The 139,614-nt window shown below is 53.3% G+C and overlaps 5 protein-coding genes and 1 long non-coding RNA gene across 13 annotated transcripts; 4 read left to right on the forward strand and 2 right to left on the reverse strand.

Annotated features, from left to right (window-relative positions):
• Positions 1 to 2,639: 2,639 nt before the first annotated feature.
• On the forward strand, positions 2,640 to 12,831 carry MTHFD2 (methylenetetrahydrofolate dehydrogenase (NADP+ dependent) 2, methenyltetrahydrofolate cyclohydrolase). The gene is made up of 8 exons (XM_005532981.3): positions 2,640 to 2,745; positions 3,948 to 4,132; positions 5,331 to 5,453; positions 6,455 to 6,607; positions 6,803 to 6,910; positions 7,486 to 7,578; positions 8,911 to 9,036; positions 9,978 to 12,831. Exons 1-8 carry the CDS (start codon positions 2,660 to 2,662, stop codon positions 10,115 to 10,117), a joined length of 1,014 nt encoding a protein of 337 aa, XP_005533038.1. The 5' UTR covers positions 2,640 to 2,659; the 3' UTR covers positions 10,118 to 12,831.
• A 6,698-nt stretch (positions 12,832 to 19,529) lies between these two features.
• Positions 19,530 to 53,654, reverse strand: SLC4A5 (solute carrier family 4 member 5). 7 transcript variants are annotated; one of them, XM_088068450.1, is made up of 27 exons: positions 53,527 to 53,654; positions 51,836 to 51,929; positions 50,868 to 51,059; positions 47,207 to 47,336; positions 44,430 to 44,590; positions 43,323 to 43,478; positions 39,868 to 39,963; positions 39,053 to 39,108; positions 36,741 to 36,898; positions 36,570 to 36,657; positions 36,245 to 36,399; positions 35,701 to 35,847; positions 35,176 to 35,350; positions 34,579 to 34,712; positions 34,200 to 34,471; positions 31,333 to 31,394; positions 30,612 to 30,812; positions 28,825 to 28,938; positions 27,676 to 27,837; positions 27,029 to 27,207; positions 26,370 to 26,442; positions 26,140 to 26,208; positions 25,522 to 25,695; positions 24,723 to 24,884; positions 24,228 to 24,309; positions 21,917 to 21,984; positions 20,395 to 20,525 (listed from the first exon to the last, which is right to left on the reverse strand). In XM_088068450.1, exons 2-26 carry the CDS (start codon positions 51,906 to 51,908, stop codon positions 21,950 to 21,952), a joined length of 3,306 nt encoding a protein of 1,101 aa, XP_087924576.1. In that variant the 5' UTR covers positions 51,909 to 51,929; positions 53,527 to 53,654; the 3' UTR covers positions 20,395 to 20,525; positions 21,917 to 21,949. The 7 variants fall into 7 exon arrangements, with proteins under 7 accessions (XP_087924574.1, XP_087924575.1, XP_087924580.1 ...); XM_088068451.1 differs by lacking the exon at positions 28,825 to 28,938 and adding an exon at positions 29,419 to 29,532; XM_088068448.1 differs by lacking the exon at positions 24,228 to 24,309 and having other exon boundaries at positions 19,530 to 20,525.
• A 4,065-nt stretch (positions 53,655 to 57,719) lies between these two features.
• Positions 57,720 to 90,648, reverse strand: LOC102104492 (tetraspanin-15-like). 2 transcript variants are annotated; one of them, XM_088068455.1, is made up of 10 exons: positions 90,530 to 90,648; positions 86,972 to 87,370; positions 82,566 to 82,768; positions 79,051 to 79,236; positions 75,181 to 75,255; positions 72,510 to 72,605; positions 70,012 to 70,125; positions 65,999 to 66,052; positions 65,305 to 65,421; positions 57,720 to 57,968 (listed from the first exon to the last, which is right to left on the reverse strand). In XM_088068455.1, exons 3-10 carry the CDS (start codon positions 82,644 to 82,646, stop codon positions 57,720 to 57,722), a joined length of 972 nt encoding a protein of 323 aa, XP_087924581.1. In that variant the 5' UTR covers positions 82,647 to 82,768; positions 86,972 to 87,370; positions 90,530 to 90,648. The 2 variants fall into 2 exon arrangements, with proteins under 2 accessions (XP_087924581.1, XP_005533036.2); XM_005532979.3 differs by lacking the exon at positions 90,530 to 90,648 and having other exon boundaries at positions 86,972 to 87,684.
• On the forward strand, positions 82,742 to 86,980 carry LOC148182436 (uncharacterized). The gene is made up of 3 exons (XR_015774738.1): positions 82,742 to 82,822; positions 82,959 to 82,986; positions 86,788 to 86,980. It is a non-coding gene; the product is annotated as an uncharacterized LOC148182436 (long non-coding RNA).
• TACR1 (tachykinin receptor 1) lies at positions 90,320 to 103,575 on the forward strand. Its single transcript, XM_005532978.2, has 5 exons — positions 90,320 to 90,711; positions 96,256 to 96,450; positions 100,540 to 100,690; positions 102,099 to 102,295; positions 103,232 to 103,575. Exons 1-5 carry the CDS (start codon positions 90,320 to 90,322, stop codon positions 103,524 to 103,526), a joined length of 1,230 nt encoding a protein of 409 aa, XP_005533035.1. The 3' UTR covers positions 103,527 to 103,575.
• Positions 103,576 to 111,481: 7,906 nt separating this feature from the next.
• On the forward strand, positions 111,482 to 137,470 carry NCAPH (non-SMC condensin I complex subunit H). The gene is made up of 17 exons (XM_088068456.1): positions 111,482 to 111,678; positions 112,239 to 112,329; positions 114,445 to 114,537; positions 115,813 to 115,951; positions 116,611 to 116,729; positions 117,806 to 117,995; positions 119,885 to 119,976; positions 121,570 to 121,763; positions 123,425 to 123,570; positions 126,057 to 126,163; positions 127,599 to 127,721; positions 129,106 to 129,213; positions 130,749 to 130,931; positions 133,550 to 133,642; positions 134,814 to 134,896; positions 137,064 to 137,139; positions 137,267 to 137,470. The coding sequence occupies exons 1-17, from the start codon at positions 111,482 to 111,484 to the stop codon at positions 137,324 to 137,326; spliced, it is 2,094 nt and encodes a 697-aa protein (XP_087924582.1). The 3' UTR covers positions 137,327 to 137,470.
• Positions 137,471 to 139,614: the final 2,144 nt, after the last annotated feature.

A 139,614-nucleotide genomic window follows, 5' to 3' on the forward strand; every position in this document is an offset into this window, starting at 1 on the left:
GTCTCCATCCCTTAGGACCTGGGAAATGCTTGTGGGGGGCCGGGGGGGTCTCTGTCCCTCTCCCTGCAGGGGATGTTTGGGGGCGGGGGTCTCTGTCCCTCTCCCTGCAGGGGATGTTTGGGGGCGGGGGGGTCTCTGTCCCTGTCCCTGCAGGGGGTGTTTGGGGGTCGGGGGGTCTCCATCCCTCTTGCTGCCAGGGGACACCCAGAGGGGTCTCGGTCCCTCTCAGCCCTGGGAGACGGAGACAGCCCCGCACCATCCGTGCTCCTCTCCCCGCCTCAGGGCCGGGGGTCTCCGTCCTCCTGAGTCCCGGGGAGGGCTTTGGGATTTGTTTGCGGCGCTAGGGACTCGTTGGGAAAGCAAAGCTCGGTCACAACATTTGATGGGATTTTTTTTTTTGCCAGTTTTATTTTGTCCGTGCCTCGGGCAGCCCGGAGCCATGGCCAAAGCCCTCGGATTTTGGGGAGCGGCGGAGGTGCCCGTGAAAGGCGGCGGAGAGAGGCGGAGCATCGGTGTCCGAGGGGCAGCGCGCTGTCCCCGTTGTCCCCCGGAGGACGCTCCCCGGTGTCCGCCCTCCTGCGCCCGGGGGATGCTCTGTCCGTGTCCGTCCCTGTCTCCCCGGGGGATGCTCCGGCCGGAGTCCGCGGTCCTCTGCGCCCGATCCCGGCACCGTCGTCCTCATCCCACGGGGATTTCCCGCCCGTGTCCGTCCTCCCTAGCCCGCCGGGGGATGCTCTCCGGTGTCCATCCTCCTCACCCTGCCGGTATCCCAGCCTTCCTCGCCGGGGGGAATGCGCTCGCCTGTGTCCGCTCGTCTCGTCCGGGCGGCGCGGTGTCCCCGTCGTCCTCGCCCCGGGGGATGCTCCGGCCGATGCCCGTCCGCCCGGACAGGGATGCCCTGCCCGGTGTCCGCCCTCTCGCCCCGAGGAGGTCCTTGCCCCGGTGTCCGTCCTCCTTGCCCCGGGGATGCTCCGGCGGTGTCCGTCGCTGCCCCGGCCCTGCCCAGGTAACCCGGCCGCCTCTCCCCCTCCACATCCCGCCGCGATCCGGGACTGGACGCAGAGGAGCCGTCCCCCGCTCCCGCCTCCTTCCCAACCACCCTCCCCTGGGGAGTGCGGAAGCGGGGGCGGCCCCTCCTGGGCCCGGGGGATGCTCTGTCCGTGTCCGTCCTTCCCCCGGCCCGGCCCGGTGGCGGCGCTGAGGGGGCTGGGGCGCTCCCGGGGCTCCGGGTTCTGTCCTCGTCGGCCCCTGGGGATGCGGCGGCGGTGCTCCGGGCGGGCGGTGCCGAACTCCGGGCGGGCGGTGCCGAACTCCGGGCGGGCGGTGCCGAACTCCGGGCGGGCGGTGCCGGAGCTCGCGGGCGGTGCCGGGGCTCCGGGCGGGCTGTGCCGGTGGTCCGCGGGGGCGGGGCCGGGGCCCCGGGTGGGCGGGGCTGGGGCTCGGGGCGGGACCGGTGGTCCTCGGGGGCGGTGTCGGAACTGCCGGCGGGCGGTGCCGAAGCTCCGAGGCGGTGCCGAAGCTCCGAGGCGGTGTCGGAGCTCCGGGCGGGCGGTGTCGATGCTCGGGAGCGGTGCCGGAGCTCCGGGAGGGCGGGGCCGGAGCTCCGGGAGGACGGTGTCGATGCTCGGGAGCGGTGCCGGAGCTCCCAGAGGGCGGTGTCGATGCTCGGGAACGGTGCCGGATCTCCGGGAGGGCGGTGTCGATGCTCGGGGGCGGTGTCGGAGCTCCGGGCGGGCGGTGCCGGGGCTCCGGGAGGGCGGTGTCGATGCTCGGGGGCGGTGTCGGAGCTCCAGGCTGGCGGTGCCGGGGCTCGGGGGCGGTGCTGGGGCTCCCCCGCTCCCCTTGGGCTCCGCTTCGCTTCCCCCGCTGTCCCAGGACCGGTCGGAGCAGTAGCGCCCGCCGCCGCTCTTTATAGTCCGGCTGTGCCTCGCCCACTCGGCCACAGCCAATGGGAGCCGCGGGACAGCAATGACGGGCGGGACTAAGCTAATTTCGCATTGTGATGAAACAATGGAGGGCGGGGTCACAGCGAGACCGAGCGATCTGATTGGTCGAGAGTCTGAGGGGTCAATGAAGGGCGGGGCTCGGGGCGGGGCGGGAGAGGGGCCGCGGTAAATCCAGGATTTGGGAGCAGCTCTAGGTGCTCCCCGTTCCCCCCCGCAGCTCTCCTGGAGCCCCTTCAGGCCCTGCAAGGGGCTCTGAGCTCTCCCTGGATCCTTCCCCTTCTCCAGGGGAACATTCCCAGCTCTCCCAGCCCGGCTCCAGAGGGTCTCCAGTTCCTCTGGGCTCTCCCCAGCAGCTCCACATCCTCCAGGTGCGGTCTCACCTGAGCGGGGCTGAGGGCTTCAGAATCCCCCCGGAGCTGGGGGTCAGCCCAGAGCACCTTTGGTGTCCTGTCCAGCCCCTCAGCCCCCTGCACTCTGCCCATTGCGGCAGCTGTGGAAATGACTTCAGTTACCCAAAATATCCAACCTTATGGCGTTTATGTTTGGTTTTTTTTATCCCGTTTTGGGAAGGTAAAAACCTGAATAAACCATTTTTTGGCACTGAACCCCATTGGTTATCGCTGGAGGGCGGGCGGGGCTTACGGGGCTCCATAAAGGCGGGAGCCTCGCTCCCCTCAGCGCCGCTCCCGCCGCCTGTGAGGCCCAGCCTCGCCATGGCCGCCGCGCTCCGGCCCCTCCGCGCCCTCAGCCGAGCCGCGCTGGAGCCCCGCGCCCGCCGCCTGCAGCTCAGCGCCGCCCGGTACGGCCGGGGACACCGCGGGGGTGTGTGGGGATGCTTGGGAGGGAAGCGGGAGCAGCGCCCACCGCGCTCCGCACGGTCCCGGAGCGCTGAGGGCTGTGTGGGGAGAGGCCCGGCCCGGTTCGGGCGCCCCCCGGGCCGGGGTCGCGGCCCGTTGGGTCCCGGAGGTGGCGGTGAGGGCGGGCGGGCCCCCAGAGGCCGCGCTGGGCGCTGCAGGCTGATGAAATCCCGCGGCCGCCTTGCGTGGGAGTGCGGGGCTGCCCCGGGGGGACCGAGACACCCCATTATCCCTCAGGGTGAGAGGGACAGAGACCCCCTCATCCCCAGGGTGAGAGGGACAGAGACCCCATCACCCTCAGGGTGAGAGGGACAGAGACCCCCTCATCCCCAGGGTGAGAGGGACAGAGACCCCATCACCCTCAGGGTGAGAGGGACAGAGACCCCATCACCCTCAGGGTGAGAGGGACAGACCACATCACCCTCAGGGTGAGAGGGACAGAGACCCCATCACCCTCAGGGTGAGAGGGACAGAGACCACATCACCCTCAGGGTGAGAGGGACAGAGACCCCATCACCCTCAGGGTGAGAGGGACAGAGACCCCATCACCCTCAGGGTGAGAGGGACAGAGATCCCCTGAGTGAGAAGGAAGGAGAGCATCCCCTCCTTTGATTATTCCTTGGTATGAGCGGGACAGGGACCCCAGAACATTCCTTGGGGTGACAGGGACAGACACCCCCCGAGCATCCCACCCTGCTCCAAACTGTTCTGAGCTCACTCTTTGTCCCCCTTTGGGAGCTTCTGGTGCTTCTCACTCTCCCTGGGAGCCCAGGGCAGCCGGGTGTCAGGGGAAGGTCCCGGTGAGTTTTGGAGCAGTCCCCAGGGAAGGGGCACGGAGGCTGCTGGAGCTCAGGGAATGTTTGGACAGCGCTCCCAGGGCAGGATTTTGGGAGCCAGGACTTGGATCAGTGATCCTAGTGGGTCCCTTGCAGCTCTGGATATTCTGATTCTGCCTCATTCGTTCCCAGCTTTGATGCTGTAACCAAGCCTAAAACGTGCTGCTGGATGTGACAGAGCACAAAAGTGCCAAAAACCCTAACAAAACACAAGGGATGGAGCCTTTTCCCCTTGGCTTTCCTGCTCCAAACTGCCTGGGGCTGGCAGCTGGTGGCCCCGAGGCTCTGGTGACCCTTCCCCGCTGCAGGGAGGACGCCGTGGTGATCTCGGGGAGGAAGCTGGCGCGGCAGATCCGGCAGGAAGCGCGGCACGAGGTGCAGCAGTGGGTGGCTGCGGGGAACAGGAGGCCTCACCTGAGCGTGGTGCTGGTGGGGGAGAACCCGGCCAGCCACTCCTATGTCCTCAACAAAACCAAAGCAGCGGCTGATGTGGGTAAGTGAGAGCTTTCCTTCCCCAGAAAGCGCCCTTTGGTTGGGGCTCCTCGATGCTGGAAGCTTTTTGGGATGCAGCTGCCTGTTGGGTTTTTGCCTTCACCCAGAATTTGAGCTCTCGTGGCTGCCCGGTTGTAGCGGGGTGTGGTTAAATGTGATCCCTTGGGTCCTTCAGGGCAGCTCAAGCTCTGGCATTGGGGTTTTTCCAGCTTTCCCAGAGCCATAAAATGCACAGGAGGGGATTTTTGGCTTCCTTTGCCCCTATTCAGCCACCTCGCTGCCCTCTGACTCCTTCCCATCCTGCAGTCAAGGTGCTGCTCGGGGTCAGGAACAGCAGTGTCGTTTAACCTGGGTCCTGAACATCTGGAGCAGCTTTTGGAGCTGGGATTTTTAGGCAAACATCCCTTTTAGCTGTGTCCAGAGGCCTCTCAGGCCGTGAGGTTTTATTTTCATGGTAGCAGCCTTTGCTCTGGGAGGGTCCCAAACACCATTTCCCAGGCCACCAGCCCTTTATAATCGTCCTCAACAACAAATCCCAAGACTTGGGAAGGTCTCCCCAGCCCTGGTCCTGCACAGACACCCCAAATTCCCACCCTGGGACCCTGCACAGACACCCCAAGTTATCACTGGGGACCCTGCAGGGACACCCCAAGTTATCACTGGGGACCCTGCAGGGACACCCCAAATTATCACCCTGGGGCCCTGCAGGGACACCCCAAGTTATCACTGGGGACCCTGCAGGGACACCCCAAGTTATCACTGGGGACCCTGCAGGGACACCCCAAATTATCACTGGGGACCCTGCAGGGACACCCCAAATTATCACTGGGGACCCTGCAGGGACACCCCAAATTATCACTGGGGACCCTGCAGGGACACCCCAAGTTATCACTGGGGACCCTGCAGGGACACCCCAAATTCCCAGCCTGGGACCCTGCACAGACACCCCAAATTATCACTGGGGACCCTGCAGGGACACCCCAAGTTATCACCCTGGGGACCCTGCAGGGACACCCCATATTATCACCCTGGGGACCCTGCAGGGGACCCTGCAGGGACACCCCGAATTCCCAGCCTGAGCATCCTTGCGTGCACCTCCCAGATTTATCCAGGCAGCAAAACAGGGGCAGTTTGAATCCACAGAACTTGGAAAAATCTCTCTTTTGTGCCTCGCTGACCCATGGATTTGGTGATTGCAGGGATCAGCAGCGAGACCATCCTCAGGCCAGCCTCCATCAGCGAGGAGGAGCTGCTGGAGTTGATCAGCAAACTCAACAACGACTCAGCCGTGGACGGGCTGCTGGTGCAGCTTCCCCTGCCTGGTGAGCAGCTCAGCTCCCCCCTCCTGCATTCCCAGAAAGATTCCAAGGGTCGGGGCAGCACGGGGAAGGAATCCTGCCCTGATCCTCCCCCTCAGCAGCAGCTGCCCGCAGGGGTTCGGTTCTCTCGCGGAATCTATTCCTGTGTGGGGCTCCCAAGCTGGGAGCTCGGGCTGCGTGTGGCCTTGTGGCTGCCTGAAAATCCCCTCAGTGCTCCCAGTGCTCCCAGTGCCTGTGCTGGGAGCTGGCAGCCTGGAACTGGGAGTGCTGGGGAGCTTCAGGGGCAGAATTGTAGCTCAAGGGCAGAGCTCCAGGCTGGGGTTGCAATTCCAGCTCAGGGTTCAAGGTCAGAGCTCCAGCTTGGGGTCACAGTTCCAGCTCAGGGCTTGGGATCAGAGCTCAGGGCTTGGGATCAGAGCTCAGGGCTTGGGATCAGGGCTCAGGGCTTGGGATCAGAGCTCAGGGCTTGGGATCAGAGCTCAGGGCTTGGGATCAGAGCTCAGGGCTTGGGATCAGAGCTCAGGGCTTGGGATTGTAATTCCAGCTCAAGGTTGCAATTGTAGCTCAGGACCTGGAGCCAGAGCTCCAGTTTGGGGTCACAATTCCAGTTTGGGGTCACAATTCCAGTTTGGGGTCACAATTCCAGCTCCTGTTTGGGGTCAGAGCTCCCGTTTGGGGTCAGGGCTCCCGTTTGGGGTCAGGGCTCCCGTTTGGGGTCAGAGCTCCCGTTTGGGGTCAGAGCTCCCGTTTGGGGTCACAATTCCAGCTCCTGTTTGGGGTCAGAGCTCCCGTTTGGGGTCACAATTCCAGCTCCCGTTTGGGGTCACAATTCCAGCTCCCGTTTGGGGTCACAATTCCAGCTCCCGTTTGGGGTCACAATTCCAGCTCTCATTTGGGCTCAGAGCTCCATCCCAGGCCCCTGTGTCCCCGCTGCAGCTGGGGCTCAGGGCTGCAGAGCCCAGCTGGGCGCTGGGCTGTCCCTGAGAGCCCGCTGCCCTCCGCAGAGCACATCGACGAGCGCAGGCTCTGCAACGCCGTGAGCCCGCACAAGGACGTGGACGGCTTCCACGTGATCAACGTGGGCCGAATGTGCCTGGACCAGGACTCCATGCTGCCCGCCACGCCCTGGGGCGTCTGGGAGATCATCCAGAGGACAGGTGGGGGCTGCTGTGGCAATTCCTGGGAATTCCAGCTCCGGTGGAAGGATTCCCAGGGAACGGGAGCTGCCGCAGCAGCAAAAATGCCCGTTGGGATTTTGGGGTGTCCGCGCAGGGCCCAGGGTTGGATCAGTGATCCCTGCGGGTCCCTCCCGGCTCAGGACAGCCTGTGAGTGTGTGCTTTGTCCCCTGCAGGAATCCCGACGCTGGGCAGGAACGTGGTGGTGGCGGGCAGGTCCAAGAACGTGGGGATGCCGATCGCGATGCTGCTCCACACCGACGGCAGCCACGAGCGGCCCGGAGGTAGGAGCGGGGTGGCCTCGGGGAAGGACCCTCACCACTCTTCAGCCTCCTAAAGCACTCCCAGCAGTTCCCTGGTCAGAGATCTGGCCCAGGGTGGGATAATCCTCGAGCTGATCTTAGAATCACGCGATTGGCAGGGTTGGACAAGGTCTGCAAGGTCATGAAATGCAGCCGTGGTCACCAACCCACATCCACGTGTGAACACTTCCAGGAGTGCGGCCTCCCCCCCTTGCCCTGGGTGGCTTCTTCCAATACTTTACAACTTTCCCATGATGAATTTTTTCCTGATATCCAGCCTAAACCTCCCCTGGCACAGCTGGAGGCTGTTTTGTCTCATCCTGACCCTGCCCTGGCTGTCCCCTCCTGTCACCACGGAGTTGTGGAGAGCCAGAAGATCCCCTTGAGCCTCTTTTGGCAGCTCCCTGTCCTGTCCCACCCCAGATCCCTCCACGGGCTGATCCTGGGGCTCACCCTGAACTTCCTGAGGAGCACAGGGGGGGTCTGGGAGGTGAGGACGCAGAGGAGTGGCCGGCTTTGGGTGCCGTGTGTGAATTCCTGCCCCTTTGTCGCGGCAGGGGACGCCACGGTGACGATCTCGCACCGCTACACGCCCAAGGAGCAGCTGAAGCAGCACACGATCCGCGCCGACATCGTGGTGGCAGCTGCAGGTGAGGAGGCCTCAGCAGGCCTGGGGGTGTTCCTGCCGGGAATCCTGGCCATGGAATGTCCTGGGGGGCTCTCGGGGCTGAGCGTGGGGGGCTCTTGGAGCTGGGGTTGAGCCAAAAAGTTCCCAGTTTGGGGTTCTGCCTCTGGAATGGGAAACAAAACCTGGCAGGGAGCACCAGGATCGTGGATCCAGCCCCTGGTCCTGCAGGGACACCCCAAATTATCACCCTGGGGACCCTGCAGGGACACCCCAAATTATCACTGGGGACCCTGCAGGGACACCCCAAATTATCACTGGGGACCCTGCAGGGACACCCCAAATTCCCACCCTGGGACCCTGCAGGGACACCCCAAATTATCACTGGGGACCCTGCAGGGACACCCCAAATTATCACTGGGGACCCTGCAGGGACACCCCAAATTATCACTGGGGACCCTGCAGGGACACCCCAAATTATCACTGGGGACCCTGCAGGGGCACCCCAAATTATCACTGGGGACCCTGCAGGGGCACCCCAAATTCCCTCTGGGGGGGGGTTGAACCTTTCCCAAAACCCAGCCCAAACCCCCCTGTCCCAGCTGGAAATGGGGAATGGAGGGAAAGTTCTGGAAAGTTCTGGAAAGCTGAGGAGTGGTGGGGGAGCAGAGGGAGATCCAGTGACGGCGATAAAGCCGGGCTGGGGGTGGATCCCCCCCGATATCTGGCAGAAGCAGACACTCACCCCACCCTGGCAGGCTGGGATAGCCCCAGGAGGTTTCTGGTGGCCCTCCCTGGCACAGCCAGAGCCGTGCCCAGCTGGGCTGGGCTGGCTTTGGGCACTGCCCCAGCTCCTCCAGCCTGGGGAGGGCTGGAAAATGTGAAATAAGAAGCCACAGAGCTGAAATAAGGGAAAGATTTCCAGGGGTTGTGCTCCTGGCTCTCTGCCAGAACTCCCTGAGGATTCCTGTTCTGCGCTGAGAGATTATCAGGGAACACGAAATCACGGAATTTTGGGCTTAAAGATCATCCTGTTCCAGCCCTTGGACACTTCCAGGGATGGAACTCCTCTTCCCAGGGCCTCCCACCCTCCCAGGCAGAGATTCCTCCCAGAAATCCAACCTAAATTTCCCCTCTTCCAGTCGAGATATCCGAGCTGAACACCAGTTGTGCCGCTGTGGGGGGATTTGGTGTTTTTTTTCTTAAAAATAATCCCTTAAAATTCTTGAATCCGGTTATTTTGGGAGGCAGGGAGGCCCAGGAGGGTTGGAACATCCTGGGAAGGTGGGGTGAGTGGGATCAGGGGATGTCAAACACCTCTGAGGTTTGTGTTTTTTTGTGTATTTTTGTTTTTCAGGCATCCCCAACCTGATCACGGCCGACATGATCAAGGAAGGCGCCGCCGTGATCGACGTGGGCATCACCAGGGTGCAGGATCCCGTCACCGCCAAGCCCAGGCTGGTGGGGGACGTGGATTTTGAAGGTGAGGAGAGGCTCTGGAGCAGCTTTTTTGGGCGCTGAGGATGGGGGGGGACAAAGCCTGGCTGGTGTCACCAAGCTCGGGGTGAATCCGTGTCCTGGGATGTTCTGTGGGGATGGTCCAGAGGAGCCTCCTGGGCCTCTGCTCTGAGCCTTTTCCTCTGCCTCTGGCCTGGGGTTTGACATTTCTGGGCTGCAAATCAGCTTTGAGGCCTTGGTGCTTTTAATCCCGGTTTTTTGGTGCTTTTAGGCCCGGCTTTTTGGTGCTTTTAATCCCGGCTTTGTGGTGCTTTTAGCCCTTGGCGCTTTTGGGCCCAGCTTTTTGGTGCTTTTAGCACTTGGTGCTTTTAATCCTGGCTTTTTGGTGCTTTTAGGCCCGGCTTTTTGGTGCTTTTAGGCCTTGGTGCTTTTGGGCCTGGCTTTTTGATGCTTTTGGGCCTTGGTGCTTTTAATCCCGGCTTTTTGGTGCTTTTAGGCCCGGCTTTTTGATGCTTTTAGCCCTTGGTGCTTTTAATCCCGGCTTTTTGGTGCTTTTGGGCCTTGGTGCTTTTAATCCCAGTTTTTTGGTGCTTTTAATCCCAGTTTTTTGGTGCTTTTAATCCCAGTTTTTTGGTGCTTTTAGGCCCGGCTTTCTGCGGCTCCCAGGCCTGACTTTCTGAGGCTCCAATGCCTGGCTTTTTGACACTTTAAGGCTTTGATTTTTGTGCTTTTAGGCCTGTCTTTTTTGCTGTTTTGGACCCCTGTGCTTCCAGGCCTGGCTTGGCGCTTTTCCCCACCTTGCCTTTGCAGTTAAGCTCCTTTAACCAGACACATCGGGCCGTGCCCCCCTGGCCCACACAAAAAAAACCACCTGCAGCCCATCCTAAAGTGTTAATCCTGACAGAACCTGCGTGGCTTTAGGCTGGGAATCCTTGCCTGGCCTTTAAGCCGAGCTTTTCCCCTCAGGGGTGAGGAAGAAGGCGAGTTACATCACCCCGGTGCCCGGCGGTGTGGGGCCCATGACCGTGGCCATGCTGATGAAAAACACCATCATCGCCGCCAAGAAACTGCTGAAACCCAAAGAGCTCGAGGCTCTGCCTGCCTAGGCAGGCCTGGCACCTGGGCCTGGCTGGGCTCCCCTCAGGAGCTGGGCCCACCCTGGAACTGGGCCTAGCCAGGCCCCCCCTTGGATTTGGGCCCACCAAAAGCCGGGCCTAGCTGGGCTCCCCTTGGATTTGGGGCCTCTCCTTGGATCCGGGCCTAGCTGGGCCCCCCGAGAGCCGGGCCTAGCCAGGCCTCCCTTGGATCTGGGCCCACCACCGAGAGCTGGGCCTTGCTGGGCCCCCCTTGGATCTGGGCCTAGCCAGGCCTCCCTTGGATTTGGGGCCCCCGAGAGCCGGGCCTAGCTGGACTCCCCTTGGATTTGGGCCCCTCAGGATCTGGGCCTAGCTGGGCCCACCGAGAGCCGGGCCTAGCTGGGCCCCCCTTGGATCTGGGCCCCCCAAGATCTGGGCCTAACTTGGCTCCCCAAGAGCTGGGCCTAGCCAGGCCCCCCTTGGATCTGGGTCCCCCAAGATCTGGGCCTAACTTGGCTCCCCAAGAGCTGGGCCTAGCCAGGCCCCCCTTGGATTTGGGCCCCCCAAGAGCCGGGCCTAGCCAGGCCTCCCTTGGATTTGGGCCCCTCAGGATCCAGGCCTAGCTGGGCCCCCGTTGGATCTGGGGCCCCCACTTTGATCCGGGCCTAGCTGGGCCCCCCAAGAGCTGGGCCTAGCCAGGCCCCCCTTGGATCTGGGTCCCTCAGGATCCGGGCCTGGCCAGGGCCTCTCTGGCCCACGACATTCCAGACTGACTCCCGAACAGGCCGATAGAAAATGCAATATTTCTTATTTATTGTCTCGCACGTGGGGCTGCTCCCCGCTCGGAGCTCACAGGTATTTATTGGAATTTGGTGAGAGCTGGGATTATCCACATTTCTCCTGCTTTGTTTGAGCTGGGATTATCCCCATTTCTGCTTTGTTTGAGCTGGGATTATCCACATTTCTGCTTTGTTTGAGCTGGGATTATCCCCATTTCTGCTTTGTTTGAGCTGGGATTATCCCCATTTCTGCTTTGTTTGAGCTGGGATTATCCACACTCCTGCTTTGTTTGAGCTGGGATTATCCACATTTCTCCTGCTTTGTTTGAGCTGGGATTATCCACACTCCTGCTTTGTTTGAGCTGGGTTTATCCACATTTCTGTTTTGTGTTTGAGCTGGGATTATCCACACTCCTGCTTTGTTTGAGCTGGGATTATCCACACTCCTGCTTTGTTTGAGCTGGGATTATCCACATTTCTCCTGCTTTGTTTGAGCTGGGATTATCCACACTCCTGCTTTGTTTGGGCTGGGATTATCCCCATTTCTGCTTTGTTTGAGCTGGGATTATCCCCATTTCTCCTGCTTTGAGCTTGGATTATCCACACTCCTGCTTTGTGTTTGAGCTGGGATTATCCCCATTTCTCCTGCTTTGAGCTGGGATTATCCCCATTTCTGCTTTGTTTGAGCTGGAATTATCCACATTTCTCCTGTGTTTGATCTCAGTTATCCCCATTTCTCCTCCTTTCTGACCTGGGATTATCCCCATTTCTCCTGCTTTGAGCTGAGGTTATCCACATTTCTGTTTTGTGTTTGAGCTGGGATTATCCACATTTCTTCTGTTTGTGTTTGATCTCAATTATCCACACTCCTCCTTTCTGTTTGAGCTGGGATTATCCCCATTTCTCCTCCTTTCTGACCAGGGATTATCCCCATTTCTCCTGCTTTGAGCTGGGATTATCCCCATTTCTCCTGCTTTGAGCTGGGATTATCCCCATTTCTCCTGCTTTGAGCTGGGATTATCCCCATTTCTCCTTTCTGCCCTGGGATTATCCCCATTTCTCCTTTGTTTGAGCTGGGATTATCCCCATTTCTCCTTTGTTTGAGCTGGGATTATCCCCATTTCTCCTTTGTTTGAGCTGGGATTATCCCCATTTCTCCTTTCTGCCCTGGGATTATCCCCATTTCTCCTTTGTTTGAGCTGGGATTATCCCCATTTCTCCTTTCTGCCCTGGGATTATCCCCATTTCTCCTGCTTTGAGCTGGGATTATCCCCATTTCTGCTTTGTTTGAGCTGGGATTATCCCCATTTCTCCTTTGTTTGAGCTGGGATTATCCCCATTTTTCCTTTCTGCCCTGGGATTATCCCCATTTCTGCTTTGTTTGAGCTGGGATTATCCCCATTTCTCCTTTGTTTGAGCTGGGATTATCCCCATTTTTCCTTTCTGCCCTGGGATTATCCCCATTTCTCCTTTCTGCCCTGGGATTATCCCCATTTCTCCTTTGTTTGAGCTGGGATTATCCCCATTTCTCCTTTCTGCCCTGGGATTATCCCCATTTCTCCTGAGCTCCTGCAGGATCTTCTTGGGATCCCTGCAATTCCAGCAATCCCGTGGGATGCTCTCCTCCATGGTTTTGTTCTCCAAACCCCAGCATTCCCAATTTCCTGCTGCATTTTTAGTTTAAGCTCTCCTGTAGAGGAATTACTTGAAAAAAAAAAACCAACAACCTGAAAATTGAAGCCATATTTGTGTAACGTTTTTTAGAGTGCAGCTAGGCTGGGCTTTATTTCACTCTTTGGATGGTGAATTTTTTAAAATCCTTTTGTTTTTCTAACCAAAGAACCACCTTGGGGGTAGGGGGAGGTTTCCTGCACCGTGTTGTAAAGTGTGAGTGCTCGGTGAGTAGTGCAGGCTAAATAAAGTGTGAGAAAAAAAAAAATAAAGAATTCTTCTTGTGCCCTGTAATTTTTAATTTGTAATTATTTTCAATTTTTAATTTTCAATTTTTAATTTTCAATTTTTAATTTTCAATTTTTAATTTTTAATTTTTAATTTGCAATTATTTTTCATTTTCAATTTTTAATTTTCAATTTTTATTTTCAATTTTTAATTTCTATTTTTCAATTTTTAATTTTTAAATTTTAATTTTTAATTTTTAATTATTTTTAATTTTTAATTTTTAGTTTTCAATTTTTAATTTTCAGTTTTCAATTTTTCAATTTTTAATTTTTAATTTTCAATTTTTAATTTTCAATTTATATTTTCAATTTTTAATTTTTAATTTTTAATTTTTAATTTTAATTTTAAATTATTTTTAATTTTCAATTTTCAATTTTCGATTTTTAATTTTCAATTTTAATTTTTAATTTTCAATTTTCAATTTTCAATTTTTAATTTTTAATTTACAATTTTTAATTCTCAATTTTTAATTTTCAATTTTTAATTTTCAATTTTCAATGTTTAATTTTAATTTTTAATGATTTTTAATTTTTAATTTTCAATTTTTAATTTTCAATGTTTAATTTTAATTTTTAATGATTTTTAATTTTCAATTTTTAATTTTCAATTTTAAATTTTCAATTTTCAATTTTCAATTTTTAATTTTCAATTTTTAATTTTCAATTTTTAATTTTCAATTTTCAATGTTTAATTTTAATTTTTAAGTTTCAATTTTTAATTTTCTATTTTAATTTTTAATTTTCAGTGTTTAATTTTAATTTTTAATGATTTTCAATTTTTAATTTTCAATTTTAATTTTCAATTTTCAATTTTTAATTTTCAATTTTTAATTTTCAATTTTCAATGTTTAATTTTAATTTTTAATGATTTTTAATTTTTAATTTTTAATTATTTTTAATTTTTAGTTTTCAAATTTTCAATTATTTTCAAATTTTCAATTTTTAATTTTCAATTTTAATTTTTAATTTTTTTCCTGAACAATTCTTTCACTTCTGGGAAGGAGCCAGCATTGTTTTGTGAGTTGTTTCAGCAAAGCAAGGTCTGCCTCCCACCCAGAGAGACAAAACTCCTCCACTTGAGCCGAAAAGCGGGAAAAATCTCATCCGTTCCTACCTGGAAAAATCCTTCCCATCTTCCAGATTAAATCCACAGCAGAGGATGACGGAATTTGTTCGATTATCAGGAAAATCTTCGCTGCGGGATCATCCAGGTGGATCTTTGGGTTCTCCTCCTCCTGGAGCGGCTGCTCCCGCTGCGCTCGCTGCAGGAAGAGTTTCTCGTGATGATGACTCGATGATCTCAAAGGTTTTATTTCGATTTTTAGGGTTTTGAAAGGCTTGGAGGGAAATTTGGGACCCCCCAGAAACGCACGGAGAGCCGAGACTCGTGGAAACGAGCTTTTTAATTAGGTTGTAAATACAAAACGGTTCGAGTGGTGCCGAGCTGGGGAAAAAAAAAAACCCAAAAACCTCGCGGGGAACCTCCCAAAAAAAAAAACCAACCCTGGAGCGGCTCCCAGGGGCCTCGAGGCCGGGAAACGGAGGAAAGCAGAGGGATCCTGCTGGGTTCACACCTCAAAGCCTGCCTGGAGCACCACGGGGCGGCTACAAAAAGCTACAGAGGGGTTTGGGGAGCTCCCGGCGGGGTTTGGGAGCTCCTGGGAGGGTTTGGGAGCTCCTGGCGGGGTTTGGGAGCTCCTGGGAGGGTTTGGGAGGTCCCAGAAGGGTTTGGGAGCTCCCAGCGGGGTTTGGGAGCTCCTGGCGGGGTTTGGGAGCTCCTGGCGGGGTTTGGGAGCTCCCGGCGGGGTTTGGGAGCTCCCGGCGGGGTTTGGGAGCTCCTGGCAGGGTTTGGGAGCTCCTGGCGGGGTTTGGGAGCTCCTGGGAGGGTTTGGGAGCTCCTGGGAGGGTTTGGGAGCTCCTGGGAGGGTTTGGGAGCTCCCAGCGGGGTTTGGGAGCTCCTGGTGGGGTTTGGGAGCTCCTGGCGGGGTTTGGGAGGTCCCAGAAGGGTTTGGGAGCTTCTGGCGGGGTTTGGGAGCTCCTGGCGGGGTTTGGGAGCTCCCGGCGGGGTTTGGGAGCTCCCGGCGGGGTTTGGGAGCTCCTGGCGGGGTTTGGGAGCTCCCGGCGGGGTTTGGGAGCTCCTGGCGGGGTTTGGGAGGTCCCAGAAGGGTTTGGGAGCTCCTGGGAGGGTTTGGGAGCTCCTGGGAGGGTTTGGGAGCTCCTGGCGGGGTTTGGGAGCTCCCAGCGGGGTTTGGGAGCTCCCGGCGGGGTTTGGGAGCTCCCGGCGGGGTTTGGGAGCTCCCGGCGGGGTTTGGGAGCTCCTGGCGGGGTTTGGGAGCTCCTGGGAGGGTTTGGGAGCTTCTGGTGGGGTTTGGGAGCTCCTGGGAGGGTTTGGGAGCTCCTGGCGGGGTTTGGGAGCTCCCAGCGGGGTTTGGGAGCTCCTGGCGGGGTTTGGGTGCTCCCGGCGGCGCTTGGGAGCTCCCGGCGGGGTTTGGGAGCTCCTGGCGGGGTTTGGGAGCCCCTGGGAGGGTTTGGGAGCTTCTGGTGGGGTTTGGGAGCTCCTGGGAGGGTTTGGGAGCTCCTGGGAGGGTTTGGGAGCTCCCGTCGGGGTTTGGGAGCTCCTGGGAGGGTTTGGGAGCTCCCAGCGGGGTTTGGGAGCTCCTGGCGGGGTTTGGGAGCTTCTGGTGGGGTTTGGGAGCTCCCGGCGGGGTTTGGGAGCTCCTGGGGGGGTTTGGGAGCTCCCGGCGGGGTTTGGGAGCTCCTGGCGGGGTTTGGGAGCTCCTGGCGGGGTTTGGGAGCTCCTGGCGGGGTTTGGGAGCTCCTGGCGGGGTTTGGGAGCTCCTGGCGGGGTTTGGGAGGTCCCAGAAGGGTTTGGGAGCTCCTGGCGGGGTTTGGGAGCTCCCGGCGGGGTTTGGGAGCTCCCGGCGGGGTTTGGGAGCTCCTGGCGGGGTTTGGGAGGTCCCAGAAGGGTTTGGGAGGTCCCAGAAGGGTTTGGGAGCTCCCGGGAGGGTTTGGGAGCTCCTGGTGGGGTTTGGGAGCTCCTGGCGGGGTTTGGGAGCTCCTGGGAGGGTTTGGGAGGTCCCAGAAGGGTTTGGGAGCTCCTGGTGGGGTTTGGGAGCTCCTGGCGGGGTTTGGGAGCTCCTGGGAGGGTTTGGGAGCTCCTGGCGGGGTTTGGGGAGCTCCTGGCGGGGTTTGGGAGCTCCTGGCGGGGTTTGGGAGCTCCTGGGAGGGTTTGGGAGCTCCTGGCGGGGTTTGGGAGCTCCTGGGAGGGTTTGGGAGCTCCTGGGAGGGTTTGGGAGCTCCTGGCGGGGTTTGGGAGCTCCTGGCGGGGTTTGGGAGGTCCCAGAAGGGTTTGGGAGCTCCTGGCGGGGTTTGGGAGCTGCTGGAAATGGGAAACTTCAAGTTTTTGTTGGATTGGAATATTTACAGGGATCTGTCACATGCCGGGGTTTGGAGCGGTCTGCGGTGTAACTGGTGTCCCAGTGAGGGTTACTGGTGTCCCAGTATGTAACTGGTGTCCCAGTGAGTAACTGGTGTCCCAGTATGTAACTGGTGTCCCAGTATGTAACTGGTGTCCCAGTGTGTGTGTAACTGGTGTCCCAGTATGTAACTGGTGTCCCAGTATGTAACTGGTGTCCCAGTATGTAACTGGTGTCCCAGTGTGTGTGTAACTGGTGTCCCAGTATGCGACTGGTGTCCCAGTTTGCAGTGTAACTGGTGAGGGTCACTGGTGTCCCAGTTTGCAGTGGTCACTGGTGTCCCAGTGAGGGTCACTGGTGTCCCAGTGTGTGTCTAACTGGTGTCCCAGTATGTAACTGGTGTTCCATTGAGTGTAACTGGTGTCCCAGTTTGCAGTGGTGAGTCCCAGTGAGTGTCTAACTGGTGTCCCAGTTTGCAGTGTAACTGGTGTCCCAGTGAGTAACTGGTGTCCCAGTTTGTCCCAGTGAGTAACTGGTGTCCCAGTTTGTCCCAGTCAGTGGAACTGGTGTCCCAGTCTGTCCCAGTGAGTAACTGGTGTCCCAGTCTGTCCCAGTGAGTAACTGGTGTCCCAGTTTGTCCCAGTGAGTAACTGGTGTCCCAGTTTGTCCCAGTCAGTGGAACTGGTGTCCCAGTCTGTCCCAGTCAGTGGAACTGGTGTCCCAGTCTGTCCCAGTCAGTGGAACTGGTGTCCCAGTCTGTCCCAGTCAGTGGAACTGGTGTCCCAGAAGTGCTGCTGGTGCGAGTGTTGGGGTTCTGCTCACAGGAAGGGCCTGGGCGCTCGGGGAGGGAAAAGATTCAAGGATTCATCCAGGAAAAAATGAGGGAAAAAAATGGATTTGAGGGGAGCTTTGGAGCAGAGTTCCCAAACCACGGGAATTCCTTTAAATCCTCGGAAATGCTGGGGAGAAAAGCCTGGATCCCCACCTGCTCCTTCCCCCCCCTGGGGACCCCAAAACGCTGCTGGACACCGGGAGGAGCTGCTGCTGGAACTGGGAGCACTGGGAGCACTGGGGGCTGCTCTCCCCTCCTGCTCCCAGTGCTGGGAATGGCCGGGAGTGAGGGGCTGGAGTGGGAGCAGGGCAGAGCCAGGGAGAATCCCTGGATTCCTCCAGAGAGAATCCCTGGATTCCTGCAGGGAGAATCCCTGGATTCCTGCAGGGAGAATCCCTGGATTCCCCCAGAGAGAATCCCTGGATTCCTGCAGGGAGAATCCCTGGATTCCTGCAGGGAGAATCCCTGGATTCCCCCAGAGAGAATCCCTGGATTCCTGCAGAGAGAATCCCTGGATTCCTGCAGAGAGAATCCCTGGATTCCCGCAGGGAGAATCCCTGGATTCCTGCAGAGAGAATCCCTGGATTCCCGCAGGGAGAATCCCTGGATTCCCCCAGAGAGAATCCCTGGATTCCTCCAGAGAGAATCCCTGGATTCCCGCAGAGAGAATCCCTGGATTCCCGCAGAGAGAATCCCTGGATTCCCGCAGAGAGAATCCCTGGATTCCTGCAGGGAGAATCCCTGGATTCCCCCAGAGAGAATCCCTGGATTCCTGCAGGGAGAATCCCTGGATTCCTGCAGGGAGAATCCCTGGATTCCCGCAGGGAGAATCCCTGGATTCCTCCAGCCAGGAGATTCCCGCAGGGAGAATCCCTGGATTCCTCCAGCCAGGAGATTCCCGCAGGGAGAATCCCTGGATTCCTCCAGCCAGGAGATTCCCGCAGGGAGAATCCCTGGATTCCTCCAGCCAGGAGATTCCCGCAGGGAGGGAAGGGCTGGAGTAGGGATGGGGCTGTTCCTGGGCCTGGCAGAGGTGATGGGTGAGGATGTGGGATCGCGACCAAACGGCTTCTCTGCAGCCACTGTTCCCGTTTCCCTGCGGAAACCAGCCTGGATTCCATCGGAAACCATTCCCAATTCCCTCAGGAGCCGTTCCTGACTCCCTGCAGGAGCCAAGGCCCCATTCCCTGCCCGGCTCTTGCCCTCAAGTGGCAAAACCCTTCATCCTGAGCTGCTCCTCCTTCCCTTCCTGCCCCGGCTCCTCATCCCCATCCTGCTGTGCCTCCTCTTCCTCCTCTTCATCCCCATCCTGCTGTGCCTCCTCTTCATCCCCATCCTGCTGTGCCTCCTCTTCCTCCTCTTCATCCCCATCCTGCTGTGCCTCCTCTTCATCCCCATCCTGCTGTGCCTCCTCTTCCTCCTCTTCATCCCCATCCTGCTGTGCCTCCTCTTCCTCATCCCCATCCTGCTGTGCCTCCTCTTCCTCATCCCCATCCTGCTGTGCCTCCTCTTCCTCTTCATCCCCATCCTGCTGTGCCTCCTCTTCCTCTTCATCCCCATCCTGCTGTGCCTCCTCTTCCTCATCCCCATCCTGCTGTGCCTCCTCTTCATCCCCATCCTGCTGTGCCTCCTCTTCCTCTTCATCCCCATCCTGCTGTGCCTCCTCATCCTCATCCCCATCCTGCTGTGCCTCCTCTTCATCCCCATCCTGCTGTGCCTCCTCTTCCTCATCCCCATCCTGCTGTGCCTCCTCTTCCTCTTCATCCCCATCCTGCTGTGCCTCCTCATCCTCATCCCCATCCTGCTGTGCCTCCTCTTCATCCCCATCCTGCTGTGCCTCCTCTTCCTCATCCCCATCCTGCTGTGCCTCCTCTTCCTCTTCATCCCCATCCTGCTGTGCCTCCTCTTCCTCTTCATCCCCATCCTGCTGTGCCTCCTCTTCATCCCCATCCTGCTGTGCCTCCTCTTCATCCCCATCCTGCTGTGCCTCCTCATCCTCATCCCCATCCTGCTGTGCCTCCTCTTCCTCTTCATCCCCATCCTGCTGTGCCTCCTCATCCTCATCCCCATCCTGCTGTGCCTCCTCTTCCTCATCCCCATCCTGCTGTGCCTCCTCTTCCTCTTCATCCCCATCCTGCTGTGCCTCCTCTTCCTCTTCATCCCCATCCTGCTGTGCCTCCTCTTCCTCTTCATCCCCATCCTGCTGTGCCTCCTCCTCATCCCCATCCTGCTGTGCCTCCTCTTCCTCATCCCCATCCTGCTGTGCCTCCTCTTCCTCTTCATCCCCATCCTGCTGTGCCTCCTCTTCATCCCCATCCTGCTGTGCCTCCTCCTCATCCTGGGAGCTTCCTCCTCTTCATCCCTATCCCAGGTGCTTCCTCCTCCTCCTCCTCCTCCTCCTCCTCCTCCAATTCCACATTTCTGGGGCCAAAATCAGCGATCCCACCTTTCCTGGGACCAAAATCACCAATTCCACCTTTCCTGGGACCAAAATCACCAATCCCACTTTTCCAGGGCCAAAATCACCGATCCCACATTTCTGGAACCAAAATCACCAGTTCCACCATTCTAGAACCAAAATCACCAATTTTGCCTTTCCAGGACCAAAATCACTGATCCCACATTTCTGGGGCCAAAATCACCAATCCCACATTTCTGGAACCAGAATCACCGATCCCACCTTTCCGGGACAAAAATCACCAATCCCACATTTCCAGGACAAAAATCACCAATTTTGCCTTTCGGGGACCAAAATCACCGATCCCATCTTTCCTGGAACCAAACTCAGCAATTCCACATTTCCTGGAACCAAACTCACCGATCCCACATTTCTGGAACCAAAATCACTGATCCCACATTTTCCAGGACCAAAATCACCAATAATCCCACATTTCTGGAACCAAAATCATCAATTTCGCCTTTCCGGGACCAAAATCACCAACCCCATCTTTCCTGGAAGCAAACTCAGCAATTCCACATTTCCAGGACCAAAATCACCAATTTTGCCTTTCCTGGGACCAAAATCGCCGATTCCTCCTCCCCATCCCCGTTCCGCCGCCAGCGGCGATTCCTTTGCCCGACGGGAACAGCGGGAATTCCACAGCGCCTCACCCTAAAATCTCCCGCGAGCGCCGGGGACCGCCGGGGCCTCCCGCGTCCGGCAGAGAGAAATAAACCCAATTTCCTTTATATATATATATGAATTCATAGGTATGAATTTATATATATATATATATTTATATATATATAAATTAAAGCGAGGAGCAAGCGGGGAGCGCCGCGGGGGGCTATAGCGTGGTCTCACTGCCCATGTCCCGGGGAGCTTTTTCCGTGTCGGTGTCGTCGTAGTCCGATTCCATCTCGATCTTCACCTGGGGCACGGCACAGATGGGATTTCGGGAGTAGTTAAAGGCGGGAGACGACGGGCACGAGATCTTCAGGTGGAGGGTGATACTGGGGGGTGAGCAGGGGAGAGCGGGGTGAGCAGCCAGGGTGGTGGCCCCCACCCCAAACCCGCCCCCGGGGGGTGTTGGTGCCGTGAAGATTTTGTGCTTTTTTTCATCTTTTTCTGTATTTTTTTCCCATCTTTTTCGTATTTTTTATATGTATTTTTCTATATATTTTTATCTGTTTTTCATCTGTTTTTTAATGTATTTTTTATATGTATTTTTCATATATTTTCTATATATTTTCATCTATTTTCCATCTATTTTTTCATATATTTTTATATTTATTTTTTGTATATTTTCTATATATTTTCATCTGTTTTTCATATATATTTTTAATGTATTTTTATATGTATTTTTCATGTATTTTCTGTATATTTTACATATTTTCCATCTATTTTTAATGTATTTTTATATGTATTTTTCAGATATTTTCTATATATTTTCCATCTATTTTTCATATATTTTTAATATATTTTTATATGTATTTTTCATGTATTTTCTGTATATTTTACATATTTTCCATCTATTTTTTAATGTATTTTTTAATATGTATTTTTCATATATTTTCTATATATTTTCATCTATTTTCCATCTATTTTTTCATCTATTTTTATATGTATTTTTTAATATATTTTATATGTATTTTTAATAGATTTTTTGTATATTTTACATATATTTTCTATATATTTTCCATATATTTTTTCATATATTTTTAATATGTATTTTTCGTAGATTTTCCGTATATTTTCCGTATATTTTCTGTATATTTTTCATATATTTTCTGTATATTTTTCATCTATTTTCCATATATTTTTATTTATTTTCTATATTTTTCATATATTCTCTATATATTTTTATCTATTTTCCATATATTTTCTATATATTTTCCATATATTTTCCATATATTTTCTGTATATTTTCCATCTGTTTTCCTGCAGGATATTCCCAAAATCCCAGGATTCAGGTTCCTGAAAAGTGGCTGTCACTGAAAACAAATTCCACTATTTTCCCGAATATTTTTTTAAATTTATTTTTTCCTATAAATATTTTATATATTAAATATATATAAATATTTAATATAAAATATATACATATTAAATATTAAATAACTTAAATAAATAAAAATTAAATATTTAATATAAATGGATAAATATTTAATATAATATATATTTATTTATATATATATTTATATATATTTAATATAAAAATTTATAAATTACAAATTTATAAATTATAAAAATTTAATATATTTTTTCCTATAAAAAAGGAAACTGTCCCCTGCTGTCCCACAGCAGGGACAACAAAACCGCCCCAAATCCAGAGGGATGCTGGGAAAATCCGCCCGGATATTTGGGAATTGATGGTGGATCCCAAAGTTTTTCCCCTCCCGGTTACCTGCGATCCATGTCGGAACCGTTCGGGGAGGAGTCAGAACGCAAAGCTCCAGGTGGAGGCCCTCTTTCCTGGGGGGACACGGAGCTGAAAAACTCCCCAGGTGACCCCAAAAAAACCCCCCTGGTCCCCCAATCCCCGCTGCATCCTGGGGCAAAAATCACCGATCCCAAATTTCCTGGGGCAAAAATCACCGATCCCAAATTTCCTGGGCCAAAAATCACCGATCCCAAATTTCCTGGGCCAAAAATCACCGATCCCAAATTTCCTGGGCCAAAAATCACCGATCCCAAATTTCCTGGGCCAAAAATCACCGATTCCAAATTTCCTGGGGCAAAAATCACCGATCCCAAATTTCCTGAGCCAAAAATCACCGATCCCAAATTTCCTGGGGCAAAAATCACCGATCCCAAATTTCCTGGGCCAAAAATCACCGATCCCAAATTTCCTGGGCCAAAAATCACCGATCCCAAATTTCCTGGGGCAAAAATCACCGATTCCGAATTTCCTGGGCCAAAAATCACTGATCCCAAATTTCCTGGGGCAAAAATCACCGATCCCAAATTTCCTGGGCCAAAAATCACCGATCCCAAATTTCCTGGGGCAAAAATCACCGATTCCGAATTTCCTGGGCCAAAAATCACCGATCCCAAATTTCCTGGGGCAAAAATCACCGATTCCAAATTTCCTGGGCCAAAAATCACCAATTCCAATTTTCCTGGGGCAAAAATCACCGATCCCAAATTTCCTGGGGCAAAAATCACCGATCCCAAATTTCCTGGGCCAAAAATCACCGATCCCAAATTTCCTGGGGCAAAAATCACCGATTCCAAATTTCCTGGGCCAAAAATCACCGATCCCAAATTTCCTGGGGCAAAAATCACCGATTCCAAATTTCCTGGGCCAAAAATCACCGATTCCAAATTTCCTGGGCCAAAAATCACCAATTCCAATTTTCCTGGGGCAAAAATCACCGATCCCAAATTTCCTGGGCCAAAAATCACCGATCCCAAATTTCCTGGGGCAAAAATCACCGATCCCAAATTTCCTGGGCCAAAAATCACCGATCACAAATTTCCTGGGGCAAAAATCACCGATCACAAATTTCCTGGGGCAAAAATCACCGATCCCAAATTTCCTGGGCCAAAAATCACCGATTCCGAATTTCCTGGGCCAAAAATCACCGATCCCGAATTTCCTGGGGCAAAAATCACCGATCCCAATTTTCCTGGGGCAAAAATCACCGATTCCAAATTTCCTGGGGCAAAAATCACCGATCCCAATTTTCCTGGGGCAAAAATCACCGATCCCAAATTTCCTGGGCCAAAAATCACCGATCCCAAATTTCCTGGGCCAAAAATCACCGATCACAAATTTCCTGGGGCAAAAATCACCGATCACAAATTTCCTGGGGCAAAAATCACCGATCCCAAATTTCCTGGGCCAAAAATCACCGATCCCGAATTTCCTGGGGCAAAAATCACCGATTCCGAATTTCCTGGGGCAAAAATCACCGATCCCAAATTTCCTGGGGCAAAAATCACTGATCCTGAATTTCCTGGGCCAAAAATCACCGATTCCAAATTTCCTGGGGCAAAAATCACCGATCCCAAATTTCCTGGGGCAAAAATCACTGATTCCAAATTTCCTGGGGCAAAAATCACCGATTCCAAATTTCCTGGGCCAAAAATCACCGATTCCAAATTTCCTGGGGCAAAAATCACCAATCCCACCTTTCCTGTGACCAAAATCATCAATTCCATCTTTCCTGGAGCCAAAATCTCCGACCCTACATTTCCTGGAGCCAAAATCTCCGATCCTACATTTCCTGGAGCCAAAATCTCCGATCCCACCTTTCTGGGTGCCAGGAGAAGCTAAAACTCGCTGGGGCCGTGGAGCAGCCTGGAATGATCCTCCCCCCACCCCCCCAAATTTATTCCCAGGATTTTTGGTGAGGGCGGAGCCGAATCTGCTCTTCCCCAGCCGGAAAACTCCACCACGAGAAGCTTTTGAGGGCTCCAAACCATCCCAAACCCAGATATTTTTCACAAATCCCCATCACCACCAGCTCAGGAGGGAACGACAAAACCCCGGAGAGTCTCGGATTTGGTTTTTCTTTTTTTGAAGGAAATCTTGGCGATCCCCAAGCCTTGGGATGAGCGGAGTTCCCGCGTCTGTGCCCTCCTGGATTGTCCCGGGTGATCCAGGAGGGATCCGGGGGGATCCAGGAGGGATCCGGGGGGATCCAGCGGGGTTAGTGCCGAGCGGAGCCCACGGGAGGGGTTAGGAGGAGGCTCCTGGGCTCGTTACTTACGGCTGAGGCAATGGGGGCCCCCGTTTCGGGGCTGCGTGGGCAGGGGCTCCATGGGGATCTTAATGACTGAGGGAGGTGGGAACTGGGGAAGAAACGGGGAAATTCCTGGTGAAAGCAGCGCCTGGGGGGGCTCTGAGACCGCCTGGAGCTCCCAAAACCTCTGGAGGAGGAGGAGGAGGAGGAGGCTTTGCCTTCCTCTTCCCAAATCCCCGGGCAGGAGTTGCACGGAGGCTTTGAGGGATGGGTGCCTTGCCCCAAACTGGGGAACTCGGCCTCTTCTCCCCAAGGATTTCCTTCCTTTTGCCCTGATTTTCCGGCTTTTGGGACGTTCCCTGGAGCCTCCTGCCAGCCCTTGAGCCCCTCATTCAGTCCTGGAACATCTCCAGGAATCCAAGACCTTCACCCCAAACCCGGAGGTTCCGGTGGGAGTTTTCCCTTCCCAAATCTGGGGTGTCCCCACCGTCCTCAGGAGCCCCCCGGTGACCCCCTGCCCACCTCCTCATCGCTGCTGCTGTCGCCTTTGTTGCCTTTCTTCTTCTTCTTCTTGTCGTCCTCCTTCTTCTTCTCCTTCTCGGGGATGATGTTGTCGATCCAGGCCAGGTCGTGCTGGGAGAAGACGAAATCCAGGAGCCGCCTCACCAGGATCAGGGCCAGGATCTGACAGGGGAGAGGTCCAAGAGCATCGAACCCAAGATCTGGTGACCACCAAGCCAAAAATCCCTTAAATCCCAAGAAAACCCCTTTGGAGCGAGGATGGGATCACCATGATGGGGAAGATGATGGAACCATGCCAAAAACTCCATTAAATCCCAAAAAACCCGTTGGATCGAGGATGGGATTACCGTGACCATGAAGATGATGGAAGCCATGGTAGGACCATGCCAAAATTTCCTTAAATCCCCAAAAAAACTCCTTTGGGGCAAGGTTGGAATTTCCATGATGGGGAAGATGATGGTGGCCATGGTGGACCATGCCAGAAACTCCATTAAATCCCAAAAAAACCCTTTGGAGTGAGGATGGGATCACCATGATGGAGAAGATGATGGTGGCCATGGTGGGACCACACCAGAATATCTGTTAAATCCCAAAAAAACTCCTTTGGGGCAAGGTTGGAATTTCCATGATGGGGAAGATGATGGAAGCCATGGTGGAACCACACCAAAAACTCCATTAAATCCCAAAAAACCCCTCTGGATCGAGGATGGGATCACCATGACCATGAAGGTGATGGTGGGACCATGCCAAAAACTCCATTAAATCCCAAAAAACCCCTCTGGATCGAGGATGGGATTACCATGACGGGGAAGATGATGGCGGCCACGGTGGATTTGAGGATCCAGAGCACAGCCAGGCAGACGATCTGCACCAGGGTGAAGAGGTGGATGCGGCGCAGCGGGACGTGCCGCAGGAACACGTAGTCGGGCTGGTGCTTGGCCGGCATCAGGAAGAGCTTGCAGCGATCCCAAAACTGCCAGGGGAGGAATCCCTGGGGTTAATCCCCAGCCCAACCCCACAGAAAAACCCTTTTTTAGTCCCCAGAATGGAGGAAGAGTTTGAATTGATCCCAAAACTTTCAGGGGAGGAAGACCTGAATTAATCGTCAACCCAACCCCACAGAAAAACCCTTTTTAAGTCCCCAAAATAGAGGAGGAGATTGAACTGATCCCAAAACTGCCAGGGGAGGAATCCCTGGGGTTAATCCCCAGCCCAACCCCACGGGCTGCCCAGGAAAATCCTCTTTTATTCCCCCCAAATGGGGAATTTTCAGATTTTTGGTGTTTCTTGGAGGGTTTTGGGTATCTGCTGTCCCATGCGTGGAAATTTTGGAATAAAAGTCCTTTTTGAGCCAGTGTGGGACAATCTGTGGCCAGCGAGGAGGAGGAGGAGGAGGACGAGGAGGAAGGGCACTCACCTGGATGCCGTTCAGCGACGCCACGCCCATGTAGAGGAAGACTCCGTAGAGCACCGGCATGGGAATGTACTGGAAACAGGGAAAAACCACGGCCCTGACCATGGAGAAGGCAGCAGCTCCTCCCCAGGGCCAGGGCCCAGCGCTGGAGGTCACAAGGACACAGCTGGATCCAGCTGTTTTGTCCCCGTGTCCCCAGACCTCTGCAGGGACGGGGAACGGGAATGTTTTACCTTCAGAATAGGAGCCAGGAAAACCGAAATCCCCGTCAGCACGAAGACGATGATGCCGGTCACCCTCTGCTCCCTGGAGTGGGGCAGGAGCAGGATCAGCCCCATTGTCCACCCCGAGGAACCGCAGAGTCACGAGTGGGAATGGGATTGATCCACTGGGATCATGGATCCGACCCCAGACACCCCAAAACCCCAGCCTTGGGGCCGGGCCCGTTCCCTGGGCAGTGCTGGAACCCTCTGGGGGAAGAACCTTTCCCAAAATCCCCGCTGAGCCTGCCCTGGCCTGGCTCCAGCCGCTCCCTGGGTCCCGTCCCTGTCACGGAGCTCAGGGTCCGTCCCTCCTCTCCCCCTCCCAAGGAAGCTGGAACTGGGATCAGTCTCCCTCAGCTTCTCCAGCTGAACACCCCAAGTGCCCTCAGCCACTCCTCGAGTGTCCCCTCAGACCCTTCCCCACCCTCCTGTCCCTCCTTTGGACACTCCAATAATTTATTATCTTTTTTTTACACTACGTCACCCAAAACTGGCTGAGTTTTGAGCTGAGGCCGCCCCAGCCCAGAGCAGAGCAGAATCCCTCGCTGTCCCTGGTGTCCCCAGCATGGGGATGTCCCCCCAGCTCCAGGACACTGCTCAGCCCCCACCTGAGCCCCCCCAGGACTCACCTGACCCCCAGGAACTGGGGCTGCTCCCCCGGGGCGCTGGTCTCCGTCTCCATCTTGAGGCTGTCGATGTGGGCGATGGAGATGACGGTGGCGGCCACGTACCAGGGCAGCCCCATGAAGGAGCACACGGCCATCAGGATGCCCACCCAGAAGAGGTCCAGGTGGTACCCGGCTGCCTTCTGCAACACAGCACGGCCGGTTCGGGGGGGGTCCTGCGTTGTGGGGAGCCCCCCCAGGCACCCCCGAGGCCTCTGGCAGGGCCTCGGTGCACCCCGAACGCCCTTGGGGCAGCCGGTGTCGCTGTGATGTCCCCACATGGACATGGGGCACCTGGTGTCACCCCATATCTCCTCGCGTCACCCCTCTGCACAGAACGTCACCCCCCAGGCCATCCAGCACCCCAAACCCACAGCTGGCCGAGGCCAGAGCCAGCCCCCAACCCCACCCCAAACCTGGGTGCTGTGGGGGGATCCTGGGGTGCCCTGGGGGGATCCCGGGGTGCCCTGGGTGCTGTGGGGGGATCCTGGGGTGCCCTGGGGGGATCCCGGGGTGCCCTGGCTGCTGTGGGGGGATCCTGGGGTGCCCTGGCTGCTGTGGGGGGATCCTGGGGTGCCCTGGCTGCTGTGGGGGATCCCCAGGACTCTCACCCTGAGCTTGTGCTCCTTCCTGTTGACGATGACGGCCGTGATCTGCTGGTCCATGAAGATGAGGATGGTGACGAGCAGGGCGGGCAGGGCGCTGGCCAGGTACACCCACCACGGGTTCTTCCCAAAGGGAAACACGAACCAGCCCCGGTCCACGCGGGTGGGCTGGGGAGGACAACGGGGTCAGAACCTCGGGAACGGGGTCGGAACCTCGGGAACGGGGTCGGAACCTCGGGGACGCGGCACGGATTGGGAACACCCAAGGGTTGGTGTTTGGGGACAACCCCAACGCCCCATTCCGGATCCATCCTAAATCCTGCACCCCAAGCCATCCCCAAATCCTCATTGGGATCCTCATTGGGTTCCCCATTGGATTCCCTGTTGGGTTCTTCATTGGGATCCTCATTGGGATCTTCATTGGGATCTTCATTGGGATTCTAATTGGGTTCCTCATTGGGATCCCCATTGGGATCCTCATTGGATTCCCTATTGGGTTCTTCATTGGGTTCCCCATTGGGATCTTCATTGGGATCCCTGTTGGGTTCCTCAATGGGTTCCTCATTGGGTTCCTCTTTGGGTTCCCCATTGGGATCCTCATTGGGTTTCCCATTGGGATCTTCATTGGGTTCCCCTTTGAGATCCTCATTGGGTTCCCCATTGGGTTCTCCATTGGGTTCCTCATTGGGATCTTCATTGGGATCCCCATTGGGTTTCCCATTGGGTTCCTCATTGGAATCACTGGGTTCCTCGTTGGGTTCCCCACTGGGATCCCCATTGGGTTCCCCATTGGGTTCCTCATTGGGTTTCCCATTGGGATCTTCATTGGGTTCCCCTTTGAGATCCTCATTGGGTTCCCCATTGGGTTCTCCATTGGGTTCCTCATTGGGATCCCCATTGGGTTCCCCATTGGGTTCCTCATTGGGTTCCTCATTGGAATCATTGGGATCTTCCTTGGGTTCCCCATTGGGATCTTCCTTGGGATCTTCATTGGGTTCCCCATTGGGTTCCCCATTGGGATCTTCCTTGGGATCTTCATTGGGTTCCCCATTGGGTTCCTCGTTGGGATCCCCATTGGGTTCTCCATGTCACTCCCTGGATGGGGGAGGAGAAATCCTTCCTGAACGGGATTTTATGAATTTTTTGGTTTTTTACCTTGAAATCAGTAGGCACTTGGAGCTTTGGAGTGTTGAGTCCGAAAAGCACATCCAGCCCCACAAACATTAGTATGGACATAAAGATAGAGAAATCGCTAATGAGCTTACGGAGCTGCCGGGAGAGAGGGGGAGAGAGAGAAAAAAGGGAGGGGAAACGGCAAAATAGGGAGGAAAAGTGGCAAAAAAGGGAGGAAAATGATAAAAAAAGAAGGGGAAACAAAAATAGGGAGGAAAAACAACAAAATAGAGAGGGAAACAAAAAATAAATGGAAAAAAAAATAGGGAAAAAAGGAGGAAAAACAATAAAAAGGGGAGGGAAAACAAAATAAAAGGGAGGGGAAATCAGGAAAAGAAGGGGAAACCAGGAAAAGAAGGGGAAACAAAAAAAAGGGAGTAAAATTACAAAAAAGGGAGAAAAAACAAAAAAAGAGAAGAAAAACAACAAAAAAAGAAAGGAAAGAAAGTCAGAAAATTAGAATATTGTTAGAAAAGACCATGAAGCTTTTCAGAAGGTGCCTGGAGCTGTGATATTCCCAAAAAAGACCGGATGAGGAGCTGGAAAAAGAGCGTGGGAGAGGAGAGGAGGCCGAACCTTGATGATACTGGGGATGTGGAGTTTGGGGGTGTCCAGTCCGAAACAGGCGTCCACTCCACAGAAGAGCAGGATGGAGAAGACATTGGAAAAATCAGCAATGAAAGCCCTGACCTGGAGGCAAGACAGGGAAACGGGCTTGGAAAGGGCAATTAACGGGGTGGGAAGGGAATTAACGGGGTTGGAAAGGGCAATTAACGGGGTGGGAAGGGAATTAATGGGGTGGGGAAGGGGAATTAGGCCCTGGAATGTGCTGGAAGCTCTCCCTGGATCCTTCTCCTTCTCCAGGGGAACATTCCCAGCTCTCCCTGGATCCTTCCCCTTCTTCAGGGGAACATTCCCAGCTCTCCTGGAGCTCCTCCAGGTCCTGGAATGTGCTGGAAGCTCTCCCTGGATCCTTCCCTTCTCCAGGGGAACATTCCCAGCTCTCCCAGCCCGGCTCCAGAGGGTCTCCAGTTCCTCTGGGCTCTCCCCAGCAGCTCCACATCCTCCAGGTGCGGTCTCACCTGAGCGGGGCCGAGGGGGGCAGAATCCCCCCGGAGCTGGGGGTCAGCCCAGGGCACCTTTGGGGTCACGTCCAGCCCCTCAGCCACCCCAAAATCCCTCTCCCAGCGCTCCTCTCCATCCCTTCATCCCCAGCCTGGATCCATCCCAGGCATGGCCAAACCCCACGAGATCCCCTGGAGCTTGTCCAGGTCCCTCTGGATGTCCCCATCCTTTGGGATTGTCCCTTGGTGTCACCTGCAAACCTCCCGAGGGTGCCCTTGGCCGCTTCGTTTCCATCGTTAATGAGCACATTAATTAACCCTGCCCCAGACGGGGACCCCTGGACACCCCTGGTCACTGATGTCCATCGGGCTCTGGGCTGGTGACCACTTCCCTGTGGATGGGATCATCCCACCCATTCCTCATCCATTAATTATCCACCATTAATTATCCACCATTAATTATCCACCCTTCAATCATCCTCCCATTAACCCAACTCCAGTTCAGAGAGGAGGCTGCCATCCAGAGCCTCACAGAATCCCAAAAATCGGGAACTAAAACCTCGGGGAGGATCCCAATTTTGACCAAAACCACCTAAAACCAGGGATTTATTTTCCTGCAGCTCTGTGCCTCCAAAAAACTCCCGGCAGCTCCCGTTTTCCCTCATTTTCGGCAAAGGTCTTGGCAGAGCCTGGTTCTTTCCTTACCTTGGTGGGGAAATAGCGGCTGAATTTGAATTTTTTCAGGGTCAGGGTCATGGAGTAGGTGCCAAAGAAGAGGATGAAGGACATGAGGGCCAGGTCGGGCACGAATTTGCAGGATTTTCCCACTAAGCTGCCGCCGTATTTCAGACATTCCTTCTTACTCAGCTGGGTCCAGTCCAGAGCTGTGAGGTTGATAGCATTGGACTGGCGAGAAACCCCGAAAAAAAAGCAAAATTAGCAAAATCTGAAATCACTGTGGTGTGCAGGGAAAGGGGGAGTTGCAGCCCAAATCGAGCAAAATTGGTGTTTTTCAGGTGCAGCACGGAAAGAAAGGGAAATTTCCTTTCCAAACCCCCAAATTTTCTACTTTGAGGATTGCATTGTGCAAGAAAAGGGGGATTTTACAACTGAATTGAGCAAAATCAGCGTTTTGAGCTGAAATTTCCTGGCCAAACCCCCCAAAAAGAGCAATTTGAGCCATTTCAGCATGCAAAGAAAGGTGAATTTCCAGAGCTGCTGCCACTGGGATACCCAAAACCACAATGCTGATATAAATTTGAGGGGGAAAAGCGTGGATTTGGCGCTGCTGAGCCCCGCTGGGAACCCAAACCAGCCCAAATTTGAGTTCCCCTCACTCCCAGCTGGCCCATCCCACTGAAATCCCTCGGATTCGCCCTCCCCGATCCCGAATTTCCCGCTGGGACGAGCAGATCCCGTTTCTTACCAGAGAAACGTTAGTGGTGTTCGGTGCCACTGGAGCTGAAGCATCGAACAAGGTCGCGTTGGCTGCGGGAAAGGATTCGGTTATTGAGGTTCTGGGGCTAAACCCGACATTTTTGGGCATTCACACCAGCCGAGCCCGGCAGGGATCGGCATCCCGAGATTTTGGGGGGAAATCCCCCTTTTTTAACCCCACAGCGACTTCTCCCTGATTAATCCCGCGGTGCCGGGGAGGATGCGGAGGCTCCCGCGGCCATTTCTCCCTCCAGGGCTGGCCAGTGCCAGAGGGGATTTTTTAGGAGCTTCCCAGTTCCTAAAAATTCCAGGAGCTTCCCAGGGAAGCAGCCTGGGGTTTTTTTTGTGGTTTTTTTTTTTTTTATTAGTTTTTATCGCGCCCAATTTGCCTTTTTAAAATCACTATTAATTTTTTTTCTAAAAAAAAAAAAATCGTTTTGGGGGTGTTTTGGTGTCATCAGCGCAAAATTCCGTCTTTTTGAGCCCCCGGCGCCTTCTCCTCCTCGGCTCTTCGGGTGACGCGGCTCCGCAGCTCCGGGAGCACCCCCGGCTTCCCTCGGGGTGCCCCTAAAAGAGGGAATTCAGGAATTCCGGGACCGTTTTGCCGCCCCGCTCTTCCATCCTCTTCGCCAAGCGGGAATTTCGGCCGCCGCCTCCGTCCCCGGCGGATTAACGAAGGAGAAGCCGGGTTAGGGCAGAGACCCCGGGGCTGCCGGGAACAAACCCGGCCCTAAAAACATCAACTTTTATTCTCATTTTTCTCCTCCACAACCTTTTCTTTTTCCACAAACCCTATTTTGGGGATTTTTTTACGCCTTTAAAGGGCGGCACAGCACTGGTGGGATTAAAGAGAGGAGCCCTAAGGGCTCCACACAAACCTTTTTAGAGAGAGAGAAAAGTCAAATACATGGGGAAAAAAAAAAATAACAACAGAACCCCCCCGTTGGGGGGAGAGTATCAAATATTAAAATAGTTTTAATATTTAGAAGGCGATACTCACTTGAGATTGAAATCAGCCCCAATTGATGTGTGCAGCAGAGACAAATATGGGACAAATCAGTTATAATAATCAAAAATCAGCAGGGATGGAAAAAAAAAGGGAATTAAAAATAAAAAAAAATAAGGATGGAGGGGGGAATAAACATAATTTCTAGAGGAATTTTAAATCCGGCGTGGACACCGCTGCCTTGGGCAGCCAGGGCGAGGAGCGGGATGGGGAATTGGGGTGCGGATGCCGCTGGGCTGCTCGGGGTTTGCTCGGGATGGGGGCTTGGAGAAGGGGGAGACCTCCCTGGAGGCTGAAGGCTCCTCCTGCCGGAGCTGCCGGCTGGATCCCGGAGGGTGCTCACGGTTCCTTTTGGGAATTCCAGCTCTGGGGAATCCGTCTTGGCTCTGGGTGGGGTTTGGGGGCTCAGCTTGGGGAGAGTTGGGTTGGCTGCAGGTGGTGCTCTGGGTCCCGGTGGGATCGCGGTGCTTACGGCAGGAATTGAGGAAAAAGGCGAAATTAAACCAAATCGCTGCGATTCCCGCCGGGTGAGAGCGCTCCTTGGAATGGCTGATGTGTTGGGAATGCGATGGGTGGAGGGTCTTGGATGCTTTTCTTGAAGGAAGGAGATGGGCAGAACTTCACCATGACCTTCATCCACCTTCACCTTCATCCCGTCATCTTCATCCACCATGACCTTCATCCACCTTCACCTTCATCCATCATCTTCATCCACTGTGACCTTCATCCACCTTCACCTTCATCCATCATCATCTTCATCCACTGTGACCTTCATCCACCTTCACCTTCATCCATCATCTTCATCCACTGTGACCTTCATCCACCTTCACCTTCATCCTCCATCATCTTCATCCACCGTGACCTTCATCCACCTTCACCTTCATCCCGTCATCTTCATCCACTGTGACCTTCATCCACCATCACCTTCATCCCCCATCATCTTCATCCACCATGAACTTCATCCACCATCACCTTCATCCCCCATCATCTTCATCCACCATGAACTTCATCCACCTTCACCTTCATCCACCTTCACCTTCATCCATCACCTTCATCCTCCATCACCTTCATCCACTGTGACCTTCATCCACCTTCACATTCATCCATCATCATCTTCATCCACCTTCACCTTCATCCACCTTCACCTTCATCCACTGTCAGTCTCCTCTGGCTGCAGCTGGTGCTCCCCAAAATTTAGTTTTTTTGGCACGAATTCAGCTCCTGGGAGAGCAGGTGGTCACTGCTGTGAGCCCGAAGCCGTCTCCGCTCCCTCCCAGGAGCGTCCGAGCTCCACAATTCGGATCTGGGATCATCCAGGACGTCTCTCCAAGGGCAAAACCATGGAAGGACCATCTGCTCAGAGCCTGATGGCCTCTCCTTTTGGAAAAGGAGCGGAAAAAGAGGAGAAAAACCAGTCCATGGAGGTTTCCACCCCTGGCTGGGACATCCCAGGGTGACCCAGGCACTGGAGAGCACAGAACCACTCCAGGCGTTTCCTGGAGATTCAGTTTCCATCAGCAGCAGGCTGGAACCACCTGAAATGTCCTTTTTTTGTTTTTCTTCCATATTTCTTTCTTATCCATCCAAGTGGGGCCGCTCCAGGCTGAGATCCCGACTCTCCATCCGCCGTGTCCCGGGAAACTCCCAGTCCTTCATCCAAGGAGGGGGACAAGGCTCTTCCTCCATCTCCCAAACCCGCTCCGAGGAGGACGATGAGGACGAGGTCTCTCCACCCCAGGCAGCTGCCTCCTCCCGCATCCTGGGCCAGCGATCCCGTGGGATTCATCCGCGCCAGGACCCTCCCACCCCCGGCTCCTGGATGAACCCACCTGGCCCCGGGATGAACTCACCTGGATCGGGGGCGACGCACTCGCACTTGTACATGGTGACGTAGTCGGGCTTGAAGTCGGAGTTGATGGGGTAGTACTTGAAGGCCCCGATCATCTTCTTGATGGCGTCGTAGATGAAGATGAAGCTGATGAGGGTGGAGAAGCCCTCCTCGGTGAAGCGCGTGATGTACTTTATAATGAAGCTGGCGTCGGTGGCCACCAGGATAAGGCACTGCAGGGCCGAGTGCAGCCCGATCCACAGGCGGAATTCCATGTAGTCGATGCCGTTGCCTCTGGAGGAGGGGACACGCGGCCCTGTGAGAGCGGCCGGGGGCTGGGGGACACGTCCCAGCCCCGCAGGGACGGGCCCCGCTGTCCCCTGGCGTGGCCCAGCACTCACTTGCTGAAGTCGAAGAGCAGCTTCTCGAAGATGAGGATGGGGCCGGTGCTGCTGAGGATGATGAGGGGCTGGCCGGCGAAGAGGCAGAACATGGAGCCGGCCATGGCCGTGCCCAGGAAGCTCTCCATGACCCCCTGGGGACGGAGCAGAGGCAGAGTTAGGGGTGCCCCACGGATCCCCTGATGGAGATGGGGGTGAGGGACCTCGGGTTGGGACCGTGTCCCATTGCTCCATGGAGGGATCCCAGGGCTGCCAGTCCCACCTGGCCATGAATGCCCACCTCCAGAAGCTTGGCATGGGACAAGTAAAATCCATCCCATCCATCCCAGGTCCCACCCAGGTCCCATCCCGGGTCCCATCCCAGGTCCCATCCCGGATCCCATCCTGGGTCCCATCCCAGGTCCCATCCCAAGTCCCATCCCAGATCCCATCCTGGGTCCCATCCCAGATCCCATCCTGGGTCCCATCCCAGATCCCATCCCACCCCAGGTCCCATCCCAAGTCCCATCCCGGATCCCATCCCAGATCCCATCCCATCCATCCCAGGTCCCATCCCATCCCTGCTCGTCCCCAAGCCGGTGACACGCCAGGCCACACCTGGTAGTTGTCGGTGGCGTCCCCCAGCAGCCCCCCGAAGGTGATGGCGTTGGTGATGCAGCCCAGGTAGATGAAGAGGATGGCGGAGATGGACTGGATATGGAAACCTTCGTAGAAGTCGCTCGGGAACCAGGGCAGCTTCCTCTTGATATCCAGGTAGAGGCCACCACAAAACCTGCGGAGACACCGCCGAGGAGCTGGTGACTTCCACCAAAACAGAACCCTGGAATCCTGGAGTGGTTTGGATTGGGAAGGACCTTAAATCCCATCCCATTCCATCCCACACCTCCCGCTGTCCCAGGCCCTGGACACTCCCAGGGATCCAGCTCCTCTGGCCAGCTGGGAGATGTACAAATATTGATACATAAATATAATTTGATATATGGACTCATAAATAGATCCGGTGCTGACCAAAACCCGTTCCCACCAGGATTTCACCCCTCCCTGCCCCAGGATGAGCCCGTGGGAGACACTGATGGATCCCAGCACCCTCTGGAGGTTTTTTGGGGGTGGCTCCTTGCTCACCTGCCGGTCCAGGCCAGCTCCTCCCCAATCTCGTGGACTTCGGGCATCTCCCCATCGTCGCTGCCGCCGCCGCCGCCGCCCCCGGCGCCCGCCCCGCCGGCCGCGCCGTTCATCTGCCCCACCTCGTTCAGCGAGAACACCGACTTCCTGCGGGACACCGGCACCGCCTCGGATCCGCTCTGGCACCGCCGGGTCGGCACCGCCGGGTCGGCACCGCCCAGCCCCGGCGCGGGCACCGCGGCCGTGGTGCAGCTCTGAGCCTGAGCCGAGTTTGGGTTTTGGGCTGAATTTGGACAGATCCAGAGCTGACCCAACCCCAGGAGTCGTGGGATGGGTTGGGAGGGACTCAAGGATCATCCAGCTCAACTCCTGCCCTGGGCAGGGTCGCCTCCCACTAAAAGTTGTTCCAGGGGAGTGAAAGCGGCTCTGAGCCGACCTGGGAACAAAACCTGCTGCAAATCCAGCGTTCCTGGGACTTCTGGAGGGGTTATTTCCAGGCATGAAGCCCCCCAGAAATGGGTCCAGCCCCGTGGCCCTCACCCACCTCTTCTCAGCTGAGGGCACTTTCTTGGGGGGCTCAATCCGAATGTTGGGGTCCCACTCGCCGGGCGGGAGGACGATGACCTCGTCCAGGAACTCATCGATGCCGGCGATCAGGTCCTCCCTGTCCCGAGCTTTGTAGGCAACATCGCTGAAGAGCTGGGGGTGGACACAGGGCAGGGTCAGCCTCCGCTCCCAAGTCCTCCCAAGGGGTTCAAATCTCAATTTTTGGGGTGAGAAGGTGGAAATTGATTTTTTTTTTTTTTTTTGCTCGGTTCTGAGCCAGGATGTCCCAAACGAGGGCTGGCGGTGGGGTGGCCGCTACTCACGTCGTCCACCATCAGAGTGGCGATGGCCCTGCCGATCTCGTTGTAGGATTTGGCTTTTCCCGCCGGACCCAGGAGGATGAAGAGGAACCTGGGGAGGGAAAGTTGCCGCGTTTGGCCACCTCGGAGCTCTGGTGCCACCAGACCGCTCGGCCCCCGGGGCACGGCGCCCACCTGGTGGGGACGGGGACCTCCGTCACCCCTCCCAGCATCGTGGCCTGGAGCAGCCTCACGAAGGCCACGAAGGGTTTCTCCAGGAACTCCACCTCTCCCACCAGCACGTTGGAGGCCTCGGCGTCCTTGGGGATCTTCTTGATGAACTTGTTCTTCAGCTGTTGGGGAAGACAAGAGGGAGGGAGGGAGCGGTCGCTGAAATTTGGCTTTTCCCCCCTTTTTTCCCCACCAAAGTTGAAGCCTCTGGGTGGGAAAATCTCAAAGATTTCACCTCTGGTCGTCCCAGGACTCGCAGAGGTGGGGACTGAGGAGCCACACCCGGGAATCAGCCAGGAAAAAATTCACAAAGCCAAATTTCTTCAGCAATGAGGCTAAAACCGAGACTGGCTCTAAACTGCACCCCCAGGGCTCCGCATCCCAACCAGCAACCTTTGGTTTTGCTCTCCTGGGTTCTCCACAAAAGCAAAACTCCCCGTGGAAAACCTGATTCAAAGCCCAGGGATGCCGGACCCAGCACCCAGGAACATTTCTGGAGTTCCTTTGCAGCCCCTGCGTGGCACAGAACCCCCTCCAAGCCCTGCAGGGCGCAGATTTTCACACCTCGTTCCTCCCCAGCCCCACAGAAAAAACGGGAGCAGCAAAACCTCATCCATGGATTTATTCCCCAGGTCTCTTCTCCCCCGCAGCTCTTTTCATTACCAGCCTAAAAGGGTTCAATACCCAGCCGGGCAGGGAGTTATGATAATCTATACGGCAGCGTGAGGGGAGGCATGTGAGCCGGGCAGCCGCCTCTCCCCGTCCTAATCTTTTAAACCCAAATGGAAAAACTCTAAAAAAAAAAAAAAATAAAGAATAAATCGTAATAATAAAACAACTCCTCCAGCGCGGCTGGAATAAGAGCAGGAGTTACCAGTGGCCACTAAGCTTCGTGTAACACTTAAAAAGTCTCTTTGTAGTGGGTCTAATAGGGCGATTAAACCTAAATGCTTTGCATATTTTGGGATTAACCCTCCGAACCCCATTGCTGGAGGGGATATTTGGGGTTCCTGAGCGGGCACCGGGGTGGATTCGCTTCGGGAGGTGGCCTGGAAAGCTCTGTGGTGTCCCTGTCCCCTGGCTCCCAGCAGGACGTGGATTTCCGTCCGTGAAATCCAGGGAAGTAAAACATTATTTATTGTGTATTGCCCTAAAGTGCTTCACCCCAGGTAAACCCAGCGAGGACATCCTGGGGGAAAAGCGGGTTATCCCATCCCGTTCCCTAAAATCCCAAAGAAAGTTGTTATCCCATCCCATTCCCTAAAATCCCAAAGAAAGTTGTTATCCCATTCCCTAAAATCCCAAAGAAAGTTGTTATCCCATTCCCTAAAATCCCAAAGGATGTTGTTATCCCATTCCCTAAAATCCCAAAGAAAGTTGTTATCCCATCCCATTCCCTAAAATCCCAAAGGAACTTGTTATCCCATCCCATTCCCTAAAATCCCAAAGAAAGTTGTTATCCCATTCCCTAAAATCCCAAAGGAACTTGTTATCCCATCCCATTCCCTAAAAACCCTAAGTTGTTATCCCATCCCATTCCCTAAAAACCCAAAGCAAGTTATTACCCCATTCCCTAAAATCCCAAAGAAAGTCGTTATCCCATCCCATTCCCTAAAATCCCAAATGAAGTCGTTATCCCATTCCCTAAAATCCCACAGGGACAGTGATTCTGCCTTTTGTTCAGGGTGAAATCAGGAACAGAAACAAAGCAAAGCTCGTACAACGAACCAACAATTCCCAGAAAAAGGGTCTGGGATGGGAAAGGGACAGAACCCCGCTGGATCCATCCCATCCCTCAATCCCGGCTCCCTCCTGAAAGCATTCCCAGAAGGAAAAGCCCCCCGTGGCCTCTCAGCTGGGTTTTGCATCGAGAAACCCCCAGGAGAAACAGATCCCACCCCGAATCCCAGCCCCTCGTGTCCCTCTGTGCCAACCCAGGAGCTCCGGCGGGATTTACCGCCCTCTCCCAGCCGGTCCTTCGGGATTCCTGCTCTTCCAAACACCTTTCCCGTCCTCCCTGAAGATCCGGAGGGAGTTTCTGCCCCACCCCGGTGGATTTGAGCTGCCCCGGCCTCCTGGCTCGTCCCTAATTCCGTGTCACCTCTGGGGCAGCGTCCCCGCGGCTCCACGGGGATCCATACCGCCGTTAATTCCCCTAATTAGGAATTTGTACGGATATCGACCGCGCCGAGGAGCCAAACAACCCCGGAGCCCAGCAGGAATCGCGTCGGGACGCTCCTCCCAGCGGGATTTCGGGATTTCGGGATTTCGGGTACCTGGTCAGTGCTCGGCGTGTCCGAGATGTCGTTCATGCTCCGGCTCTGGGCGTGACCTGGAGGAGGGAACGCAGGGAAGGTGAGGAGAAGCCACCGCTGGAGCCAGGAGCAATCCCGCTGGGGAGAATAAAATATTGTCTGTGGCATTTGGGCCTGAAACGCCGGGAATTAGGGAAAACTCCTTCTCCGAAAGGCTGGAGAGGCTGGCATGGAGCCCCCATCCCTGGAAGGGTCCGGAAACCGTCCGGACGTGGCGCTTGGGTGGTGCTGGTGTTCCCTAACGATCCCAGAACTCCACCGACGGGAGCGTTTCCAGTCTCAGCCACACGGACCAAGCTCCCAGGTTCGGATGGGATTTCCCGCCTGCCCTCTCCCAGCCAAGCGACCTTTTGGGATTCCCTCCCTCTTCCAAGCGCCGCTCCTTCCCTCCCTAAAGATTTCAAGGAATTTTCTTCCTCCACCCTAAGGATCCTGAGCTCCACCAAATTCCGTGGTGGGACCTCGTTTCAACCTCCCGCTCTGGCACCGGGAGTTTGGTTTCCCAGGGAATTTGGTTTCCCAGGGAGTTTGGTTTCCCAGGGAGTTTGGTTTCCCAGGGAATTTGGTTTTCCAAGGAATTTGGTTTCCCAGGGAATTTGGTTTTCCAGGGAATTTGGTTTTCCAAGGAGTTTGGTTTTCCAAGGAATTTGGTTTCCCAGGGAATTTGGTTTTCCAAGGAGTTTGGTTTCCCAGGGAATTTGGTTTCCAGGGAATTTGGTTTCCAGGGAATTTGGTTTCCCAGGGATGTTCCGGGGCGGTTGGCGTCCCCCACTCACGCAGGCGGCCGTAGCTGGCGCTCTGCCGCATCCGCAGGTCCTCGGTGGAGCGGTGGAAGGCGGCGCCGGCGGCCGGGCCCCGCACGGGGCTGCGGGCTGGGGGAGAGAGAGGGGCCGTGAGACCTGGAGCGGGATCCCATTGGGAATGTCGGGGCAGGATCCCATTGGGAATGTCGGGGCAGGATCCCACTGGGAATGTCTGGGCAGGATCCATTGGGAATGTCGGGGCAGGATCCCATTGGGAATGTCGGGGCAGGATCCATTGGGAATGTCGGGGCAGGATCCATTGGGAATGTCGGGGCAGGATCCATTGGGAATGTCGGGGCAGGATCCCAGTGGGAATGTCAGGGCAGGATCCCATTGGGAATGTCGGGGCAGGATCCCATTGGGAATGTCGGGGCAGGATCCCATTCATTGGGAATGTCAGGGCAGGATCCATTGGGAATGTCTGGGCAGGATCCCATTGGGAATGTCTGGGCAGGATCCCATTCATTGGGAATGTCGGGGCAGGATCCATTGGGAATGTCGGGGCAGGATCCATTGGGAATGTCGGTGCAGGATCCATTGGGAATGTCGGTGCAGGATCCCATTGGGAATGTCGGGGCAGGATCCATTGGGAATGTCGGGGCAGGATCCCATTGGGAATGTCAGGGCAGGATCCCATTGGGAATGTCGGGGCAGGATCCATTGGGAATGTTGGGGCAGGATCCATTGGGAATGTCGGTGCAGGATCCATTGGGAATGTCGGGGCAGGATCCCACTGGGAATGTCAGGGCAGGATCCAGTGGGAATGTCGGGGCAGGATCCCATTCATTGGGAATGTCAGGGCAGGATCCCACTGGGAATGTCGGGGCAGGATCCATTGGGAATGTCGGGGCAGGATCCATTGGGAATGTCGGGGCAGGATCCATTGGGAATGTCGGGGCAGGATCCATTGGGAATGTCGGGGCAGGATCCATTGGGAATGTCGGGGCAGGATCCATTGGGAATGTCGGTGCAGGATCCATTGGGAATGTCGGTGCAGGATCCCATTGGGAATGTCGGGGCAGGATCCATTGGGAATGTCGGGGCAGGATCCCATTGGGAATGTCGGGGCAGGATCCATTGGGAATGTCGGGGCAGGATCCATTGGGAATGTCGGGGCAGGATCCATTGGGAATGTCGGGGCAGGATCCATTGGGAATGTCGGTGCAGGATCCATTGGGAATGTCGGGGCAGGATCCCATTGGGAATGTCGGGGCAGGATCCCATTGGGAATGTCGGGGCAGGATCCATTGGGAATGTCGGGGCAGGATCCCATTGGGAATGTCGGGGCAGGATCCATTGAAAATGTCGGGGCAGGATCCATTGGGAATGTCAGGGCAGGATCCCATTCATTGGGAATGTCAGGGCAGGATCCATTGGGAATGTCTGGGCAGGATCCCATTGGGAATGTCTGGGCAGGATCCCATTCATTGGGAATGTCGGGGCAGGATCCATTGGGAATGTCGGGGCAGGATCCATTGGGAATGTCGGGGCAGGATCCATTGGGAATGTCGGGGCAGGATCCCACTGGGAATGTCGGGGCAGGATCCCATTGGGAATGTCGGTGCAGGATCCTGTGCAGAACATCAGGGAAAGAAAATTCAGGAGCCGCTGTGGCCGGGAGCAGCGGGAGCGCGGCAAATCCGGGGCTCCACCGAGTGACCTCCCGCTAAACCCGGGCGAATAATCGGGAAAAGAACCAAATCCCCTTTTGTAAGGGCTGGGAAAAGGCGGGATCAGCCGGGAGCAGACCGGATTTGTCTGTGCTGGCCGCGCCAGGAAACCCCCGCGCCAAGCCGCGGCCACCACACTGCGCCATTGTGCTGGCGTGATGTCAGCGCGCAGTGACGTCATCGCCTGGCGATGTTGTCATCGCACGGTGCCATTGACTGCGCGGTGATGTCATCGCACACATTGTCCCCACTGTGATGTCATCACACAGTGACATCCTCACACAATGACATTGTCTCCACAGTGACATCATAAGACAGTGACGCTGTCATCACACGGTGCCATTGTCCCCACTGTGATGTCATCACACGGTGTCATTGTCCTCACTGTGATGTCATCACATGGTGCCATTGTCCCCACTGTGATGTCATCACACGGTGCCATTGTCCCCACTGTGATGTTATCACACAGTGTCATTGTCCTCAATGTGACGTCATCACACAGTGCCACTGTCCCCACTGTGATGTCATCACACGGTGCCATTGTCCCCACTGTGATGTCATCACACGGTGTCATTGTCCTCACTGTGACGTCATCACACAGTGCCACTGTCCCCACTGTGATGTCATCACATGGTGCCATTGTCCCCACTGTGATGTCATCACACGGTGCCATTGTCCTCACTGTGATGTCATCACATGGTGCCATTGTCCCCACTGTGATGTCATCACACAGTGCCATTGTCCCCACAGTGACATCATCACACAGCGCCAATGTCATTGCACAGCGCCACAGTCCCAACAGTGATGTCACCACAGCGATGTCATCACATGGTGTCGTTGTCCCTACTGTGACATCATCACAATGATGTCATCACACAATGATGTCATCACAGTGATGTCATCACAGAAAGACATTCTTCCTCACCCATCACACGATGATCTCGTCCCTCACAGTGACGTCATCACCCAGTGATGTCGCCACACGTGGACATTGACGTCACACCACGATCCGATCCCTCACACAACGATGTCACCACCCAACGATGTCACCACACAATGATGTCACCACACAATGATGTCACCACACAACGCTGTCACCACACAACGATGTCACCACACAATGATGTCACCACACAATGATGTCACCACACAATGATGTCACCACATGTGGACATTGCCATCACACCGCGATGTGATCCCTCACAGTGACGTCATCACCCAACGATGTCACCACACAACAATGTCACCACACGTGGACATTGCCGTCACACCACGATGTGATCCCTCACACAACGATGCCATCACCCAACGATGTCACCACACAACGATGTCACCACCCAACGATGTCATCACACGATGTCACCACACAATGATGTCACCACACAACGCTGTCACCACACAATGATGTCACCACACAACGATGTCACCACACAATGATGTCACCACACAATGATGTCACCACACAATGATGTCACCACACGCGGACATTGCCGTCACACCGCCATCCGATCCCTCACACGACGACGTCATCACCCAGCAATGTCACCCGACGGTGACGTTGTCCCTCCCGTAACCCATCCCCTCACACGGCGCTCTCCGTGTCCCAAACACCTCCTTGGCCCCCGGTCACCCCTCACCCCTAAACCCCCCAGGCCACAGTTTTGGGGTCCTTCCCCACAACAAACTCGGGGGTGCCCCAAACCCCGCGTTCCTCCTTCCCCTCTCCCGAGGTTTCCCCCCCGGACCCCCGGCACTGACCCGTGTTGGAGGACACGGATTTGCCGATGTCGGCCAGGGAGCGGTGGATCGGTTTCTTGGTCTGGTGGCGGTGCTTGCGCAGGAGGACGTAGCTGAGCTTCTCCCGCAGCTCCGGCTTCAGCAGCCCGTCCTCGATCTGCTTCTCGATGACATCATCTGCAACACGCGGCCGTGGGGACCTTGGGGTGACCTCCCAAAATCCCCAAAACCCCAAAAACCCCCCCAAAAACCCCAAAATCCCCCAAAATCTGCTCCTTGAGCATCTGCTTCTCGATGACATCGTCTGCAACACGCGGCCATGGGGACCTTGGGGTGACCTCCCAAAATCCCCAAAACCCCAAAAACCCCCCCAAAAACCCCAAAATCCCCCAAAATCTGCTCCTTGAGCATCTGCTTCTCGATGACATCGTCTGCAACACACAGCTGTGGGGACCCTGGGGTGACCTCCCAAAAACCCCAAAACCCCCAAAAACAACCCCCAAAACCTCCAAAACCCCCAAAAACCCCCCAAAACCCCCAAAATCTGCTCCTTGAGCAGCCCATACTCAATCTGCTTCTTGATGACATCGTCTGCAACACGCAGCCGTGGGGACCCTGGGGTGACCTCCAAAACCCCCAAAAACCACAAAACCCCCCAAAAACCCCAAAAACAACCCCCAAAATCTGCTCCTTGAGCAGCCCGTCCTCGATCTGCTTCTCGATGACATCGTCTGCAACACGCGGCCGTGGGGACCCTGGGGTGACCTCCCAAAAACCCCAAAACCCCCAAAAACAACCCCCAAAACCCCCAAAAAACCCCCAAAAACCCCCAAAATCTGCTCCTTGAGCAGCCCATCCTCGATCTGCTCCTCGATGAATCATCTGCAAGCCCCCAGCCACGGTGACCCAGGGGTGACCCCCAACACCTCCCCAAAATCTGCTCCTTCAGCAGTGACCCCCCCCAAAAACCTCAACCCAACCATTTCTGGAAGCAGCTGATGGCTCCCAACTCCTCCCTTTGCTCATTCCCGGAGAAATCCGGGATACGGAGCAAAACAAAATGAGTTTAAATCCATTTCCCAGCGTTTTGGGACACCGGGGAGGGGAAAATCCTCCGGGGGTTCCTACCGATGATTTGGGGCAAGGAGTATCCGTCCAGGTCCAGGAGCACCGTTCCCGTCTGGAGACACGTCCGCAGCTCGAAGAGGCTGTGCAGGGACAAGGTGGACACGTGGGGTTTGCTCCACCTCTCGCCGCCTTCCTCCACCTTCTCCTCGAACTTGATCCACCTGGAAGGAGAGCGGGATGGACCCGGAATGTGTGGGGGAATGGATTTTCCTGGGGATTGATCCAAAAGCTTGGATGAATCCGTCTCACGAAGTTCTCGCTCGTTGGGCAGGGTGGGGAGGGGGAATCTGGGGGTTTCAGGATTGTGGAGGGGAGGAAATCCGTGGATTTCCCCGTCCTCAGATTGGTCCTGTGGGATTTGGGAATTGTGGAGGGGAGGAAATCCGTGGATTTCCCCGTCCTCAGATTGGTCCTGTGGGATTTGGGAATTGTGGAGGGGAGGAAATCCGTGGATTTCCCCGTCCTCAGATTGGTCCTGTGGGATTTGGGAATTGTGGAGTGGAGGAAAACCTCCCAGTCCCAGCAGGAAACCCAACCCCGAGGGTTTCTCCCTCCTCGAATCGCTCCGGAGAGGTTTGGGGGGTTTGAGCATTCCCAGTGTCCCAATTCCTCAGGAATTCTCAGACTCCACCTCGGAATTCATGCCCTTCCTTGATTTTACAACTTCCAGAGAAACTTCCGGAATGGGGTGGGTGATTCCTCCCAAATCCCTGGGAACGGGGCTGGGACTCCAGCTCTTGGGTTTTTTTTTGGGGGGGAAAAAAATCTGCTTTCCTTCCACGGATTTTCTTTCCTGGAGTTTAACCTGACCCATCTGAGCGGGATCTGGGCTCCTGCTGCCCCAGCCGGGAACGCAGAGGAGGAGAAGGGATTTTGGGAACGGCTGATGGCCCCGGAATTCCGAGGGGGAAACATGGGGAAAGGCCAGGATGGGATCAGCCGCTGCAAAGACAAAACCTCAGCTGTCCCCACTAAAAAAAAAAAAAACTCCCAAAAATTTATCCGGGAGCGCCAGGAATGCTCCGACAAAACCCCAACGCACAACGCTTGGCCCTGGCGCCCATCCCACATTCCCGGATTCCTCCGGAGAATCCTTCCCTCCAACCCTCCAGTTTTCCCTGGGATGGAATTCAAGCTTCCCGCGGCGGCTCCCGCCAAGCGCCGCGCTCCCAGATCCGATTACGCCGCTTTCCCTCTCCTTTCTGCCCCGTTTTTCCCCAGGAATTTGGGTTATTCGGGAGCAAGGCACGATTCCAGGGCATCCCAGGGTTCTTTCGCTGAGGTTACGGTGGATTCCCACCTCCCTGCTGCTCCCAGCATCCCGAATTCCCATTTTTTATCCCCCCTGAGGATGAAGAGTCCCAGCCTGGCTGGAGAACGGAAACTGGGACTCGGAAAACCTCCGTCATCCTAGAAAAAAATTCCCATTTTTCCCCATTTAATGGATCCAGCCTGAGGATGAGGAGGCTCAACCCGGCCGGAGAGCGGGAATTGGGACTTGAAAAATCAGGAGAAATTTGGGAATCTCCACCTCCGGCCCTCCCTGATGAAAAGTGATTGAAAATCCCAATGCAAACGTGGATTTTTTTTGCCTTCCAAGCTTTTCCCAAAGAGTGGGAGAGCGGGAATAAACAGGGATTTATGGAAAATTAAACATTTTCCCAACAGAATCCAGACACCGCGGAGTCGGAGCGGGGATTGGAAGCGGGAGGATCCTGAGGAGCTTCCCAAATTTCGGCTGATGCAAAAAAACACAGCCCAAAATTTGGGATGGGAGAAGTTTCACTCTTGGCCGGGCCAGGAAAAGTGTGGAGGGGGGAAAAAATCCTGGGAAAATGTTCTTTATTCCCATTTTCTGGCTGGAATTCTCCAGTTTCCCGTTTTTTTTCACCCTCCCAGCCTTTCCTGCAGGGCTCTGGGGACTGGGAGGGGGAAAAGCTCTGGCTTTGGGATTGAGGAAATTCGGGATAAGCAGGGAAATCTTCCGGCTCATCCTCAGGATGCCCTAAAATCCCATTTTTCCCACATTTCCCTGATTCGGGAACGTCCTTTTTTAACCCCATTACAAACAATGCTCATTCCCTGATCCCGTTTCCCTTGGGGATATTTTGGGATGGGATTTTTGGGATGGGATTTTTGGGATGGGATTTTTTTCTTCCCCCTGGCACATTCCCAGATCCCAATGCTCATTCCCTGATCCCGTTTCCCTTGGGGATATTTTGGGATGGGATTTTTGGGATGGGATTTTTTTCTTCCCCCTGGCACATTCCCAGATCCCAATGCTCATTCCCTGATCCCTTTCCTCTTGGGGATATTTTGGGATGGGGATTTCTTTTCCCCTGACCCCATTCCCAGATCCCAATGTTCATTCCCTGATCCCATTTCTGCACGGGGATATTTTGGGATGGGATTTTTGGGATGGGATTTTTTCCCCCCTGGCTCATTCCCAGATCCCAATGCTCATTCCCTGATCCCTTTCCTCTTGGGGATATTTTGGGATGGGGATTTCTTTTCCCCTGACCCCATTCCCAGATCCCAATGCTCATTCCCTGATCCCATTTCTGCACAGGGATATTTTGGGATGGGATTTTTTCCCCCCTGGCGCATTCCCAGATCCCAATGTTCATTCCCAGATCTCAATGTTCATTCCCAGATCCCAATGCTCATTCCCTGATCCCGTTTCCCTTGGGGATATTTTGGGATGGGATTTTTGGGATGGGATTTTTGGGATGGGATTTTTTTTCCCCCCTGGCTCATTCCCGGATCCCAATGCTCACCTGGCAGATTCCTTCCACTCCATCTCATCGCCGTCGTGCTGCAGGGTGTCCATCTCCGTGAAAAGCGTGGGATTGGGGGGCTCATCGTCCTCCCCCAGGATGTACCGGAGCCGTTCGGCGGCCGGGGACACTGCCAGGGGGAAAAGGAGCTTTAATTCCATGGAAAACGGGGTGATCCCGCTCCATTCCCGCGGGGAAAGGCCCCGGGGGCGGTTCGGGGTCACAAAAAAAAAAGGGATAAAAATGGAGGAAAACGTTTAATGGGTTAACTCCAAACGATCCCATCCGGAATTCCCTGTGGGAAGAGATGAGGGATGCTGGGGAAAGGAGTGGGATGAAAGCCCAGGAACCGATTCCCATCAAACTTTGGGGTTGGATTCTTCCTTCCTCACCCTCATTTTGGGTTCCTGGGGCTGTGCCACCCCTGAAACCCCAAAATCCGAAGGAAATCCTGTGCAGGAAAAGCTTCTTTTATCTTCTTTTCATTATCCTCCCAGATTTTAGGGAATAAATCCCACTTCCAGCTCCCAACTTGTGCTTCCCTCCCTCCTCGGGGTGTTCAACCAACCCTGGCCAGGCAGCCAAAATTCCTGGGATTTGTTCACCTGGAGAACCCTTTCACGCCCGGGAGAGCACCCAGCTCTCCCTGCTCCGGGGTTTTTTTAATTCCTGGGAATTCGATCCAGCACGGAAAATCCCGGGAAGCAGCAAGTGTTTGTTGGGGAGGGGGAAAGCGACGGGGAAGAGGTGAAAAAAAACCCCAAAATCAGCCCAAAATCAGCCCCTGCTCCTTGGAGGGGGATCCAGATCTCCCCGAGCCGGAATTCAGGATGGGAAAACTCTGGGATTTCAGCCATTCCCGGGGAATATCGGGGGTCACTTCCATGGGGAACGGGACAGGGATGATCAGAAATTATTTCGGAAATGAAATCCCCTCTATCCGAGGTGCCCCTTCCCATCCCAAACCCGACCCAGCAACAAAACCCGGGATCCTTTTCCAAACCCAAATTCCCGCTCTGGCTTTGGGGAGAGCGAAACAAAACGGGATAAAATTGGGGAATGGGGGAACGGGGGACTGAGCCTGGTTTAAGGTCCGGCATCATCCAGGGGCTCCCGTGGATTTTCCAGTTTTTCCCTGGATTTTCCTGCCTCAGACGAGTCCCCACCTCCCCAAAAACCGGGAGAGCGGGATGCAGATCCCGCGGGATTCAACGCTCCTTGCCCTGCTCAAGAAACCCCCGGGTTTGGGATAGAAACCCCCGGGTTTGGGATAGAAACCCCCGGGTCTGGGATAGAAACCCCCGGGTTTGGGATAGAAACCCCCGGGTTTGGGATAGAAACCCCCAGGTTTGGGATAGAAACCCCCGGGTTTGGGATAGAAACCCCCAGGTTTGGGATAGAAACCCCCGGGTTTGGGATAGAAACCCCCAGGTTTGGGATAGAAACCCCCGGGTTTGGGATAGAAACCCCCGGGTTTGGGATAGAAACCCCCGGGTTTGGGATAGAAACCCCCGGGTTTGGGATAGAAACCCCCGGGTTTGGGATAGAAACCCCCAGGTTTGGGATAGAAACCCCCGGGTTTGGGATAGAAACCCCCAGGTTTGGGATAGAAACCCCCGGGTTTGGGATAGAAACCCCCAGGTTTGGGATAGAAACCCCCGGGTTTGGGATATTTCTGAGCCTTTCAAAAATCGACTTTTCCCGCCCGGGAGCAGCGGGAGCCGGGAGCTGCCCCCGTTTATTTTTGGGATCGGCTTTGGATCTCGGTGCCTGGAGTTTATCTGGAATTCCCCAAATTGCTTTTCCCAGGGAAAAATAAGAAAAAAACCCCCAAACCCGTGGAGCTTTTCCTCCCCTCCCACCACGGGGGGAAAATAAAACCAAACCCAACCCCAACCCTACCTGGAGTTGTTTCCATTTCTTCCCCCATTTCTCCCCGGCTTAACCCCAAACCTTCTCCGCGCGATCCCAAAAAAACTCCAAAGCCCCGGAGTTCCTTTATCCTTTATCCACTGCGGCTCGCTAAACTCCGGCGGCTTTAGGGAAGCAGATTACCGGGAATAAAAAAAAAAAACCTTTCCTCTCCTCGGGCTCCCATGACGGGAAGTTACCAAATCGCTTGGGATGCACTTGGAAAAGCAGCGGGAAAAGCGGGAGAGGAGCGGGGGAAAAAAATTCCCAAGATTTGGGGTGGTTTCCCCTGCGGGGAATTTTTTTTCCCCGTACGCGGAGAAGCCGCTCCGAAATTAAAGTTTTGGTTTTTTAAAGTGGGGGGGGGGGGGGTGGGAAAAAAAAAAGGGCTGGAATGAGGGAGATTTCCTGGGATTTTGGGGTGGGGTTTTGTCCTTTGGAAAGTGAATTTTTCTGTCCAAGCCCCTCAGAGCAGCTCGGGGTTATCTCCGAGTGGAATTTGGGAAGGAGGGAAAAGGAAGGAAAAGGAAGGAAAAGAGGGGAAAAGGAGGGGAAATAGGGGAAAAAGAGGGAAAATTTGGGAAAATTTGGGAAAATTTGGGAAAATGAGGGGAAAGGAGGGAAAATTTGGGAAAAAGAAGGAAAATAGGGGAAAAGAAGGGGAAATAGGGGAAAAAAGGAAAAATGGGGAAAAGAAGGGGAAAGGAGGGGAAAAAGAGGGAAAATTTGGGAAAAGAAGGGAAAATATGGGAAAAGAAGGGAAAATAGGGGAAAAGGAGGGGAAATAAGGGAAAAGGAGGGGAAATAGGGGAAAAAGAGGGAAAATAGGGTGAAAAGAGGGAAAATTTGGGAAAAGGAGGGGAAAGAAGGGGAAAGGAGGGGAAAAGGAGGGGAAAAGAGGAAAAAGGAGGGAAAATTTGGGAAAAGGAGGGGAAAGGAGGAGCCACCAGCGAATAAAAATCCTCTTCCCATGAAAAAAAACCTGGAAAACTTCAGGGTCCCGCTGGGCCTGAACCCGAATGCAAATTTCCAGTGGGAGGGGGCTGGAAAAAATCCCAGCCCATGGAAGGGCTCGGCAGCCGCTTTCCTGTGCGAAATGTTAATCTTCCCTAAGGAGATTTCCCTGGAGCGGCAAAACCCGTCGGGAACAAGGTGTGATTCCCGAAAGTTGTCTGGAACCCCAGTCCTGGCAGGAAAACCCTGTCCCAATCCCATTCCAATGGGATAAACCTGCTGGGAACACGGCGTGATGCCCGATGTTTGTCTGGAGTCGCAATTCCAGCCAGGAAAACTCATCCAAACCCGCCCCAATCCCATTCCAACGGGATAAACCTGATGGGAGCAAGGTGTGATGTCTGAAAGTTTTCTGGAATCGCAATTCCAGCCAGGAAAACTCATCCAAACCCGCCCCAATCCCATTCCAACGGGATAAACCTGCTGGGAACACAGGAATCGCAATTCCAGCCAGGAAAGCTCCTCCAAACCCTCCCCAATCCCATTCCAATGGGATAAACCCATCGGGAGCAAGGTGTGATGTCCAAAAGTTTTCTGGAATCGCAATTCCAGCCAGGAAAAATGGTTTTCCAAACCATTTCAATGGTTTCCAACCCATTTCAGTGGGAAAAATAAACCCGGGAATGAGCGGCAGAAGCGGCTCCCAACCGAGCTGCTCCAATCCCGCATCCGAGCTGATCCAACCGCCCGTCCCAGGGTGCTCGGAATCTCTCCCCGTTTTTTTTTGGGAACTCACTGGTCCTGCTGGCGTTGTCGTTGCCGCTCTCGGGCCAGCCCTGGCCGCCGTCGTCGGTGTCCGAGGGCTCGCGGTGGCCGAAGTGCCGCTCGCTCTCGCTCCGGTCCCGGCTGGAGCCCGGCGACCTCCGGCGGCGCCGCTTCCGGCGGTACCCGCGCGGCACCGGCACGCCGATGTAGATGGAGTGGTAATCTGGGGAAGGGGCACGGGGTCAGCTCCATAAAAAAATTCCCTTTCCAGGGAGAAAACGATGCGGATGGGGCAGTCGTTGGAATAAAAAGGTCGTTTTCCTGGGGGGAAAATTCCTGGTGGGAACAATCTGGATGAAGCGACAACTGGAATAAAAAATTCAATTTTCCAGGCGGAAAACTTCCAGGTAAATAAGGCAGGGAGGAGTTTTCCACCCGGATTTCACCTGGGAATTTTCAGCTTCCTCATCCTCAGATCTCCTCCAGGACATTCCTGGGATTTCACTCACCTTCCTCATCCCTCAAATCTCCTCCAGGACATTCCTGGGATTTCACTCACTTTCCTCATCCCTCGAATCTCCTCCAGGACATTCCTGGGATTTCACTCACTTTCCTCATCCCTCGAATCTCCTCCGGGACATTCCCGGGATTTCACTCACCTTCCTCATCCTCAAATCTCCTCCAGGACATTCCTGGGAATTTTCACCTTCCTCATCCTCGAATCTCCTCCAGGACATTCCCGGGATTTCACTCACCTTCCTCATCCTCGAATCTCCTCCAGGACATTCCTGGGATTTCACTCACCTTCCTCATCCTCGAATCTCCTCCGGGACATTCCCAGGAATTTTCACCTTCCTCATCCTCGAATCTCCTCCAGGACATTCCTGGGATTTCACTCACTTTCCTCATCCCTTGAATCTCCTCCGGGACATTCCCGGGATTTCACTCACCTTCCTCATCCTCAAATCTCCTCCAGGACATTCCCGGGATTTCACTCACCTTCCTCATCCTCGAATCTCCTCCGGGAGCCGCCGAGGCCGCGCTCGCTCATCCCATCCTCGTCCTCCAGCATGGTCCCGCTGCTCGGGGGGAGCTGGGGAAGGATCGGGAACGGGGCTTCAGTGGGATTTGGGATTTTATGGGGTTTGGGATTTTTATGGGATTTGGAAGGGGAAGAACCTCTCTGCTCTGACGGGAGCTGCCTGAGATGGAATCCTTCTCCCGGGAATATCCCAGCGGGATTCCCGGTGGGAGCTTCCCTGGGATCATCCTGGCTCAGCCCTTTGCCACCCCTGCTCTCCCATCCCCACATTCCCAAAATTCCAGCCGGATTTCCCCAGGATTCCATCCCCCGGCCTCCAATTCCCGATGCTCAGAGGATCCCTGAAGCATAGAACATTCCAGAGATTTCCCAGCACAATTCCCGACACGAATTTCCCGGAATTCCAGAGCCCCCCGTTACTCCGGGATAACCCCACTCATCCCAAAGGGATTTTCCAAATTTTCCTTTCCCAGTCTCTGATCCCGCATTTCCCTGGAACTTCCCGGAATTCCAGAGCCCTCTGGGATAACCCCACTCATCCCAAAATTTTCCAAATTTTCCTTTCCCCATCTCCGATCCCACGTTTCCTTTCCGCTTCCAGCCGTTTCCCTCTTTGATTCCCGTGGGATTTCTCCGGCCTTTTGCCAGGGGCGTTGATTATTAATTAATTAACGCCTCCCTAATTAGCCGACCTCCAGTGATTGCCTTTCACACTCGGCTGCCCGGGCGCGGCTGTTTCTATTCCCGGCCGCCGCTCGATGCCTCCCAAAGTCACTTGGAGGGCGATCCCGAGCGGCATTCCCGCATTTTCCATCTGTTTCGGGGGGGAAAAAATCCCAACTCCGGCCAAAATCCTGGGGAAGCTGCTGGGCCTGGCAGGGTGGGCTCTGCTGGCTGTGAATTCCCGACCCGTTTTCCTCGGGAAAATCCAGTTTATCCCAGCCCAGCTCCAGCCCCATCCTGCGCTTGAGATTTAAATTCCATTTCCAAGATTTGGGAATTTTTTTTCCCCCTCTCGATCCCAAGCTTTTGGCAGGAATTGATTCCATTCAGGGAAAATTTAGGGATTTCATTTCGGGGTTCTGCGGGGAAACTTGGGGAGTTTTAGGGATAACGCCATCCGCGAGCCTCGGCTTCCCAAAAAACATTCCGGGGTGAATCCCGAGCATTTCAGGGAAGCTGGAAAAGCAGAAAAAAAAAGCAGGAAAACATTCCCAGCCTCAGGCAGGAATATTTTGCCTCTAAAAATGACCTTTTAAAAGATGAGGGATCAGAACCCCCAGGAAATTCCAGCAGGTGGGGGCTCCCGGGTGACGGACTGGGATAGAAACCCTTCCAGCTGGGATAAAATCTGGGAAAAAAACGGGATTTTTTGGGAATCTGGATGAGCTGGGAAGCACAAAGAACCCCCCAGGGGTAAAGCCAGGCTTTGTTGGACGCGGATAAATGAAAGGTCCCGATCAATTCCGGGCTGGGAGAACCCGGGATATTTTTTTTCCCCCTTGGATATTTCCTAAATCCCTGAAAACCAACCCGGAGCAGAACCGCTGGAAAACCCAACTCCAACCCCATGGAAACCCGGGCAGGGAAAGCAGAGCGGCGCTCCCACAAAACTCCCGGAACGCTTTTTCCCCTTTCCCAAACTCACCTCGAACTCCCCCAAAAATATTGGGGAACGGGCGGCGGAGCCGGGATCAGGGAAAGCCGGGATCGCCGGGAGTCAGAGCTGCTCTTCCCAACATTCCGGCGGCTCCAGTGCCGGCGGCTCCGGCTCCCGATGGATTTTGGCGGCGCCGATCGACGTCCGGGAGCGCGGAGGATGACGGGGAGCGCCGGGAGGGAGGGAGGGATGGAAGGCAGCCCTGGACAGGGATGGTTTTTCCATCTGGGACCAGCGGGATGTGGGAAATCCTGCGGGATTTGGGGTTTTCCTGGGGTTGGGGGTGGGGGAGGGTTTTTTTTTCCACATGGATTTTGGGTTTTGAGGGGTTTGGGAGGGGAACTGCTCTGATTTCCAAGCTCTGTGTCTGGATCTTAGGGAATGACAGGAATTTCCAGCACTGGGATGATCCCAAATCCTCCTCAGTGGGATGATCCCAAATTCCCAATCCATGGGATGATCCCAAATTCCCAATCCATGGGATGATCCCAAATCCTCCTCAGTGGGATGATCCCAAATCCTCAATCCATGGAATGATCCCAAATTCCCAACCCACGGAATGATCCCAAATCCCTCATCCATGGGATGATCCCAAATTCCCAATCCATGGGATGATCCCAAATTCCCAGCACTGCGATGATCCCAAATTCCCAATCCATGGGATGATCCCAAATCCTCCTCAGGGGGATGATCCCAAATCCTCAATCCATGGGATGATCCCAAATTCCCAACCCATGGGATGATCCCAAATTCCCAATCCATGGAATGATCCCAAATTCCCAATCCATGGGATGATCCCAAATCCCCAATCTGTGGGATGATCCCAAATCCTCAATCCATGGAATGATCCCAAATTCCCAACCCATGGGATGATCCCAAATTCCCAGCCCTGGGATGATCCCAAATCCCCAATCCATGGGATGATCCCAAATCCCCAATCTGTGGGATGATCCCAAATCCCCAATCCATGGGATGATCCCAAATTCCCAGCCCTGGGATGATCCCAAATTCCCAGCACTGCGATGATCCCAAATTCCCAATCCATGGGATGATCCCAAATTCCCAACCCATGGGATGATCCCAAATTCCCAATCCATGGGATGATCCCAAATTCCCAACCCATGGAATGATCCCAAATTCCCAGCCCTGGGATGATCCCAAATCCTCAATCCATGGGATGATCCCAAATTCCCAGCACTGGGATGATCCCAAATTCCCAGCACTGGGATGATCCCAAATTCCCAGTCCATGGGATGATCCCAAATTCCCAATCCATGGGATGATCCCAAATCCCTCATCCATGGGATGATCCCAAATTCCCAGCACTGGGATGATCCCAAATTCCCAATCCATGGGATGATCCCAAATTCCCAATCCATGGGATGATCCCAAATTCCCAATCCATGGGATGATCCCAAATTCCCAATCCATGGGATGATCCCAAATTCCCAGCCCTGGGATGATCCCAAACCCTCTGGAGAGCCGGGATCAGCCCCCAGGAGATCCCCCCCCCAAGCCTGGGCGGGTTTAGAGTCAGGATTGCCCCTGGAATTATTCCCAATTCCACATTTTCCTTTCCACATCCATGGATTCGGGGTCAGGAATCTCAACCGTGGCTCCGCTCCCGTTTCCGCCCGGATTCCTCCGCTCCCTCCAGCCTTTTATCGGGAATATCAATAAATCCCCATCCAGCTGTGCCCGGCCCTTCATTCCAGAAAAAAACCCGGGATTTGGGAATGGGATTTGGAGCTTTGGACTCGTCCCAGGCCGGGGCCTTTCCCTCGGGAATGATCCCGATCCCAGTCCAGGTGGGATCCAAGATTTTTCCCGGTTCCCGTTTTCCTCCCGGCTCCTGCTGGATCCGATTTTCCCTTCCCTGTGGAGCTCCGTTTAGCGGGAATTTGGGAATACCCTCGGATATTTTGAGGAAAGGTTTTGGGGGTTTCCCGCTCCTCCTTCAATCCGCTTTTCCCATTTTCCAGGCATTTCATTCTCCGTGGGAATCGTTGGGCTGGAAGGAAAATCCATTTTTCCCAACAATCCCGGGATGAGAACCCGCTCCCAATCCCAGGAAATCCGAATCCAGGTTTTGTCCTGGAAACCAAGAGGAAAAAAAAAAATGGAATTTCGCTTTTTCCCTCCCAATCCAGGGGAATTTATTGGAATTTATCGCCTTGCACCCCTCGAGGTTTTACCAAATTCCCGGTTTTTGTTAAATTTCCCGGGGAGAGAGGGAATCCTGGGAATTGTTTGGGTTAAAGGGAAAGCTGGGAATGGTCGGGAGAGGGAGACAGAGCCCGGGAGTCGATTCCGGAGTCTGGGAATCCGCGGGATCCAGGCCCAGCTCAAGCTTCCCAAATACCCCAATCAATGAGGAATGCCAGAAAAAAACGGGATTTCTCGGGAAAAGCAAACTCCAGGTCCTTTTCCCTTCACTTTCCCCCCTTTTCCTTTTTCCTTCTACTTTTTTCCCCTTTTTTTCCCACATTTTTTCCTTTTTTTCCCCCTTTTTTCCCCACATTTTTTCCTTTTTCCTTCTACTTTTTTTCCCATTTTTTTCCCCATTTTTTCCTTTTTCCTTCTACTTTTCCTCCCTCCTTTTTCCCCATTTTTTCCTTTCCCTTTTTTCCTTTTCCTTTCCCATTTTTTCCTTTTCTATTTCCCATTTTTTTCCCTTTTCCTTTCACTTTTTCCTTTTAATCTCATTTTTTTCCTTTCCCTTTTTTCCCCCCTTTTCATTCCCATTTTTTCATTTCCGCCTCCCAGGAAACCTTTGCCATTCCCAGATCATGGATGAGTCCCTGAGGTCCGGCACCACCGGGATTTTCTGGGATAAAACCCCACATTTTTTGGGATAAATCCCAAGAAATCCCGGAGGGAATTCCCACCCGGATCGAGAAATTTGGGATAAGAAACAAAACCTTGGGAAAGGCAATTCCTTACCTGCTCCTTCCAGGCCGGGATCCATCCGAGGGGATTTCCTCCATCCCGGGATTATCCCGAACAAACCCGTCCTGGCATTAAAAATTCCTGGGATCTCCTTTCACAATTTCCCAGGAAATCGGCGGGAAAACAACGCCCCCAACCTTGGAACACCCGGCGGAAATTCCATTTATTGGGAAAAAAAACCCCAAATTCCCCCTTCTTCAGGAGATTCCCGGAGATTTTTACAGTTTTCCCAAAGAAATTTCGGGAGCTGAGAGGAAAAATCCCATTTTTTACAGTTTTCCCGAGGAAGGAAAAACCCCATTTTTTCCCAGTTTTCCCAAAGAAACTTTGGGAGCCGAGAGGGAAAAATCCCATTTTTTCCAAAGAAACTTCTGGAACTGAGAGGAAAAATCCCATTTTTTCCCAAAGAAACTTTGGGAGCTGAGAGGAAAAATCCCATTTTTTTCCCATTTTTTCCCAAAGAAATTTTGGGAGCCAAGAGGGAAAAATCCCATTTTTTCACATTGAAACTTTGGGAGCCAAGAGCAAAAAATCCCATTTTTTTCCCAAATAAACTTTGGGAGCCAAGAGGGAAAAATCCCATTTTTTCCAAAGAAACTTCTGGAACTGAGAGGAAAAAATCCCATTTTTTCCCCAAAGAAACTTTGGGAGCTGAGAGGGAAAAATCCCATTTTTTCCAAAGAAACTTCTGGAACTGAGAGGAAAAATCCCATTTTTTCCCAAAGAAACTTTGGGAGCTGAGAGGGAAAAATCCCATTTTTTCACATTGAAACTTTGGGAGCCAAGAGCAAAAAATCCCATTTTTTTCCCAAATAAACTTTGGGAGCCGAGAGGGAAAAATCCCATTTTTTCATATTGAAACTTTGGGAGCCAAGAGGGAAAAATCCCATTTTTTTCCCATTTTTTCCCAAAGAAACTTCGGGAGCCAAGAGGGAAAAAATCCCATTTTTTCCCCAAAGAAACTTTGGGAGCCAAGAGGGAAAAATCCCATTTTTTCCCAAAGAAACTTTGGGAGCCAAGAGGGAAAAATCCCATTTTTTCATATTGAAACTTTGGGAGCCAAGAGGGAAAAATCCCATTTTTTTCCCATTTTTTCCCAAATAAACGTTGGGAGCCAAGAGGGAAAAATCCCATTTTTTTCTCATTTTTTCCCAAAGAAATGTTGGGAGCCAAGAGGGAAAAATCCCATTTCTTTTCCACGTTCCGCTCCGAGCTCCGAGTCCGTGTCCTCCTCACACTTTGCTGGCCCAGGCGGCTCCTTCCTCCTCCTCCTCCTCCTCCTCCTCCTCGGCATTCCCGGGATTTACCGGGATGTATCCGCCCTCCCTGGGCAGGCACCAGCACCAGCCGGCGCCGCGGAGATCCAGGGAGGCCAAGCGGAGATCCCGCGATTCCGGCAGCGGGAAATCCAGGGAATCCAAGCGGGAGCGGATCTCGTTGAGCTGCTGCCAGTGGAGCCAGGCCATGGCCAGGCCCAGCACCTGCGGGATTGGGATGGAGGGGTCGGGGAAAATGGGATCGGGGAAAATGGGATCGGGGAAAATGGGATCAGGAAGATGGGATCAGGAAAATGGGATCAGGAAAATGGGATCAGGGAAAATGGGATCAGGGAAAATGGGAACAGGGAAAATGGGAACAGGGAAAATGGGATCAGGGAAAATGGGAACAGGAAAATGGGAACAGGGAAAATGGGATCAGGGAAATGGGATCGGGGAAAATGGGATCGGGGAAATGGGAACAGGAAGATGGGATCAGGGAAAATGGGATCAGGGAAAATGGGAATAGGGAAAATGGGAACAGGGAAAATGGGATCAGGGAAAATGGGATCAGGGAAATGGGATCAGGGAAATGGGAACAGGGAAAATGGGAACAGGGAAAATGGGAAAAGGGAAAATGGGATCGGGGAAAATGGGATCAGGGAAAATGGGAACAGGAAAATAGGATCGGGGAAAATGGGATCAGGGAAATGGGATCGGGGAAAATGGGATCACGGAAAATGGGAACAGGGAAAATGGGAATAGGGAAAATGGGATCAGGGAAAATGGGATCAGGGAAATGGGAACAGGGAAAATGGGATCAGGGAAAATGGGATCAGGGAAAATGGGATCGGGGAAAATGGGATCGGGGAAAATGGGATCGGGGAAAATGGGATCGGGGAAAATGGGATCAGGGAAATGGGATCAGGGAAATGGGAAAAGGGAAAATGGGAAAAGGGAAAATGGGATCAGGGAAAATGGGAAAAGGGAAAATGGGAACAGGGAAATGGGAATAGGGAAAATGGGATCAGGGAAATGGGATCAGGGAAAATGGGATCAGGGAAAATGGGATCAGGGAAAATGGGATCAGGGAAAATGGGATCAGGGAAATGGGATCAGGGAAAATGGGAACAGGGAAAATGGGATCAGGGAAAATGGGAACAGGGAAATGGGATCAGGGAAAATGGGATCAGGAAAATGGGAACAGGGAAAATGGGAAAAGGGAAAATGGGATCGGGGAAAATGGGATCAGGGAAATGGGATCAGGGAAAATGGGAACAGGGAAATGGGATCAGGGAAAATGGGATCAGGGAAAATGGGAACAGGGAAAATGGGAACAGGAAAATGGGATCAGGGAAATGGGATCAGGGAAAATGGGATCAGGAAAATGGGATCAGGGAAAATGGGATCAGGGAAATGGGATCAGGAAAATGGGATCAGGGAAAATGGGAACAGGGAAAATGGGAACAGGAAAATGGGATCAGGGAAAATGGGAACAGGGAAAATGGGAACAGGGAAAATGGGATCAGGGACAATTCCCAGCCCAGCCTGGGATTGGATATTCCAGGGGAATCCAAAATTCCTGCCCAAAATCCCAGCTAAGCCAGCTCATGGAATCCTGGATCCAAAACCCGCCCGGTCCCGCCGGGGCTCCCGCAATTCCCGGAGATCCAGGGGGATCCAGCCCGGCCTGGGACATTCCCGGGGATCCAGGAGCAGCCACGGATCCTCTGGGAATTCCTTCCCACCCTCGTTCCATCCCAAATCCCATCCAGTTTCCCCATTCCCTGTGTCCTGTCCCTCCATCCCTTATCCCAACCCCTCTGGAGCCCCTGGAATGTGCCGGAAGCTCTCCCTGGATCCTTCCCCTTCTCCAGGGGAACATTCCCAGCTCTCCCAGCCCGGCTCCATGTCAATTTCTCCTCCCTAAATCCCCCTGGAAGTGGATCCCAAGGGAATTTCCGTGGATCAGCAGCTCCACCAAGCCTGAAAAAAGCGGAGAATCCCATCCCTGGAATTCCGTCCCAGCCCAGCCTGGAGCCCTCGGCTGCCTCCTGCCCCATTCCCACTTTTCCAGTCCCTCCCACGGATCCTCAGGGATTCCCGGCTCTTCCATATCCCTGGGAATGGGATCAATCCCCACGGCTGGCGCCTGGTCCCAGGGTTTTCCCAACTCCGGGAATTCGGGATTCCCGCCCTTGGGGCTGGAAAAAAAAAACCCCTGCAGGCGCTGAAGGGAAAAGTTGGGAAAATCTTTGGGAATCTGCCGTTATCCCAAGGGCCCGGAACTGGATCCCATCCAGTGTGGGATCTTTGGGAATGGCTCCGTCATTCCAGGGAGAGCCCGCCCGGATAATGGGATTGGGCTGATCCCTATCCAGCGGAATTTCCCTTTTCCAATCCCATTTCCACGGATGTCGCCGCGGCCTCGTTCCCGTCATCGCTCCCGACTGAAATCCCGACCCCGAGCAGCCGGAAAAATCCTTTGGAATGAGGGATTTGGGGGAAAATTTGTCATTTTTCCCCTCCCGGAAAGATTTGTGTTTGCATTCCATGGAAACAGAGCCATGATCCCTCCTGCTCCTCCCGCTGAGGAATCCCAGAGAAAACAGGGAATTCCGGAAGGGAATGAAATCATCCAAAGATCCCAGTCAGGATCCCGAATCCCAGAGAAAACAGGGAATTCCGGAAGGGAATGAAATCATCCAAAGGCCCCGATCCAGATCCCGAATCCCAGAGAAAACAGGGAATTCTGGAAGGGAATGAAATCATCCAAAGATCCCCGGTCAGGATCCCGAATCCCAGAGAAAACAGGGAATTCCGGAAGGGAATGAAATCATCCAAAGATCCCCGGTCAGGATCCCGAATCCCAGAGAAAACAGGGAATTCCGGAAGGGAATGAAATCATCCAAAGGCCTCGGTCAGGATCCTGAATCCCAGAGAAAACAGGGAATTCCGGAAGGGAATGAAATCCTCCAAAGATCCCAGTCAGGATCCCGAATCCCAGAGAAAACAGGGAATTCTGGAAGGGAATGAAATCATCCAAAGGCCTCGGTCAGGATCCTGAATCCCAGAGAAAACAGGGAATTCCGGAAGGGAATGAAATCATCCAAAGGCCTCAATCCAGATCCCAAATCCCAAAGAAAACAGGGAATTTGGGAAAGAAATGAAATCATCCAAAGGCCCCGATCCAGATCCCGAATCCCAGAGAAAACAGGGAATTCTGGAAGGGAATGAAATCATCCAAAGGCCTCGGTCAGGATCCCGAATCCCAGAGAAAACAGGGAATTCTGGAAGGGAATGAAATCATCCAAAGGCCCCGATCCAGATCCCGAATCCCAGAGCCGTCGCTGCCGCTGATTTATGACCCCGTTCCCATTCCCAGCCCGGCCCTAAATTCCCTCTCCCCCTTAATGAGAACGGCGGAAGCTGTCAGGAATTATGGATGCATCCAATATCCGAGGACGGCGTTTTCCCGGAGCGCCGGCGGATCCGTGGAATTTACGGAAAACGGGAACAGGACGGAGCAAAGCTGAGGCTGGGAAAATGAAAAGAAGCGGAATTTTTCCTGGATCCGGGAGAACCGCTCGGGAATTGTTGCCGTTGGAATTTAAGGAGCGGCCGGTTCTTCCCGGATGGAATTTGACCCTTCCCAGGCTTTTTTTGAGTGCCCAGGAAGAGCAAATCCATGGAAAAGCTGCTCCTCCTCCAGGGGGCAAATAAATCCCGGGAGCTTCGCACGAGGGAATCCATAAAAATTCCATTGGGAATCACGGGAATGATGGAATCGTGGAAGCCATGGAACGAGACGGTCCCGAAGGTCCCTCCCGACCCAAATCATTCCATGATTCCCCCTAATCCCCTTTGGATCAGTTTTCCACTGGGAATTTGGGCTGGAATCACCCCAATTCCTCCCTGGAAGCGATGGACAGATCCTCTCCTCCTCCTCTGGAAAAAAAGGGCTTGGGAAGTTCGGGAAAAGGCTCAAATTTCCATTTCCACCTCATTTTCCAAAGGAAAAAGGGCCTGGAAGTCCATGGATTTTTTCCCTTAGCCGTGCCTGACTCCAGCAAGGAAAATTCCCTGCAGAAACCCTTTTCCGTGGAAATCCGGGAATGTTCCCCAGTTCTGGCTGGATCCTGAATGCTGAACCATTCCAGGTTTTCCCAGATTTAACAAAGCCCCAAAATCGGGATTTTCCCACCTTTTTTGCACTTTTCATTCCCTAAATTGGGATTTACGGAGAGATCAGATGGAAAAATCCCGTTTATTCCCTTTCCCCGCTCCGGAAAGCCGGAGCCGTGGGGAGATGGGGGGAGCAAACAAATCCCAAATTAATCTTCCAAGGAAATATTCCCGCTGCAGGGGGAACGTTTTCCATCCCTGTCAGCGGGAGATGGAGAGGCCGGCCTGGAAAACGAGGATAATTCCGAGGTTTTGTTTGTTTTTTTTTTACGGAATGGAGTCGTCGATCTCCGGGATTGACGCTCCGGGGAGGGAACGGCCGCCCCCAAAACCGAGGATCTGCAGAGGCTGAGGATGGATGGGACACAGGGAAAAATAAATCACCGGGATGGATGGGAACGCTCGCCTTCGGATCCTTCGGGATGGAAAAATTCCATGTTTTTAAGGGAAAAAAAAAAAACCAAAAAAAAAACGGGATTGAAGAGGTTTTCCTGCTCCTGTTTCATTGCTGAGAGGGGCAGGGAATGATCCAGGGGACTGGGAGAGCTGGGAATGTTCCCCTGGAGAAGGGAAGGATCCAGGGAGAGCTTCCGGCACATTCCAGGGCTGGAAGGAGCTCCTTGGAAATGCCAAAGGTTTCCAGTTCTGGGATAGAAAAGGTTTGGAATTGGATTATTTGGGGAAAAAAAAAAAAAAAAAAAATGGCAACAGCTTGGAAAGACTTGGAGAAGGGAAATTCCAGGGAAATTTTGGAGCCATTTCCAGGGTCTGGAGGGGCTCCAGGAGAGCTGGGGAGGGATTGGGATAAGGGATGGAGGGACAGGAAACAGGGAATGGCTCCCACTGGGAAAAGGGAGATTGGATGGGATTTTGGGAAGGAATTCCTGGCTGGGGATGGAATTCCCGGAGGATCCGTGGCTGCCCCTGGATCCCTGGGAGTGCCCAAGGCCGGGCTGGATCCACCTGGGATAACGGGAATTATCCCACATCCCACAGGGGTGGGATGAGACCGTGAAGATCCTTCCCAACCCCAAGAATTCCCGGATTCTCCGGAATAACAACAGGGGGGGAAAAAAAAAATAAAAAAAATCCCTGGAAAGGGCCGGGAAGGAACGAGCTGCATTCCCTAAAAACCTCTGGAAGTGTTTTTGTGCCTCATTTCCACCCCGAGCACGTCCCCAGCCCCGCGGAGAATCCGTCTGGGGGCGGGGAAGGACACGGAGGCGGGAGAAGGATGGATGAGCTCGGCCGCTCCGGGGCCGCTCCGCGATTAACGCGGGAGCGCGGCGGGAATCTGGGAATGGAAAAGTCCTTGGGAATGTGTGGGATGAGGAGCCAGGGTTGGAGCTCGGGAATTTTGGGAATGGGAAAAGAGAGAATTCCAGGGATGGATGGATGGAGGTGGAGTTTGTGCCCGGCTCCGAACGGAGGGAAAACGAACACAACCTCTCCGGGGGGGATTGGATGGTCCTGGATTTGGGGGGATCCCGGATTCCCAGGCTCCCCGAGCCTCCGGAGCAGCTCCCGCTCGTGGCTGGATCCAGGTGGGACCTTTAACCCCTTCCCGCCCGGATCCGCGATTCCAGGCCGATCCAATCCGTTTCTGGATAACGGCAGCCCCATTTCCCGCTGAATTCCCTCCAAATCCTGGCAGGATCCAGCCCAATCCATCTTCCCAGCGCTGAAATTCGGGAGCAGATGGGGAGGACGAGCTGCTCCGGCTCCGCAGGAACAGCTCGTGCTGAGATCCATCAGCATTCCCGCCGATTTCCCAATTAACGGCGCCACTCCAGATCCATCAGGGCTCGGCATTCCCGCGGATTTCTCCCCGGCATTCCCAATTAACAGAACCACTCCAGACCCATCAGCATTCCAGGGATTTGTCCCTGGCATTCCCAATTAACGGCGCCACTCCAGATCCATCAGGGCTCGGCATTCCCGCGGATTTCTCCCCGGCATTCCCAATTAACGGCGCCACTCCAGACCCATCAGCATTCCAGGGATTTGTCCCCGGCATTCCCAATTAACAGAACCACTCCAGATCCATCAGGGCTCGGCATTCCCGCGGATTTCTCCCCGGCGTTCCCAATTAACGGCGCCACTCCAGACCCATCAGCATTCCAGGGATTTGTTCCTGGCATTCCCAATTAACAGAACCACTCCAGACCCATCAGCATTCCAGGGATTTGTCCCCGGCATTCCCAATTAACAGAACCACTCCAGATCCATCAGGGCTCGGCATTCCCGCGGATTTCTCCCCGGCGTTCCCAATTAGCGGCCGGCCGTTAATGGATGAGGCCGCGGGAGGCGGCGCCGATGGACCGGGATGAGATAAATCGGGATTGGCTCTCCAAGCCCCATTCCAGACCTTTTTTCCCCCCATTCCTGCCTTTCCTGCTGCTCATTTGGAAGGAAACGCTCCCAAAAATTTCGGGAACGGCTCCCCCGCCTCGGGATCGCGCCTGAACCATCTGCGAGCCCAAAGTCCAGCCCTGGGAAGTGATCCCAAATTTCCCCCCCCCAGCTGCTGCTTTATCCAAGCCCTTCCAGCCTCTCGGTGCCAGCAGAAAACCGGGAAGAGTTTCAGGAATAAAAGCAGGAACGGTTCCATTCCCGTTGGGATCAAACCCCGGCCCCGGGAAGCGCCGCCCCAGCAATCCCAAAAAACGTTTTCTGGAAAAGGGACGTTTTCTGCTCAAAATGAATCCAAAAAAGTCAAATCCTCACGGTTTGGTCAGGAATAACTCAGGGGAGATCCAAGGCCTGGCAAATCCAGTGGATTTGGGGATTGGGATTTATTGGGAGAGGAATTTGGGATCGGGGTTTATCCTGGCTCCCATTCCCGCTCCGTTTGCCGAGGGCCGGATTTGCTGGGCCAGGATTTGCTCCCAGGGGCTTTTAGTGGATCCCAAATCGGATTCCAGGAGGAAAAATCCGAGCTCGTTCTGCCAGGACGACTCTCCCTGCCCCAACCACCAATCCCAGACGGAATTTGGATCCCAGAGGATTTCCTTCCCACCCTCCAGCCCAGCCAAAGGAGCCCTCAGATCGGGGACGGAGCTGAAAACCCCAAAACTTCACCCCTGACCCTTGCGGGTCTCCCCAGCTGGGAATTCCGGGAATTCTGGGAGTTCTGGGAATTCTGGGAGTTCTGGGAATTCCGGGAATTCCGGGAGTTCTGGGAATTCTGGGAATTCTGGGAGTTCTGGGAATTCTGGGAGTTCTGGGAATTCTGGGAGTTCTGGGAGTTCTGGGAGTTCTGGGAATTCCGGGAATTCTGGGAGTTCCGGGAATTCTGGGAGTTCTGGGAATTCTGGGAGTTCTGGGAATTCTGGGAATTCTGGGAATTCTGGGAATTCTGGGAATTAGGCTGTACCTGAGGCAGCAGCAGGGAGCAGACGATGGCCAAGGTGGCCTGGAAGTTGTCCTTGAGCCAGAGCCCCACGGCGTGGATGCAGCCCCGGACGTGGATGGTGCCGAGCAGCTCCAGGCGCTGGAGAGCGGAGACAGGATCCCAAATTCCCGCCGGATTCCCAGGAAACGCGGCCCCCACCCCGGGAGTTTTGGCGAGAAAAACCTCGGATTGGGGTTTTTTTGGCCCAAATCACCGCCCCAGGCGAGAGATTTTTGTTCTCACACTTCCAGGGGAAGTTTCGGAGCCGAGGTCCGAACGCTGTTGGGATTAAATCCCAAATTTTGGGGCTCTGAGTGGGATCCTGGACCATCAGATTCCCTCAGGCCTCTCCAAGCTGGGAATTCCCACATTTCCGCTGGGAATTCTGCCAGGAATTCCCACATTTCTGCACTTGGAGGATCCCTGAATGGATCCTGGGCTGGTCCCTCCGCCCTCGAGCTCCAACCTTTTTCCACAGGGAAGGTTTAAGGGAATTCCCAGGTGGGAATCCCCGGGCACCAAAATTCCAGGGAAAAGCCCCAAAACTGAGTTTGGAGCAGCTGCATCCCAGCCTTGCTCGGGAACGGGAATTCCTGCAGGGAGCGCTTGATTTTTGGGATTTGGGGGAAGAAGGAGCAGGCAATTCCCAAAAATTCCCAAAAAATTCCCACGTCACCTCCTTGTCCAGGGCGCGGTACCCGCACAGGGTGTTCACCACTCCTCCGGGAGCCTGCGGAGAAAGGGAACGGATTTATCCCGGGAAAGGCGCCGGAAAACACCAGAAATCCAAACAAAACCGGGAATTCCAGCGGTGCCCGGGACGATCGGGGCCCCCCCTGACTTTGGGGTCTTGAGGGCAAATCCCAACCCAAACCATTCCAGGATTCCGGAGCCCCTCTGGAGCCGGGCTGGGAGAGCTGGGAATGTTCCCCTGGAGAAGGGGAAGGATCCAGGGGGAGCTTCCGGCACATTCCAGGGGCTCCAGAGGGGTTGGGATAAGGGATGGAGGGACAGGACACAGGGAATGGGGAAACTGGATGGGATTTGGGATGGAACGAGGGTGGGAAGGAATTCCCAGAGGATCCATGGCTGCTCCTGGATTCCCGGGAATGTCCCAAGCCGGGCTGGATCCCCCTGGAATTGTCCCTGTGGGTGGCCCTGGATGGGATTTACGGTCAGGAAATTCCCAGGATTTGGCTTTCCCAATTCTTTTCCCGGAATTCTGGGGCTGTGCAGGGATGATTCCTTCACGAACGAGGCCAAATCCATCTCAAGGAAATTCCGGAGGTGAGGTCTCACTTCCCAAAAAAACTCTGGCATCAGCTGGGGGCTTTCCCTCTTGGAAAAAACACGGAGATTCCATGGATTCAATGGATTTTCCCCCTCCAGACCCAGCTCGGGGAATCCTGGAATGGTTTGGGTGGGAAGGGGCCTCCAATCCCATCCCACATCGGGGACGCTCCCCAAAATCCCAGGCTTTGAGCATTCCCAAAAAAACGTTTCCCGGATTCTCCCCCTCTGGATTAAGGGGATTTTTCCCTCTCCCTGCTGAGGTTTTTTTGCCAAATTGTCCCCCCAAAAAAAAAATCAAACACGGGAATGTAAAAATTCCCAAGAAACGCCCTGGGCTCCGCATCCTCACGGCAGGAATTCCTCCTTCCATCCCCAGGAGCCTCGGGATTAATCAAGGCCCTGATTAGAGAGGATCTCAAATCTGCATCTCATTTGCATACCGGGCTAATTAAACCCCTTCACATTTCCCTCTTTTTCCATTAAAATCCCCCGGAACAATGCGGGATTGATGAGGAATTTTCCTTGCAAGGGCCAGGGCTCGGATCCGGCACCGATATTCCGGGAGATCCGGCAGAGCCGGTTCTGGAGTTTTCCAGCCTTGTTGGGATATTTGGAGTTTTCCCCGGATCCTGAGGTTTTATCCTCGGATGGAGGAATTCCGTCGGATTAAACGATCCGGGCTCGGAGAAAATCCCGGCTTGGTTTGGATTCCCAAACGCGGGAAGCTCCTGGCTCTGGAATTCTGCTCCCTCCGGAGCCCGGCTGGAACTCCAGCTTTTCCTGATCCCAGGGATCCAGAACCCTCCTGGCAGAAAATTCCTCAAAAATCACCTCATTCCCCAAAAAATCTCCTCGGTGGGAGGCGGGAGCAGGAACGGGATCCCAAAAACTCCCAAATCCCTCCAGGAATGGGACTGGGGAGGATCCAGGCTGGGATGGAGCCGAGCCAGATCCCAAAATCCCGGAATGGAATTTTTTTTTTTCCCCCCCCAAATAATCCAATTCCAAACATTTTCTATCCCACAATTGGAAACCTTTGGCATTTCCAGCAATTCCTTCATTATCCCAGGATTCGGCGTCCCAGAAAATTCCAGACTAATCCATAAATATTCCTATTCCTTCGCCTTCATCCTTTCCTGCCAAAATTCCCATCAAACCTTTCTCCAGGGGGGAATGATTAAGTGGAAAACCTTTGGAGTAGAAAAAACAGTGGGAAGGGGGAAATTCCTGGGAATCTTGGTGTTTTCCATAAATAAATATTCCTATTTCTCCTCTCCCACCAAAATTCCCTCAAACCCGAATCCCTCTGGCATGGAAAAACCGGCGGGAAGAGGGAAATTCCCGGGAATTTTGGTGTTTTCCATAAATAAATATTCCTATTTCTCCTCTCCCACCAAAATTCCCTCAAACCCGAATCCCTCTGGCATGGGAAAAATGGTGGGAAGGGGCAAATTCCTGGGAATTTTGGCGTTTTCCATAAATAAATATTCCTATTTCTCCTCTCTTGCCAAAATTCCCTCAAACCTTTTTCCAGGTGGGAATGCTGCAAACCCGAATCCCTCTGGCATGGAAAAACCAGCGGGAAGAGGGAAATTCCCGGGAATTTTGGCGTTTTCCATAAATAAATATTCCTATTCCAGCTCCTTTCTTCTCTCCCACCAAAATTCCCTCAAACCTTTTTCCAGGTGGGAATGCTGCAAACCTGAATCCCTTTGGCATGGGAAAAATGGCGGGAAGAGGGAAATTCCTGGGAATTTTGGTGTTTTCCATAAATAAATATTCCTATTTCTCCTCTTCCACCAAAATTCCCTCAAACCCGAATCCCTCTGGCATGGAAAAATCGGCAGGAACGGGCAAATTCCTGGGAATTTTGGTGTTTTCCATAAATAAATATTCCTATTTCTCCTCTTCCACCAAAATTCCCTCAAACCCGAATCCCTCTGGCATGGAAAAATCGGCAGGAAGGGGCAAATTCCTGGGAATTTTGGTGTTTTCCATAAATGAATATTCCTATTTCAGCTTTCCCACCAAAATTCCCATCAAACCTTTTTCCAGGTGGGAATGTTTCAAACCCGAATCCCTTTGGCATGGGAAAAATGGCGGGAAGAGGGAAATTCCTGGGAATTTTGGTGTTTTCCATAAATAAAAATTCCTATTTCAGCTTTCCCACCAAAATTCCCATCAAACCTTTTTCCAGGTGGGAATGCTGCAAACCCGAATCCCTCTGGCATGGGAAAAACCGGCGGGAAGAGGGAAATTCCCGGGAATTTTGGTGTTTTCCATAAATAAATATTCCTATTTCTCCTCTCTTGCCAAAATTCCCTCAAACCTTTTTCCAGGTGGGAATGCTGCAAACCCGAATCCCTCTGGCATGGAAAAACCAGCGGGAAGAGGGAAATTCCTGGGAATTTTGGTGTTTTCCATAAATAAATATTCCTATTTCAGGTCTCCCGCCAAAATTCCCTCAAACCCAAATTCCTCTGGCATGGGAAAAATGGTGGGAAGAGGGAAATTCCTGGGAATTTTGGTGTTTTCCATAAATAAATATTCCTATTTCTCCTCTCCCACCAAAATTCCCTCAAACCCGAATCCCTCTGGCATGGAAAAACCGGCGGGAAGAGGGAAATTCCTGGGAATTTTGGCGTTTTCCATAAATAAATATTCCTGTTTCTCCTCTCCCACCAAAATTCCCTCAAACCCGAATCCCTCTGGCATGGAAAAATCGGCAGGAAGGGGCAAATTCCTGGGAATTTTGGTGTTTTCCATAAATAAATATTCCTGTTTCTCCTCTTCCACCAAAATTCCCTCAAACCCGAATCCCTCTGGCATGGGAAAATCGGCAGGAACGGGCAAATTCCTGGGAATTTTGGTGTTTTCCATAAATAAATATTCCTATTCCAGCTCCTTTCTTCTCTCCCACCAAAATTCCCTCAAACCTTTCTCCAGGTGGGAATGCTGCAAACCCGAATCCCTCTGGCATGGGAAAACCGGCGGGAAGAGGGAAATTCCCGGGAATTTTGGTGTTTTCCATAAATAAATATTCCTATTTCTCCTTTCCCACCAAAATTCCCATCAAACCTTTTTCCAGGTGGGAATGCTGCAAACCCGAATCCCTCTGGCATGGGAAAAATGGTGGGAAGAGGGAAATTCCTGGGAATTTTGGTGTTTTCCATAAATAAATATTCCTGTTTCTCCTCTCCCACCAAAATTCCCTCAAACCCGAATCCCTCTGGCATGGAAAAATCGGCAGGAAGGGGCAAATTCCTGGGAATTTTGGTGTTTTCCATAAATAAATATTCCTGTTTCTCCTCTTCCACCAAAATTCCCTCAAACCCGAATCCCTCTGGCATGGGAAAACCGGCGGGAAGGGGGGAAATTCCCGGGAATGCGGCTCACCGCGCGGACGCAGCAGGAATGCGGCACCCCGCAGGCCAGGGCGCCGCTGCCGTTGCACCAGTGGTAGCGGTTCACTTCCCAATCCCGGAATTCGTCCCCTCCGCAGCAGGAAAACTGCGGGAAAAACACCGGGAGAGGCTGAGGGGGGGGAGCTGGATAATCCCTGGAATTGCAGGGGAAAAAAAAAACGGGAAGGGATTCCCGCTCCAAAGGGATTTGGGGAGAAATTCCTCCCTGGGAGGGCGGGGAAGGGAAGGGATGGAATTCCCAGGGAATTCTCCAGCCCTGGAGCACCTGGAAAAAGCCTTAAAAATCCTGGGAAAGGGGTTTGGAATCGGCTCGCTGGCCATGGATTCCCATGGATACAGGGATAACGGGAGAGAATTCACTGGGATAAGGGGAAGGAATTCCTCCCTGTGAAGTGGGGAAGGGCTGGGACGGAATTCCCAGAAAAACCGGAGCCTTTGGAAGTGTCCAAGGCCAGGCTGGAACAAGCTGGGATAGGGGAAGGGGTCCCGGCCCTGGAATTTTTCCTGGAATTATTCCTGGAAATTCCTGGAAAACCAGGAATTTTCCCATCCCAAACCACTCCAAAATTCCAACCCAATCCCCATTCCCACTTCCCAGTTTTTCCCCTCGCCCAGGGAAGCTGAAGGGTAAAAAAAAAGTGGGAATTTTTTCCCATTTATCCCCATTTGGGAGGGATTCGGATCCATCCGTGGGATCAGCCTCATCCACACTCCCACGGTTTAATTCCAGGTGACAAATCCAGCTTTTCCCGAGGGACGGATTTGGGGGCTCTCAGCCATTCCCACAAAATCCTGATGGGGATTTCTCTTCCCGTCAGGAGAAATTGGGATCAAATCCTGCAGCTACAAAGGGAGAAAAAATTCAAACAAAAATCTCTTTTTTTTTTTTTTTTCCCCTTCTTTTCCCGCAGCGAGGATCAAAAAAATTCCAATCAAAGTCACTCCGTGTCCTCCACGGAATAAAAAATGAGCCTCCGGAAGCAGCTCGTCCCTCCTCACGGAAAACAATCGGGATTTGGAAAATCCTGGAATGGAAATGTTGGAGTGCTTGGAAAAGCAGGGGAAAAAATGGATTTTCCCCATTTTTTAAGCATTATTTTGGGATTTTGGGATTTTGGGAGGGGTTTTTTTTTTCTCTCTGCTCCCCTTTTCCGAGGAAACGCGGGAAAAAATTCTCGGGATCTTCCTGTTCTGCTCCATCCCAGGCCCGGATTTACATTCCCTGGATTCCCACTTGGAATTCCGGGATTTCTTTTGGTCCCTCCCGGGCCGGAGGAGGGCGAGAAGATCCCAAAAATCCTCACGGAAAAAGGGGAGGAAAATTCCCAAGGGGAAGCAGCAGGTGGGGAAAATGGCAGGAAAAAAACATGGAATGGCGGGAAAACGCCGTGGAATGGCGGGAAAACGCCGTGGAATGGCGGGAAAACGCCGTGGAATGGCGGGAAAAAGAACATGGAATGGCGGGAAAAAGCCATGGAATGATGGGAAAAACACCATGGAATGGCGGGAAAATGCCGTGGAATGGCGGGAAAAAGAACATGGAATGATGGGAAAACACCATGGAATGGCGGGAAAACGCCGTGGAATGGCGGGAAAACGCAGTGGAATGGCGGGAAAATGCCGTGGAATGATGGGAAAAAGAACATGGAATGATGGGAAAAACAACATGGAATGATGGGAAAAACAACATGGAATGATGGGAAAAAGCCATGGAATGATGGGAAAAAGAACATGGAATGATGGGAAAAACAACATGGAATGATGGGAAAAAGCCATGGAATGATGGGAAAAAGAACATGGAATGATGGGAAAAACACCATGGAATGGCGGGAAAACGCCGTGGAATGGTGGGAAAAAGAACATGGAATGATGGGAAAAAGCCATGGAATGATTGGAAAATGCCATGGAATGGCAGGAAAAACACCATGGAATGGCGGGAAAATGCAGTGGAATGGCGGGAAAAAGCCGTGGGATGATGGGAAAAACAACATGGAATGGCGGGAAAACACCATGGAATGGCGGGAAAACGCAGTGGAATGGCGGGAAAATGCCATGGAATGGCAGGAAAACACCATGGAATGGCGGGAAAACGCAGTGGAATGGCGGGAAAATGCCATGGAATGGCGGGAAAACACCATGGAATGATGGGAAAAAGAACATGGAATGATGGGAAAAAGCCGTGGAATGATGGGAAAAAGCCGTGGGATGGCGGGAAAACACCATGGAATGGAAATATCCCGGCGCAACCCAAGTCTGGGAACAGCCAAGACTCCTCCCAAATTCCAGGATAATTCCCAAAAAAATCCCCCTGGGCTGAGCTCGGCGAGGCAAAACCCGGCAAAAAAATTCCCACCGGGTGAAAATATCCAAGGAAAACACCCCAGGGATGGGAATAACTGAAAATCCAGGGAAAATGGGCCGTGGGATTGACCATTCCCTGGAAAACTTCCCCCTTTTCCGCATCCAAACCTTTTCCTGCACAAAATCCAGGATATTTTTGAAGTCCAGGTCGTCGTAGTAGTGCCGGATTCCCTCCTGGATGTTGGAGTGGAAAACTTCGTTCATCTGGGATGGAGAAACCAAAAAAATTGGGAAAACTCGGGGAAAGCGGCACAAAATTCCACGTTTTTCACCGCTGGAGCCGAAGGAGGAATTTTTCCCCATCCCAAGGTGATTTCCCGGGATAAAATCCATCCTTTTGGAGCTGCCTGGATTCGTTCCCGGCACATCCAAGCACACCAAGGAATTTTTATCATCCTGATTTTTCCTGCTTCGTTTAATCTGATCCCAAACTCCTCAATCCCACGGAAAATTGGGAATTTTGACCCCTGGCTGAGGGTTCTGCTGCCTCAGGAGGGGGAAATGAGCTCTGAGAGGGGAATTATCCACGGAAAAATATTCCAGAGGTGGAAGCAGAGCCCTCACAGGAGCCCGGATCCTTCCTGATCCCGAGAAATCCCTCAGAATTCCAGCAGGGAATGGCGTGGATGAGCTGGGGCTGGGGCACTTCAAGGAATTCATGGAATTAGGGATGGAATTTCGGGATGCCTGGGAACGTTCCCGGGCAGGCTCCGAGTGTCCAGGGCGGAGCCAGGGCGGATTCTCCGCTCGATTCCCAAAAAAAAATGGGCGGGAACGCCAATGGAGGGAAAAGAGGAATTTTCCCGGAGTTTGAAGCAGCTGGAAAAAGAGAGGGAAGAGGAAAATCCAATTTTCCAAGACACCGGGATGGGAAAATGAAAGGTTGGGAAGAGCGGGAGCAGGGAGGGAATTTGGGATTCCCGGGAATTCGGGATATTTCCATTCCTGGTTTTCACCGTTTCCCGCTGGTTTCTCCCCAGAAAGGCTCATCCCGATTCCATTCCCGGGAATGACGACTCCGCTTTTGGGAATAAACATTCCCAATTTTTTTTGGGTGGGGGGAATTTGAGGTTTTTTTGGGTTCCCAAAAAAGGGTTTTTGGGAATCCCTCTGGAATTCAATCCCGGTTTTCCAGGAGGGAGTTGAACCTCCCCAGGATCCCAACCCCATTAATCCCCCCGGCCTCATTTGCATATCAACGAAGCTGATTTGCATATCGAGCCACAGAATTAATTCCTGGTCACGGCTGATTTAATCTGAAATCCAATTAATTCCGGGATTTGGGATTCGATGAACATCCGTCGCTCCAGGTCGGATTTTCCCCTCCCCCCTTTCTCCCTCTCTCATTGTTTGGGGTTTAATGAACTTTTGATATCGCCCCCAATTAAATTCCAATTAATCCTCAATCAATTGACGTTTGGAGCTGCCGCCGTATCCCGGAATTCCAGCCCGGGGAATTGCAACTCCAATTCTGGGAATAACAATTCCATGTTCGGGAATAACAATTTGATTTTTGGGAATGACAATTCCATGTTTGGGAATGACAATCTGATTTTTGGGAATGACAATTCCATGTTTGGGAATGACAATTCGATTTTTGGGAATAACCATTCAATTTTCGGGAATTCCATGGTCAGGAATACCCATTCGATTTTTGGGAATAACCATTCGATTTTTGGGAATGACAATCTGATTTTTGGGAATAACCATTCGATTTTTGGGAATAACCATTCAATTTTTGGGAATGACAATTCGATTTTTGGGAATAACCATTCGATTTTTGGGAATGACCATTCGATTTTTGGGAATGACCATTCGATTTTCGGGAATTCCATGGTCAGGAATACCCATTCGATTTTTGGGAATAACCATTCGATTTTGGGGAATAACCATTCAATTTTTGGGAATAACCATTCAATTTTTGGGAATGACAATTCAATTTTTGGGAATGACAATTCAATTTTCGGGAATTCCATGGTCAGGAATACCCATTCAATTTTTGGGAATGACAATTCGATTTTTGGGAATAAACATTCGATTTTTGGGAATGACCATTCGATTTTTGGGAATAACCATTCAATTTTTGGGAATAACCATTCAATTTTCGGGAATTCCATGGTCAGGAATACCCATTCGATTTTTGGGAATGACAATTTGATTTTCAGGAATACCCATTCAATTTTTGGGAATGACAATTCGATTTTTGGGAATGACAATTCGATTTTTGGGAATAACCATTCGATTTTTGGGAATGACCATTCAATTTTTGGGAATGACAATTCGATTTTTGGGAATAACCATTCAATTTTTGGGAATGACAATTCGATTTTTGGGAATGACCATTCAATTTTCGGGAATTCCATGGTCAGGAATACCCATTCAATTTTTGGGAATGACAATTCGATTTTTGGGAATAAACATTCGATTTTTGGGAATAACCATTCGATTTTTGGGAATAAACATTCGATTTTTGGGAATAACCATTCAATTTTTGGGAATGACAATTCGATTTTTGGGAATAACCATTCAATTTTTGGGAATGACCATTCAATTTTCGGGAATTCCATGGTCAGGAATACCCATTCGATTTTTGGGAATGACAATTCGATTTTTGGGAATAACCATTCGATTTTTGGGAATAACCATTCCATGTTTGGCAATAACCATTTGATTTTTGGGAATAACCATTCGATTTTTTGGGAATGACAATTCAATTTTTTTGGGAATGCCAACTGAATTCCCAGGATTTCCAGGTCCCCGGAGGTGACGCCGCTCCCACCTTGTTCTCGAAGATGATTTCCATGAGGATCAGCAGCAGCTCCGTCAGGAAGATCAGCAGGAGCACCCAGAAGAACTGGAATGAGGAAATTATGGATTATCCCAGATCCAACGGGGACACCAGGGAAACAAGGAATTCTTCATTGGAATTCCAGTTTTTCCGGGAATTTTGGCTGGAATTCCGCCTCGGTGTCGCCATCCCGGAGAGGATGGAGAGGGGCCCGAGGGTCTTCCCTGGCACAAAGCTCCAAACAAATTCCGGATTTCACGGAGAAACTTCCCAAGGAAATCTCTCTCCGGCTCTGGATGCTGAGTCAGGAAGAGCCGCTCGATTCCAATTCAATTAACGCGGCCGCTAACGAGCCCATCCATCCTAATTCCCAAGAAACGACAACAAATGCCCACGGAAACCTCGGGAATGAGAAACCCCTCCCTTAACGAGCTCCCTGGTTTTGCTCATTAATTATTCCCAAATCTGGATATCCCAACCCCAAATTTGGGCGGTTTCGTTCCCTCCGGAGCACGAATCCCACGGGATGGGAGTTTCCAGAACATCGATCCGGAGGATTCTGGGGACATCGGGAAGCGCCTGTTCCCTGTGGATAAACGGGAGCGGAGGCGGGAGATGGATGGAGCTTTCAGCCGCTCCGAGCGGGCACAAATCATCCGGAATTCCAGAGGGAATTCCACGGCTCCGGGGGGAAATGAGCCCGGAACCTTTGAAACACGAATCCCTGATCATTTGAAACAGAAATCCAGGATTAAACATGATCCTGGATCCTTTAAAATACAAATCCCAATTAAAACATGATCCTGGATCCTTTTTAAAGAAGATTCCCAAATCCTTTAAAACACAAATCCCAAATCCTTTAAAACACAATCCTGGATCCTTTTGGACAGAAATCCTGGATCCTTTAAAACACAATTCCAGATCCTTTAAAACACAATTCCAGGTCCTTTAAAACACAATTCCAGATCCTTTAAAACACAATTCCAGGTCCAAACACAATCCCAAACCTTTGTAGGCAAAAATTCCCGATCCTTTAAACACAGACCTGGATCCTTTTAAATCCCAAATCCTTTAAAACTCAGATCCCAAATCCTTTAAAACTCAATCCCGGATCCTTTAAAACTCAAACCCCAAATCCTTTATAACTCAAATCCCAAATCCTTTAAAACTCAAATCCCAAATCCTTTATAACTCAAATCCCAAATCCTTTAAAACTCAAATCCCAAATCCTTTAAAACTCAGATCCCAAATCCTTTAAAACTCAATCCCGGATCCTTTAAAACTCAAATCCCAAATCCTTTAAAACTCAAATCCCAAATCCTTTAAAACTCAAACCCCAAATCCTTTAAAACTCAGATCCCAAATCCTTTAAAACTCAATCCCGGATCCTTTAAAACTCAATCCCGGATCCTTTAAAACTCAAATCCCAAATCCTTTAAAACTCAATCCCGGATCCTTTAAAACTCAAATCCCAAATCCTTTAAAACTCAATCCCGGATCCTTTAAAACACAAATCCAGATCCAAACACAATTCCAGGTCCAAACACAATCCCAAACCTTTGTAGGCAAAAATTCCCGATCCTTTAAACACAGACCTGGATCCTTTTAAATCCCAAATCCTTTAAAACTCAGATCCCAAATCCTTTAAAACTCAAATCCCAAATCCTTTAAAACTCAGATCCCAAATCCTTTAAAACTCAGATCCCAAATCCTTTAAAACTCAGATCCCAAATCCTTTAAAACTCAGATCCCAAATCCTTTAAAACACAATTCCAGGTCCAAACACAATCCCAAACCTTTGTAGGCAAAAATTCCCATCCTTTAAACACAGACCCGGATCCTTTTAAATCCCAAATCCTTTAAAACTCAAATCCCAAATCCTTTAAAACTCAAACCCCAAATCCTTTAAAACTCAAACCCCGGATCCTTTAAAACTCAAACCCCAAATCCTTTAAAACTCAAACCCCAAATCCTTTAAAACTCAATCCCGGATCCTTTAAAACTCAGATCCCAAATCCTTTAAAACTCAAATCCCAAATCCTTTAAAACTCAGATCCCAAATCCTTTAAAACTCAGATCCCAAATCCTTTAAAACTCAAACCCCAAATCCTTTAAAACTCAAACCCCAAATCCTTTAAAACTCAATCCCGGATCCTTTAAAACTCAAATCCCAAATCCTTTAAAACTCAAATCCCAAATCCTTTAAAACTCAATCCCGGATCCTTTAAAACTCAGATCCCAAATCCTTTAAAACTCAAATCCCAAATCCTTTAAAACTCAAATCCCAAATCCTTTAAAACTCAGATCCCAAATCCTTTAAAACTCAAATCCCAAATCCTTTAAAACTCAGATCCCAAATCCTTTAAAACTCAGATCCCAAATCCTTTAAAACACAATTCCAGGTCCAAACACAATCCCAAACCTTTGTAGACACAAATTCCCATCCTTTAAACACAGACCCGGATCCTTTTAAATCCCAAATCCTTTAAAACTCAAATCCCAAATCCTTTAAAACTCAAATCCCAAATCCTTTAAAACTCAATCCCGGATCCTTTAAAACTCAAATCCCAAATCCTTTAAAACTCAAACCCCAAATCCTTTAAAACTCAAACCCCGGATCCTTTAAAACACAATTTCCTCGTTTTTCCATAAAAAGCCCCAAAAGCCGCAGCTGCCGGGCCCAGCTCGGCTCCAAGAGCTCCTCCAGCTCCTCTTTCCCTGATTGCTTTTGTTCCCGGGATTTATCCTGGAAAAGCCAATTCCCGATCCGCACAAAGGCTCTGATTGCTCATTCCCGGATTTTCACCTCCCCATTCCCACAAAACCCCGGCCTGGCCAGGGAGGCGGAGCCGCTTTTCCTTGGGAATTCGCTTTTCCTTGGGAATTCGCTTTTCCTTGGGAATTCGCTTTTCCTTGGGAATTCGCATCCCAGGATGGACCCCGGGAGGGAAAAAAACTGGTGGGAATTCCGGGTCCTCCTGGAATTCCCTCCTGGAAATGACACGGAGGTGACTCTGGATCCATGGAATTCCCTCCTGGAAATTTCCAAACCATGGAGATGACTCCAAATCCATGGAATTCCCTCCTGGAAATTCCCAAACCATGGAGATGACTCCAAATCCATGGAATTCCCTCCTGGAAATTCCCAAACCATGGAGATGACTCCAAATCCATGGAATTCCCTCCTAAAGACCTCCCAGCCCATGGAGATGACTCCAAATCCATGGAATTCCCTCCTGGAAATTCCCAAAGCATGGTTTTGACTCCGAATCCATGGAATTCCCTCCCCAGGCTCCCCAAACCGTGGAGATGACTCCAAATCCATGAAATTCCCTCCTGGAAATTCCCAGCCCACGGTTTTGACTCCGGATCCATGGAATTCCCTCCTGGAAATTCCCAGCCCATGGTTTTCACTCTAAATCCATGGAATTCCCTCCTGGAAATTCCCAGCCCATGGTTTTCACTCTAAATCCATGGAATTCCCTCCTGGAAATTCCCAGCCCACGGTTCTGACTCTGGATCCATGGAATTCCCTCCCCAGGCTCCCCAGCCCACGGTTCTGACTCCGGATCCATGAAATTCCCTCCTGGAAATTCCCAGCCCATGGTTTTCACTCTAAATCCATGGAATTCGCTCCTGGAAGTTCCCAGCCCACGGTTCTGACTCCGGATCCATGGAATTCCCTCCTGGAAGTTCCCAGCCCACGGTTCTGACTCCGGATCCATGAAATTCCCTCATGGAAATTCCCAGCCCACGGTTCTGACTCCGGATCCATGGAATTCCCTCCTGGAAGTTCCCAGCCCACGGTTCTGACTCCGGATCCATGGAATTCCCGGGCTCCCAGCCCACGCCGATCCTCACCATCCTCAGCAGGGTCCGGTTGTCGCGGAGGCTCCCGACCATTCCCACGAAGGACACCAGGAACACGGCGATTCCCAGCAGGAGCAGCAGCACGGCCGGAGCCAGGAAAATCCCTTCCAGGGTTTTGTGCCGCTGCCGCTCCACCTCGGCGTAGATCCCCACGCTCAGGATCAGCAGCCCAAGGATCTGCAGGGATTGCCGGGATTTTCTGGGATTTTTTGGGGATTTTCTGGGATTTTCTGGGATTTTTTTGGGATTTTTTGGGATTTTCTGCGATTTTTTTTTTGATTTTCAGGGATTTTTTTGGGATTTTCTGGGATTTTCAGGGATTTTTTGGGGATTTTCTGGGATTTTCAGGGATTTTCTGGAATTTTCAGGGATTTTCTGGAATTTTCAGGGATTTTTTTGGGATTCTCAGGGATTTTCAGGGATTTTTTGGGGATTTTCTGGGATTTTCAGGGATTTTCTGGAATTTTCAGGGATTTTTTTGGGATTCTCAGGGATTTTCTGGGATTTTCAGGGATTTGCAGGGATTTTTTGGGGATTTTCTGGGATTTTCAGGGATTTTTTTTTTTTTGATTTTCTGGGATTTTTTGGGATTTTTTTTTGATTTTCTGGGATTTTCAGGGATTTTTTGGGGATTCTCAGGGATTTTTTTGGGATTTTCAGGGATTTTTTTGGGATTCTCAGGGATTTTCTGGGATTTTTTTGGGATTTGCAGGGATTTTTTGGGGATTTTCAGGGATTTTTTTTTATTTTCTGGGATTTTTTGGGATTTTCTGGGATTTTCGGGGATTTTCTGGATTTTTTTTGGGATTTTCTGGGTTTTTCAGGGATTTTTTGGGTATTCTCAGGGATTTTTTTGGGATTTTCAGGGATTTTTTGGGGATTTTCTGGGATTTTTTGGGGATTTTCTGAGATTTCCTGGGATTTTCAGGGATTTTTTTGGGATTCTCAGGGATTTTCTGAGATTTTCTGGGATTTTCAGGGATTTTTTGGGATTTTCTGGGATTTTCAGGGATTTTTTGGGGATTCTCAGGGATTTTCAGGGATTTTTTTGGGGATTTTTGGGATTTTCAGGAGATTTTTTGGGATTTTCAGGGATTTTTTGGGGATTTTTGGGATTTTCAGGGATTTTTTTGGGGATTTTTGGGATTTTCAGGAGATTTTTTGGGATTTTCAGGGATTTTTTGGGGATTCTCAGGGATTTTCAGGGATTTTTTGGGGAACCCTAACCCGCCCCCTCTCAGTTTTGTGGGAATTTTCCGTATTTTAAAATATTTTTGGATTTTCCAAGGAAAGAGGGGAAGTTTTTTTTGGGGGGGGGGGGAGAAAAAAAAATCCCAAATCTTTGGGAAACCCCAAATTCCCAGATTTAAAACCTCTCTCTGCCTCATCCCAGGCTCCTTCCCGGATTTTTCCAGCTGTAACAAAATCCCTGGAAAGGATCCACCACCTCCAAATCCGATTTTCCACAGGCTGGGAAAACCGGGAATCATCGACCCCCAAAAACCCCTCGGGATTTGATTCCAAGGAGCCAAAATTCCCAAGGGAATTCCACCAAAATCCTGCTTTGATTGGGAAAACAACCCCATGGGGTTAATGAGGCTGGGAGGAATTAATTATGCAAATGAGGCGGGAATTAGGTCAGGCTGAAAGGCCTCAGGATTCCAGCGAATTCCTTGGAGCGGAATTCCCGCCTGGGAAGATCCCAGGGATCCAAAATTGGGTTTTTTTCCCGTTTTTTTTGGATAAATCCGAGCTGGATTTTGGAGCTTTCCCAAAATTCCCCCCACCAAAAAAAAAAATCTGGGAATTATCCCAGGGTTCATCCAGGATTCCCAAAGTGGAATGGGGAGGAAAATCCCGATTTTCCCGGTTCCTTCAACACCCCAAAATCCTCTTGGGAGCCCCAAATCTTGGGATTTTTCCCGGATTTGTTGGGAATGTCGCACGAATCGCAGCCAAATCGCCAACCTGAGCCAGAAACACGGGAAAAAATCGGGAATTTTGGGGATTTCTGGGAATGTCAGAGAGGTCTGGACACCTCGGAGCTTTCCCAGGGGAGAGAGACTGGAAAATCCGGGAGATTTTCCCAAAAAAAAATCCAATTTTTTGGGGTGATTTTTAGCGAGAGCGGGGCCGAGCTCGTTCAGGTCTCCGAAATAAATCGAAATAAATGAAAATTTAATGAAAAAATGAATGAAAATTTTATGAAAATTTAATGAAAATTAATGAAAATTTAATTAAAATGAAATGAAAATGAAATTAAAATCATTTCCTGCAGAGGAATCACCGCTCGCACCTGGGAAATCGGCCCCGCCCCTCGCTTGTTCCACCCCCAGCAGGAAATATTTGGAAATAAATCCGGAATTCCCTAAAATCAACCCAAAAATAAAAGATCCCAAAGCGGGCGGAATTCCCGGATTTTCCCCTCCTCATTCCCGCAGGTGATTTCGCCTCCCAGGTGAGGAAAATCGCTTTATTTGGGGTTTTTTTCCCAATAAAAACACCCTCGGTGGGGGAAAAAAATGGAATTTCGCCTTTTTTTTTGGGAAGGGGTGAGCTTGGAAAAGCTCCCAAAAATCGGATTTTTTGCCCCAAAATCGCCCCGGTGGGAACCGCGAGTTTTCCTCAAGGATTTGGGATTTGGGGAAGGGGAAATTTGGACATGGAAAAGCCAAAAAGGAGCTGGGAGAGACGAATCCAATCCCAGGGAAGGGGGGAAACAGCGGGAAAAAGTGGGAAAAACATGGAGAAAAGCGGGAAAACCTGGAGAAACGCGGGAAAAAATGGGGGAAAATGGGGAAAAATGGGGAAAAATCAGGGAAAATTGGGTGAAAATGGGGAAAAAATGGGAGAAAATTGGGGGAAAATTGGGGGAGAATTGGGGAAAAATTGGGGAAAAAATTGAAATAAAATGGGGGAAAAAATGGGGAAAAATGGGGAAAAAATGGGGGAAAAATGGGGAAAAATTGGGGAAAAAATGGGGGAAAAAATGGGGGAAAAATGGGGAAAAATGGGGAAAATTGGGGGAAAAAATGGGGGAAAATTGGGGGAAAAATTGAAATAAAATGAGGGAAAAATTGAAATAAAATGGGGGAAAAAAATGGGGAAAAATGGGGGGAAAATGGGGGGAAATGGGGGGAAAAAGGGGAAAAAGGGGGGGGAAATGGGGAAAAATGGGGAAAAAGGGGGGAAAAATGGGGGGAAATGGGGGGAAATCGGGGGAAAATCGGGGAAAAATGGGGAAAAATGGGGGGAAATGGGGAAAAATGGGGGGAAATCAGGGAAAAATCAGGGAAAAATGGGTGAAAATGGGGAAAAATTGGGGGAAAATTGGGATAAAATGGGGAAAATCGGGGAAAAAAGGGGAAAATGGGGGGGAAAAATTGGGGGGAAAATGGGGAAAAAACCGGGGAAAAATGGGGGGGAAATCGGGGAAAATGGGGAAAAAATGGGGGAAAATGGGGAAAAATGGGGAAAAATGGGGAAAATCTGGGAAAAGAACGTACCGAGAAGAGCGTGGAGTAGGCGGAGAGCGCGAATTTGATGCCGTAATAATAAAAATGGGAATCGCGGCAGGTCCGGGCCATCCCGGCCGCTCTTCCCGGCTCATTCCCGGTTGGAATTCACGCCGGGAATTTGAACTTGGCCGATTTCCGCCAGGCGGGAGCAGCAGATTTAACCCTTCCAATGCTCCCGGGGATGGAAATTCCTGCCGGGATGGAGGGAAAAGGGAATTTTTATCCCGGGATTTCACGGGATGGAGGTGAGGCATCGCCCCGCGCTTCCTCTGCCTCTGGAATTCTTTTGGATTCCCTCGGGTTTTGGGATATTTTGATTTTTCCTGGGATTATTTTTATTTTTATTTTTTTTCCTGGTTTTTTTTTTATGTTTCCATCCAGGCGGATCCGGATGGGAAAGGCTGGAGAGGTTTGTGCTGAGCTGGGGTGGGACAGAGCAGGGGTGGGTTGGGATTTTGGGGGGATTTGGGGATTTTGGGAGATTTTGGGGATTTTTTGGGATTTTTTGGGTTTTTTTGGGGTTTTTTTTGGGGTTTTTTGGGTCAGGCCACTTTCCCTTTCTAACCTCCCTTCCCATCCATCCAGCTGTAAAATTCCCTTTACCGAGAGCTCCTTAAATTCCCTTTTATTTCTATTTTTATTTGTATTTCTATTTCTATTTTATTTGTATTTGTATTTCTATTTTATTTTTATTTCTATTTCTATTTTATTTTTATTTCTATTTCTATTTTATTTTTATTTCTATTTCTATTTTAATTTTTAGTTCCATTTTTATTTTATTTTAATTTCTATTCTTATTTTTATTTTTATTTCTATTTTTATTTCTATTTTTATTGCTATTTCTATTTTTATTTCAATTTTTATTTCTATTTCTATTCTTATTTTTATTTCTATTTTTATTCTTATTTCTATTTCTATTTCTATTTCTATTTCTATTTCTATTTCTATTCTTATTTTTATTTCTATTTCTATTCTTATTTTTATTTCTATTTCTATTCTTATTTCAATTTTTATTTTTATTTCTATTTCTATTTCTATTCTTATTTTTATTTCTATTTCTATTTTTATTCTTATTTTTATTTTATTTTCCCCCTCTTTTCCCCCAAGGAATTAAAATCCAATTCCCTTTCCCTGCCAGAGAAGGAGAAATTCCGGCAGCGGAAATTCTCCCGTTCCACCCTCGGGGATGAACGAGCAGAAACCGACCCGGAATGATCCATTTATCCCATTGATTATCCCATTGATTATCCCATTGACTATCCCATTGATTATCCCATTGATTATCCCATTGATTATCCCATTGATTATCCCATTGATTATCCCATTGATTATCCCATTGATTATCCCATTGACTATCCCATTGATTATCCCATTGATTATCCCATTGATTATCCCATTGACTATCCCATTGACTATCCCATTGATTATCCCATTGATTATCCCATTGATTATCCCATTGATTATCCCATTGATTATCCCATTGATTATCCCATTATCCCATTGATTATCCCATTGACTATCCCATTGACTATCCCATTGATTATCCCATTGATTATCCCATTGATTATCCCATTGATTATCCCATTGATTATCCCATTGACTATCCCATTGATTATCCCATTGATTATCCCATTGATTATCCCATTGATTATCCCATTATCCCATTGATTATCCCATTGATTATCCCATTGATTATCCCATTGATTATCCCATTGATTATCCCATTGATTATCCCATTATCCCATTGATTATCCCATTGATTATCCCATTGATTATCCCATTGATTATCCCATTGATTATCCCATTGATTATCCCATTGATTATCCCATTATCCCATTGATTATCCCATTGATTATCCCATTGATTATCCCATTATCCCATTGATTATCCCATTGACTATCCCATTGATTATCCCATTGACTATCCCATTGATTATCCCATTGATTATCCCATTGATTATCCCATTGATTATCCCATTGACTATCCCATTGATTATCCCATTGATTATCCCATTGATTATCCCATTGATTATCCCATTATCCCATTGATTATCCCATTGATTATCCCATTGATTATCCCATTGATTATCCCATTGATTATCCCATTGATTATCCCATTGATTATCCCATTGATTATCCCATTGATTATCCCATTGATTATCCCATTGATTATCCCATTGATTATCCCATTGACTATCCCATTGACTATCCCATTGATTATCCCATTGATTATCCCATTGATTATCCCATTGATTATCCCATTGATTATCCCATTGATTATCCCATTGATTATCCCATTGATTATCCCATTGATTATCCCATTATCCCATTGACTATCCCATTGACTATCCCATTGATTATCCCATTGATTATCCCATTATCCCATTGATTATCCCATTGATTATCCCATTATCCCATTGATTATCCCATTGACTATCCCATTGATTATCCCATTGATTATCCCATTGATTATCCCATTATCCCATTGATTATCCCATTGATTATCCCATTGATTATCCCATTGATTATCCCATTGACTATCCCATTGATTATCCCATTGACTATCCCATTGATTATCCCATTGATTATCCCATTGATTATCCCATTGATTATCCCATTGATTATCCCATTGATTATCCCATTGATTATCCCATTGATTATCCCATTGATCCCAAAAAATCCCGACTGGAAAAGGATTTGAGGCTTCGGCGCCGCGGGAGGGAGGTGGGAGCAGCCCGGGGTTCGTTCCTGGGTTGTTTTGGGGTTTTTTCCCGGTTGGAATTGGTTGGGATTTCTGGGATTTAATCATTAACGGGGAATCGATGCCGGGAATGAATCATTGGGGAAAAGGGAATGGGAAAAGGGGAAAAAAGGGAGGGAAGGGGAAAAGGAAAGGGGGAAAAGGGGAGGAAAGGAAAAGGGAAAAGGAAAAAAAAAAAAGCTGCAAAACCTCCAAATCCCGGTTTGGGGGCGGTTCCCAATCCCAAATCCAGGCCTAGGGACAGTTCCCAATCCCAAATCCCAGTTTGGGGGCGGTTCCCAATCCCAAATCTGAGTTTGGGGTCGGTTCCCAATCCCAAATCCCAGTTCGGGGTCGGTTCCCAATCCCAAATCCTGGCCTAGGGACAGTTCCCAATCCCAAATCCCAGTTTGGGGTCGGTTCCCAATCCCAAATCCCAGTTTGGGGACAGTTCCCAATCCCAAATCCCAGTTTGGGGTCGGTTCCCAATCCCAAATCCCAGTTTGGGGTCGGTTCCCAATCCCAAATCCCGGTTTGGGGGCGGTTCCCAATCCCAAATCCCGGTTTGGGGGCGGTTCCCAATCCCAAATCCCAGTTTGGGGTTGGTTCCCAATCCCGAATCTGAGTTTGGGGGCGGTTCCCAATCCCAAATCCCAGTTTGGGGCGGTTCCCAATCCCAAATCCAGGTTTGGGGTCGGTTCCCAATCCCAAATCCAGTTTTGGGGGTGGTTCCCAATCCCAAATCCCAGTTTGGGGGCGGTTCCCAATCCCAAATCCCAGTTTGGGGTTGGTTCCCAATCCCAAATCCCGGTTTGGGGTTGGTTCCCAATCCCGAATCTGAGTTTGGGGGCGGTTCCCAATCCCAAATCCCAGTTTGGGGACAGTTCCCAATCCCAAATCCCGGTTTGGAGGTGGCTCCCAATCCCAAATCCCAGTTTGGGGGTGGTTCCCAATCCCAAATCCCAGTTTGGGGGCGGTTCCCAATCCCAAATCCCAGTTTGGGGGCGGCTCCCAATCCCAAATCCCAGTTTGGGGTCGGTTCCCAATCCCAAATCCCAGTTTGGGGTCGGTTCCCAATCCCAAATCCCAGTTTGGGTGCGGTTCCCAATCCCAAATCCCAGTTTGGGGGCGGTTCCCAATCCCAAATCCCGGTTTGGAGGTGGCTCCCAATCCCAAATCCCAGTTTGGGGTCGGTTCCCAATCCCAAATCCCGGTTTGGGGGCGGTTCCCAATCCCAAATCCAGGTTTGGGGTCGGTTCCCAATCCCAAATCCCAGTTTGGGGGAGGCTCCCAATCCCAAATCCAGGCCTAGGGACAGTTCCCAATCCCAAATCCAGGTTTGGGGTCGGTTCCATTCCCACAGCCCACATTCCCACATTCCCAGCTCCCATTCCCACATTTCCCATTCCCACATTTCCCATTCCCACATTCCCCATTCCCACATTCCCGGCTCCCATCCCCGCATTCCCAGTTTTTTTGGGAATGCTGCCATGGGGCGGCTCGCGAGCCTCGGGACCCGGCCCGGACCCCTCTGGATCCCCCTGGAAACGCCGCGATCCCGCCTGGAATAAACCTCGGGATCGGCCTGGCCTCAACAACCCACCCGGCAGCGAAGAATTCCAGAAGTTTCCATCCCCAATTCCTCCGGGATTTACCTGGAGCGGCTCCTCTTCCCGGCAAAACCGGGATTTGGGATCTTCCCAGGGCGATCCCTGCAGGAAAAGCGGCGCTCCCGGCAGAATTCCCGGCAGAATTCCCGGCTGGAGCAGCAGGGCCGGGATGGTTCCGGCAGCTTAAAAATCCCTGGATACGAACCGGGAAAATTCCCTGCTCCCACTTCAATTAAATTCCAGCCGCCGGGAGAGGAGGGGTTTTCATGGAGAGGGAATTTTTGTGGAAGGAATTTAATTTCCAGACCTTTTTTTTTTTTTCCGGGATGGGTGAAGGAAGGAAGCCGGGAAGGGGGAGGGGTGGGAAGAGCTTTTCCATGGGGAAATGAATCCAAGGTTTGCTTTGTTCTCCGGGGATGGGAAGCGCTGGGAGCGATCCCGGGGCTGGGAATGTTCGGGAGGAATAAAGATAAAAATCAGGGATAAATGAATCGGGGATAAATGAATCGGGGATGAATTAACCGGGGATAAAATCATCATGGATAAAATCATCATGGATAAAATGATGGATAAATTAATCATGGGTAAAATGATGGATAAAATCATCATGGATAAAATGATGGATAAATTAATCATGGGTAAAATCAAGGATAAAATGATGGATAAATTAATCATGGGTAAAATCATGGATAAAATCATGGATAAATTAATCATGGATAAATTAATCATGGATAAAATGATGGATAAAATGATGGATAAATTAACCATGGATAAAATAATCATGGATAAAATGATGGAAAAAATAATAATGGATAAAATGATGAATAAAATGATGGATAAAATGATGGATAAAATAATCATGGATAAATTAATCATGGATAAAATCATGGATAAATTAATCATGGATAAAATCATGGATAAAATCATGGGTAAAATCATGGGTAAAATCATGGGTAAATTAATGATGGATAAATTAATCATGGATAAAATGATGGATAAAATGATGGATAAATTAATGATGGATAAATTCATCATGGATACAATCCCGGAGCTTTGCCGTTCCCGGGATCTCTCAATTCCTGCTGCTTTTCGGCCCCCCAAAAGCGCACGGGGAGATTTGGGGAGCTGGGGGAGGGAAAATCGGGAATGCCTGGAAAGGCGGAGGAGCCGCTTCCAGCGGGAGCTCGGAACCGGCAGCGGCGGCGGCGGGGCCTGCGGAGCCCCCGGGAGCGGGGAGGGGAGCGGGGGTCGGGGGAAGGGACCGGGGAGGGGACAGGGGGACCGGGAGGGGACCGGGGAGGGGATGGGGGGTCGGGGAGGGGAGCGGGGGTCGGGGGAAGGGACCGGGGAGGGGACAGGGGGGACCGGGGAGGGGACCGAGGGTCGGGGAGGGGATCGGGGGGACCGGGAGGGGACCGGGGAGGGGACCGGGGGAGGGGACAGGGGGACCGGGAGGGGACCGGGAGGGGACCGGGGAGGGGACCGAGGGTCGGGGAGGGGATCGGGGGGACCGGGAGGGGACCGGGGAGGGGACCGGGGGAGGGGACAGGGGGACCGGGAAGGGGACCGAGGGCCGGGGGAAGGGACCGGGAGGGGACCGGGGGTCGGGGAGGGGACCGGGAAGGGGACCGGGGGAGGGGACAGGGGGTCGGGGAGGGGACCGGGGGACCGAGGGAGGGCTGTCCCCGGGCCGGCTCTGCCCACCCGGTTCTGGCACCGCCCGCGCCGCCCATAAAAGCTCCGCTCGCGCCTCGCCCGCCGCAGTCGGGTCCGCGGCACCGGCTGCGCCCGAGCCCGAACCGAGCGGGATCCGCATCCTGAACCGGGAATTCGCATCCCGAACCGGGAATCTGCATCCCGAACCGGGAATCTGCATCCTGAACCGGGAATCTGCATCCCGAACCGGGAATCTGCATCCCGAACCGGGAATCTGCATCCCGAACCGGGAATTCGCATCCCGAACCGGGAATTCGCATCCCGAACCGGGAATCCGCACAGCGAACCGAGCGGGATCCGCATCCCGAACCGGGGAATTAGCATCCTGAACCGGGAATTCGCATCCTGAACCGAGCGGCATCCGCATCCCGAACCGGGAATTCGTATCCTGAACCTCATCCTGAACCGGGAATTCGCATCCCGAACCGGGGAATTCGCATCCCGAACCGGGAATCCGCATCCCGAACCGGGAATCCGCATCCCGAACCGGCTGCATCAGGTACCGAGAGGAGCCGCATCCCGAGCCTGCTGCTCCCCGGAGCGCCTGAATCCCGAACCGGGAGGGATCCGCACCTGCTGCGCTGCACCGGCACCGGGAGGGACCCGCACCCCGAACCGGGAGGGATCCGAACCCTGAACCAGGAGGAATCCAAACCCCGAACCGGGAGGAATCCAAACCCCGAACCGGGAGGAATCCAAACCCCGAACCGGGAGGGACCCGAACCCCGAACCGGGAGGAATCCAAACCCCGAACCGGGAGGAATCCGCACCCCGAACCGGGAGGAATCCGCACCCCGAACCGGGAGGAATCCGCACCCCGAACCGGGAGGAATCCGCACCCCGAACCGGGAGGAATCCGCACCCCGAACCGGGAGGGACCCGAACCCCGAACCGGGAAATCCAAACCCCGAACCGGGAGGGACCCGAACCCCGAACCGGGAGGGACCCGAACCCCGAACCGGGAGGGACCCGAACCCCGAACCGGGTCCTGCACCCCAAACCCGCTGTCCCCAGACTGGGAGGTGCCCATGCCCTGAAGCAGCCACGCAGCCCAAAGTGGCTGAGCCAGGAGGTCTCTGCACCCAAAACTGGCTCTGCACCCCAAAACTGCCTCTGCACCCCAAAACTGCCTCTGCACCCCAAAACTGCCTCTGCACCCCAAAACTGCCTCTGCACTGATCCTCCTGCACCCTAAACCAGGCAGGTCCTGCACCCTAAAACAGCTGGGCCAGGAGGACCCCACACCCCAAAACAGCTGGGCTGGGAGGATCTCAGACCCTGAAGCAGCTGGAGTGGGAAGACCCCGCACCCCAAAACAGCTGGGCCAGAAGAACCCCAGACCCCAAAACAGCTGGTCCAGGAGGACCCCAGACCCCAAAACAGCTGGGCCAGGAGGACCCCAGACCCCAAAACAGCTGGGCCAGGAGGACCCCAGACCCCAAAACAGCTGGGCCAGGAGGACCCCAGACCCCAAAACAGCTGGGCCAGGAGGATCTCAGACCTTGAAGCAGCTGGTCCAGGAAGACCCCGCACCCCAAAACAGCTGGGCCAGAAGAACCCCAGACCCCAAAACAGCTGGGCCAGAAGAACCCCAGACCCCAAAACAGCTGGGCCAGGAGGACCCCAGACCCCAAAGCGGCTGGTCCAGGAAGACCCCGCACCCCAATCCCCGGGGCCATGGACGAATCTCCGGCGCTGTCGGCAGAGCTGGAGCACCTCAACGCCTCCCAGAACGAGTCGTGGGCCAACCCGTTCGTGCAGGCGCCGTGGCAGGTGGCCCTGTGGGCCGCGGCCTACGCCCTCATCGTGGTGGTGGCCGTGGTGGGCAACGCCGTGGTGATGTGGATCGTGCTGGCCCACAAGAGGATGCGCACGGTCACCAATTACCTGCTGGTGAACCTGGCCTTCGCCGAGGCCTCCATGGCCGCGCTCAACACCGTGGTGAACTTCAGCTACGCCGTGCACAACGAGTGGTACTTCGGCCACGCCTACTGCCGCTTCCACAACTTCTTCCCCATCGCCGCCGTCTTCGCCAGCATCTACTCCATGACGGCCATCGCGCTGGACAGGTCAGGGGGCAGGGGGCAGCTCTGGCCAGAGCCTGGGGACAGGTCAGTGGTCAGGGGTGAGCAGTGGCCGGAGCCCAGGGACAGGTCAGGGGTCAGTGGTCAGGGGTCAGCAGTGGTTGGAGCTCAAGGACAGGTCATGGGTCAGGGGTCAGCGGTCAGTGGTCAGTGGTCAGGGGTCAGCAGTGGTTGGAGCCCAAGGACAGGTCAGGGGGCAGGGGTCAGTGGTCAGTGGTCAGTGGTCAGGGGTCAGCAGTGGTTGGAGCCCAAGGACAGGTCAGGGGTCAGTGGTCAGGGGTCAGCAGTGGTTGGAGCCCAAGGACAGGTCAGGGGGCAGGGGGCAGGGGTCAGCAGTGGTTGGAGCTCAAGGACAGGTCAGTGGTCAGGGGTCAGCAGTGGTTGGAGCCCAAGGACAGGTCAGGGGGCAGTGGTCAGCAGTGGCCGGAGCCCAAGGACAGGTCAGGGGGCAGGGGTCAGCAGTGGTTGGAGCTCAAGGACAGGTCATGGGTCAGGGGTCAGCAGTGGTTGGAGCTCAAGGACAGGTCATGGGTCAGGGGTCAGCGGTCAGTGGTCAGGGGTCAGCAGTGGTTGGAGCTCAAGGACAGGTCAGGGGTCACTGGTCAGGGGTCAGCAGTGGCCGGAGCCCAGGGACAGGTCAGGGGTCAGTGGTCAGCTCTGGCCAGAGCCCAGGGACAGGGCAATGACCGGGTCACTCCTGCCCAGCTCCCAGACCCCCAAATCCCAGTGTCCCCAATCCCAGATCTCCAATCCCAGATCCCCCAAATCCCAGATCCCCCAAATCCCAGATCTCCAATCCCCAAATCCCAGATCCCCAAATCCCAGAGTCCCCAATCCCAGATCTCCAAATCCCAGATCCTCAATCCCAGATCCTCAATCCCAGATCCTCAATCCCAGATCCTCAATCCCAGATCCCTCAAATCCCAGATCCCTCAAATCCCCAATCCCAGATCCCCAATCCCAGATCCCCAAATCCCAGAGTCCCCAATCCCAGATCTCCAAATCCCAGATCCTCAATCCCAGATCCTCAATCCCAGATCCCCCAAATCCCATATCCCCCAAATCCCAGATCCCTCAAATCCCCAATCCCAGATCCCCAATCCCAGACCCCCAAATCCCAGATCCCCAAATCCCAGATTCCCCCAATCCCAGATCCCCAATCCCAGATCCCCAATCCCAGACCCCCAAATCCCAGATCCCCCCAATCCCCGATCCCAAATCCCAGATCCCTCAAATCCCCAATCCCAGATCTCCAATCCCAGACCCCCCAATCCCAGATTCCCCCAATCCCAGATCCCATCCCCCCAATCCCCGATCCCCAATCCCAGATCTCCAATCCCAGATCCCCAAATCCCAGATTCCCCCAATCCCAATCCCCCAATCCCACATCCCCAATCTTTTTTTTTGCTCTGTCTGTTCCACCGCAATTAACACAAAGCTCGTTTGGGTGCTAAAAATAGCCCAGCCCCGGCTGCAGGTGGCTTTGGGAATTCTTTGGGAGCGCTGGGAGCTCGGGAAAGGCTCCGGGATTGGTGCTGGAGGTGCCTTTGGATCCTTCCCTTCCCTTTTCCCTTTTCCCTTCCCTCGTTCGGGAATTCAGGCACAAAACGGCCTCACCTCACAACGCCGAGCCGGAGCCGCCGTGCCCGGAGCCATTCCATGGATTTGGGCTGGGTTGGGAATGGCTGAGGAACGGCTCAGGCTGGGAGCAGCATCCCGGCTTGGGGGTGTCCCCGGGAAATCCCACCCGGATTCCAGGGGTGGATCCAGTGGGAGAGGCCGGAGCCTGGGATTCTGGGATTTGTTCCGGGAGCCTGGAAGGGAGGAATCGCTCCCGGCCGGCAGCAGAAGGATCCCTGGGATTGGGGAGAGCTGGGATCGGGATTGGGAATGGGCAGAGCTGGGATCGGGGAGAGCTGGGATCAGGATTGGGCAGACCCAGGATTGGGATTGGGGAGAGTCGGGATCGGGATTGGGATTAGGGAGAGCTGGGATTGGGATTGGGAATGGGCAGAGCTGGGATCGGGATTGGGGAGAGCCGGGATCGGGATCGGGATTGGGAATGAGCAGAGCCAGGATTGGGATTGGGAACGGGCAGAGCTGGGATCGGGATTGGGAATGAGCAGAGCCAGGATTGGGATTGGGGAGAGCCGGGATTGGGATCGGGATTGGGATCGGGATTGGAGAGAGCCAGGATTGGGATTGGGGAGAGTCGGGATCGGGATTGGGAATGGGCAGAGCCGGGATTGGGATTGGGAATGGGCAGAGCCGGGATTGGGATTGGGCAGAGCTGGGATCGGGATTGGGAATGGGCAGAGCTGGGATTCGGATTGGGGAGAGCCAGGATTGGGATTGGGGAGAGCCGGGATTGGGATCAGGATTGGGATCGGGATTGGAGAGAGCCGGGATTGGGATTGGGATTGGGATTGGGGAGAGTCGGGATTGAGATTGGGAATGAGCAGAGCCAGGATTGGGATCAGGATTGGGGAGAGCCGGGATCGGGATCGGGATTGGGATCGGGATTGGAGAGAGCCGGGATTGGGATTGGGATTGGGATTGGGGAGAGTCGGGATCGAGATTGGGAATGGGCAGAGCTGGGATCGGGATTGGGAATGAGCAGAGCCAGGATTGGGATCAGGATTGGGGAGAGCCGGGATCGGGATCAGGATTGGGAAGGAGCAGCACCGGGATTGGGAGCAGCAGGGCCAGGCTGGAATTCCCAATTTCCAAAACCAAACCCAGGGAATCCCCTGGAAGGAGCCTGGCGTTCCCCAAACTCCGGCAGCGATGGGATCCGGGGGAGGTTTGGGAGCAGCGGGTTCCTCCCCAACTCCTCTCCCGCAATTCCCGGGATACGGAAAAACTTGGAAAAGCCAGCAGGGAGCAAGCGGGGATTGATCCATGGAACCTGGGAATCCTGGGATGGGTGGGGTTGGGAAGGACCTCACATCCCATCCAGTTCCTTCCCAGCCTTGGGACATTCCCGGGAATCCGCGGCTCCTCCGGGAATCCCCCGGCGGAATTTTTTTGCGGGATCCACCGCGGATTCGTGCGGGATTTTTGCTGGGATTTCCCCCCATCCCCTCCTTTCCCTGGAGCCGCTCCGGCTCTGGGCACGAAGGAAAAACAGCCGGAAGTTGTTCCGAATACTCCGGACAATGGCAGGAAATTTGGGATCGGGGCCGGCACGCTGGGGCCGCAGGAAAATCCCAAAGGATTCAGGGCCCGGCAGCTCCCTGGGCTCCCAAATCCCGGCCCTGTCCTTTGGGATGTGCTGGTGCCAGGGCGCTTCCAACGGCTCTTCCCGGCTTTTCTTGGGAATGGGTTCACACGGGAAAAAGGCGGGAAATCCATTTCCCCCCGCGATTTTCCAGGAAAAGCAGCGGTGCCCAGGCTGATTTCCAAAACCAAATCCCAGCCCTGGCCTTCCCTAAACTGGGATTTCACGGAGCAGCCCCTGGATAAATCCGGGATTTCCTCCGGAGCATCCCCTGGAAATCGATGGAGCAGGAATTCCCGTGGGGATAAATACCCAGGGGGGCAGAATCAGGGAAAAATCCCCTCTCCGATCCCAAAACTCGGAGTTAACGGAGCCAAAATCCAAATCCGGGGGCCCGGGCGGAGTTTGGGATGCGGGACACAAAAGAAATTCCCGATTTTCCGTGGAGCTCCTGTTGAAAGCAGCTGGAAAATGCTTTGGAGTGGGAATAACCTCCTGCAATTCCCAGAAAAGCTGCTCATTAAAAATTCCAGCGGGAATCCCACTGGGATCTCCTCCGTTTATTATGGAAATTTCTTAAATATAAACATTCCCTTTTTAACGTTCCAATTGGATTATCCAATTATCCCGGGCGCTCCGAGATCCATCAATTTACCAGGGAATTTCCAGAGGGGAAAATCGGGATCTCCAAACCTCCCTCCCTCAGCACAGCTCCCGAAATTATTCCCGAGGGAAAAATCCCAATCCTGCACTCGTCCCTGTGGAAATTCCCCCCAAATCCCAGGATTTCAGCAGGAAAATCGGGAAGCTGAAGTCCCAGGCTGGCCAGAGCAGCGGGATATCGGGAATATTTTTCCAGCTCACTCCGTGTTTTCCCTGGAGAGGGAATTAGAGGATGCTGTTCTTACATTCTGGAATTTTCCAGCCCCATTCCCGCTGTTCCCAGAGCTGAAATCCTGGGATTTTCCAGCCCCATTCCTACTATTCCCACATTTCTGGCCCCGTTCCTGCTGTTCCCCAATGAAACCCTGGGATTTTCCAGCCTCGATTCCCGCTGTTCCCAGAGCTGGAACACCGGGATTTTCCGGCCTGATTCACGCCGTTCCCAAAGGAAATCCCGGGATTTTCCGGCCCCATTCCCACCATTCCCAACATGCTGGGAATCCCAGCCATTCCCGCTGTTCCCAGAGCTGGAATCCCAGGAATTCCAGCCCATTCCTGCTGTTCCCAGAACCAGAATCCCAGGAATTCCAGCCCATTCCCGCTGTTCCCAGAACCGGAATCCCAGGAATTCTGGCCCATTCCCGCCATTCCCACATCCTGGGAGTTCCAGCCCATTCCCGCTGTTCCCAGAGCCAGAATCCTGGGAATTCTGGCCCATTCCCGCTGTTCCCAGAACCGGAATCCAGGGAATTCCGGTCCATTCCCGCCATTCCCACATCCCGGGAATTCCAGCCCATTCCCGCTGTTCCCAGAACCGGAATCCAGGGAATTCCGGCCCATTCCCGCTGTTCCCAGAGCCAGAATCCTGGGAATTCTGCCCCATTCCCGCTGTTCCCAGAACCGGAATCCAGGGAATCTCAGCCCATTCCCGCTGTTCCCAGAACCGGAATCCAGGGAATTCCGGCCCATTCCCGCTGTTCCCAGAGCCAGAATCCCAGGAATTCTGGCCCATTCCCGCCATTCCCACATCCTGGGAATTCCAGCCCATTCCCGCTGTTCCCAGAGCCAGAATCCTGGGAATTCCGGCCCATTCCCGCTGTTCCCAGAACCGGAATCCTGGGAATTCTGCCCCATTCCCGCTGTTCCCAGAGCCAGAATCCCAGGAATTCCGGCCCATTCCCGCTGTTCCCAGAGCCAGAATCCCGGGAATTCCGGCCCATTCCCGCTGTTCCCAGAACCGGAATCCAGGGAATCTCAGCCCATTCCCGCTGTTCCCAGAACTGGAATTCCGGCCCATTCCCGCTGTTCCCAGAGCCAGAATCCCAGGAATTCCAGCCCATTCCCGCTGTTCCCAGAACCGGAATCCCAGGAATTCTGGCCCATTCCCGCCATTCCCACATCCTGGGAATTCCAGCCCATTCCCGCTGTTCCCAGAACCGGAATCCCGGGAATCCCAGCCCATTCCCGCTGTTGCCAGAACCAGAATCCCGGGAATTCTGGCCCATTCCCGCTGTTCCCAGAGCCGGAATCCCAGGAATTCTGGCCCATTCCCGCCATTCCCACATCCTGGGAATTCCAGCCCATTCCCACTGTTCCCAGAACCGGAATCCCGGGAATTCTGCCCCATTCCCGCTGTTCCCGCACAGGTACGTGGCCATCATCCACCCGCTCCGGCCTCGCCTCTCGGCCGCGGCCACCAAGGCTCTGGTGGGGCTGATCTGGCTCCTGGCGCTGCTGCTCGCCGCTCCGCAGGGATATTTCTCCGTCACCGCCGAGCTCCCGGGAAGATCCGTCTGCCTCGTGGAGTGGCCGGAGCCCGGAGGAGCCGTGTCCGGAAAAACGTGAGTGGGAACGCGGAAATCTGGGGGAAATTCGAGGGAAATCTGGGGGAAATCCGAGGGAAAATCCGAGGGAAATCCAGGGAAAATCCAGGGAAAATCTGGGGGAAAATCTGAGGGAAAATCCAAGGGAAATCTGGGGGAAATCTGGGGGAAATCGGGGGGAAATCGGGGGGAAATCCGAGGGAAATCCGAGGGAAATCCAAGGGAAATCTGGGGGAAATCTGGGGGAAATCCGAGGGAAATCCGAGGGAAATCTGGGGGAAATCTGGGGGAAATCCGAGGGAAAATCCGAGGGAAATCTGAGGGAATCTGAGGGAAATCCAGGGAAAATCCAGGGAAAATCTGGGGGAAATCTGAGGGAAAATCTGAGGGAAAATCTGAGGGAAATCCGGGGGAAAATCTGGAAGAAAATCTGAGGGAAATCCAGGGAAAATCCAGGGAAAATCTGAGGGAAATCTGAAGGAAAATCCAAGGGAAATCCAGGAGAAATCTGAGGGAAATCCAGGGAAAATCCGAGGGAAAATCTGAGGGAAATCTGAGGGAAATCTGAGGGAAATCTGAGGGAAATCCGAGGGAAATCCGAGGGAAATCCGAGGGAAATCCAGGAGAAATCCAGGGAAAATCCAGGGGAAATGCGGGGGAAACATGGGGGAAATCCGGGGGAAATCTGAGGGAAATCTGGGAGAAATCCAGGGAAAATCCAGGGAAAATCCAGGGAAAATCCAGGGAAAATCCAGGGAAAATCCAGGGAAAATCCAGGGAAAATCTGAGGGAAATCTGAAGGAAAATCCAAGGGAAATCCGGGGGAAATCCGGGGGAAATCTGGGGGAAAATCCAAGGGAAAATTCAAGGGAAATCCGGGGGAAATCTCGGGGAAATCTGGGGGAAATCCAGAAGAAAATCCAAGGGAAATCCAGGAAATGGAAGGAAAATGGTGGGAAATTGTGGGAAATGGAAGGAAAATGGAAGGAAAACGGAAGGAAAACGGTGGGAAATGATTCCCAGCCCGAAACGAGGCAGCCGCTGATCGGGACGGAGCTTTTCCAACGGCCGATCCCAAAGGGAAACGCCGCCGTTGAATCCATCAGGATCCGCACCCCGCGTTTTTCTGGGAAAACTGGGAAAGGAGATCCATGGCAGCTTCGGGGATGGGCGAATCCCAAAGAATTTGGGGATTGGGAGGAACTCGGAATCCGGGATGGGATTTTCCTGCCCTAAATAACTCGGGACAGGTGTTTGGGTCATTCCAGAGGCGTCATTCCGGCTTTTTCCCCGCTCCGTGGCCTCGGAGCGGTTATTCTGGGAACGCTCCGGTGGCAGCTGCTCCGTTTGTGGCGCTGGGTGGAAAAAATTCCGTCATTTTTCCAGTTCCCGGGGAAAACAGGTGGAAAAAAACCAGGGAAAACAGGAGAATTCCAACACTTCTGGGAGGGAATTCCTTTGGAAAACCTCTGGGGAGAACAATCCCGGCGTGCCGAGGGTACCAGGGCTGGTTTTTCCCTGGAAAATATCCCTGATTTCGGTCGGAGCCGAGAATTCCGCAGGATTCAATCCGGATTCGATCAGGATTCCCAAAGGGATCATGAATTCCATCAGCTTGGGATTTTGAGGGGAGGGAGGATCCACCCCCGGATCCTCCGGGAATTCAGAGCCCCTTCCATGCCGGAATTCCCGGGATTTGCCAGGGAAACGGAGGCGGCGGCTCCGTCCTCCCGCGATTCCCACGGGATCCTCCATCCCACGCCCGATCCTAAAAACCTTCCAGCCGCAATTCCCGAATTTCCCCGAGCGCTCCGATCCCGGGAATCCTGTGGGCGGAAAAATCCCGCTGCTCTTCCAGCCCCGGCATCCCAAAAGAATTCCCGGATCCTTCTGGAACGGCTCCCGGAGCCCAGACCCCTCTGGAATTGAGGCTCTGCGCTGCTGACGTTATCCCGCGGCTCCTCCAGACGTTCCTGCGGCGCTCCGAGGATCTGGAATTCCATGGGAACCACAACAAAATCCTCCTCTGGAGCCGCCGAGACGCCTCCGGAATGAGCCAAACGCAATCCAGCCCCGCAAAGCTCATCCCAAATGGAATTAGGGCCGGGAAAATCAGATTCCGGTGGCGAGCAGCAGCGGGGCCTGGGCCGGCCCCGTTCCCTGTGGGAGAATTCCCGGAGAATTCCTCACCCTCTGGAGCTGGGATTCAATCCAAGGTGGATTCGAGTCCAAATCCTTGGGAAGATGCAGGAGCTGGGATTGGAGCCCAGAAAATTCACCCGGAGGCCCCAAAGCCTTGGGAATAAAATTCCAGGATTTGGGAAGTTTTCCAAGCTGGCACCGGCCACGTTTGTGGGATCAGTTTTTAGGGAAGAGAGGATTTTTCCAGGATTTCCTGCAAGGTCGGAGCCTCCATCGGCTCCTGTGGTTAAACCCGGAATTCTTGGATTTCCTTTTAAAGCAACTCCTCTTTAACAGAAGTTCTCGCTGATCCACGGCATTCCCGGAATTCCCAGAGCATTCCCGGTGTTCCCACAGCATTCCCACTGCTTCCAACAGCATTCCCAATGCTTCCATGGCATTCCTGGCACTCCCACGGCATTCCCAGTGTTCCCACAGCATTCCCGGTGTTCCCACAGCATTCCTGGTGTTCCCAGAGCATTCCCAGTGTTCCCACAGCATTCCCGGTGTTCCCACAGCATTCCTGGTGTTCCCACGGCATTCCCAGTGTTCCCACGGCATTCCCAGTGCTCCCAGAGCATTCCCAGTGCTCCCACGGCATTCCCAGTGTTCCCACAGCATTCCCAGTGTTCCCACAGCATTCCCGGTGTTCCCACAGCATTCCCGGTGTTCCCACAGCATTCCTGGTGTTCCCAGAGCATTCCCAGTGTTCCCAGAGCATTCCCAGTGCTCCCAGAGCATTCCCAGTGCCCCCATGACATTCCCAGTGCTCCCATGACATTCCCAGTGCTCCCACGGCATTCCCAGTGCTCCCATGACATTCCCAGTGTTCCCATGGCATTCCCAGTGCTCCCATGACATTCCCAGTGTTCCCAGAGCATTCCCAGTGTTCCCATGACATTCCCAGTGTTCCCAGAGCATTCCCAGTGTTCCCATGACATTCCCAGTGTTCCCAGAGCATTCCCAGTGTTCCCATGGCATTCCCAGTGCTCCCATGGCATTCCCAGTGTTCCCATGGCATTCCCAGTGTTCCCATGGCATTCCCAGTGCTCCCATGACATTCCCAGTGCTCCCATGGCATTCCCAGCGCTCCCATGACATTCCCAGCGCTCCCAGAGCATTCCCAGTGTTCCCAGAGCATTCCCAGTGCTCCCATGGCATTCCCAACGCTCCCACGGCATTCCCAGTGTTCCCATGGCATTCCCAGTGCTCCCATGGCATTCCCAGTGCTCCCATGGCATTCCCAGTGTTCCCATGACATTCCCAGTGCTCCCATGGCATTCCCCAGTGCTCCCACGACATTCCCAGTGCTCCCACGGCATTCCCAGTGCTCCCACGGCATTCCCAGTGTTCCCACAGCATTCCCAGTGCTCCCATGGCATTCCCAGTGTTCCCACAGCATTCCCAGTGCTCCCATGGCATTCCCAGTGCTCCCAGAGCATTCCCAGTGCTCCCATGACATTCCCAGTGCTCCCATGACATTCCCAGTGCTCCCATGACATTCCCAGTGCTCCCATGACATTCCCAGTGCTCCCATGGCATTCCCAGTGCTCCCATGACATTCCCAGTGCTCCCATGACATTCCCAGTGCTCCCATGGCATTCCCAGTGCTCCCATGACATTCCCAGTGCTCCCACGGCATTCCCAGTGCTCCCATGACATTCCCAGTGCTCCCATGGCATTCCCAGTGTTCCCACGGCATTCCCGGTGTTCCCACGGCATTCCCAGCGCTCCCATGACATTCCCAGCGCTCCCATGACATTCCCAGTGCTCCCAGAGCATTCCCAGTGTTCCCAGAGCATTCCCAGTGCTCCCATGGCATTCCCAGTGCTCCCATGGCATTCCCAGTGCTCCCATGGCATTCCCAACGCTCCCACGGCATTCCCAACACCGGATCCAGTGGGATTATCCCGGTTTTTTTTCCAGGTACCACTTTTCCATGACGGTGCTGCTGTACCTGCTGCCGCTGCTGGTGATCGGCTGCGCCTACGCCGCCGTCGGCCGCACGCTCTGGGCCAGCGCCATCCCCGGAGACTCCTCCGACCGCTACCACGAGCAGGTGTCGGCCAAGAGGAAGGTGAGGAATTCCGGGAATTCCGGGATCCAGAGCTCCTGGCCGGTCTCCACAAGGTGAGGAATTCCGGGAATTCCGGGATCCGAGGATTCCCGGCCAGTCTCCACAAGGTGAGGAATTCTGGGATCCAAGGATTCCCAGCCAGTCTCCACAAGGTGAGGAATTCCAGGAATTCCGGGATCCAAGGATTCCCGCCCAGTCTCCACAAGGTGAGGAATTCTGGGATCCAAGGATTCCCAGCCAATCTCCACAAGGTGAGGAATTCCAGGAATTCCGGGATCCAAGGATTCCCGGCCAGTCTCCACAAGGTGAGGAATTCCAGGAATTCCGGGATCCAAGGATTCCCGGCCAGTCTCCACAAGGTGAGGAATTCTGGGAGGGGCTGGATCCAGAGCTCCTGGCCAATCTCCACAAGGTGAGGAATTCCGGGAATTCTGGGATCCGAGGATTCCCGGCCAGTCTCCACAAGGTGAGGAATTCCGGGAATTCCGGGATCCAGAGCTCCTGGCCGGTCTCCACAAGGTGAGGAATTCCGGGAATTCCGGGATCCGAGGATTCCCAGCCAGTCTCCACAAGGTGAGGAATTCTGGGATCCAAGGATTCCCAGCCAGTCTCCACAAGGTGAGGAATTCTGGGATCCAAGGATTCCCAGCCAGTCTCCACAAGGTGAGGAATTCCGGGATCCAAGGATTCCTGGCCAATCTCCACAAGGTGAGGAATTCCGGGAATTCCGGGATCCAAGGATTCCTGCCCAGTCTCCACAAGGTGAGGAATTCTGGGAGGGGCTGGATCCAGAGCTCCTGGCCAATCTCCACAAGGTGAGGAATTCCGGGAATTCCGGGATCCAAGGATTCCTGGCCAATCTCCACAAGGTGAGGAATTCCGGGAATTCCGGGATCCAAGGATTCCCGGCCAATCCCAACCATGCAAAGGTCATGGCCAAGCACAAGGTGAGGAATTCCGGGCATGGCTGGATCCATAATCCACGGCCATTCCAGAGGGTCCAGATGGGCTTAGGACACCTTCTCCACAAGAAATTGAGATGTTCCCGGTTGGGAAGGTATCCAAGGTTAAAAAGTTTGGAAGGTCCAAAGGTGGGGTAGAAGATGGAGCAGAGTCCTCTGGACCTCCTTGTGGCCCAACTGAGATGCCGACCACGCGTTCCCGGTGGGAATGGCCATTCCAGAGGGTCCAGATGGGCTTAGGACACATTCTCCACAAGAAATTGAGATGTTCCCAGTTGGGAAGGTCTCCAAGGCCAAAAAGTTTGGAATACCCAGAGGGGTTGAAGATGGAGCAGAGTCCTGTGGACATCTCCTCCACACCAAACCGAGACGCCGACGGCGCATTCCCGGTGGGAATGGCCATTCCAGAGGCCGGAACGGCCGCCGGACGCTGTCGCCCGTGGCAGGTGGTGAAGATGATGATCGTGGTGGTGTGCACCTTCGCGCTCTGCTGGTTGCCCTACCACGTGTACTTCACGCTGCAGTACCTGAGGCCCGAGTGGTACCTGAGAAGGTCCATCCAGCAGCTCTACCTGGCCGTCATGTGGTTGGCCATGAGCTCCACCATGTACAACCCCATCATCTACTGCTGCCTCAACGACAGGTGAGCCCCGGTGGGATCCCGGAGAGGATGGAGAGGGTTTTTTGGGATGGTTCTTTGGTTTGGGAGTGTCCTCTGCCACTTCCAGTTGTCACCTGGAGTGTTTCTTAATTCCCGTGGGTTTGGAGGGTGAACATCAACCAAAACAAGGCCAGCTCCCAGTGGGGTTCACAGGGGGTTTTCCAGTTCTTGGTGGGATTTCCCATTTCTCCAGGGGTTTCCCGTTTCTCCAGGGTTTCCCATTTCTCTGGGGATTTTCTGCTTCTCCGTGGGTTTTTCACTTCACAGTGGGTTTCTCCTCCCCTTGGTGAAAGATCGCAATTTTGTCATGTTTAGAAAAGCTCAGCTTTATCTCCTCCTTCCTTTGGCCACGTCCATCCCATCCCTGTGACCATCTCCATCCCATCCCTGTGACCATCTCCATCCCATTCCTGTGGTCACTTCCATCCCATTCTTGTGGTCACTTCCATCCCATTCTTGTGGTCACTTCCATCCCATTCCTGTGGCCATCTCAATTCCATCCCTGTCGTCATTTCCATCCCATTCCTGTGACCACATCCATCCCATCCCATTGTTCTCCATCCCATCCCATTGTTCTCCATCCCATCCCATTGTTCTCCATCCCATCCCATTGTTCTCCATCCCATCCCATTGTTCTCCATCCCATCCCATTGTTCTCCATCCCATCCCATTGTTCCTCTCCATCCCATCCCATTGTTCTCCATCCCATCCCACTGTTCCTCCATCCCATCCCACTGTTCTCCATCCCATCCTATTGTTCTCCATCCCATCCCATTGTTCTTCTCCATCCCATCCCTTTGTTCACCTCCTTGTCTTTCCCCACCCATCTTTTTCTCTGGAATTCTGGGTTTTTCTCTGGAATTCCACGTTCTCCCCCACTCCCTCGGCCCGTTCCGCGTCTCTCCGCTCCCACGGCAGATTCCGGCTGGGATTCAAGCACGCCTTCCGCTGGTGCCCGTGCGTCAGCGCCGGCGACTACGAGGGGCTGGAGCTGCGCTCGGCGCGTTTCCTGCACACGCACGGCTCCGTGTCCAAGCTCAGCCGCACCGACACCGCCACCGTGGCCTCGGCGCTGGGCGCGGCCGACGAGGAGCCGGACGAGCCGGGCCGGGCCGAGCGCCTCTCCCTGGACGTCACCTCCAACGGTTCCTCCCGCAGCGATTCCAAGACGGTCTCCGAGAGCTTCAGCTTCTACTCCAACACCCCGACCTAGGGATGTCCCCTCGGCGTCACCGCCCTGCTCGTGTCCCACGCTGTTTTCCCGTCTCTCGCCCTTGGGATCGGTTCCGTGTGTTCCCTTGTGGGGCCGGGCACCAGGAATGTTTTCGCTGCCTGGTTGGAGATGGAAGGGAGGCAGGAATGGGACAAAGCCGGGTTTTTCTCCGGAATTCCAATGCTGGCCGGCGTTTCCGTGCTGTCTGCGAGGCAGGAGAACCTCCAGAGGATCTCTTGGTGCATCCCACCCCATGGAAAACAACCCCATCCTGCGCTTTCCTCCTCCCGTCCTTCATTTCCTTCTCCCTGTTGGATATCCAGGGGGATCTTGAATCCCAAAATGGCTTTTTCCAGCTCCATGGGGAATTGTCGGACATGGCGCAGATCCAGGAGTTCCTGCATGGCCTTGGATCATCTCTGGTGTCCACATCTGCTGCTCCTGGTCTCCTGCTGTCGCTCCGAACCCGCTCATCGGAGCGGAGATTCCCGAGGGATCTCCTGAAGGGTCTCCCAAATGACCTCCTGAAGCGTCTTCAGGGATCTCCAAAGGATCTCCCCAAGGATCTCCTGAAGGGTCTCCAAAAGATCTCCTGAAGGGTCTCCTGAAGGATCTCCCCAAGGATCTCCAGAGGAACTCCTGAAGGGTCTCCTGAAGGGTCTCCAAAAGATCTCCTGAAGGGTCTCCAAAAGATCTCCTGAAGGGTCTCCTGAAGGATCTCCCCAAGGATCTCCAGAGGAACTCCTGAAGGGTCTCCAGAGGATCTCCTGAAGCGTCTCCAGAGGATCTCCTGAAGGGTCTCCAGAGGATCTCCTGAAGGGTCTCCAGAGGATCTCCTGAAGGGTCTCCAGAGGATCTCCTGAAGGGTCTCCAGAGGATCTCCTGAAGGGTCTCCAGAGGATCTCCTGAAGGGTCTCCAGAGGATCTCCTGAAGGGTCTCCAGAGGATCTCCGAGCTGAGCTGGGCTTTAGCTGCTGTTCCTCAACCACCACAAGGAATTCCTGTGATTCCCTGGAAATCCAAGGTGACGCCTCTTGGATGGACTCTGGAACGCCATGGAGCTCTGGAAAAGGGGAGACCACCCTGAAGTGATTCCCACCCCCTGGGAATAGATTCCATCCCAAAAACGAGGATTGGAGGGAGCTCGGGAATTCTCCAGAGCCGGTTTCACCCCCAGGGTTCGGAGGATTCCCTTCCACCTCCTGCGTTTTGTTTTAATCAGGGAATTTTTATTTTCCTTTGCAAAATCCACGAGGTTCCTGACGTGTGCACGGATTCATGGAATGTTCCCGTTCTCATGGGTCGTTTTCCCTGGATTCCTCCAGAGGATGAACACACACCCAGAGTGAGGAGAACACAAAATCCCAAGCGGATAAACTCAGAAGAAATCCACAAATTTGGGGACAATCTGGGGTGGAATTGGTTCCCAAGTTCTCATTTGGGCTGTGGAAATTTGGCTCCTGAATGGATTCACTGGAACTCTGGAGAAATGTCCCGGTCCCTGCTCCATTCTCAACTCCTGGCCGCCTGAATCCAGAGGTTTTTCCAGGTTTTTTTAGGAAGATCTCAAATCAGAGATTCAGTTCCCAAACCGGGCAGTTCCTTTGCCTCCTCCCTGGCACCCGCGAGGAAAATCAGCGGAATCTGACGGGAATTCCCCGGAGCTCTGCTCCCACCACCCGGAAAACTCCCTCATCCCAAACGCCAGATCCCAAATCCCAGCCTGGAGCCACCTCCCGACCCCGAAACTTTGGCTTTAACCTCAGCTTTGTGTCCTGAAATGCAGAAATTCCCGTCCCCACTGAACGGGAGCAGCAAATTCCAAATCCACCCTCGGGATCTGCTCCAAAATCCGCCCCTAAATCCACCCTCTACCCCCCACTCCACGTGGGACCATCCCTCCCCCAGCACCAACCCCTGGATTCGGGAATCTTGTTGGATTTTGGGAATTTTGCTCGACTTTTCAGGGGTTTTACTGGATTTTTGGGATTCAAACAGGCCTGGCCTTGCTTGGCAGCAAAACCCCGGCGCCTTCAGAAGTCGCAGCCAAGGATCCGGCGGTGCCTTTGGAAGCCGAAGCCAAGGATCCATCTGGGAGCAATTCCCATTGTTCCGAGTGTTTTTTTCTGGGATTGCCGTGGATATCAGGCCTGTCCCGCCCATCCTTGTCTTTATTGTTGTTTTTATTTCCTGTCCCTCAAGCAGGATCCGTTGTTTACGGAGCATTTCCCACTTGGAATGACGAGATTTGGGTTTTTCGGGATTTCCGTGTCCTTGCCAGAGCCCTGGTGTGAAGTCACGGAGCTTGGCCCGGGAGCTCCCGGTGTTTATTTTCCATTAAAATCATCAGTATCCATAAAAATTCCAATTTTCAGCCTTCAGGAGCCACCACGGGCGCTTCCAGACTTCCCCATTCCGGGATTTTGGGATTTACTCGTCTCACCCTGCCCCAAAATTCTGTGTCCAGCTGAAAAATGGACACAATCATTCTATTAGCACAGGAATCCCCCTTTTCCTTGGAATATCCACTCCCAAATCCCGTTCCTGCTGGAATATCCATTCCCAAATCCCATCCCTGTGGAATATCCACCCCAAATCCTATTCCCACTGGAATATCCACCTGAAATCTCACCCCTGTAGAATATTCATCCCAAATCCCATTCCTGTGGGAATATCCTCCCCAAATCCCATTTCTGTGGAATATCCACCTCTAATCTCATCCCTGTGGAATATCCACTCCCAAATCCCATTCCTGTGGAATATCCACTCCCAAATCCCATCCCTGTGGAATATCCACTCCCAAATCTCACCCCTGTGGAATATCCACTCCCAAATCTCATCCCTGTGGAATATCTACTCCCAAATCTCATCCCTGTGGAATATCCACTCCCAAATCCCATCCCTGTGGAATATCTACTCCCAAATCCCATTCCTGTGGAATATCCATTCCCAAATCCCATCCCTGTGGAATATCTACTCCCAAATCCCATTCCTGTGGAATATCCACTCCCAAATCCCATCCCTGTGGAATATCCACTCCCAAATCCCATTTCTGTGGAATATCCACCTCTAATCTCATCCCTGTGGAATATCCACTCCCAAATCCCATTCCTGTGGAATATCCACTCCCAAATCCCATCCCTGTGGAATATCCACTCCCAAATCTCACCCCTGTGGAATATCCACTCCCAAATCTCACCCCTGTGGAATATCTACTCCCAAATCTCATCCCTGTGGAATATCCATTCCCAAATCCCATCCCTGTGGAATATCCACTCCCAAATCCCATCCCTGTGGAATATCCACTCCCAAATCCCATCCCTGTGGAATATCCACTCCCAAATCTCATCCCTGTGGAATATCCACTCCCAAATCCCATTCCTGTGGAATATCCACTCCCAAATCCCATCCCTGTGGAATATCCACTCCCAAATCCCATCCCTGTGGAAAATCCACCCAAAATTCCTTTGCTGCTGGCATATCCACCCCCAAATCCCATTCCTGTGACTCCGACATCCCTGGGGAATTCGGGATTTTGGGATGGCGGCAGCTGGAAGCTTTCTGGAAAGTTCTTCCCACGGGAGCATCCCAAGAGAGGGGGAATCCAGCCGACCTTCCCAAAGCGTCTCGGGATTGTCCCACTGTGGATTTTCATGGATAAATATTCCTTTGATGTGGAGAATGGTTCGTTATCCCTTAACGAGGGGAGGGAGCGGGAAGAGGTGGAAAAGGTGGAAAAGCTAAAATTCCATAAAAAAGATGGATGGGTTCGGGACACCCTCGGTGGGGGGAGGCTTGTCCTGAAACGTCACCGAAACAGGAAAAGGGACAATTCCCAAAATTCCTCCTCAAATTCCGGGCTGGGAGCACAGCCCTGATTCCCAAATCACGGGAAAGGCTCCGATCCCTCTGGAGCGCGGGCAGGGCCTGGGGCTGCTCCGTTCTCCGGGAAATTCCTGACATTTCCAGTGTCCCTCATGGATCCCGGCTCCCCAAATCCCGCTGCTCCGCCGGGAATGCGCAATTCCCGCTTCTTCCGTGCACCGATGGCGGAACATTCCAGGTGGGAATTGCGGGAGCATCCAACCCCCGCCGGCGGTTCCGGCTGGCTGGAATTCCAGATTTTAATTAAAGCAGCGTTCCCAGGCTCAGCTCCGTCCCACGGGCCCGGTAAATTCCGGCTGTTGGTTTTCCATGAGTGATTTTCTCCGGGAAAAAAGGAATGAAGGGATAAACATCCACATTCTCCCGGCCAAGCTTCCTGGGAATGCCGGGCTGGATCCCCTTCCCGGTGGGATTCAGATCCCAACAAATCCATTGGGATCATCCAATTCCCAGCGGGATTCAGATCCCCACAGAGCCATTTTATCCGTTGGGATCACCCCATCCCAAAGGGATTCAGATCCCAACAAATCCAGATCCCTACGGATCCATTGGGATCATCCAATTCCCAGCAGGATTCAGATCCCTACGGATCCATTGGGATCACCCCATCCCAGCAGGATTCAGATCCCTACGGATCCATTGGGATCACCCCATCCCAGCAGGATTCAGATCCCTACGGATCCATTGGGATCATCCAATTCTCAGCAGGATTCAGATCCCTACGGATCCATTGGGATCATCCAATTCTCAGCAGGATTCAGATCCCTACGGATCCGTTGGGATCACCCCATCCCAGCAGGATTCAGATCCCTACGGATCCATTGGGATCATCCAATTCTCAGCAGGATTCAGATCCCAACAAATCCATTGGGATCACCCCATCCCAGAGGGATTCAGATCCCCACGGATCCATTGGGATCATCCCACCCCCTTTTCCAGGGATGTCCCTAATGGGGAATTTCTCCCCCATCCCATAAAATGAGGTTGAGCCTTTATTGGGTACAAAAATCCCCCTCAGCCTCACAAGGAAAGGGAATTCCACATTCCCAAGGCTTTGGCTTATCCCTCCATCTCCAATTCCATGGGAAACCCCCCAAATTCAGGGGCTGACCCCCAAAAAAACCCCAAAATTTTGTCCTTTTTTGTGCTTTCCGAGCAGGATCCGCAGCTTTGAGCGAGCCCATTCCCGCTGAATTCCCGCTCTGGTTCAGCCTCATTTCCATGGATGCATCCCAGCGTTTTGCATAAATGTTTGCTTAATGCCGAGTCCAAAATATCCCGGAAAATAAAAAAAAAAAAGGGAATTCAAAGAAGCTCACGGGGTGGATCCCGCGGTTTCCATGGCACCCGGGGGGGCTCTTCCCAAAAAAATCAGAGCTCGGGAAGGAACGGCTCGGATTCCGAACACCTGCATGGAAGCGGATTCGTGTTTTTCAGGAATCCCCGGTTTCATTTTGGGGCAGATTCCCACAGCTTTGGGGTTCCTGGAGGGTGGAGAATTCCAGCTCGTTCCCAGCAGTAATTAGCGTTAATTACCTCGGTAATTACTGAGCTGCGAGCAGGAGCTGCTGGGAGATTTCGGCAGCGAAACCAACTCAGGCTGAGTGAGAATTCTGGGGTGGGAAAGGAGGAATTCCAAAGGATTTGGTGTTTCCAGGGCCGAGAAACCTCCAGGGCATCGGGAATTCCAGAGGGAAGGAAGGAAAAAGGGGAGAGAGGGAATTGCTTCCACGGGATGCTCCCATGGGCTTAATTAGAAATTAATTATTAATTAGAGCAATCAGATGGGCAGGGAGGGGTTGTAGGAATTACGGAATCCTGGGGGGAGCCACACTCCAGCCAGGAGTTTTTTTAGGAAGAAATTCCTCCCTGAGGGGTTGGAATGGAATTCCCAGAGGAGCTGTGGCTGCCCCTGGAAGCGTCCAAAGCCAGGTTGGAAAGGGCACCAAAATTCTGGGAAATCTTGGGATTTGTGGCACAAGAATTTGGGATGAAACACCGGGAATGGGAGGGTCAGATCCTCTCTGCTCATTGGGAATGAGGGGCAGGAGAAGGCATTGGGGCCATTCCCTGGGAATGAGGGGCAGGAGAAGGGACTGGGGCCATTCCCAGGGAATGAGGGGCAGGAGAAGGGATTGGGGCCATTCCCAGGGAATGAGGGGCAGGAAAAGGGATTGGGGCGATTCCCAGGAGCAGGAGAAGGGATTGGGGCCATTCCCTGGGAATGAGGGGCAGGAGAAGGGATTGGGGCCATTCCCTGGGAATGAGGGGCAGGAGAAGGGATTGAAGCCATTCCCAGGAGCAGGAGAAGGGATTGGGGCCATTCCCAGGGAATGAGGGGCAGGAGAAGGGATTGGGGCCATTCCCAAGGAATGAGGGGCAGGAGAAGGGATTGGGGCCATTCCCAGGGAATGAGGGGCAGGAGAAGGGATTGGGGCCATTCCCAGGGAATGAGGGGCAGGAGAAGGGATTGGGACCATTCCCAGGAGCAGGAGAAGGGATTGAAGCCATTCCCAGGAGCAGGAGAAGGGATTGGGACCATTCCCAGGAGCAGGAGTGTGACTTGAGCTCAGCTCCGGAGGGAGCCAAGATAAAACTGGGATTTTGGGGTTAACCGCCTCTAAATCCACACATTCCTTAGGAAAAACGGGATTGTCCTCAGCTGGTTGATGGATGGTTGTGTTTGGAAGGGGTTCCATGGAAACCCGTCACTCCCGTCCTGGGATCGGCCCTTCCTGGGAATCTGGAATATCCTGGATAGGGACACCATTCCCTAAATCCGGATTTTCCCCCTGTGGCGCCATCCCGAGCTGGAGCTCGGGTTTGATGATCCTAAAGGCGTTTTCCATCCTCAACAATTCCATGGTTCTGCTCCCTGCAGGGAGGGGAAATGCTGGGAATCATTCCCGAGCTCCTGCGGAGATCAATCCACAGCTTCTCCTCCTGCTCCATCCAGCGGCTCAGCCGGGAAAAACCGCCGGGAAAAAAAATCTAATTCCTTGGATTTAGGCATCCCTAAATCCAAGGAATTCACCTGGGAATGCTGGAAAAGCTCCTGCTGCGTGTGGGATTCAAGTCCCTCTTCCCAAACTTTGGAGTGCAGTGGAATTCCCAAGCTTTGGGGGCGGATCTGGCACTTCCAGGCCATCCCAAGTTTTTTTCCTAAAGCTCCCAGATCCCAAGGGATGCTCCAGAAGGAAAACCAAGGAATTTGTTTCCCTCTTGGTGGAGCTTTGCCTCAGGCACAGAGCTCGGGGCTCTCCCGGGAATGTCCCCTCAGGCCGGAGGATCACAGGGAATGCGGGAATTACACCCTGAGGATCCCGGGAATGTGGGAATTACACCCGGAGGATCACAGGGAATATGGGAATTACATCCGGAGGGTCCCGGGATTGCGGGAATCACACCCGGAGGGTCCTGGGGAATGTGGGAATTACACCCTGAGGATCACAGGGAATGCGGGAATTACACCCTGAGGATCACAGGGAATATGGGAATTACACCCGGAGGGTCCCGGGATTGCGGGAATCACACCCGGAGGGTCCCGGGGAAGGCCCGGAGGTTGCGCTCAGTGTCAAGGTGGGGATCGGGCCCAGCTTGGACTCGGCGATCCCAAATATTCCAACCTCAGTGATCCGGGATTCCGGGATTCTGGGATTCGCGGCGCTGCCCCGGCGGCTCCTCCTCCTTCAGGGGGGCTCCGGGGCAGCACCGGAGGCCGCGGCCGCCGCTCCGGGCCCGGGGGGAACGGGAAGAACAGAGAGAATGGAAGGAACAGGGGGAAAGGAGGGAACAGGGGGAAAGGAGGGAACGGGAAGAACGGAAGAAATAGAAGGGATAACGGGACCGGAGCAATGGCGGCGCCGCTCCCTCACGGGTCCCCTCAGCGCTTCCCCCTCAGCCGTTAATGAGCGCGCGCCGCCGTTCAAACCCGCCTCGGGGGGGGCGGATCCCCGCGAGCTGATTGGCCGCCACGCCGGCACCCCGCGCGCTGATTGGTCGGGAGGCGCGGAGGGGGCGTGGCCTCGCTCAGGGCGGGCTCCTCCCCAGAGCGGCGCGGAGGCGCAGCCATGGCCGCCCGCCCCCCCCGCGCCGCCCCCCCCGCCGCCGCCGCCTTCCTGTCCCCGAGCCCGCGGCCCCTCGGCGGTACCGGCACCCCCCTGCTCGCCGAGTGCCCCGGTAACGATGATGAGCGCGAGAGGCGCCAGCGCCGCCGCTCCAGGGCGGTGGATTCGTCGCTGCAGGGTCTCGGTTCCCCCTCCCTTAGGTAGGGCCGGTGCGCGGGACAAGGATGAGGGGGGAGCCCCGGTACCGACCCAGCCGGTACCGGGCTGAGGGGGACACCGGGACTGGAGACCCGGTACCGGGCTGAGGGGAACACCGGGACTGGAGCCCCGGTACCGGACTGAGGGGGGACACCGGGACTGGAGACCCGGTACCGGGCTGAGGGGAGAGACCGGGGAATGGAGACCCGGTACCGGTCTGAGGGGACACTGGGACTGGAGCCCCGGTACCGGCTGAGGGGACACCGGGACTGGAGACCCGGTACCGGCTGAGGGGACACCGGGACTGGAGACCCGGTACCGGACTGAGGGGAGACACCGGGGAATGGAGCCCCGGTACCGGACTGAGGGGGACACCGGGAATGGAGCCCCGGTACCGGCTGAGGGGACACCGGGACTGGAGCCCCGGTACCGGACTGAGGGGACACCGGGACTGGAGCCCCGGTACCGGCTGAGGGGGGATCCCCAGTACCGACCCAGCCGGTACCGGGCTGAGGGGAACACCGGGAACGAAGCCCCGGTACCGACCCAGCCGGTCCCACAGGCCCGAGGGCTGGCAGCCGCCGCTGCCGCAGTGGAGCAACGCGCAGATCTCGGAGCACTACAGCACCTGCATCAAACTCTCCGCCGAGAACGTGAGTCCTGAGCGGGGTAAAATCCCCCTGAGCTGGGGGGTAAAATCCCTCTGAGCTGGGTTAAAATCCCCCTGAGCTGGGGGGTAAAATCATCCTGAGCTGGGGGGTAAAATCATCCTGAGCTGGGGGGTAAAATCCCCCTGAGCTGGGGGGTAAAATCCCCCTGAGCTGGGTTAAAATCCCCCTGAGCTGGGGGGTAAAATCCCCCTGAGCTGGGTTAAAATCCCCCTGAGCTGGGGGATAAAATCCCCCTGAGCTGGGTTAAAATCCCCTTGAGCTGGGGGGTAAAATCCCCCTGAGCTGGGGGATAAAATCTCCCTGAGCTGGGGGTAAAATCCCCCTGAGCTGGGGGGTAAAATCCCCTTGAGCTGGGGGTAAAATCCCCTTGAGCTGGGGGGTAAAATCCCCCTGAGCTGGGGGATAAAATCTCCCTGAGCTGGGGGATAAAATCTCCCTGAGCTGGGGGATAAAATCCCCCTGAGCTGGGGGATAAAATCCCCCTGAGCTGGGGGTAAAATCCCCCTGAGCTGGGGGGTAAAATCCCCTTGAGCTGGGGGTAAAATCCCCCTGAGCTGGGGGTTAAAATCCCCCTGAGCTGGGGGTAAAATCCCCCTGAGCTGGGGGATAAAATCCCTCTGAGCTGGGGGATAAAATCCCTCTGAGCTGGGGGATAAAATCCCCCTGAGCTGGGGGTAAAATCATCCTGAGCTGGGGGTTAAAATCCCTCTGAGCTGGGGGTAAAATCCCTTTGAGCTGGGGGGTAAAATCCCCCTGAGCTGGGGGGTAAAATCCCCCTGAGCTGGGGGGTAAAATCCCCCTGAGCTGGGGGTTAAAATCCACCTGAGCTGGGGGTAAAATCCCCCTGAGCTGGGGGGTAAAATCCCCCTGAGCTGGGGGTAAAATCCCCCTGAGCTGGGGGATAAAATCATCCTGAGCTGGGGGGTAAAATCCCTCTGAGCTGGGGGGTAAAATCCCCCTGAGCTGGGGGGTAAAATCCCCCTGAGCTGGGGGTAAAATCCCCCTGAGCTGGGGGGTAAAATCCCCCTGAGCTGGGGGGTAAAATCCCCTTGAGCTGGGGGGTAAAATCCCCCTGAGCTGGGGGGTAAAATCCCCCTGAGCTGGAGGGTAAAATCATCCTGAGCTGGGGGGTAAAATCATCCTGAGCTGGGGGGTAAAATCCCCTTGAGCTGGGTTAAAATCCCCCTGAGCTGGGGGGTAAAATCCCCCTGAGCTGGGTGGTAAAATCCCTCTGAGCTGGGTTAAAATCCCCCTGAGCTGGGGGGTAAAATCCCCCTGAGCTGGGGGATAAAATCCCCCTGAGCTGGGGGGTAAAATCATCCTGAGCTGGGGGGTAAAATCCCTCTGAGCTGGGGGGTAAAATCCCCCTGAGCTGGGGGGTAAAATCCCTCTGAGCTGGGGGGTAAAATCCCCCTGAGCTGGGGGGTAAAATCCCTCTGAGCTGGGGGGTAAAATCCCCCTGAGCTGGGGGGTAAAATCCCCCTGAGCTGGGGGGTAAAATCCCCCTGAGCTGGGGGATAAAATCCCCCTGAGCTGGAGGGTAAAATCCCCCTGAGCTGGGGGGTAAAATCCCCCTGAGCTGGGGGGTAAAATCATCCTGAGCTGGGGGGTAAAATCCCCCTGAGCTGGGGGGTAAAATCCCCCTGAGCTGGGGGATAAAATCCCCCTGAGCTGGGGGGTAAAATCCCTCTGAGCTGGGGTAAAATCCCTCTGAGCTGGGGGGTAAAATCCCCCTGAGCTGGGGGTGAAAATCCCCCTGAGCTGGGGGATAAAATCATCCTGAGCTGGGGGATAAAATCCCCCTGAGCTGGGGGGTAAAATCCCTCTGAGCTGGGGGTGAAAATCCAAAAAGGGAGATCTGGACCCGGTTCTGGAATATCCAGGAAAAAATTCCTGTGGGATTTCCCAGGCAGCAGTTCCTGCCCATGCCAGCGATAGTAAAAGGTGTTAAAATCCTAGAAAAGTGGGGGATTTAGTAAGAAATTTGGGTTTGGTTTGCCCTGGGAAATGTCAGGCCTTGTGCTTGCTAAAGATCAGGTCAAACTGCAGCTGTGTAATCAATACCGGGGAAGGGCTCCCAGCTTTGTTTTGTTGCAGAAAATCACCACCAAAAACGCCTTTGGGCTTCACCTCATCGATTACATGACCGACATCCTCAAGCAGAAGAACTCGGAGCTCACCAACTTCCAGGTCAGAGGGGTCCCTGCTTTGTTCCCTCCTCCAATTAACCCCGGGATTAATTAATGTGAGACCTCCAATGGTGCTGAGTCCTTCCAGGGCTGGATCCTCTGGCAAATCCAAGCAGGATTTGGGAGATAACAGCGAGGATGGGAAAGGAGGGAAAGAGGTTCTGGGCTGGTTCTGATCCAGGAATTTGCCAGGGAGAAGCATCCCGGGAATTGTCAGGAGGGGGAGGCGCATTCCTGAGGGAAGGGTGGGAAAGCTCTGGGTTTTCTTGGATTTCCTGGCGGGATCTGGGCTTGGAAAAGGCGCTTGGAATTTCACACCCTTCACCTCTTCCTGCTTTGGGATGATCCCAAGGGGGTGACCCTGAGGAAGGAGAGGAGACCTTTCCTTTCCCTCTTTTCCCTCTTTTCCCTCTTTTCCCTCTTTTCCCTCTTTTCCCTCTTTTCCCTCTTTTCCCTCTTTTCCCTCTTTTCCCTCTTTTCCCTCTTTTCCCTCTTTTCCCTCTTTTCCCTCTTTTCCCTCTTTTCCCTCTTTTCCCTCTTTTCCCTCTTTTCCCTCTTTTCCCTCTTTTCCCTCTTTTCCCTCTTTTCCCTCTTTTCCCTCTTTTCCCTCTTTTCCCTCTTTTCCCTCTTTTCCCTCTTTTCCCTCTTTTCCCTCTTTTCCCTCTTTTCCCTCTTTTCCCTCTTTTCCCTCTTTTCCCTCTTTTCCCTCTTCCTTTTTTCCTTTCCCTTTCCCTTTTCCTTTTTTCCTCTTTTCCCTTTTCCCTTTTCCCTTTTCCTTTTTTCCTCTTTTCCCTTTTCCCTCTTTTCCTTTTTTCCTCTTTTCCCTTTTCCCTTTCCCTTTTCTCCTCTTTTCCCTTTTCCCTTTCCCTTTTCTCCTCTTTTCCCTTTTCCCTTTCCCTTTTCTCCTTTTTCCCTTTTCCCTTTCCCTTTTCTCCTCTTTTCCCTTTTCCCTTTCCCTTTTCTCCTCTTTTCCCTTTTCCCTTTCCCTTTTCTCCTTTTTTCCCTTTTCCTTTTTTCCCTTTCCTTTTCCCTTCCCTTTCCTCTCCTCCCCCTTGCCAAACCCAACAATTCCCAAAGGATTTTCAGCTACCATCCCCAAAAAAAACCCCCAAAAAAATCAAACTACAGTGAAAAAACCCCCCTTTGTGAGGAACCCACAGCTTTCCCAGTGCTCCCCACGATTTTCCTCAGGAAGCAGAACACTCAGGAAATAACTCCGGGATGCTCCCGCTGAGATTTCCCTTTTCCAGCTGCGAATTCCCTGTTCCTGCCGCAGGTGGCGGCCGGGACTTTGGATGCCAGCGCCAAAATCTACGCCGTGCGCGTGGATTCCGTCCACGCCGACGCCTTCAGGGTCCTGGGCCACCTGGGCAAGGAGCCCACCCCTGCCAGGGAGCCACACAGCCCCGGGGAAGGTGACAATTCCCTCTTTTCCTCTCCAAAATCCCGGGAATTCCCCACCTTTCCCACCCCGGCTTGGCGCTCTTCCGCGCTTTGGGGTTTTGGGGTGAATCCTCCCAGGGTTGGGGGATTCCGGGTTGGTTCTCGTGGGATGCTGGAGGAGTTTGGGATGGGAGGAGATGGATCTGTGGCTCAGCGGTTTCAGATTTCGGTTTGGGGGCAAACAGGGACAATTTGGGATGGAACAGGGACAATTTGGGATGGAACAGGGGAAATTTGGGATGGAACAGGAGAGCTTGGGATGGAACAGGGGAAGTTTGGGATGGGAAAGGAGAGTTTGGGATGGAACAGGATCTGTTTGAGATGGAACAGGGGAAATTTGGGATCAAACAGGATCCATTTGGGATCAAACAGGAGAGTTTGGGATGGAACAGGATCCGTTTGGGATGGAACAGGAGCAGTTTGGGATCAAACAGGAGATTTTGGGATGGAACAGGATCAGGTTTTGCCAGACAGGATCAATAAATCCCCACAGAGCGCTGCTCATCCCGGCCAATCCCAATCCCAGAATTCCCATTCCCACTTCAGTCCATCCTCCCCATTCCCGTTCTCCTCCCTCCCCTGGACTTTTCCAGCCGGATTCCCATGGAATTTCTCCCTTTTCCCTTTCCAGGATCCAGCCCAGCCCCTCAAGCCCCCACCAAACCCCAACCCAAGAAGAAGCAAAGCTTCAAAACCGTCGAGAAGAACCTGAGCAACATCAACGCTCCCGATTCCGGCCGCCGCTCCGAGGTGCTCCCTCCTCCTCCTCCCATTCCCGAATTCCCACCCCCATTCCCTGATTCCCAACCCCATTCCCCCATTCCCATCCCCATTCCCTGATTCCCAACCCCATTCCCACATTCCCATCCCCATTCCCTGATTCCCAACCCCATTCCCTGATTCCCAACCCCATTCCCTGATTCCCAACCCCATTCCCTGATTCCCATCCCCATTCCCTGATTCCCACCGCCATTCCCACATTCCCAACCCCATTCCCACATTCCCATCCCCATTCCCTGATTCCCACCGCCATTCCCTGATTCCCAACCCCATTCCCCCATTCCCATCCCCATTCCCTGATTCCCACCGCCATTCCCTGATTCCCAACCCCATTCCCACATTCCCAACCCCATTCCCTGATTCCCATCCCCATTCCCTGATTCCCAACCCCATTCCCCCATTCCCATCCCCATTCCCCCATTCCCATCCCCATTCCCTGATTCCCATCCCCATTCCCTGATTCCCACCGCCATTCCCTGATTCCCAACCCCATTCCCACATTCCCAACCCCATTCCCTGATTCCCATCCCCATTCCCTGATTCCCATCCCCATTCCCGCATTCCCATCCCCATTCCCTGATTCCCAACCCCATTCCCTGATTCCCATTCCCTGATTCCCAACCCCATTCCCTGATTCCCAACCCCATTCCCTGATTCCCAACCCCATTCCCTGATTCCCATTCCCTGATTCCCACCTCCATTCCCTGATTCCCAACCCCATTCCCTGATTCCCAACCCCATTCCCACATTCCCACCTCCGTTCCCTGATTCCCAACCCCATTCCCTGATTCCCAACCCCATTCCCAACCCCATTCCCTGATTCCCAACCCCATTCCCACATTCCCACCTCCATTCCCTGATTCCCATCCCCATTCCCTGATTCCCATCCCCATTCCCTGATTCCCATCCCCATTCCCACATTCCCATCCCCATTCCCACATTCCCATCCCCATTCCCTGATTCCCATCCCCATTCCCACATTCCCATCCCCATTCCCTGATTCCCATCCCCATTCCCACATTCCCATCCCCATTCCCACATTCCAGGTGGATCCCATGTTCCAGAGAGCGGCTGCTTCCTTTGACGAGTGCAGCACGGCCGGGATTTTCCTGCCGGGGCTGCGCTCCCGGAGCTTCCGGAGCCGCCTCCTTTTCCCGTCGGAGCTGATCCCGCTGCCCTCCTCGGATATTCCGGAGCTTCCCAGCTCCCGGCCCCTCACCGTGCCCACGCTCAGAGGTCAATTCCAGCCTTTTCCCAGCCTTTTCCCAGATTTTCCCAGCCTTTTCCCAGCCTTTTCCCAGCCTTTTCCCAGCCTTTTCCCAGATTTTCCCAGATTTTCCCAGCCTTTTCCCAGCCTTTTCCCAGCTTTTCCCAGCCTTTTCCCAACTTTTCCCAACTTTTCCCAACTTTTCCCAACTTTTCCCAACTTTTCCCAACTTTTCCCAGCCTTTTCCCAGCCTTTTCCCAGCCTTTTCCCAGCCTTTTCCCAGCCTTTTCCCAGCTTTTCCCAGCCTTTTCCCAACTTTTCCCAACTTTTCCCAACTTTTCCCAACTTTTCCCAACTTTTCCCAGCCTTTTCCCAACTTTTCCCAGCCTTTTCCCAGCCTTTTCCCAACTTTTCCCAACTTTTCCCAGCCTTTTCCCTGCCTTTTCCCAGCTTTTCCCAGCCTTTTCCCAGCCTTTTCCTGCCTTTTCCCTGCCTTTTCCTGCCTTTTCCCAGCCTTTTCCCAGCCTTTTCCCAGCCTTTTTTCCCAGCCTTTTCCCTGCCTTTTCCCAGCTTTTCCCAGCCTTTTCCCAGCCTTTTCCCAGCCTTTTCCCAGCCTTTTCCCAGATTTTCCCAGCCTTTTTCCAACTTTTCCCAGCCTTTTCCCAGCCTTTTCCCAGCCTTTTCCCAGCCTTTTCCCAGCCTTTTCCCAGCCTTTTCCCAACTTTTCCCAGCCTTTTCCCAGCCTTTTCCCAGCCTTTTCCCAACTTTTCCCAGATTTTCCCAGCCTTTTCCCAACTTTTCCCAGCCTTTTCCCAGCCCTTCCCAGGTTTTCCCAGATTTTCCCAGCCTTTTCCTGCCCTTCTCCAGCTCCTTTTCCCGTGTGTTTGTTGGCTGCTCAGAGCCCTGCTGGAAAACTGGGAATTTTGGAGGTTGGGAATTCCAGAGCCAGGTTGGGAATTCCAGAGCCAGGTTGGGAATTCCTGATCCAGGTTGGGAATTCCGGAGCCAGGTGGGAATTCCAGAGTCAGGTTGGGAATTCCAGAGCCAGGTGGGAATTCCAGAGCCAGGTTGGGAATTCCAGAGCCAGGTGGGAATTCCAGAGCCAGGTGGGAATTCCAGAGCCAGGTGGGAATTCCAGAGCCAGGTGGGAATTCCAGAGCCAGGTGAGAATTCCAGAGTCAGGTTGGGAATTCCTGAGCCAGGTTGGGAATTCCAGAGCCAGGTGGGAATTCCAGAGTCAGGTTGGGAATTCCTGATCCAGGTTGGGAATTCCAGAGTCAAGTTGGGAATTCCAGAGCCAGGTTGGGAATTCCAGAGCCAGGTGGGAATTCCAGAGCCAGGTGGGAATTCCAGAGTCAGGTTGGGAATTCCTGATCCAGGTTGGGAATTCCAGAGTCAAGTTGGGAATTCCAGAGCCAGGTTGGGAATTCCAGAGCCAGGTGGGAATTCCTGAGCCAGGTTGGGAATTCCTGATCCAGGTGGGAATTCCAGAGCCAGGCTGGGAATTCCTGATCCAGGTGGGAATTCCAGAGCCAGGTTGGGATTCCTGATCCTGGTGGGAATTCCTGAGCCAGGCTGGGAATTCCTGATCCCGGTGGGAATTCCAGAGCCAGGCTGGGAATTCCTGATCCCGGTGGGAATTCCAGAGCCAGGTTGGGAATTCCAGAGCCAGGTTGGGAATTCCTGATCCCGGTGGGAATTCCGGAGCCAGGCTGGGAATTCCAGAGTCAGGTTGGGATTCCTGATCCAGGTTGGGATTCCTGATCCAGGTTGGGATTCCTGATCCAGGTGGGAATTCCTGATCCAGGTGGGAATTCCTGATCCCGGTGGGAATTCCAGAGTCAGGTTGGGAATTCCCGCTCCAGGCTGGAATTCCCGCTCCGATCCCAGGGATTCACCCGTGTCCCACCTCCCGCAGCCCTGCTGGCCCCGGGCCTGGAAAAACGCCGGATCTGCTCCTCCCTGGCCGGATTCCAGTTCAGCACCTGGGACGAGGAGTCCCACAACGAGGTGGGTGGGAATTCCTGATCCCGGTGGGAATTCCCCATGATCCCGGCGGGAATTCCTGATCCCGGTGGGAATTCCTGATCCCGGTGGGAATTCCTGATCCCGGTGGGAATTCCTGATCCCGGTGGGAATTCCTGATCCCGGTGGGAATTCCTGATCCCGGTGGGAATTCCTGATCCCGGTGGGAATTCCCGATGATCCCGGTGGGAATTCCCGATGATCCCGGTGGGAATTCCTGATGATCCCGGTGGGAATTCCTGATCCCGGTGGGAATTCCCAATCCCGGTGGGTATTCCTGACCCCAGTGGGAATTCCCAACCCCTGTGGGAATTCCTGATCCCGGTGGGAATTCCCCATGATCCCAGTGGGAATTCCCCATGATCCCGGTGGGAATTCCCCATGATCCAGGTGGGAATTCCTGATCCCGGTGGGAATTCCTGATCCCGGTGGGAATTCCTGATCCCGGTGGGAATTCCCCATGATCCCCGTGGGAATTCCTGATCCCGGTGGGAATTCCTGACCCCAGTGGGAATTCCCCATGATCCCGGTGGGAATTCCCCATGATCCCGGTGGGAATTCCCGACGATCCCGGTGGGAATTCCTGATCCCGGTGGGAATTCCTGATCCCGGTGGGAATTCCTGATCCCGGTGGGAATTCCTGATCCCGGTGGGAATTCCCGACGATCCCGGTGGGAATTCCTGATCCCGGTGGGAATTCCTGATCCCGGTGGGAATTCCCCATGATCCCGGTGGGAATTCCCCATGATCCTGGTGGGAATTCCCAATCCCGGTGGGAATTCCCCATGATCCCCGTGGGAATTCCCCATGATCCTGGTGGGAATTCCCAATCCCGGTGGGAATTCCCCATGATCCTGGTGGGAATTCCTGATCCCGGTGGGAATTCCTGATGGGAATTCCCGATCCCGGTGGGAATTCCCAACCCCAGTGGGAATTCCTGATCCCAGTGGGAATTCCTGATCCTGATGGGAGTTCCCACTCCAGGCTGGAATTCCCGGTCCGGGTGGGAATTCCCGATCCCGGTGGGAGTTCCCGATCCCGGCGGGAATTCCTGATGGGAATTCCCGACCCCGGTGGGAATTCCCGATCCCTGTGGGAATTCCTGACGATCCCGGTGGGAATTCCCGACGATCCCTGTGGGAATTCCCGATGATCCTGGTGGGAATTCCCAACCCCTGTGGGAATTCCTGATCCGGGTGGGAATTCCCAATGATCCAGGTGGGAATTCCCGACCCCAGTGGGAATTCCCGATCCGGGTGGGAATTCCTGACGATCCGGGTGGGAATTCCCAACGATCCGGGTGGGAATTCCTGATCCGGGTGGGAATTCCCAACGATCCGGGTGGGAATTCCCGACGATCCGGGTGGGAATTCCCGACGATCTGGGTGGGAATTCCCGACGATCCGGGTGGGAATTCCCGACGATCCGGGTGGGAATTCCCGATGATCCCTGTGGAATTCCCGACGATCCGGGTGGGAATTCCCGACGATCCCTGTGGAATTCCCGACGATCCGGGTGGGAATTCCCGACGATCCGGGTGGAATTCCCGACGATCCGGGTGGAATTGCCGTGTTGCAGTCGGTGTCGGCGCTCCTGGAGAAGTTCCGGAGGAGCGAGCAGGTGTTCGATCCCAACCTGGATCCCGACAGCGAGGACGGGGAGGGCTGCGGCCCCTCCCCCCCGGAATTCCAGCCGGATTCTCCGGCCGGAGACGGCAGCCAGGATTCCCGGGATAACGGCAATTCCCTCGGGACACTCAGCCACGGCAAGAGGTGGGAATGGGGATCCGGGCCGGGATTGGGGCTGGGGGGGAATTCCAGCGGGAATTCGCAGTGCCAGGGAGGAATTCCCGATCCCAGGAGGAATTCCCGGTCCCAGGGAGGAATTCCTGATCCCAGGAGGAATTCCCAGTGCCAGGGAGGAATTCCCGGTCCCAGGAGGAATTCCCGGTCCCAGGAGGAATTCCCGGTCCCAGGAGGAATTCCCAGTGCCAGGGAGGAATTCCCAGTGCCAGGAGGAATTCCCAGTGCCAGGAGGAATTCCCAGTGCCAGGGAGGAATTCCCGGTCCCAGGAGGAATTCCCAGTGCCAGGAGGAATTCCCGGTCCCAGGAGGAATTCCCGGTCCCAGGAGGAATTCCCGGTCCCAGGAGGAATTCCCAGTGCCAGGAGGAATTCCCGGTCCCAGGAGGAATTCCCGGTCCCAGGAGGAATTCCCGGTCCCAGGAGGAATGCTGAGTCCTGGGAATGCTGAGCAGGGATCCCAAATCCCGGGAATGTTGAGCAGGGATCCCAAATCCCGGGAATGCTGAGAAGGAATTCCGAATCCCGGGAATGCTGAGCAGGGATCCTGGGAATGCTGGGCAGGAATCCCAGGAATGCTGAGCAGGGATCATCCCGGGAATGCTGGGCAGGGATCCCGGGAATCACAATGGGATCCCAAATCCCGGGAATGCTGATGAGGGATCCCAGGAATGCTGGGAAGGGATCCCGGGAATGCTGATGAGGAATCCCAGGAATGCTGATCAGGGATCCCGAATCCCGGGAATGCTGACTGGGATCCCGAATCCCGGGAATGCTGATGAGGGATCCCGGGAATGCTGATGAGGGATCCTGGGAATGCTGACTGGGATCCCGAATCCCGGGAATGCTGATCAGGGATCCCGAATCCCGGGAATGCTGATCAGGGATCCCGAATCCCGGGAATGCTGATCAGGGATCCCGAATCCCGGGAATGCTGATGAGGGATCCCAGGAATGCTGGGAAGGGATCCCGGGAATGCTGATGAGGGATCCCAGGAATGCTGATGAGGGATCCCGAATCCCGGGAATGCTGATCAGGGATCCCGAATCCCGGGAATGCTGATGAGGGATCCCAGGAATGCTGATGAGGGATCCCGAATCCCGGGAATGCTGACTGGGATCCCGGGAATGCTGACTGGGATCCCGAATCCCGGGAATGCTGATCAGGGATCCCGAATCCCGGGAATGCTGATGAGGGATCCCAAATCCCGGGAATGCTGATGAGGGATCCCGGGAACGCTGATGAGGGATCCCGAATCCTGGGAATGCTGACTGGGATCCCGAATCCCGGGAATGCTGATGAGGGATCCCAGGAATGCTGGGAAGGGATCCCGGGAATGCTGATGAGGGATCCCGGGAATGCTGATGAGGGATCCCAGGAATGCTGATGAGGGATCCCGAATCCCGGGAATGCTGACTGGGATCCCGAATCCCGGGAATGCTGATGAGGGATCCCAGGAATGCTGGGAAGGGATCCTGGGAATGCTGATGAGGGATCCCGGGAATGCTGATGAGGGATCCCAGGAATGCTGATGAGGGATCCCGAATCCCGGGAATGCTGACTGGGATCCCGAATACCGGGAATGCTGACTGGGATCCCGGGAATGCTGACTGGGATCCCGAATCCCGGCAGGAGCGCGGGGGCTCCCTCCGGAGCGGGGCCGCTGGAGCTGTCGCTGTCCCTGGCGCTGCATCCCGGGGAATATTCCTACTTCAGCCCCCGCACGCTCTCCATGTGGGCCGGGCCCCAGCACTGGAGATTCCGGCCCCGCCACCACCGTGAGCGTCCGGAGAGATCCCGGGAATCCCGGGAATACGGGCGGGAATTCGGGATGAAGGGAGGGATCCCGGGATTCTGGGATGGAAGGGAAAGGAATTTGAGATTCCAGGTGGGAAGGGAGGGAATTCGGGATTCTGGGATGGAAGGGAGGGAATTCGGGATTCCGGGATGGAAGGGAGGGAATTCGGGATTCCGGGATGGAAGGGAGGGAATTCGGGATTCCGGGATGGAAGGGAGGGATCCCGGGAATACGGGAGGGAAGGGAGGGAATTTGGGATTCCGGGATGGAAGGGAGGGATCCCGGGATTCTGGGAGGGAAGGGAAAGGAATTTGAGATTCCAGGTGGGAAGGGAGGGAATTCGGGATTCTGGGATGGAAGGGAGGGAATTCGGGATTCCGGGATGGAAGGGAGGGAATTCGGGATTCCGGGATGGAAGGGAGGGAATTCGGGATTCCGGGATGGAAGGGAGGGATCCCGGGAATACGGGAGGGAATTCAGGATGAAGGGAGGGATCCCAGGAATACGGGAGGGAATTCGGGATGAAGGGAGGGATCCCAGGAATACGGGAGGGAATTCAGGATGAAGGGAGGGATCCCAGGAATACGGGAGGGAATTCGGGATGAAGGGAGGGATCCCAGGAATACGGGAGGGAATTCGGGATGAAGGGAGGGATCCCGGGAATACGGGAGGGAATTCGGGATGAAGGGAGGGATCCCAGGAATACGGGAGGGAATTCGGGATGAAGGGAGGGATCCCGGGAATACGGGAGGGAATTCGGGATGAAGGGAGGGATCCCGGGAATACGGGAGGGAATTCGGGATGAAGGCAGGGAAGGGAGGGAATCCCGGGATTCTGGGAGGGAAGGAATTTGGGATTCCGTGATGGAAGGGAGGGATCCCGGGAATACGGGAGGGAATTCGGGATGAAGGCAGGGAATTCGGGATTCCAGGAGGGAATTCGGGATTCCGGGAGGGAATTGAGGGAATTCAGGATCCTGGGATGGAAGGGAGGGAATCCCGGGATTCTGGGAGGGCATTCGGGATCCTGGGCTGGAAGGGAAGGGAATTCGAGATTCCAGGTGGGAAGGGAGGGAATTCTGGGATTCTGGGAGGGAAGAGAGGGATCCCGGGAATCCGGGAGGGAATTCGGGATTCTGGGAGGGAAGGGAGGGATGGAGGGAGGGAATTGAGGGAATTCAGGATCCTGGGATGGAAGGGAGGGAATCCTGGGATTCTGGGAGGGAAGGGAGGGAAATCCGGGATTCTGGGAGGGAATTCACGATTCTGGGAGGGAATCCCGGGATTCTGGGCTGGAAGGGCTCCAGTCCTGGGGTGACATTTGGGATGTTCCGGTTGGGAGTGAGCAGGGCCGGGCCCCAGGCAGGGACAGCTCCTTCCCAAATCCCAAATCCCATCCCAAATCCCAATCCCATCCATCCCATCCCATCAATCCCATCCTAAATCCCAAATCCCAATCCCATCCCAAATCCCAATCCCATCCCAAATCCCATCCCAAATCCCAAATCCCAATCCCATCCATCCCATCCCATCAATCCCATCCTAAATCCCAAATCCCATCCCAAATCCCAAATCCCATCCCAAATCCCAAATCCCATCCCAAATCCCATCCCAAATCCCAATCCCATCCTTCCCACCCCACCAACCCCACCCTTAATCCCACATCCCAACCCCATCCCATCAATCCCATCCCAAACCCCATCCCAAGTCCCAAATCCCAATCCCATCCATCCCATCCCATCAATCCCATCCCAAATCCCATCAATCCCAAATCCCATCCATTCCATCCCATCAATCCCATCCCAAATCCCAAATCCCATCCCAAATCCCAAATCCCAATCCCATCCATCCCATCCCATCAATCCCATCCCAAATCCCAAATCCCATCCCAAGTCCCAAATCCCAATCCCATCCATCCCATCCCATCAATCCCATCCCAAATCCCATCAATCCCAAATCCCATCCCATCAATCCCATCCCAAATCCCAAATCCCATTCATCCCATCCCATCAATCCCATCCCAGATCCCAAATCCACTCCCATCCCACCCCATGGATCCCATCCCAATCCCGTGGATCTCATCCCAAATCCCATCCCAAATCCCATGGATCCCACCCCATGGATCCCACCCCATGGATCCCATCCCACCCCATGGATCCCACCCCATGGATCCCACCCCATGGATCCCACCCCATGGATCCCATCCCATCCCATGGATCCCACCCCATGGATCCCACCCCATGGATCCCATCCCATGGATCCCAAATCCACTCCCATCCCACCCCATGGATCCCAAATCCCATGGATCCCAAATCCCATGGATCCCAAATCCCATGGATCCCACCCCATGGATCCCACCCCATGGATCCCATCCCATGGATCCCATCCCATGGATCCCAAATCCCATGGATCCCACCCCGTGGATCCCACCCCATGGATCCCATCCCATTTCCCTCCCCTCCCTCAGCAGCCGCAGACTCAGAGAAGGATTCCCGGCAGAGAATTCCCAGGAAACTTTTCCAGTTGGATTTCCAGGAGGACGTCGACTTCCAGCCCCATTTCCAGAAGCCCAAGGTACCCTCAGAGCTCCTTTCCCGCGGGGAATTCCCGGGATTCTGGCAGATCCCGCTGTCCTGCCGGAGCTGGGATCACCTCAGCCCTTCCCAGACTGTCCCCGATTCCCGCGGGAAGCTGCTGCAGATTCCCGTTCCCATGGATCCGTTCCCAGGGATCCATCCCGTGGATCCCATCCCGTGGATCCCTCCCGTGGATCCCATCCTGTGGATCTGTTCCCATGGATCCCATCCCATGGATCCCATCCCGTGGATCCCATCCCATGGATCCATCCCATGGATCCGTTCCCGTGGATCCATCCCATGGATCCATCCCGTGGATCCATCCCGTGGATCCGTTCCCATGGATTCCATCCCGTGGATCCCATCCCGTGGATCCCATCCCGTGGATCCATCCCATGGATCCGTTCCCGTGGATCCATCCCATGGATCCATCCCGTGGATCCATCCCGTGGATCCATCCCGTGGATCCCATCCCGTGGATCCGTTCCCGTGGATCCCATCCCATGGATCCCATCCCGTGGATCCCATCCCGTGGATCCCTCCCGTGGATCCCATCCTGTGGATCCCATCCCGTGGATCCGTTCCCGTGGATCCCATCCCGTGGATCCCATCCCGTGGATCCCATCCTGTGGATCCATCCCGTGGATCCGTTCCCGTGGATCCCATCCCGTGGATCCGTTCCCATGGATCCCATCCCGTGGATCCCATCCCTTGGATCTGTTCCCAGGGATCCCTCCCATGGATCCATCCCGTGGATCCCATCCCTTGGATCCCATCCCATGGATCCGTTCCCAGGGATCCATCCCGTGGATCCCATCCCGTGGATCCCATCCCGTGGATCCATTGCCATGGATCCATCCCGTGGATCCCATCCCGTGGATCCATTGCCATGGATCCATCCCGTGGATCCGTCCCTTGGATCTGTTCCCAGGGATCCATCCCATAGAACCGTTCCCATGGATCCCTTCCCGTGGATCCATCCCATGGATCTGTTCCCATGGATCCACCCCATGGATCCATCCCACGGATCCATCCCGTGGATCCACCCCATGGATCCATCCCACGGATCCATCCCGTGGATCCACCCCATGGATCCATCCCACGGATCCATCCCGTGGATCCACCCCATGGATCCATCCCACGGATCCATCCCGTGGATCCACCCCATGGATCCATCCCACGGATCCATCCCGTGGATCCCATCAAATGGATCCATCCTGTGGATCTGTTCCCATGGATCCCATCCCATAGAACCGTTCCCCTGGATCCATCCCCTGGATCCCTCCCCTGGATCCATCCCCTGGATCCCTCCCCTGGATCCATCCCCTGGATCCATCCCCTGGATCCATCCCCTGGATCCCTCCCCTGGATCCATCCCCTGGATCCATCCCGTGGATCCCTCCCACGGATCCATCCCGTGGATCCCGTTGCAGGTCTCCGTGACTCTGGGCAGATCCGTCGGGAGCAGCCGGAGCCTCCGGAGCACGACGCTTCCCACGGATTTCAACTACGAGCCCCGGAGCCTGGCCCAGCTCTTCCTGAAACCCCGCGTCACCGTGAGAGCCTTCCCGGGAATCCCAGCGGGAATCCCAGCGGGAATCACACCGGGAATCACACCGGGAATCACACCGGGAATCACACCGGGAATCACACCGGGAATCCCAGCGGGAATCCCAGCGGGAATCCCAGCGGGAATCACACCGGGAATCCCAGCGGGAATCCCAGCGGGAATCACACCGGGAATCCCAGCGGGAATCCCAGCGGGAATCCCAGCGGGAATCCCAGCGGGAATCACACCGGGAATCACACCGGGAATCACACCGGGAATCCCAGCGGGAATCACACCGGGAATCACACCGGGAATCACACCGGGAATCACACCGGGAATCACACCGGGAATCCCAGCGGGAATCACACTGGGAATCACACCGGGAATCACAGCGGGAATCACAATGGGAACCATCCCATGGAACCATTCCCATGGATCCATCCCATAGAACCATTCCCATGGATCCATCCCATAGAACCATTCCCATGGATCCGATGGAATCATTCCCATGGATCCATCCCATAGAACCATTCCCATGGATCCACCCTATGGAACCATTCCCATAGAATCATTCCCATGGATCCCATGGAACCATTCCCATGGATCCATCCCATGGATCCCATGGATCCATCCCATAGAACCATTCCCATGGATCCCATGGAATCATTCCCATGGATCCATCCCATAGAACCATTCCCATGGAATCATTCCCATGGAATCATTCCCATGGATCCATCCCATAGAAACATTCCCATGGATCCGATGGAATCATTCCCATGGATCCCATAGAAACATTCCCATGGATCCCATGGAATCATTCCCATGGATCCGATGGAATCATTCCCATGGATCCATCCCATGGAATCATTCCCATGGATCCACCCTATGGATCCATCCCATAGAACCATTCCCATAGAACCATTCCCATGGATCCATCCCATAGAACCATTCCCATAGAACCATTCCCATAGAACCATTCCCATGGAATCATTCCCATGGAATCATTCCCATGGATCCCATGGAATCATTCCCATGGATCCATCCCATAGAACCATTCCCATAGAACCATTCCCATGGAATCATTCCCATGGATCCATCCCATAGAACCATTCCCATGGAATCATTCCCATGGATCCACCCTATGGATCCATCCCATAGAACCATTCCCATGGATCCCATGGAATCATTCCCATGGATCCATCCCATAGAACCATTCCCATGGATCCATCCCATAGAACCATTCCCATGGATCCCATAGAACCATTCCCATGGAACCACTCCCATGGATCCACCCCAGGGATCATCCCAGATGTCCCGGAAGGGCGGGAACGGTTCTGCAGGGACAAGGCCCAGCCTCTCTCCATAAAATCCTTTGGAATTTTTTCCCGCAGCTCGGCCGGAGCTCGGATCCAGCGGGAGCCCTGGAGAGCGAGGCCGGGATCGAGGACTACGACTACGACAATCCCAACGACACTTCCAACTTCTGTCCCGGCCTGCAGGTGATTCCCAATCCCCCGGAATTCCTGGGAATTCCCTGCCGGGAAAATCCAAATCCTCGGGAATTCCTGGGAATTCCCTGCTGGGAAAATCCTCGGGAATTCCTGGGAATTCCCTGCCGGGAAAATCCAAATCCTCGGGAATTCCAGAGCCTGGGAATTCCCTGCTAGGGAAATCCACATCCTCAGGAATTCCTGGGAATTCCCTGATGGGAAAATCCAAATCTTCGGGAATTCCTGGGAATTCCCTGCTGGGAAAATCCAAATCCTCGGGAATTCCTGGGAATTCCCTGCTGGGAAAATCCAAATCCTCGGGAATTCCTGAGGGAGGGAACTGGAGCTGCATCCTGGCGCCCAGGCTGGGCCGCTCCCAGGGAATAAACCCCAATTCCATGGGAATAAACCCCAATTCCATGGAAAAGCCACAATTCCATGGGAATAAACCCAAATTCCATGGGAAAAAACCCCAATTCCATGGGAATTAACCCCAATTCCATGGAAAAGCCACAATTCCATGGGAATAAACCCAAATTCCATGGGAATAAACCCCAATTCCATGGGAATAAACCCCAATTCCATGGGAATTAACCCCAATTCCATGGATCAGCCCAAATTCCATGGGAATAAACCCCAATTCCATGGAAAAGCCACAATTCCATGGGAATAAACCCCAATTCCATGGGAATAAACCCCAATTCCATGGGAATAAACCCCAATTCCATGGGAATAAACCCCAATTCCATGGGAATTAACCCCAATTCCATGGAAAAGCCCCAATTCCATGGGAATAAACCCCAATTCCATGGAAAAACCCCAATTCCATGGGAATAAACCCCAATTCCATGGGAATAAACCCCAATTCCGTGGGAATAAACCCCAATTCCATGGGAATAAACCCCAATTCCTTGGGAATAAACCCCAATTCCATGGAAAAACCCCAATTCCATGGAAAAGCCCCAATTCCATGGGAATAAACCCCAATTCCTTGGGAATAAACCCCAATTCCATGGGAATAAACCCCAATTCCTTGGGAATAAACCCCAATTCCATGGGAATAAACCCCAATTCCTTGGGAATAAACCCCAATTCCATGGGAATAAACCCCAATTCCATGGAAAAGCCCCAATTCCATGGGAATAAACCCCAATTCCATGGAAAAGCCCCAATTCCATGGAAAAACCCCAATTCCGTGGGAATAAACCCCAATTCCATGGGAATAAACCCCAATTCCATGGGAATAAACCCCAATTCCTTGGGAATAAACCCCAATTCCATGGGAATAAACCCCAATTCCATGGGAATAAACCCCAATTCCATGGGAATAAACCCCAATTCCATGGGAAAAAACCCCAATTCCGTGGGAATAAACCCCAATTCCATGGGAATAAACCCCAATTCCATGGGAATAAACCCCAATTCCATGGAAAAGCCCCAATTCCATGGGAATAAACCCCAATTCCATGGGATTATCCGGGCAGGAATTCCCGCCCTCCGGAGCAGCTCCGGGTGACTCCGGTGTCCCCCTGCCCCTCCTGCAGGTCCCGGACAGCGACGACGATCCCGATCCCGATCCCGATCCCGATCCCGATCCCGCGGAATTCCCGGGCCAGGCCGGGCATTTCCAGCTCCCGGCTCATCCCGAGGCTCCGGAGAATTCCGGGATCGGCGGCGGGAACATCCCGGGCTGTGGGGAGCTGGAGCTGATCGCTGAGCCCCAGAAGGTGACTGGGAATGACTGGGAGGGACTGGGAATGACTGGGAGAGACTGGGAATGACTGGGAGTGACTGGGAGAGACTGGGAATGACTGGGAGAGACTGGGAATGGCTGGGAGAGACTGGGAATGGCTGGGAGAGACTGGGAATGACTGGGAATGACTGGGAATGGCTGGGAGAGACTGGGAATGACTGGGAGGGACTGGGAATGACTGGGAGAGACTGGGAATGGCTGGGAGAGACTGGGAATGACTGGGAGGGACTGGGAATGACTGGGAGTGACTGGGAATGGCTGGGAGAGACTGGGAATGACTGGGAATGACTGGGAGAGACTGGGAATGACTGGGAGAGACTGGGAATGACTGGGAATGACTGGGAGAGACTGGGAATGACTGGGAGTGACTGGGAGAGACTGGGAATGACTGGGAGAGACTGGGAATGACTGGGAGAGACTGGGAATGACTGGGAATGACTGGGAGGGACTGGGAATGACTGGGAGGGACTGGGAGTGACTGGGAATGACTGGGAGGGACTGGGAATGACTGGGAGAGACTGGGAATGACTGGGAGGGACTGGGAATGACTGGGAGAGACTGGGAATGACTGGGAGGGACTGGGAATGACTGGGAATGGCTGGGAGGGACTGGGAGAGACTGGGAATGGCTGGGAGAGACTGGGAATGGCTGGGAGAGACTGGGAATGGCTGGGAGAGACTGGGAGAGACTGGGAATGGCTGGGAATGGCTGGGAGAGACTGGGAATGACTGGGAATGGCTGGGAGGGACTGGGAATGACTGGGAGGGACTGGGAATGACTGGGAGAGACTGGGAATGACTGGGAATGACTGGGAATGACTGGGAGAGACTGGGAATGACTGGGAATGACTGGGAGAGACTGGGAATGACTGGGAGAGACTGGGAATGACTGGGAATGGCTGGGAGAGACTGGGAATGACTGGGAATGACTGGGAATGGCTGGGAGAGACTGGGAATGACTGGGAATGACTGGGAATGACTGGGAGAGACTGGGAATGACTGGGAATGACTGGGAGAGACTGGGAATGACTGGGAGAGACTGGGAATGACTGGGAGAGACTGGGAATGGCTGGGAGGGACTGGGAATGACTGGGAATGACTGGGAGGGACTGGGAATGACTGGGAGAGACTGGGAGTGACTGGGAATGACTGGGAATGACTGGGAGTGACTGGGAATGACTGGGAGGGACTGGGAATGACTGGGAGAGACTGGGAATGACTGGGAATGACTGGGAATGGCTGGGAGAGACTGGGAATGACTGGGAGGGACTGGGAATGACTGGGAGAGACTGGGAATGACTGGGAGAGACTGGGAGAGACTGGGAATGACTGGGAGGGACTGGGAGTGACTGGGAATGACTGGGAGAGACTGGGAATGACTGGGAGAGACTGGGAATGACTGGGAATGGCTGGGAATGACTGGGAATGACTGGGAGAGACTGGGAATGACTGGGAGAGACTGGGAATGACTGGGAATGACTGGGAATGACTGGGAGGGACTGGGAATGACTGGGAGAGACTGGGAATGACTGGGAATGACTGGGAATGACTGGGAGAGACTGGGAGAGACTGGGAATGACTGGGAATGACTGGGAGAGACTGGGAATGACTGGGAGGGACTGGGAATGGCTGGGAGGGACTGGGAATGACTGGGAGAGACTGGGAATGACTGGGAGAGACTGGGAATGACTGGGAATGACTGGGAGGGACTGGGAATGACTGGGAGCTGCTGGGCTGGGAATTCCTCCCGGGGCTGGGCTGGAACAAAAACCTCTCGGCACCTCCAGGGTTAAAAATCCCGGGACAGCCCCGGATTCCAGGGATTCCTGGGATCGTCATTCCCGGAGGAACAATTCCCAAATTAACCCCTGGGATTCCCAGAGGAACAATTCCCAAATTAATTCCCAGGATTCCTGGGATCATCATTCCCAGAGGAACAATTCCCAAATGAATTCCTGGGATTCCCAGAGGAACAATTCCCAAATGAATTCCTGGGATTCCCAGAGGAACAATTCCCAAATGAATTCCTGGGATTCCCAGAGGAACAATTCCCAAATGAATTCCTGGGATTCCCAGAGGAACAATTCCCAAATTAATTCCCAGGATTCCTGGGATCGTCATTCCCAGAGAAACAATTCCCAAATGAATTCCTGGGATTCCCAGAGGAACAATTCCCAAATTAACCCCTGGGATTCCTGGGATCGTCATTCCCAGAGAAACAATTCCCAAATGAATTCCTGGGATTCCCAGAGGAACAATTCCCAAATGAATTCCTGGGATTCCCAGAGAAACAATTCCCAAATGAATTCCCGGGATTCCCAGAGGAACAATTCCCAAATTAACCCCTGGGATTCCCGGAATTCCCGGGATCGTCATTCCCAGAGGAACAATTCCCAAATTAACCCTTGGGATTCCCGGAATTCCCGGGATCGCCATTCCCAGAGGAACAATTCCGGGCTCTGGCCGCGCTCGCCGTTATTCCCACGGGAAATCGGGAATGACGCGAGCGGATCCCAGCGCCGATCCCGGATAATCCCGGATAATCCCGGATAATCCCGGATAATCCCGGATAATCCCGGATTCCCTCCCCCAGATCCATAAAATCCCGATCCAATACGCCAAGGCCGCCAAGAGGATGGACATGAGGAGGCTGAAGAGGAACATGTGGGAGCTGCTGACGGAGCAGGTGGGAATGACGGGAATTCCGGCCGGGAATTCCGCAGCCATTCCTTCCCAGTTCTGTGGGATCAGCCCCAGTTCCATGGGATAAAACCCCAGTTCCATGGGAATTAACCCCAGTTCCATGGGAATAAACCCCAATTCCATGGATCAGCCACAATTCCATGGGAATAAATCCCAATTCCATGGGATAAACCCCAATTCCTTGGGAATAAACCCCAATTCCTTGGGAATAAACCCCAATTCCATGGGAATAAACCCAAATTCCATGGGAATAAACCCCAATTCCATGGGAATAAACCCAAATTCCATGGATCAGCCCCAATTCCATGGGAATAAACCCCAATTCCTTGGGAATAAACCCCAGTTCTGTGGGAATAAACCCCAACTCCGTGGGAATAAACCCAAATTCCATGGGAATAAACCCCAATTCCATGGAAAAGCCCCAATTCCATGGGAATAAACCCAAATTCCATGGATCAGCCCCAATTCCATGGGAATAAACCCCAATTCCTTGGGAATAAACCCCAGTTCTGTGGGAATAAACCCCAACTCCGTGGGAATAAACCCAAATTCCATGGGATAAACCCAAATTCCATGGGAATAAACCCCAATTCCATGGGAATAAACCCAAATTCCATGAAAAAACCCCAATTCCGTGGGAATGAACCCCAATTCCATGGGAATTAACCCCAATTCCATGGGAATAAACCCCAATTCCATGGGAATAAACCCCAATTCCATGGGAATAAACCCCAATTCCATGGAAATAAACCCCAATTCCATGGGAATGAACCCCAATTCCATGGGAATGAACCCCAATTCCATGGAAAAACCCCAATTCCATGGGAATAAACCCCAATTCCATGGGAAAAAACCCCAATTCCATGGGAATTAACCCCAATTCCATGGATCAGCCCCAATTCCATGGGAATTAACCCCAATTCCATGGAAAAACCCCAATTCCATGGAAAAACCCCAATTCCATGGGAATGAACCCCAATTCCGTGGATCAGCCGCCGTTCCCTGCTGGCTGAGCGTTCCCGGGGTTTTCCCGGGAATGTCGGGGCTCGGCAGCTCCCGGATTTTCCCGGATTTTCCTGGATTTTCCCGGATTTTCCCGGATTTTCCTGGATTTTCCCGGATTTTCCCGGATTTTCCCGGATTTTCCCGAGCAGGAGGAAGGAGCCGGGGAAGGGCCGGACACGGCGGTGACCGGAGAGAAAGTCCTGAGTGAGCTGACCCGGGATCTGCTCCACAGGTGGGAAAAACACCGGGAATAACACCGGGAATAACACCGGGAATAACAACGGGAATAACACCGGGAATAACACCGGGAATAACACCGGGAATAATGGGAATAACACCGGGAATAACACCGGGAACAACACCAGGAATAACACTGGGAATAACACCGGGAATAACACCGGGAACAACACCGGGAATAACACCGGGAATAACACCGGGAATAACACTGGGAATAACACTGGGAATAACAGGAATAACAACGGGAATAACAACGGGAATAACAACGGGAATAACACCGGGAATAACACCGGGAATAATGGGAATAACAACGGGAATAACAACGGGAATAACACCGGGAATAACACCGGGAACAACACCGGGAACAACACCGGGAATAACACCGGGAATAATGGGAATAACACCGGGAATAACAACGGGAATAACACCGGGAATAATGGGAATAACACTGGGAATAACACTGGGAATAACACCGGGAATAATGGGAATAACACTGGGAATAACACTGGGAATAACACTGGGAATAACACCGGGAATAACACCGGGAATAACACCGGGAATAATGGGAATAACAATGGGAATAACACCGGGAATAATGGGAATAACACCGGGAATAACACCAGGAATAACACCGGGAATAACACTGGGAATAACACTGGGAATAACAGGAATAACAACGGGAATAACACCGGGAATAACACTGAGAATAATGGGAATAACAACGGGAATAACAACGGGAATAACACTGAGAATAATGGGAATAACAACGGGAATAACACCGGGAACAACAACGGGAATAACACCGGGAATAGCGGGAATAACACTGGGAATAACACTGGGAATAACACCGGGAATAATGGGAATAACAACGGGAATAACAACAGGAATAACACTGGGAATAACAACAGGAATAACGATTGGAATCATGGGAATAACAACCAGAATAACACCGGGAACAATGGGAATAACACCGGGAACACCAGGAATAACAATGGGAATAACACCGGGAATAACACCGGGAACACCAGGAATAACAACGGGAATAACAATGGGAATACCGGGAATAACAAAGGGAATAACGGGAATAACAACGGGAATAACAACGGAAATAACAAGGGGAATAACAGTGGGAATAGCGGGAATAAGAATGGGAATAACAACGGGAATAACAATGGGAATAACAGTGGGAATAAGGGAATAACAACGGGAATAACAATGGGAATAACACTGGGAATAGCGGGAATAACAACGGGAATAACACTAGGAATAACAATGGGAATAAGAATGGGAATAACACTGGGAATAAGAATGGGAATAACAACGGGAATAAGAACGGGAAAATCCCTCGGGGTGATGGGATGGGAATGGGAATAAATGGGAATGGGAATGGGAATGGGATGGGGATTCCCGGGCTCCCATCCCATGGATCCCATGGATCCCATGGATCCCAGTCCACAGATCCCAGGGATCCAATCCCACAGATCCCACAGATCCCACAGATCCCATGGATCCGATCCCACAAATCCCGCGGATCCCGCGGATCCCATCCCATGGATCCCACCCCACGGATCCCACGGATCCCACAGATCCCACGGATCCCACGGATCCCATGGATCCCACGGATCCCATCCCATGGATCCCACCCCACGGATCCCACGGGTCCCACGGATCCCACCCCACGGATCCCACAGATCCGATCCCACAGATCCCACGGATCCCACGGATCCCAGGGATCCCAGGGATCCCATCCCACGGATCCCACAGATCCCAGGGATCCCACCCCACGGATCCCACGGATCCCACGGATCCCACAGATCCCACCCCACAGATCCCACGGATCCCACAGATCCCGCGGATCCCATCCCATGGATCCCATCCCACGGATCCCACGGATCCCACAGATCCCACAGATCCCATCCCATGGATCCCATCCCATGGATCCCACCCCACGGATCCCACAGATCCCAGGGATCCCATCCCACGGATCCCACGGATCCCGCGGATCCCATCCCATGGATCCCACCCCACAGATCCCACAGATCCCAGGGATCCCAGGGATCCCATCCCACAGATCCCACGGATCCGATCCCACGGATCCGATCCCACAGATCCCACGGATCCCACAGATCCCACGGATCCCAGCCCTTCCCGCTTTTCCGCAGGCTCCCTCCCGCCATGGCCACCAACCTGTCGGTGCCCTTGGCCTTCGTGTGCCTCCTGCACCTGGCCAACGAGAAGGTGAGAGGAGATTCCCGGGATTCCCGGGATTCCAGCTCATCCCACCATCGCTCCCGAATCCCGGGATTTATCCCTGAGAATTCCAAAGGGAGCGGATCCAGACCCGGCTTTTCCTTCCCTTTCCCAGGGCCTGAGGCTGGAGAGCACCGAGGAGCTCTCGGACGTTCGGGTGTGCCCGGGTCCCTGAGCCGGGAATTCCGGGAATTCCGGGAATTCTGGGAATTCTGGGAATTCCCTGATCCAAAATCCGGGAATGCAGCGGTGTCCCGGATCCCGATCCGGCCGGGATTGGGAATTCCTGCGCCTCACTGAGCCTGCTCTGGCCTGGGAATTCCCATTTATCCCAAATTTCCCTTTTATCCCAAACATTCCTGTGTGTCCCAAAATTCCTGTGTGTCCCAAATTTCCCGTTTATCCCAAATTTCCCGTTTATCCCAAATTCCTGTGTGTCCCAAAATTTCCCGTTTATCCCAAATTTCCCATTCATCCCGAATTTCCCGTTCATCCCAAACATTCCTGTGTGTCCCAAAATTTCCCGTTCATCCCAAATTTCCCATTCATCCCAAATTTCCCATTCATCCCAAATTTCCCATTTATCCCAAATTTCCCGTTTATCCCAAATTCCTGTGTGTCCCAAAATTTCCGGTTTATCCCAAATTTTCCCATTTATCCCAAATTTCCCATTTATCCCAAATTCCTGCTCATCCCAAATTTCCTGTTGATCCCAAATTTCCTGTTCATCCCAAATTTCCCTTTTATCCCAAATTCCTGTTGATCCCAAATTCCTGCTCATCCCAAATTTCCCATTCATCCCAAATTTCCCTTTTATCCCAAATTTCCCGTTCATCCCAAATTTCCCGTTCATCCCAAATTTCCCATTTATCCCAAATTTCCCATTTATCCCAAATTTCCCGTTTATCCCAAATTTCCCGTTTATCCCAAATTTCCTGTTCATCCCAAATTTCCTGCTCATCCCAAATTCCTGCTCATCCCAAATTTCCCATTTATCCCAAATTTCCCGTTCATCCCAAATTTCCCGTTCATCCCAAATTTCCCGTTCATCCCAAATTTCCCGTTCATCCCGAATTTCCTGTTCATCCCAAATTCCTGCTCATCCCAACTTTCCTGTTGATCCCAAACATTCCTGTTTCATCCCAAATTTCCTTTTCATCCCAAATTTCCCGTTCATCCCAAATTTCCCATTTATCCCAAATTTCCCATTTATCCCAAATTTCCCGTTCATCCCAAATTCCTGCTCATCCCAACTTTCCTGTTGATCCCGAACATTCCTGTTTCATCCCAAATTTCCTGTGTATCCCGAAATTCCCTCCCCGCCTCCTTCCCGCTCCGGAATTCCCAGTTCTTGGCCCGGCTCTCGCTCCTTTCCCGTTCCTTCCCTTCCCTGGAATTTTTCCCGTTTTTTATTATTTAATAAATCCTGGAGCCTTCGGAGAAGGGCCTGGAATGACCCCGGAGTGTGGGAAAGGGGCAGAAAACGGGGAGAAATCCCAAAAAAAACCCGGGAATTCAGCCAGGAATGGGCTGCAGGGGGCGAGTTCTGGGATCGGGATCAGCTCCCGGATCCTTCCCGGAATTTCGGGGCTCGGATCCGGCGGTTTTGGGGTGCTCGGGTGACCCGGACCTGGAATTTCCTCCTGGAATTTCCTCCTGTGTGTGTGACACCTGGAGCTGTGTGTGACACCTGTGTGTGTGACACCTGTACCTGTGTGTGACACCTGGAGCTGTGTGTGACACCTGTACCTGTGTGTGTGTGTGTGTGACACCTGTGTGTGTGACACCTGTGTGTGACACCTGGAGCTGTGTGTGACACCTGTGTGTGACACCTGTACCTGTGTGTGTGACACCTGTGTGTGACACCTGGAGCTGTGTGTGACACCTGGAGCTCTGTGTGTGACACCTGTGTGTGACACCTGGAGCTGTGTGTGTGTGTGTGTGTGTGACACCTGTGTGTGTGTGTGTGTGTGACACCTGTGACACCTGTGTGTGACACCTGGAGCTGTGTGTGACACCTGTACCTGTGTGTGTGTGTGTGTGACACCTGTGTGTGTGACACCTGGAGCTGTGTGTGACACCTGTGTGTGTGACACCTGTGTGTGTGACACCTGTGTGTGTGACACCTGTGTGTGTGACACCTGTGTGTGTGTGACACCTGGAGCTGTGTGTGACACCTGTGTGTGACACCTGGAGCTGTGTGTGTGTGTGTGTGTGTGTGACACCTGTGACACCTGTGTGTGACACCTGGACCTGTGTGTGACACCTGTGTGTGACACCTGTGTGTGTGACACCTGTGTGTGTGTGTGACACCTGTGTGTGACACCTGTGTGTGTGACACCTGTGTGTGACACCTGTGTGTGTGACACCTGGAGCTGTGTGTGACACCTGTGTGTGACACCTGTGTGTGACACCTGTGTGTGTGACACCTGGAGCTGTGTGTGACACCTGTGTGTGACACCT

This window comes from Pseudopodoces humilis, chromosome 30, assembly GCF_049639895.1.
Source record: "Pseudopodoces humilis isolate 2021_Gansu_Grassland_sample_001 chromosome 30, ASM4963989v1, whole genome shotgun sequence".
Lineage (NCBI taxonomy): Eukaryota > Metazoa > Chordata > Aves > Passeriformes > Paridae > Pseudopodoces > Pseudopodoces humilis.

Excerpts from the sequence above, each read along its gene's own strand:
- NCAPH (XM_088068456.1), top strand. The coding sequence starts at position 111,482 with ATGGCCGCCCGCCCCCCCCGCGCCGCCCCCCCCGCCGCCGCCGCCTTC. Across the intron at positions 117,996-119,884 it reads CACCGTGCCCACGCTCAGAG|CCCTGCTGGCCCCGGGCCTG; the intron begins GTCAATTCCAGC and ends CACCTCCCGCAG. Across the intron at positions 129,214-130,748 it reads ACTTCTGTCCCGGCCTGCAG|GTCCCGGACAGCGACGACGA; the intron begins GTGATTCCCAAT and ends CCCCTCCTGCAG.
- MTHFD2 (XM_005532981.3), top strand. The coding sequence starts at position 2,660 with ATGGCCGCCGCGCTCCGGCCCCTCCGCGCCCTCAGCCGAGCCGCGCTG. Across the intron at positions 4,133-5,330 it reads CAAAGCAGCGGCTGATGTGG|GGATCAGCAGCGAGACCATC; the intron begins GTAAGTGAGAGC and ends TGGTGATTGCAG. Across the intron at positions 6,608-6,802 it reads GGAGATCATCCAGAGGACAG|GAATCCCGACGCTGGGCAGG; the intron begins GTGGGGGCTGCT and ends TGTCCCCTGCAG.
- SLC4A5 (XM_088068448.1), bottom strand. The coding sequence starts at position 51,908 with ATGCTGGAGGACGAGGATGGGATGAGCGAGCGCGGCCTCGGCGGCTCC. Across the intron at positions 51,060-51,835 it reads GAGATTCGAGGATGAGGAAG|ATTACCACTCCATCTACATC; the intron begins GTGAGTGAAATC and ends CCCCTTCCCCAG. Across the intron at positions 39,964-43,322 it reads ATCCGTGTCCTCCAACACGG|CCCGCAGCCCCGTGCGGGGC; the intron begins GTCAGTGCCGGG and ends TCTCTCCCCCAG.
- LOC102104492 (XM_088068455.1), bottom strand. The coding sequence starts at position 82,646 with ATGGCCCGGACCTGCCGCGATTCCCATTTTTATTATTACGGCATCAAA. Across the intron at positions 75,256-79,050 it reads ACCGGACCCTGCTGAGGATG|TTCTTCTGGGTGCTCCTGCT; the intron begins GTGAGGATCGGC and ends TCCTCATTCCAG. Across the intron at positions 70,126-72,509 it reads TGGATTTTGTGCAGGAAAAG|TTTTCCTGCTGCGGAGGGGA; the intron begins GTTTGGATGCGG and ends TTTTTCCCGCAG.
- TACR1 (XM_005532978.2), top strand. The coding sequence starts at position 90,320 with ATGGACGAATCTCCGGCGCTGTCGGCAGAGCTGGAGCACCTCAACGCC. Across the intron at positions 90,712-96,255 it reads ACGGCCATCGCGCTGGACAG|GTACGTGGCCATCATCCACC; the intron begins GTCAGGGGGCAG and ends GTTCCCGCACAG. Across the intron at positions 102,296-103,231 it reads TACTGCTGCCTCAACGACAG|ATTCCGGCTGGGATTCAAGC; the intron begins GTGAGCCCCGGT and ends CTCCCACGGCAG.